The sequence below is a fragment of the Anabrus simplex genome, chromosome 3 (genome assembly GCF_040414725.1).
Source record: "Anabrus simplex isolate iqAnaSimp1 chromosome 3, ASM4041472v1, whole genome shotgun sequence".
Taxonomy (NCBI): Eukaryota; Metazoa; Arthropoda; class Insecta; order Orthoptera; family Tettigoniidae; genus Anabrus; species Anabrus simplex.
Window position 1 is genome coordinate 218,642,148 of NC_090267.1, and position 144,179 is coordinate 218,786,326.

Consider the following 144,179-nt stretch of genomic DNA (forward strand, 5'->3'; position numbering starts at 1 on the left):
GTTATCTTGGTAGATGTCAAAAGACACGTGGATTTTAGAATGTGCGCCACCACGTGCATATGGTGGCAGCAATGAGGTTTAGACCTGTCAAGATGGCAGCAGTGAGGTTTGTGATGATCTGTCACCTTGACAACTGTTAAAAAGCACATGACCAAGCACGTGACTATGTTTACAAACAAGAGCACGTGGTCATGATGTCATCGTTACGTGGCCGAGTCCATCGCGGGGTCAATGAACTCGGGTGCTAACGCAGCTGAAAAATGCTGACGGCATGTTTTTGACACCATAACGTCATGCAAACATTGTATAAGAAAGTTCAAGAACGCATACAACGCTCAACGTCACGAATCCGCGTGTAATGTAGCCTCATCGAGAAGAAAATACAAAGAGCTCAATCGTAGTCAAGCAAACACTAATTTATTTTTAAAATGTACACCTCTGCGAGAGGTTTTTAATTCTCCCTTGTTGTCTAGGCCTGTTACAAGTTCTACCAAGCACAAATTTCGAGATAGAGAGAGAGGATGATAATGATGATGATTGTGATAATGAACAGGATGCCGATAATAATAGTAATAATAAAGGAAAAGAGAAGAATAAGAAGAATAAGAAGAAAGATCTCAATGTTTCTTTGCCATCAGAGCTTTATAATTTTACCTCATTTTCTAAGCCTTCTACACGTTCCGTCGCCATGCAAACATCTCAAGAAAAGATGCAAAATGAAGCAGAAATTTTAACGCTTCATTGCTATCGAAAAAAGTTAAGTTTGTACCTGAAAACTCTACTGCAGAAGCACGTATTATATCAATACAAGACCCTACACATGAACTGTCTCCGTATAGGCTCGAAGTTCACAACAAGTCTCTGTTACCCCATGTAGACGTAAGATACTGTAAGGACCTAATCAACTCGTTAAACGTTTGCAGCTGCTAAGAACCAATCAAGATGTAGGTTACACAGAGCATAAAGCAGATATTTTTGAAATAGGGTAAGAATTTCGTCGTGTGGGTATTATTGAGTAATAGCTCTTTAAAGTAAAGACCTTACCTGTAAGCTCTCTCTCTCTCTCTCTCTCTCTCTCTCTCTCTCTCTCTCTCTCTCTCGACGGTACAACAGCCTAAACACCTTCCTACATTCCCATCCCTCACCTAAGTCATCCCCTGTAGCATATACTAGATCGAGTAGCTATATTAGTACAGACTCTTTTCCTTAGGGTGTAACTCCACCTCTAGATGTAGAGTCGGTCTCAAGCCCGAATAAAGAGAGGAGGGGCACTCTAAATACCACGAATTTGTAATTTCCTTTGCCCTTTAGCCCTTTCATCTATTGGCCCTTTAGCCTATTAGCCCTTTAGCACATTAGCCGTTTAGCCTATTAGCCCTTTAGCCCTAGGAGGAGGAGGGCGCGGTAAGGATGGCGATGTGAGGAAGAGGAGGAGGAGGAGGAAGAGTCCTTTTGCCCTTCTAATAAGACGTCCATCCGCTAACGAATATTCTTACAAGACTATAAATAAGGATACCCCTTTATCATCAACATTAGTGCGTGCTTCAACATTGTACGCTATGGATCAGAAAGAAGAAAAAGACTACACGGTTACAGACAATCGTCTCGATAACAAACAAAAACTGTCAATGTGCATGCTGTTCACATACCAATACGCAACGTCTTATTTATGTCACACAAGTAAGTAAGGTTATTAAGATGTTCTCAGCCGGTCTCAAACCCCGATAAAGAGAGGAGAGGCACTCTCAATACTACGAATTTGTAATTTTCTTTGACCTTTATCCCCTTCATCTATTAGCCGTTTAGCCCATCAGCCCTTTAGCACATAAGCCGTTTAGCCTATTAGCCTTTTAGCCCTAGGAGGAGGAGGAGGGTGCGGTAAGGTGGGCGATGTAAGGAGGAGGAGAAAGAGTCCTTTTTCCCTTCTGATAAGACGTCCATCCGCTAACGAATATTGTTTCAAGACTATAGGCCTAAATAAGGATATCCCTTTATCATCAACATTAGTGTGTGTTTCAACATCGTACGCTATGGATCAGAAAGAAGGAAAAGACTACACGGTTACAGACAATCGTCTCGATAACAAAAAAAACTGTCAATGTGCATGCTGTTCGCATGCTAATACGCAACGTCTTATTTATCTCACAAAAGTAAGTAAGACTATTAAGATGTTAGAACCTTATATCAGATCCCTTAACATCTGATTCAATGTTTAAAACCAGGATTTTTATCTACGTACGCTGCTCCTTTCGTAAATGATTTATGGGGCATCCTTCCTCTCCACAATAATAAGTCAATCGATGCAACGTTAGTGTGTGTTTCGACATCGTACGCTATAGATCAGAAAGAAGATAAAGACTACACGGTTACAGACAATCGTCATGATGACAAACAAAACTGTCAATGTGCATGTTGCTCGCATGCTAATACGCAACATCTTATTTATTTGACACATGAAAGTGAGACTATTAAGATGTTCTTTGTATAAACATAGAACCTTATATCAGATGCCAAAATATCTGTTTCAATATTTACCAACAGGACTTTTATCTATGTACGCTGCTCCTTCCGTAAATGATTTTTGGGATATCCTTCCTCTTCACAGTAAAATGTCAATCGATGTAGATTTATGCAGAACCTGTCAACGTCATTACAAGCACCGAGGTGAAAATGGGGATGATGATTGGGATGGACCAAATCCGAGGATTGGACATTGTACACAGTGCATTGATGAACTTTTTCTATTCATTTCAGTATATGATAACGATGATTCAGAAAAAGAATAAACGACATGAATAACAACAACGTAAGAACTGCATTATCTTCTTTGTAAAGCATAACATACATAGTATAATATATTTCATAAACTCTATATGTTTTTGTTAAATTTTAATGTTTTGGAAGCATTAAAATTTCGGAAGCATGGTACCTCTTCGCAGAAAGCTGTTAATGAGCATAGCAACCTTGTCGGCAGCAACACCAAGTCTGTTGCAGTAGATTGTTTAATTTTGTAAATAAATATTTCAATACATTTAAAATGTTGTACTTATTGCATTCCCTGTACTCCTTACACTCACTCATTCCATCTATAAAAGCTTGAGTGAGTAACCTTAATAACAGGCAAGACAAAACATGCACAACCGTGATAACGACATCGCTGCAGGTTAAAACCGAATAATAGCGCGTAATCACTCCTGTAATGCGTAAAGCCTTAAGCATAAGATCACGTCGTCATAATTATGCATGCTTAGACGTGTCGGATAGTAACATAAAGTTATAAGCTGACCCCTTATGCCCCGTCAGAGGATGAAGCCATAAGAGCCTATGTATAGCCGCCATCTGGCGCATTAACCTCTAGGCTAGCTTTCTCCATAAGAGCCTGTGTACAGCCGCCATTTTGCGCAAACGCCCCTAGGCCGTCTCCTTAATTCTTATGTCTCCTCTAGACCAGCTTTCTCTATAAGAGACTATGTATATCCGCCATTATGCGCAGTAGCCCCTTGGCCAGCTTTCTTCATAAGATTCTGTGCATAGCCGCCATCTTGCGCAAGCGCCCTTAGGCCGTCTCATAAGAGCCTATGTATATCCGCTATCTTGCGCAGTAGGCCCCTGCGCCATCTCATAAGAGCCTGTGTATAGCCGCCATCTTGCGCAAGCGCCCCTAGGCCGTCTCGTAAGAGTCTATGTATAGCCGCCATCTTGCGCAAGCACCCCTGGGAAAGCCGCCATCTTGCCCAAGCGCCTCTGTGCCGTCTCATAAGGGCAGCCGCCATCTTGCGCAAGGGCCTCTGGGCTGTCTCATAAGAGCCTATATGTAGCCGCCATCTTGCGCAAGTGCCCCTAGGCCGTCTCATAAGAGTCAATGAATATCTACCATCTTGCACAAGCGCCCCTGGGCCGTTTCATAAGATTCTATGTATAGCCGTCATCTTGCGCAGTATGAAAATCAAAATCTCTTTATTTGCAAATGAGGTGTCTACCTCGGTGGCAAATGGTACACTAAAATACATTATTGTCAAGCACTAAATATTAAATTAACAAGAGAATAAAATTTTTCTATAATACAATATTATATAATTTACGCTAACAATTTCTTATATTAAACACACAGCTCATCCTTAATAAATTTACATTGTTTACAAAATTCTACTTATAATATCTCCTGTACTACTTACAAATATAGTCAACTGATATACGGTATGTGGAATTACTTCAAATGATACTGTACAACTGGTATGATTAAAACTGACATTGCATTTATTTACTTTTTCTTTTCTTTACCCATTCTGGAACCTAAGTAGCATAACGACCTGCTGTGTCTTAACCAGAGCCCCTTATACCACCACTTTTCAGAGTTCCTGAAGGGCCTTCACAGCTACCATAGCGGTCCCAGGGCCCTCGAAGTCCCCACTGTACTTCACCCCTACTGGCGGTCCCCTACTTTGGCTGTCCAAACTCCTTAGACCAGGGGATGGAATTAATTTATTCACACATTTTATTTACATTAACCTGCACTGGTCGAATGCCCTCTAACATTTCATTTATTTTCTCTGTTGCTGTTTATTCCTTGGGCCGTCTCATAAGAGGCCATGTATGTCCGCCATGTTGCGCAAGCGCCCGTAGGCCGTCTTTGTATAGTCGCCATCTTGTTCAGTTGCCGCCTGGAAGGGTATCTGCCCGTAAAACTAACGTTAGGCTCCTCAATGTGGTTAGGCTCGCTCTCTTAGGCATCGGGAAGGGCATCTAGCCGTAAAACTCAGGTTAGGCCCTTCCATGATAGCTGCTGTAAGGTTAGGCTCGCTCTCTTATGCAAGTCCGCAAAATCGGCATTGTACATCTACTATATTAGGGGTCAATGACCTCGGGTCAGAACCAATATAGCTACTCTACTAGACCTCGGGTGCTGTCTCGGCAAAAAATGCTGACGCTAGGGTGTGGGAACCCCTTTGCTCCTCTACTGGCCATCTATAAGGCCATTCAAATATAACGGAGCCATGTCTGTAAACTCTTATCTCTTGACTCTTCATTCCAGGGTTCATACCATATCTAAGCCCAGGAGAAACTCGATATAAATAGATGATACTCAATATCACAAGGTTTAGGACATCTGCCCCTATCAGAACTGCATCTGAAATACATGTAATAAAAATAATATGCAAACCTACACTTATCCCGCACACTATACCAGTAAAGGTCTCCCATTCGATGTTACAGGACTGCCCCGGTCCCTTCCTTTTAAAGATCATACATTGTATTACAGCAAGACACTACACTGATTACCCAAGGAATAACATGATACAACAAACACTGAACAATGCCATATCCAACCTAACTCCCTCATAACCAACACAAAATCTCTAATATAAGGAAGTATACACTTCCTAAACATTCAAAGTCCTGAGTGAAAATTATACTCGCTTCAAGGGCTAATAATTTGAAAAAAAAAACATGGCGCAACAGCCCCGAAGGACCATGGCCTACCAGGCGACCGCTGCTCAGCCCGAAGGCCGGCAAATTACGAGGTGTCGTGTGGTCAGCACGACGGATCCTCTCGGCCGTTATTCTTGGCTTTCTAGACCGGGGCCGCCATCTCACCGTCAGATAGCTCCTCAATTGTAATCACGTAGGCTGAGTGAACCTCGAACCAGCCCTGAGTGCAGGTAAAAATCCCTGGCCTGGTCGGGAATCGAACGCGGGGCCTCCGGGTAAGAGGCAGGCACGCTACCCCTACACCGCGGGGCCGGCAAGGGCTAATAATTACTATGTACAAACATATGCGAAGCTAATCCTGTCCCCAATCCATGCAATAATAAAGTCTGCCCAAACCTGTCTTGTTACGTTGACCTCACCGATCCTCCATTGTGGACACACTGATGCGTCACACACACTCCATCGTCCTCACTGGCAAACAGTCCTTGGTTCTGCTTCTAGAGTCGTTCCATGGTTCTGCTTCTGCTTGACCGTGTTTAGTTCAAAGTTCTGCTGCTACTGGCTGCAGTTGTCTTCTCTACGCCTGTTAACTGCACTTGGACACGCAGTTAAACGTCTGCTTGCTTACGTCGATCACTCCTATACTGATATCGCACTAACTGTAAGGAGATACATAATTAAACGTCTATCCTCGTTTTTGACTTTCTCTCCTCACTTAAACACAGCGTTAGGGCTTCTAAATTTCCTAACCATAGAAAGTTATGTAGCAAAGTTGAATGCTCAACCGCACACGATCTCCTAGTGGCCGCCTATTTACTGCTCTAGCCTTAGATCAAATGAGCTATCCTCTTCGGCTATGCTTACAAAAGCTTGTATTATCTACGAAACATAGTCGCCGCTATCGACAAATTTCATAGCCCCAGATTCGGCATACTGATTCCTATCCCACACAAGATTGCTTTCCCTGTTAATGAGCACCGTTCTTAATAATCATAAAGTTCGCGATCTGGTTTCCACGTGATTGATTTTTCACAGCACAGGACTTCGACCAAATAGGAATGAGTTCCACATATCAAAGCACTGTTCTTTAGATACTGATCAGTTCGCGATCCAGCCTCACCGTGGCTGACGTGCTGCGCGGTGGCACCTACCGTCTCTCTTTAGCTACCGTGGTGGGTTCGAGCTCCTCTGTCGGTTTGCGCTGAAGATGGTTTTCCGTGGTTTTCCATTTTTATGCCAGACATTCGCTGAAGCTGTACCTCGTTTCCTTCCCAGCCATAGGAAGGGAATATGGTATTCTCGTATTGCCATAACAGAAAAAAGGAAGAAAATAATAAGGCATGCCGTAGTAAACACTTACATCCCCAAATATATTTTCTTTATATCTGAAATTATTCGCCGCGTAGCGGAACACATCGGGAATTTCCGTCTCTCTTCATACAGGACGGAAAGAAGCGAGCCTAGAATGAACACATAAGTGTCAAAAATAAGTATATATGTGTCCCGAGAGTTTCTATGTTCGGCCCTTATTTAACCAGAAAATCGCCCTTTGTGTACCTGTTAGCATTCCAGAACTCTACGCAAGCATCTCGCGTTTGAAGTCCACCACGGCCTAATGTTTGTTTATGTTTGTTTTGTTTTTTGTTTTCTTTTTGTTTTTTAATTTTATTGACTTTTTATGTAAATCCATCTCTTATCATAATTACATCAATTGTTACGAAAATAACAGAAACGTGAAGATTCGACAAACTACATCGTATCGACACACTTCACAGTCTACATGGACAGTGAAAGAAATAGATAAGAAATAAAAAAAGAAGTAAACAAGAACGGCGCTGACGCGCATCGTACTCCAAGCGCCCACGTGACAGCCGGGAACGTTAACCACTATCCCAACAGCGATGCGTACTTTCACTAGCAAACTGCCAACACATATAAGGATTGTTATACCGTATTTCTGACTTTGCCGGCGGGACCTAGTGTTTACAATGCACTATGTCTTCTGGTATAGGCTAGAGCAATTTTGTTACTTTCATTGGTCTGTCTCAGTCTTATCCTTGGCTTTGACAAAATGAAAGAGACTGAGGTATGAGTGATGCTAGCAATGCCATTCCTTATGCAGCCAGTCCCTGCTATGAATGGTGTCAAAATGTTGTTTATAGGGTCCACTGGTGCATGCATTTCAGTGGGCTTGGCTGACTGATATGTAATAACAACTTCTGGCTCGGTGAGGAAAGCAACGGGAAACTACTCACTCATCATTTCCCTAGTACGCCTCTTCAGTGATACCTAGGTCATCTATGACAGCTAATGGCGGAGCTGTTGAGGATCCAACCAGCCTTCGGCTGAGGACTAAACAAATAACAACAAACCGTATTTAAAGGGTCTTTCTTGTTAAATATGAGTCAATGGCAAATACCTTCCATCACATACTGCACCTGTTTATTTTTGACGAGGATCAACCTGCTAAAGTTGGAATGACATCGGTGATCCCACAACTATGGCCTCCCAATATTGGTGGCATACAATTCCCTCGTATACTCGCGCGATAGCGTTGGAGTCGACTCTTCAGCCGGTGAAGTCGACTCTTCGCGACTCCGTTCGCAGCCCATCTCTACTGGACAGCACTTACCCTTGCTGTGCAAGTTAAGACAAGTTGCAGGCAGGAGGAGAGTTTGGCGCGGTAGCTATCCAGTGTGAATTGTATGCTCTATCTGCGTTCCGGATGGTAGGTACTCAGTGAATATCATCATTGCTCTCTTGGTAGGTATTAGCTATTGATGTCTGGTAGTATTGTGCTACAGAGTGAAACAGTCTTATTTGTACAGGTGGTTATTTTACACTTTATAACACAATAACTCGTACTCATATATTATATTTGGGCCTTTTTGTCCTGTTCTGATTGTACAGCTATTTAAGGAGTAGGACAACATAGGTAGCAAAGCCATTACACCTTTAATATACAAAACAATGCAGATAGAAACGAAACGTACATTTCATATTACAACACCCTTATTCGTACACCAGTAATACGTACAAACAACTAAACAAACATTTTCTGTGATACAAGAAGAACCTAATATCTAGTGGCATAACCTATGGTCTTTATTATAGCCTTACAACGTCTCGGCATAGAATTTATTACCCTTTTACAGACAGTGGGGTCATTTTTTTCCATTCCTCCACCACAATTTCCTTTAATTGAGCTTTATATTGTATGTGCCTACAGCGAACCCGTTTTTTCAACTGAACGCACAAATGTTCAATGGGTTTCAGATCTGGGGACGGGGGCAGGTGTTTTGAGCTGCTTAAGAACACTCCATATGAGCCATTCTTTACATAGTCATCAGTATGTTTAGGATCATTGTCCTGCTGGAATATGTAGGAGGGTGGAAGTCCCATCTTTCGGGCTATCTGTTTCACATTTTTCTGCAATACTTCAAGATAGTCCCATTTGTCCATGATTCCATCGATAAAGTTGATGGTTCCAACACCTTTAGAGGCCATACACCTTCACACTAGAATGGAACCACCTCCATGTTTCATTGTAGGTGTGGTATTATTAGGCTCCAGTCGTCTGTGAGACAGTGAGCTGAGCGGATGTGCTGAGTGGAGCGCGGAGCAATGGGTATCACGTTGACACAATATAGGATAGCGATCGGCAGATGGAACTGTAAAAAGGGAAGCAGAATGGAAACAAGAATGGAGTTAAAGGGTGAAAAAAGGAAGATGGTAGCTACGTTACTGGTGGCGGCGGTGGTGATGGTGTTGCTGATAATAGGAGGAGTAGAGATTAATCCCGGCCCAGGTCCAGTAGGTTCCATTGGATGGGAAGAGTACGAGGCGATTAGAGAGATGATAAGAGAGGCTTGTCAGACGGAGCAAATAAAAGAAATGTTCCGAGAGTTATCCAGGGAATTTATGGACCTAAAATTGAGTGTTAAAGAAGATGTAAAGAAGATATTGGAAGAGGAAGGGTGTAATAAAGATGAATTAGAACTATTGAAGCAGAAGGTAAGAAGTCTGGAGTGGGACCTAAGAGAAACGAAGAGAGCAGTCGAGAAGAGTTTACAAGATAACGTAAGAAAAAATATCTTCATATACGGTGTCCAAGAAGAAGAAAGAGAGTCTAAAGTTGAACTAGTGTACAAAGTGGTAGAAGTGATCCAGAACAGGATGAAGATCAACTTCAGTGAAGTTGATATTGACGATGTACAGCGTGTGGGGAGAGTGAAAGGAAAGAGACCAATTAGAGTGAAATTACTATCGACACTGATGGCGGACATTGTAATAAGAAATTCGAGTAATCTAAAAGGAGAGAAAGTGTGGATAAAACGGGAGATGGACAGGGAAGCCAGAGAGAAGAACAGAATTCTGAATAGACATTTAAGAGAGGCAAGAAAACAAGGTCTTAATGCATATATTAGAGGGCAGCAGCTGGTGGTTGGAAACGGAAGGTGGAATCGAGTGTGGGGGCGGGAAGGCTGAAAAAACTTGATGAACACCAACAGCAGCAGAACGTGTCTTTGGCAACAGTGGAAGTAGCAAGGAAGGTCAGTGACGTAGAAAGGAGTGATATTACGGAAGTGAGCGAAGTCCACATCACATCAGGTGCGGGAAGTAGGGATGTGCTGAACAGCAGTGCCAGCAACCAGGTGGGCGGAAATGCAGAGTCCTTGAAGAGTCATCACAACACAGAGATGGAGGAAGCAAGTAATGTGCCACAACTGGTGAGGAGTACAGTGAAAATTGTGAATGAAGGTAACAGTAGGCAGGGTAAGAATGCATCCTCTCCGAGTAAAAGGAACACAGAAAATAAAATGGAAAAAAGACAGGCGCTAAATAAGGAAAGATCATTAAGTTTGAAAGATTTGTGGGGAAAGAAAAAAGGCGTAGGTATGGAGAAAGGGAAGAATGACGGGAGAAAAGAGGATGAGGAGAGATCTGAAGAGGACTCACAGGGAAGAGTGACAAGGAGTAGAGGTGGAAATGGAGAAGCACAGGTGCAAAGAGTGGGAGGGAATAAATAACTAGGGATGGCGATAGGGTTGTGGAATATTGAGGGGTTGATGGGGAAGATAGGGAATAAAGAATTGGAGAAAACAGTAAAGGAGTATGAGATTATTGCCCTAGTAGAGACGTGGTTAGGGAAAGGGATAGAAATTGAATGGGATGGGTATAGAGTAGTCAACGTGATAAAGGAAAAAAGGGGGAGAATGGGAAGAAACCCGGGTGGGATAACAGTTTTAATAAAAAATGAGATAGTAGAGAGAGTAGAGAGAATACAGAATGAGTTAGAAGGGGTGGTATGGCTGAGAATTAAAATGGGAAATGATGCGAAGGAGGCAATTTGCCTGGCTCTATTATACAACCATCCTAAAGACTCAACTTATGCGAATAAAACATTTTTTGAAGAACTGATTGAAGAAATAAACAAAATGAAAGGATTATATGTGGAAGATGGAATGATATTGTTAGGGGATTGGAATGCAAGAGTGAGTAATAGGGTACCCGATTATGGGAGAGAGGATAATGAAGTGAGAGAGTACAGAAGAAATAGTAAAGACAAAGATATAAATAGCTATGGGGTAAGATTATTAGAGTTATGTGCTATAGAAAAATTATATATTTTAAATGGATGGATGAAGGGAGATAGTAATGGTGAACTGACATTCATCACATCGAAGGGCGGGAGTGTAGTAGATATAGGAGTAAGCACGGAAATAGCTCTAAAGAAGATAATAAGTTTTGAGGTAACAGAATGTGTGATAACAGAACATATGCCCATCAAGATAAAATTAAGAGGGGAGTATGATGGAGTGAAGAGAAGGGTAGGAAAAAGAGACAGGTATAAGGAGGGATGGAAGTACATTTGGAATGATACTACGATCGAGAGATTGAGAACAGAGTTAAAAGAGAGTGAAGAAAGTATAAGTGTTGAAAGTGAAAGGATGTTGAAAGGAGGGGATGTGGATGAAGTTTTAAAACTAATAGAACGCCCAGTATGGAAGGTGGGTAAGAAAGTGAGAATAAGGGAAGAGATAGACAGAAACATAGGCACGGGGTGGTTTGATGAAGAGTGTAAGAGGAAACGAGTGGTTGTAATGACAGCTCTAGCGGACTTCAAGAAAGGAGGGGAACAAGGGAAAAGAGAGGAATATTGTAAATTAAGAAGAGATTACAAGAAGTTACTAAATGAGAAAGAAAGTGCTGGAAAGAGGCGGAAGCTGAGAGAGTGAACAGGTATTGTAAAGAGAAAAGATTTGATAGGGTTTGGGAAACTATAAACAAGATAAAGAGAACTAGATCGACAGGGGCAGGAACAATGATAACAGAAAATGAGTGGATAGGATATTTTGCAGAGCTTTTGGGTGGGAGGGGAGAAGGACAGGGGGGTATGGAAAAGACGTATATTGTAAAGGAAGTACAAATAGGAGTACAGTTACTAGATGAGGAGATAACAAGTCAGGAAATAGTTAGGGTGTTAAGTAAAGTAAAAACCTAACTAACAGGATATGGAAGGAAGTAGGAGCAAATGAAGTAATGTTGAAAGTGATGGTGAAATTTTTTAACAAGATATGGGAAACGAATAAATTCCCTAGCGAGTGGAGAAAAGGAGTACTTCGTCCTATATATAAGAACAAAGGAAGTCGAAGTGATCCAAACAACTATAGAGGAATAACACTCCTGGACTCGCTGTCGAAGGTATATACAGGAATTTTAGCTAATAGGATTATAAATTGGGCAGAGAAATATGGAAGGATTTCGGACTATCAAAATGGATTTCGAAAAGAGAAAAATACTGTGGATAATGTATGGATTTTGGATACTTTAATTACGAAGTATGTGAAAATAGCAGGGAAGAGATTATATGTAGCAGCAATAGATTTAGAGAAAGCCTTCGATGCAGTGAATAGAGAGGCGTTATTTACTAGATTAAGAGAGGTTGGGTTATCGAAAAAAAGAGGCTGGCAATAGAAGGAATATATGAGAAAGTATTGGTGATGATTAAACTAAAAGGGGGTGAGTTGAGTAAGTGTATGGAATCGAAAAGGGGTGTGAGGCAGGGTTGTAAGCTATCACCGATATTATTTCTACTGATTATAAATAATATATTGGATAGACATGGAGGCGAGAGATGGCAATGCCCTTGGATTGGGAAGAGGGAGATACCGGGGCTGCTATTTGCAGACGATTTATTGATCTTGGCATTAACAGCAAAGGGGTTGCAAGAAGGGCTAAATGAGGTAGTGGAATATACTCGAAGATGGGCACTCAAGATAAATGTACGGAAGACGCAGATAATGATATGTAGGAAGAGGAAAGCCAAAAAAGAAAAGAAATTCTGGACAGTCGAGCAGCAAGAAATCAGACCAGAAAAAAATGGAGTACTTAAGAGTTACAATTAGTAGTAACGGCACGTGGGAAAATCAGATCATAAGAGCCAGATATAAAGGGAGGGGAGCACTGGCAGTAGTAGGGATATTAGAAAATAAATTTCCGGATATAAAGTACAAAATACAGAGATTGATGTTCCAATCAATGGTCAAAGGAAAAATGTTATATGGGGTAGAAATATGGGGATTAGAGGAAAATAGAGAAGAACTAAACCAGGTGGTGGCGAAATTTAGTAAGATTATTATGGGAGTCCCAAACTGTACTGCAAATGTGGGGGCTACATTAGTATGTAAAGAATCGATAGACACTACTATAGCCAAGAGGGTGATGAAGTATTGGATGAGATTGGAAGAAGGGAAGGGAGGGGATTTAGTACAAGACACATATAGGTTCCAGAAAAATATGGAGAACGAGAGGTATTGGGTAAATAAGTGGAAAAATAAATACGAAAACTGGGGTTAGGAGATATAGGATATGAGAGGCGGAGAGAGAAGAAAGAATGGGTATGGAGCAGGGTTATAAGGAGAGTTGCCGATATAGAGAGACAGAGTTTAATAATGGAATGTAGAGAAAGAGCCTCACTATCAGTATTAAACAAATTGTTAGAAACCATGAACCCGAAAATCGAAGTTGAGGACCGGAAGGGCAAAAGAGGTCTATACTGGTGGATTTTTGGAATTTCTAGAAACAGAGGGTGGATAGGTACAGAAAATGCGGGTAGATGTATTCTGTGTGGAGAAAGATGGTCGGACCTACATATATTCATCGAATGTAGGGAGTTAGAAGAGTTGAAAAAGAAAGCGTTGAGTAAAAAAGAGATAGAAAAGTAGAAAAAATTGAAAAGATGACGGTATGGCTAGCCAGAGAATGGGGAAGAGGAACAAATATTTCCAAATATTTAAATATGGTTAGAATGAGATTTATAAAGAAATTAAGAGAATAAGGGGTAAAAGAGGGTTACAGAGGAAGGAGAGGAAGGAGGTAGACGAAACTGCTAGGTTATATAAAAATTTATGACAATAAGAGGAGTTCGGAGTATGATGAAAAGAAGATTTGTACATATTTGGAGAGGATTGCATATGTGAGAGAACGGAGGTGGCAGTTAATGTTAGGAAGAAAAAAAAGGATAATAAAGTAACGAGGGCTGTGAGTAAGAGGAACTGTTGGACTGTTTAGAAACGGAAATAAGCGGAAGAAAGAGAAGGAATAAGGGAAAGACAGGTTTGATTGTTGGCAATTCGATGGTTTAAGATGTAAGTTCAAAAAAAATTTAGAGAGTAGTTTTTAGTTTTAGTCTAAGAGTCGTAAGAAGAGGAAAGAAATGTAAGGAATAAGGAGCTAGAGAATTGTCAACAAATACATTTGTAAACAGTGTTTGAATATTAACTATAGGGTTAGTGGACAAGAAAAGGTGTTTGGATAACATAATAGTAGATAATTTTAAACACTGGTTTAAAATTTTAATAAGTAATGAGTGGCCGTGAGGAAGAGGAACTGTTGGACTGTTTAGAGATGGAAAGGATTGATAAGTGATGTAAGGAACAAGGAAAAGACAGATCTGATTTGTGGCAATTCGGTGGTTTAATATGTAAGTTCAACTATTAAAAAATGCAATTAGGAAGTAGCTTTAGTCTAAGAGACGCAAGAATAAGAAAGAAAAGTGATGAACAAGGAACTGGAAATTGTCAACAAGTACGTTTGTATATAGTGTATAAATATTAACTATACGGTATAGTGGATGATTATCTGTAAACGTTAGCGAATAAGTATTATAAGAGAGATGGACAGAGGCAAGGAAGAAGTAAGAGGGGAAGATTGGGGATGGAAGGGGGAGGGGTATAAGAGACAGACGGGTGGGATGGTACAGTCCCATCCCTAGGTGAAAGAGGAAACATGTCCGCTCACAGAATAACAAGTGAATCAAGATGGTGGCAGGAATGAAGTAAGACGACACGGTTATAGGCGGAGCAGTAGATAAACGCGTGACGGATCGTATGATGGACCGGCAACCGCCTCTACGATTCGCCACGTAAAATGAGGAGAGAAGTACGAGTTATAGGTGGGGGTAATATCTAACCCGGGAGGAGTGGCTGATAGCGGTGCTGGGTGGGATGGGTCTCTCCTCACAGGGAATGCCGCGTGCAGCCAAAGTTTCTTTTTCTTTATGTTTAGTTAGCTGTAGAGAGTAGATATGGGTTAGTACATTGCAATTAAGGTAGGGGATGCCCTAACATGCGGAGGTGTTCCTCGCATACCAGAGGCATCTCAATAGTTTTAGACAAGTTGGTGCAGTGCTAGGCTGGATTCCGCCGGCACGGACACCACTAAATAAGTAGAGTAGATAGTAAATTGTTTTGTTTGGTTTATATTATTTTGTGTGGTTTTTTGGGTTCATAGTTAATAGTTTTAGTGTAGATAGTTAGAGCTTTACATTATATATAATAGTATGTTAGTTTATATTGTTTTGTTTGTTTTTTTGGGTTCATGTGTATTTTATATTCTTTATTGCCTGTAACCGATGGTGCAAACTAGGGTGGCAATAAAGAGTTATCTTATCTTATCTATTATTAGACTCATTCTCAGTATTTGTTTCCCTCCATAATCTGCTGTTCCCATCTGGTCCGAAAATGTTAATTTTGGTTTCACCAGACCAAATAACTTGGTCCCAGAACTCTTGCATCCTATTTTCTTGCATCTTATCAAACTACATTCGAACGACTCGAATTTTTCGACTTACAAACGGCCTTTCTTGCTCGTTTTCCGTGATATCCATACTGGAGGTCTGCATTATCTCTGATTTTTACCGGTGAGTCTCGCTCGCCTCTCTAGCTCTCGGGAGTATGCGGTCGAGCGTCCTGTGCAGCCGGTTGCGGGCTACCGATCGCCGACTACGCCAAACGCTCGGCCGGTCTCCAGTAACCGGCGGACGCAGTGCCAGCCAGCCAGCGAGCTGCGCTACGCCAGACTCCTTGAGATCATAGGCCACTACTTTACATTAACCCTCACCTATTTCTTTTACATATTTCTTTCGTTTTTTACTATTAGTTCTATAACCTAAATATTACAATTGTATATGTTACATTTGAAGTGTGTTAATATGTTGCAGGCTATTGAATTTTCGTCTTTGATGTGATCATGTATTCCAGTAATTGTAACGTTATGAACTGTAATGTCTTCATATAATATTTTGTTCCGTTCGCTAGAAAAACGGCGACACACTAATAGTGGGTTTTGTGTAGCCTATCTCCAGACTCGGCCACATATACATTGTACTAATATCGAATGCAGGATCAAGAAGGAATGCAGGATTGTTTTTAAACCTAATACTCACCAAATTTCTTTTTACAAGTGTTAATTTATAAACAAATTATGGCCTGTAAATAAATTTACATGTGAATCATAACTATACAATTCGTTTTTCGTCAGTGGTGCTACCTGATGCACAGGAGTCATTTGTATTCCTGGAGCTACTACTACAGCTGGCTGTTTGTACTTCTTCCTGTGAAGTAAATGAAAGTGGAATCATACATTTATAGAGTTTGAGAAATGTTTCCTTTCTTGTGATTACGTGGAATGTTCGGAATACTTACGAAATTGTGATGGATCAATAAGAGATCATCCACCTTGTCTGATTCCAAACACGATCTTTTGCTAGACAGCAGGTGACCGGCCTGGCTAAAATTTCTCTCGCTGGCAGCACTAGTGGCAGGAATGTGGAGAACTTTTCTGGCTGCTACCGACAACCTTGGAAATAACTCCGCGTGCGTTTTTCACCGCTTCAAAATTTGTCATTCGGCACAGCTACAGCCGGATTTGGAGAGTGAAAGGTACCTTTCGAATTCATTAGTAGTAACTGTGTGTCCATCTTCGTCGTCCTCATCCGAACTCCAGTCCACCTTGGACTTTTTCATGAGAAGAACTTGGTCACTGTTCGCATGAATGGGCTCTAAAATGAATGAAAACATCCGTAATGCATTCCGGTCTATTCCTGTCACCTTTAAATATGTATAAACCTTAGTTAGGATTACTGGTTACCAAAAACTATATTTCCAGTGAATTCCCACTTAGACTATATCGCAAAAATTACATCAAAACGCATTGTGGAATCTTTAGGCTGCGAAACCCTTCCCAAATATTGTACATTTTAGACGACATAATTGTTGATCTAACGAAAGGTGGAAGATTAGACAAACAAACATTCGTTTGCTAATTTGTTTCAGTGAATCAGCCTTACCATTTACAGGCAGTTCGGAGCACAATCGTCGAACTTCAGCATACGCGACTTGCTTTTCTCCTGCTGTGAGTTTCTTCAAATGACGCCGTGATGGCCAAAAAACCGTCTCAACGTAATGGATAGCCTCCAATTTGCACTTCTCTCTGATGGAGTATGCTGCTCTTTTTTACTGTTGTCATGCACTGAAAAGGATAAATAATATATACATACCGTAATTGCATTCCGATAATTCAACCGTTTTATAAATGATCATACCTTATAAAAATTTGTTTACTTCGTTGTTACTGTCTTCTAGTTCACAACGATGTAAGAAACGCGTGTACCAAGGCAGCACGCGTACCAGCGCTGTTATTTTTTCACTTTCCAAATCCAAACTCGCTTCTTTAAAGAGGGTTAGAAAAACGACAACTTCTCGTACGCACTCTTCATGGAAAGTTTCTAAGAGTTTCGATTGCCTCCGGGAATCTAGTAGATCTCGAATACCGGTATCGTCGATTTGACTTATGATGGCATTGAGCATTAACAGTATACAGTTTAACCGCTTCTTGCTTCACGGAGTGCTGCAGATGCCCCGAGTGACCCGATCTCTTCAAATAGCATACTATAGCTCTTGCTGATAGCAGACACGACAGGATTTCAGGAGCTTCGTCTTCTAAACATGTCTCCTGAAATATTTGACGAAGCGCAATCATCAGGCAGTGATAAAAGTAAGGCAAACGGTCGTAAGATTCAAGTGCCTTCTTCATATTAACTCCTTGGTCGGTGACAAAGTAACATTTTGTAACATCATTCCTGTTAATTGCTAACTCAAGTAAAAACGTTCTTCGATTTCGTGCCGAATGTTCTCTCCTGTCTTAGATACGTCCGGAAACTCAGTTGTTAGCAAAACAAGCGTTTCTAGCTGCCACTCATCGTTAACATAATGCGATGTCACAGTCAAGAATTTTCTCTTCTTGTAGTTATCAGACCACAGATCAGCGTCTAAAGCGCACATTTTGTCCTTTAGGGCACATATTAGTTTGGATACCATTGTCGCCCGTATTCTGTCGGCCTTTCCTTTAACATGCTGTGATACAGTAGTAGGGTGCGGAAAAACATCTATATTGACTTTGCCGTAAGTGGCGCCAACATTGATGAGCTCCTGCGAATAGTTCTTGAAGCCAATATTACTACAAGTATTTAACGGTAGCAAATCTATTCCACTCATATCGACCAACTTATCAACAACTTTCTTTATGCAGCTTGGTACTTCACGTGTTCTGTGGAATTCTATTCCGCAGTTACTTTTGCAGCGCCGAATCATACCTGTTGTGCTTGACTGGTAAGAAAGTACAGTATCACAAGTGGCACACTCCACGAAACCAGAAGAAGCCTGCGTGACAGGATCCACTACAAGTGCAAACGATTTCCAAGCTTCACTTTTCGCCTCCTATTCCGACATATCTTTCTTCTTCAGGACAAACGAGCCGCTCCTAATGCTCTCCAGAATACTTCTTTTCGTTTCTTGAATGCAACGTTTACGACCTATACTTGGTTGATACATAACGCTGTCTGCACTGCTCAAAGCCCAGTCGCCAACTGATTTTACACACGATTTCTAATGCAAATCCGCACACTGTTGAGCGCACGGCGGCTTTACGGTCGCCGGTCGGTATTATGATTACGCTCGAGCGCCCGGCAGTGCTCGACAGTTCCACGGATCACCGAGAGGTGAAGGACGAACGGCCACATGGTCCTTTAGACCAGGGGCGTAATCTCGTTGAATGCAAGGCATTCATTGCATGCGTTATGATAACACAAAGAACTGTCTGATATACGATTTTAGGTTGTTTCAAGTCAAATATTAACGATTTCATCTCTCAGAAGTTCAAAAGGTCCACGCAACTGTACTAGTTCCGTTGCTTGACTACGTGTGATGCTGGTGTAGTCTCGCCGTCTACTCCTCTCTAGGAAGAAAGAGACAGCAAATGGAGGAGTTAAGGATGAAAGGCATTCAATCTTAAAATTGCATTCGGTGGTAGCCGTAGTTCTGAAACCCTCCGAACGATGTCGCTGCAATTGAAACTTGGTCAGAATTTGTCACCCCATACCCGTGCTACCCTCTGCCATCTGTTAGCAACTTGGAGAAAGTCGGCATGTTTACAGCGAACGGGACCCACAGGTTACCCCCCAGCGACAACCCAACGTGACGAAACTGACCAATGCCACTGAGGCGACTTACTTCCAGCGCTTCAGTTGTGGCTAACTAGTGAGTTAATTCATTGTGTGTTTTGCTGATTAGTGAGTTCATTCTGTGTGTGCTGTTCCTGTGCTATTCGTCGTTTTCGGTGTTTTATTATATTTTGCGCACATGTGGTATTAACGATGGATGAGTCTAAAACGGATATAATTGTAAATCAGCTTGAAAAGCCATTTACTGGCCGTTCGTTTGATGAAAAGATTCAAATAGTTAAAGCCGGGAGACCTCTACCTTCCCTCGTAATTTTCTTCATTACCAGGCGAGTTGGCCGTGCGTGTAGAGGCGCGCGGCTGTGAGCTTGCATCCGGGAGATAGTAGGTTCGAATCCCACTATCGGCAGCCCTGAAGATGGTTTTCCGTGGTTTCCCATTTTCACACCGGCCACGGCCGCTTCCTTCCAACTCCTACGCCTTTCCTATCCTATCCTCGCCTAAGACCTGTCTGTGTCGGTGTGAAGTAAAAGCCCGCAGCAAAAAAATCTTCTTCTTCTTAATCTGCTTACCCTCCAGGGTTGACTTTTCCCTCGGACTCAGCGAGGGATCCCACCTCTACCGCCTCAAGGGCAGTGTCCTGGAGCTTCAGACTCTGCGTCGGGGATACAACTTGGGAGGATGACCAGTACCTCGCCCAGGCGGCCTCACCTGCTATGCTGAACAGGGGCCTTGCGGGGGATGTGAATATTGGAAGGGATAGACAAGGAAGAGGGAAGGAAGCAGCCGTGGCCTGAAGTTAAGTACCATCCCGGCATTTGTCTGCAGAAGTGGGAAACCACGGAAAACCACTTCCAGGATGGCTGAGATGGGAATCGAACCCACCTCTACTCAGTTGACCTCCCGAGGCTGAGTGGACCCCGTTCCAGCCCTCGTACCACTTTTCAAATTTCGTGGCAGAGCAGGGAATCGAACCCGGATCTCCGGGGGTGGCAGCTAATCACACTAACCACTACACCACAGAGGCGGACCCTCGTAAATTTAAAAACAGAAAACAATTGTGTACGCACGTTCAATCCAGAAACTTACAGTAAAACTGTTTGGCTCGAGTTCACCTACATGTAATTAGGGTGAGTAGAATTGAAATTTACTTAATACATTGTGTTAACTGCATGGTTACTAGTTGCATGCCTCAGTGGAGATTCCAGGATACGCCACTGCTTTAGACGGCCACAGCCTTATCGCAGCGTGGGCTTTTCCCAGCCGTCGAGTAGCGGCACGAACTGGGCAATGCTCGAGCGGTTGTTTTCTTCCAAATGCAGAGCTCGAATCCATACTTCGGAAGTACCCTGCGAACAGTCTTGCTGGAAATGTTCTTTCTTAACAGTGTTTCTGTTAACTGTCGGATTTCTGGAGCACGTATTTTCGGATGTTGCCTCACTTGTTTAACAATGAAACGCTCTTGTCTATCATTTAGTTTCTTCTTTTTAGTTCTTCTCGGGAAAATTCTTTGTTGTGCCATTGTACCGAAATTTATTAAGCACATAATTCACTGTAGAGTGCGGTTTATTTGCTTCTCGTCCAATTTGTCTAATTTGCCTTTAAGAGCTAGGTTAACGATAACTTGTTTCAAATCAGTGCTTAACTCTTTGCCCTTACCCATCGTGTACGCAACTGACCAAACAAGGACACTTAATGTCTGTACATGCCCCATAGGCCGCGCAGTCTGGCGGTATGCCGCACAACGTATATTTACGTTCGGAATTTCATGGTTATTATCTCGCATGTACTAACAAGACTGTTGCAAGCAAATAGGCCACTACACAATATATTGCCATCCCATTCTTTTAAAATTATATACCGAGGCTTTTGGTCGGTAACATCCCGTTCTTAACACCTTGTACAATAACGTATCCACGTCTCGTGCATTATGTGTGTATATATATACATTATACAGGCATTGTATATCTGCAACGCGGGGTGTACAAATATGAATGTTACGAACTGCATATGGACTGTTCTTCGTCGTATATCTTGTTTTCTGAGATAATATGTGTTATTACACACATTTCTACAGCGTGGACAATAATTTTCTAAGGATATTTATTCAAAATATTAAATGCGGTGTTCCTTTAGTCAGTCTTTTTTTACTACAAAATACGTTGTTGTTGTTGTTGTTGTTGTTGAAATTGTGTTGTAGTGGACAACTTCAGTTTCGAAACAAAAAATGCAATTTGAAAATTTGCTGATGATACTGTACTAGTTTGTTTAACTTCACTGGTTATCTTGAGTGTGTTTTTCTCCCGAGTAGGTTTTTCCTCACTTACGCGCGCACGCGCGCGCGCGTGTGTGTGTGTGTGTGTGTGTGCGCGCGCGCGCGCGCGCGTGTTTTTCCACCAAACGGAATGACCCTTGTTGAAAATTTATAGCTTATGGTATTAGCACGCATTGCAGGCGATCTGTGAAAAAATGTAAATAACTGATTTCAAAATATTTTATTATACACTAGCAAATGTACCCGTGCTTCGCTACGGTATTCTGCATTGTATACGAATATTGAAGTAAATACTGTACATGCAGTAAATAAGATTGTTTTAAAATAGCATGTCTCTTAGCGTTATCCGAGAAACAATATGCAGAGGTCCCCATACGTTGTTTCCAGTGTAAAGTGCTTGTTACGGATTTGTGATGATAACGACAGGCTCACTTCCCTACTGCGATTCACAATCGAGTTGGGAAGTTTACATTATAATTGCAGGCCCCATTGCCTACTGCGCGGTCACAATCTATTTGGGGAGTTTCCGTTACAATTGCAGGCCCCCTTTCCTACCTCCAGACATATTACAAATTGAAGAGTTTTTATTATAATGGCAGGAAACTTCCCTACAACCAGTCAAAATTGAGTTGTGCAGTTATCATTATAATGATAGGCCCCTTTTCCAACTGCCAGCCAGCTTCCTGCCAGTCACACCAAGTTGATGAGTTTCCATCAAAATAGCAGGCCAGTATGCCTAATGCCAGTCACATTTTAGATGGGTACATCTGTTTATAACTGCGGGAACGCTTGCCTACAGCCAAAGACTGTATGCTGCATGCTCCCTTGCCTTCTGAAAGTCAAATCGAGAAGTGAATTATTCATTACAATGGTAGGCCTGCCTCATTAATGCCAGTTACACAGGAATTGGAGAAGGACTCCATTCCTACTGCCAGTCATAGTCGGTGTGCGGAGTACTGATTACAATAGCAGACACACCCTTTCTCGATCGCTACAAAATCGACATCAGTGAATATATATAGTTCGACATACGAAAGTATGTGCTTGTTTACAATATTGCAGACCTTCATTTACAGATTAACTGCTTCTAAACGGTACATCATATCGAGAAAAGATTGTACCATAAGACGCCGGATTTAGCGGCCTAAATTGCTGGTCATATGATATCTCATCTATTCATGGGTCAGATTGAGTTAGAAACTTGGGTAAAATTTGTGTAAGATTATCTCACATTGCATTGCTTTTCGGATAATTAAGTGACAGCTACATACATAGCATTTGGCTCACATATGGCTACTGGGTGGACCAATTTTCGTGTAGAGTATGATGATTCTATCTTTCCTCTAAGTGATGGAAGGTATGAATTATGTATGTGAAAAGTACTACTTTACTTAAGATCGAGAAATAGAGAAAAGTCAAACGTAAAATGGATATAAATACGACAAAAAGTCGTACGACCAAGGTTGTAGATCACTCCAAATTGAACGGGGATTGTGCCATCCGTTATGTGATGATACTTCCCGAAGGTCTGCACCATCATTAAAATTGCCTCCATATTTCGATATTCTTCGGGATAGAAAGGGAAAAATTTAAAGCTCTTGGAAGTTTTCCGCCCGTTACAGGCTAAGTCGTAAAATTTTGCCAAATTTCAGTTTTCTTTCTCGACTGGCAGATTATGCCGCAATACTGGGTTTTCAGTGAGAAGTGTAAAAAGTAGAACTTTCAAGATACTAAACCAAAAAATATGCAGATGATCATTATTACCCCTTAAGCGTGTAGCTGTTCGAAAATTTCGACAAAATAGTCTATGTACAGGCACACAGTAGTTACGATTTTATTTACATAGATAAATAAGGAACCTGCTCCACGTACAACACCTTTTGGGCTATATCCGCTGGACTTAACCGGAAAAACGGACCGTTTATGATATCTCCCTTATTAATCCTCCTGTCGAAAAAATGCACATGAAAAAAAGTTTTAGAGATGGAATTCCATCATGTTTGGTCGATTTCCAGTCAGGTTGGTCTTGTACTGTATATATTCTGGAAGAGTAAAATCACCATTTCGGTTCCCTATAAACCGCCAGTCCATTCCGGGAACATGAAATGTTATTGACGATTAACACCTACCGTTGGACAGGTGGATGTTAATATAAAGTTTGACTCAAATATCTTCAGTAGTTTTCAAGTTGTAAAACATACGCTTTACACGCACCCGCTCTTGAGTTAAGTCCGGTGGGACTTGTACCGGAAAACGGTCCGTTAATGATATCTCCCTTATTAATCCTCGTATTGAAATGATGCACATGAGGAAAAAGGCCTAGAAATGAATTTCCATTACGGCAGCTAAATTTACATTAAGTTTGGTTGCAAAATGACGGTTTCGGTTTCGTATAATCCCCCAGTCAATTCAGGGATTCAGAAACAATACTTGCCCTAAAACCTACCAAAGGACAGATGGATTCTAAATATCAAGTTTGGTGGAAATATATCCAGTAGTTTCCAAGTTTTAGACAAACAGACAAACAAACAAACAGACAGACACCAAAACAGAATATATGCAGATGGTCATTATTACACCTGAAACGGATAACTGTACGGAAATTTCGCCAAAATTGTCAATGTACAGACATACTCTAGAAGTGTAGACCTTTATTTCGATGGTTACTGCTTTGCAACTGTACGACGTATCTACAAACGGACTTCACCATCAGACGCCCCTTTCAGTGCTCTACATGGTTGGTCCTATGACATCTTCTCGTATCTCCTTTATTTATGGGTTAGATTGAGTTAGAGTCATTGAATGGGGTGAAATCTTGTACAGTTTTTGAATGCTACTTTATATTTTTGATTCTCATGTGACAGCTAGAATCATAAAATTTGGCTATAACATTGCCAATGGTCATGTCAATGTGCGTGCCGAATGTCATGATTCTACCTTTCCTATAAGTGTGCCAAATGATAACATATACGTGTAAAAGTACAAAATCAACTTGTGTTTAATGTATTAGGGATAGAAATACGACGAAAAGTCACAGGACAAAAGTTGTAGATCTCTCCAAAATGAAACGCAATTTGCTTTGTGACTTTTGATACGACTTACTGATTAGCCACCAATTACCCCGAAACGAAGGTCTGCACCACCGTTAAAATTGCATCCATATTTCGGAATTTTCCTGGGCCAGAAGTTATACATTTGCATAGCTTAGAATATTTCCTCAAAGGAAAGAGTGTACAGCATTCGGGATTAGCACTCGCATACATACGTGGTAATTAAGGAAGAAAGTAATACAGTTTAGTAAGTTGAAATTAATAGAAAATAGATTATAACAGAGGACATCCGGATGACGACAAATATACAAATACCAAGTGAATGTATTGGAAAATCAAATGCTCCTCAATAAATTATGCCGGAGTGAGTTATGGATATAAGAAAGCGGTAATCGGAGAGAAATTTAGGCGCAGGGATTCTTAGGTAATCAGATAAGAAGATGAATATTTGTGTTATTACTTATGCTATTCGAGGACGGTTATAACCTCCAATGATATTCCGCCAATATCCCGCAGAATGGCCGATTGACGACTCTCTTGCTTTCTACCCAAGGAACAACCACGAATTTAAAGGAATGATGAGGAAAATGACAATACGTTACTTCCCTGCTGGCAAGCAGTCAGAGACGTTGCCATGGTAACCCATATATTCGTTATCGCTCTGTCGGTCCCTCAATGCCGAGCATGGTATCGGCAGAAAATAGTAAATTTCTCCGTCATTTGAAGAGTAAGGTAAATTATGAACACAACGAAAGTTGTTTGTGATGAAGAGACCTTTCACATACGGTCCACAGAGTTTGCAGAAAATCAATAGTATAAGAGAAAATGGAGGAAGACCGTTGTGGTTTTCCTATAGACCCCCGTCTTTTCAAAGATTTTAAAATGATATGCATATCGAAACCTTCCCCGGGGTGAGTATACTCTAAATATGAAGTTTGGTTGAGATCTATCCAGCCCTTTCGACGTGATGGTGGAACAAACAAACATTTTTATTCTTTTTATTTTGCTAGTTGCTTTACGTCGCACCGACACAGATAGGTCTTATGGCGACGATGGGACAGGGAAGGGATAGGAGTTGGAAGGAATCGGCCGTGGCCTTAATTAAGGTACAGCCCCAGCATTTGCCTGGTGTGAAAATGGGAAACCACGGAAAACCATTTTCAGAGCTGCCGACAGTGGGGTTCGAACCTACTATCTCCCTAATACTGGATATTGGCCGCACTTAAGCCAAACAAACAAACAAACAAACAAACAAACAAACAAACAGACAAACAGAAACGAACAACTTTATTTATAAGATTATTTTTATACCACTCCCCTCGCCCCCTGCCAAAAGGGTGCTAGGGGTGTCTTACCCTCACGCGGTTTGTCTCCTGATACTAATTGATAAGTGTACCACGTTTGGTGAAATTGCTCCGGTGGTTTAGGAGGAGATGTGTCATATACACACCCACACCCACACACCCACGCACACACATACATCAATTTTTATATATAGTAAGAAGAAGAAGATAATATTTTTATATGTAGTTTTTCGATTAATTTTATATCTCACCCCCTTCGCTCCCCACTTGGATTTGCAAAAAATCCGGAGTAATACTATTCATCTCAGAGACCCTGAAATCTATGGATTCGAAACTGTTTTTAATTATTTCTATATCTCACCCCCCCCCCCCCCCCCCACCCTTTGCTCCCAACCTAAAAGGGGGCTGGATTTTAAAAAAATTCTAGAGTATCACTTTTCAACTCAGCGACCCCGAAAACTATGAATTCGACACTATTCTCGATTATTATTGTAACTACCACCCCCCTGACCCTCTCCCTTAAGGGCGCTAGGGATGGCTTACCCCCCACAGTGATCGTCTCCCGATAGTAAGTGATTCGTGTACCAAGTTTGGTTGAAATTGCTCCAGTGGTTTAGTTGGAGATGTGTCATTTACACACACACTTCCATTTCTATATATATAGTAAGATTTTTACACTCGTTCTTCACCCCCTTTCCATCCCCGCCCAAAGGAGTCCTATGAGTGCCTTACACAACAGTATATTTTTTTCCCAGATATTAAGTCTTATTTGTACCTATTTTGGTTGACAGCTATGCCCAAACGTACATGCATAATCTCACTGCTCTAGAATCCTGGAGCTGACGTTGCCATGGTTACGGCAGTTCATTTCTTTATCCGATTCCTAGAGCAGGGGTAGTGTGGTGCCAATATCTCCGTAACGGTTGGTTTTAGGGCCTTAAAACATGGTTTTCGGGCCCGTAGGGCTTACCGAGTTTTGTTCTTTGCGTCAAGAGCATTAAACTGAGCTTTGTCTCGTCCTTATACGACAAATTCGATATTTTGCCTATAATAGTATAAGAGAAAATGGAGGAAAACCGTTTTTCCTATAAAACCCCCGTCTTTTCAAAGATTTTAAAATGATATGCATATCGAAACCTTCCCCGGGGTCAGTATACTCTAAATATGAAGTTTGGTTGAGATCTATCCAGCCGTTTCGACGTGATGGTGGAACAGACAAACAGACAAACAGAAACAATTTTATTTATATAGATTATTTACAAACAGTATAAGATTATTTTTTACTTTTTAACAAACAATTTATCGGAGCCGAATAAGCTGTCTTCTTGGTTTCATCGCCATTTTTCTCAACATTTCATCACTTCTGGCGTGGATTAGAAAAGTATGTGTAGATGTGTCAATCCGTTCAGTCGATCTTGTCCTGTACTGTTTCTGAGATATGTTTTGAGACACCTTGGTGTAGAACTGTAGAGTATGATCTGTCACTTGAGCAGGCAGTTTAATTGCAAAGTTAAAAGTATCTTTGAGATTGTTTTGATTATAGGAAAAATATTCCTTTTGCATCTTATATAAAGTCCATCACAGGAAGCTGGTTGATGGTCATATTCCACATTTGAAGTTCACCATTGGCAGCCTGGTCATCGTATTCGATGCCTGCTCCATAAAAGATTACCACGTTTTAATTCCCTGTTCCTGTTCTTGGATTATTCAGCCAACATTTCCTGTTGTCATAATCAAACAATCAAAGCTGCCAAAAATCTTATGGAATAACTCACTAGATCTCACTTTTATATTCTCAGGAAACGCCTTATAGAGAGATATTATTTTATCTACGCCATGTTAATAAAATGCAACTGTAAATATGTACATTGTAATATTATAATAATAATAATAATAATAATAATAATAATAATAATAATAATAATAATAATAATAATAATAATAATCTCACCAAAAGGCCTATAATTTAATTTACAAGACCTCTCACAAAGACATACGACAGTTAGTCTTGAGCTTAAATTGTTTGTTGATGCTCTCTAAGCGATATTGAAAATCACAACTCTATGTACTGCACGTAGACCTAAAATCAATCAGTCAAGCAATCAATTACTACTGATAGCAGATTCCCTATGTGTTATTTTCGTAGACTTTTCTTAAATGATTGCAAATAAATTGGAAATTTATCGAACACCTCCCTTGGTACGTTATTCCAATCCCTAACTCCCCTTTCCCTAGACGAATATTTGTCCCAATTTGTCCTCTTAAATTCCAACTTTATCTTCATATTATGATCTTTCCTACTTTTAAAGGCACCACTCAAACTTATTTGTCTACTGATGTCATTCCACGTCATCTCTCCACTGACAGCTCGGAACATACCACTTAGTCCAGCAGCTCGTCTCCTTTTTCCCAAGTCTTCCCAGCCCAAACTTTGCAATATTTTTGTATAATGCTACTCTTTTGTCAGAAAACACCCAGAACAAATCGAGCTGCTTTACTTTGGATTTTTTCCAGTTCTTTAATCAAGTAATCCTGATGAGGGTCCCATACACTGGAACCTTCCTTTACATTCTTACTACAACCCCTAAATACCCTATAACCATGTGCAGAGATCTGTACTGCGGCCAGTATCCAGTATTCGAGAGGTAGTAGGTTCGAGCCCCACTGTCAGCAGCCCTGAAGATGGTTTTCTGTGGCTTCCCATTTTCACACCAGGCAAATGCTGGAGCTGTACCTTAATTAAGGCCACGGCCACTTCCTTCCCAGACCTAGCCCTTTCCCGTCCCATCGTCGCCGTAAGACCTATCTGTGGCGATGCGACGTTAAGCCAATAGCAAAAAAAAAAAGGAGAGAGACCTCTACTACCCTTTATTTACAATCATATTTATGTGATTACCCCAATGAAGATCTTTCCTTATATTAACACCTAGATACTTACAGTGATCCCCAAAAAGAACTTTCACCCCATCAACGCAGTAATTAAAACTGCGAGGACTTTTCCGATTTGTGAAACTCACAACCTGACTTTTAACTCGGTTTATCATCATACCATTTTTTGCAGTTGTTCCCAATGTTCTAACTTATTTATTACTCTGTAGGGAATAACATCATCTGCAAAAAGACTTTTCTCTGATTCCATTTTTTTACACATATCACTGATATATTGGTATATGAGAAAACTGCCTTGAGGAATTCCCCTTTTAATTTCTACATGGTCAGATAAAGCTTTGCCTACTCTAATTCTCTGAGTTCTATTTTCTAGACAAATAGCCACCCTTTCAGTCACTCTTTTTTCTAGTACAACTGCACTCATTTCTGCCAGTAGTCTCCCGTGATCTACCCTGTCAAATGCCCCTAGATAGGTCAATCACGATACAGTAGATCTGACCTCCTGAATACAGGATATCTGCTGGAATCCTACAAGTTGATCTTGAGTGGAATAACCTTTCCTAAACCCAAACTGCCTTCTATCAAACCAGTTATTAATTTTGCAAACATGTCTAATACAATCAGAAAGAATGCTTTCCCAAAGCTTACAATACATGCAATGCATGTCAAAGTGACTGGTCTGTAATTTTCAGCTTTATGTCTATCACCCTTTCCTTCTACACAGGGTTTACTATAGTAACTCGCCATTCATTTGGTATAGCTACTTCATGCAAACAATAAAATCAAATAAATTCATCAGATATGGTACTATATCCCAACCCATTGCCTTTAGTATGTCCCACAAACCTTATCAATCCCAGCTGCATTTCTAGTTTTCAAATTTTGTATATTACTGTAAATATCATTGTTGTCACAGGTAAATTTTAATACTTCTTTAGTATTAGTCACCTCCTCTATCTGGAAATTAATCTTGTAACCAACAATCTTTACATACTGCTGACTGAATACTTTTGCATTTTGAAGACCCTTGCATACACACTCCCCCTGTTCATTAACAATTCCTGGAATGTACTTCTTGGAACCTGTTTCTGCCTTATTATCAAATCAATCAATCAATCAATCAATCAATCAATCAATCAATCAATCAATCAATCAATCAATCAATCAATTAATCAATCAATCAAATCACTACTGATCTGCATTTAGGGCAGTCACCCAGGTGGCAGATTCCCTATCCTTTGTTTTCCTAGCCTTTTCTTAAATGATCCCAAAGAAATTGGAAATTTATTGAACATCCCTCTTGGTAAGTTATTCCAATCCCTAACTCCCCTACCTTTAAACAAATATTTGCCACAATTTATCCTGTTGAATTTCAACTTTATCTTCATATTGTGATCTTTCCTACTTTTAAAGACATCAATCAAACTTATTTGTCTACTGATGTCATTCCACGCCATCTATCCACTGAGAGCTCAGAACATACCACTTAGACAAGCAGCTCGTCTCCTTCCTCCCAAGTCCTTCCAGCCCTTACATTGCAACATTTTTGTAACGCTACTCTTTTGTCAGAAAAAACCCAGAACAAATCGAGCTGTTTTTCTTTGGATTTTTTCCAGTTCTTTAATCAAGTAATCCTGGTGAGGGTTCCATACACTACCATACTCTAGTTGGGGTTTTAACAGGGACTTATATGCCCTCTCCTTTACATCCTTTCTACAACCCCTAAATACCCTCATAACCATGTGCAGAGATCTGTACCCTTTATAAACAATCATATTTATGTGATCACTCAATGAAAATCTTTCCTTATATTAATACCTAGGTACTTAGGCCTACAATGATCCCCAAAAGGAATGTTCATACCATCAACACAGTAATTAAAACTGAGAGGTTTTTCCTATTTGTGGAACTCACAACCTGATTTTTAACCACGTTTATCATACCATTACCTACTTTCTATCTGACAACATTATTGAGGTCATTTTGCACTTGCTCACAATCTTGTAACATATTTATTACACTGTACAGAATAGCATCATCTGCTAACAGCCTTATCTCTGATTCCAATTTTTTACACATATCATTGATATATACAAGAAAACATAAAGGTCCAATAATACTGCCTTTAGGAATTCCCTCTTAATTATTACAGGGTCAGATAAAGCTTTGACTACTCTAATTCTCTCAGTTCTATTTTCTAGAAATATAGTAACCCATTCAGTCACTCTTTTTTCTAGTTCAAAAGCACTCATTTTTGCCAGTATTCCCCCATGATCTACCCTATCAAATGCCTTAGATAGGTCAAACACAATACAGTCCACTTGAATTCCTGAATCCAGGATATCTGCTATACCTTGCCAGAATCCTACAAGTTGAGCTTCAGTGGAATAACCTTTCCTAAACCCAAACTGCCTTCTGACAAACCAGTTATTAATTTTGCAAACATGTCTAATATAATCAGAAAGAATGCTTTCCCAAAGCTTACATGCAATGCATATCAAAATGTTCACCTTTATGTCTATCACCCTTTTCTTCTTCACAGAGGCTACTATAGCAACTCTCCATTCATTTGCTATAGCTCCTTCATGTAAACAATAATCAAATAAGTAGTTCAGATATGGTACTATATCCCAATGCATTGCCTTTAGTATATCCCCCAAACCTTATCAATTCCAGCTGCTTTCCTATTTTCAACTTTTGTATCTTACTGTAAATCTCATTGTTGTCACAGGTAAATTTTAATACTTCTTTAGTATTAGTCACCTCCTCTATCTGGACATTATCCTTGTAACCAACAATATTTACATACTGCTGACTGAATACTTCTGCCTTTTGAAGATCCTCGCACACACACTCCCCTTGTTCATTAATGATTCCTGGAATGTCCTTCGTGGAACCTGTTTTTGCCTTAAAGTACCTATACATACCATTCCAGTTTTCACTAAAAGTTGTATGACCACCAATTATGCTTGCTATCATGTTATCCTTAGGTGACTTCTTTGCTAGATTCAATTTCCTAGTAACTTATTTCAATTTCTCTGTACTTCCACAGCCTTTTCTAACTCTATTTCTTCCCAAAATTCTTAGTCTCTTTACTTCTCTCCTATAATATAGTGGACTTTTAGCATTCCTTACCACCTTTAAATGTACATACCTATTTTCACATTTCTGAAAAATTGCTTAAAATCCATCCCAGAGTCTGTTTACATTTTTATTTACCATTTTCCACTGATCATAGTTACTTTTCAAAATCTCCCTCATCCTGTTATATCAGCCATATGGTACTTAGTCCTAATTTTAATACCTTTCTTTCTTTCACATTTATTTTTAACTACAACAAAAACAGCTTTGTGATTACTAATACTATCTATTACTTCGGTTTCTCTATAGAGCTCCTCTGGTTTTACTAGCACGACGTCCAATATATTCTTCCCTCTAGTTGGTTCCATCACTTTCTGAATAAGATGCCCTTACAATAATAACTTATTTGCCATTTGTTATTCATGCTTCTTATTGTTTGCATTACCTTCCCAATTTACATTTGTTAAAGTGAGATCACCTGTTACTATCACATTCCCTTCCTTATCGTTTCCCACATAGCTGATTATCTTATCAAATAATTCTGAATCAGCATCAGCGCTACCCTTTCTCAGGCTGTACACTCCAAAGACATCAAGTAGCCTATAACATTTACAGATGAGACTTACACCTAGAATTTAATGTTTGTCACCTTTAACGTTTTCCATAGCTTACAAATTCTTCTTTCACCAGAATGAATACTCCCCCTCCTACCATTCCTACCCTATCTCTACGATACACACTCCAATTTCATGAGAATATTTCTGCAGCCATTATATAATTTCTCAGCCATGATTCAACTCCTGTTACAATTTCTGGTAAGTATATATCTATTAAATTACTGAAATGATTCCTTTCTTTACAATACTTCTATAGTTGAGCACTAACATTCTTATGTCATCTCTACTTGACTTCCATTTCCCTGTACCCTTATCACCGCTATGTAGGCCACGCCGTTTCCCTGAATATACCTATCTAAAACACTTCTAAACAAATTTCCTAACTTACATGTACCACTGCGGTTTAAGTGAAGACCATCTGAGCGTAGATCCCTGTCTCCTACCCACCCATTATGATCTAGAAATCTCACTCCCAATTTTCCACATACCCACTCCATAGTCTCATTTAAATCCCCAATCACCTTCCAGTCAGTATCCCTCCTACACAGTATTCTACTGATAACATCTCTGCTTTCTTAAACTTCACCCGTGCTGCAATTACCAGATCCCACACATCCCCAAGTATGTTGGTACTTATACCTGCTTGTCTTACGTTGTTAGTACCAATGTGAAACACTACCACCTTCTCCTTTCCCTCTTCCTTCTCTTCTACTTTCCTCAAAATCTGCCTCAAACTAATTCCTGGATAACACTCTACCCTGGTTCCCTTTCCTCCACACACTTTCCCCACGTGTCTAACCATGGAATCCCCTATGACCAGACCATCAACCCTGCCCACCTCATTTGATCCCCTCCCCTCCTGGTCAGTCCTATCATCTCTCACTGCTGCAGAAGCTACTTCCTTCTCCCTCCCATAACCCTGTTCCACCTGTCTCTTCCTTTCCACTACTCAACATTTCCCCTTCCTGCCTTTTCCCTTCCTCCTACTTCCACACATCTCAGCAAGAGTTCCCTGTTCCTCATCTTCCCCCAGTTATCCTACCTGCAGTGATTCGTACCAATTTCTCACAGACACCTGTTCTGAATTCTGATCCTGAATAGAGCCCTTAGCCTGCAATCTCCTTACCCTTAAAACATTAGACCATCTGCCTTCTACAATTCCCCCTTTCCTTCCCATCCCTCTTTTACACCTACTGTATCCTGTACATTTTTTGAAGGAAGCCTACTTTCCTTCCTGTCCTCTGAGAGAATCCTAATTGTCTCCCTCAAACTCTCCAACTCCTCTCTCATACTCCTTAATGCCTGGCCACACCCACAGTTCCTCCACTTGCACTAGTTAGCCATTCTTTATGGAATAATGAGAAGAAAAGGAAAAATAAAATAACTTATTCCCTGAAAGATAAAAATTAAAGGAAAGAAATGGTGTCTATAAAAATGAAAGAAAAGAAATATTGTCTAGGATAGTTTACAAAAATCACACAACAACAAGATAATTAATATAAGTTACTACTACACTACAGTACTACTTAGCTGTACGAATTCTTTTCTACAACAGAATAAAAATTGCTGTTAATTACTGAAAACCGATAGTAATACACAAGAATTAGGCCGACACAATTCTAAACTGCAGTTAAGTCTTCCCTAATTACTGCAACATTATTCTAGTAAGACAGTTAATACAGATACCACAGATACTATAGATACTATACTACACAAATATTTCACAGTAATAGAATAAACACACTAACTTTTAATAAGTTACCTACTACAATACACTACAATAATTTTAAATTACGTTCAGACGTATCCTAATTACAACAGGTTATTACTAAGCACAAACAGAAATGGAAATTACAATTAAGGTTTGAAATTCGCAAGACTACTCAGAATAATAGAATAAGCACTCTAATTTCTAATAAGTTACTACAGTATACTTGTAAATTTTGTTTAAAGAAAGGACTTCAACAGAATATCAGTAGGCCTACCGGTATTTCACTGGCGAAATAGTTAACAGTCGTTGTATTGTTGTTGATTAATGTCACTCTTCATATTCAAATATTGCATTGTTGGCTACTGTCGTGAACAAAGGTCTAGTGTAGTCTTAAATATAAATAAATATCAGCTGATCTTATATTCCGATCGTTTGTAGTTCTGAGTACAGTAGGTAGTTAAAATATTCGTAATTTATATTTCACTCCCTCGATCTTTCAGTATTTATGAGCGGTTAGCTAATAATAATAAAGTTCCTATACCCCAGTAATTGCAGTTTCATTTTTCACTAAAATTTGTACTGTATGACCGCCAATTATGCTTGCCATCATGTTACCCTTGGCTGACTTCTTTGCTAGATTCATTTTCCTAGTAAGCTCCTCCTCCAATTCCTCCTTACTTCCACAGCCATTTCTAACTCTATTTCTTTCCAATCTGCACCTCCTTCTTAGTCTCTTTACTTCTCTGATAAAATATAGTGGATGTTTACCATTCCATACCACCTTTAAAGGTATACAAACCTGTTTTCACATTCCTCAACTTTTTCTTTAAACCCATCCCAGAGTCTGTTTACATTTTTATTTGCCGTTTTCCACTGATCATACAGTAGTTACTTTTTTAATATTCCCTCATCCTGTCTTATCAGCAATATGGTACTGCCTAATAGTCCTAATTAATTTTAATATCTTCCTTTCTTTCACATTTATTTTTAACTACAACAAAAACAGCTTCGTGATCACTAATGCCAATTATTACTTCGGTTTCTCTATAGAGCTCATCTGGTTTTATCAGCACCACATACAGAATATTCTTCCCTCTGGTTGGTTCCATCACTTTCTGAATAAGATGCTCGTCCCATATTAAGTTATTTGCCATTTGTTGGTCATGCTTCCTGTCGTTCGCATTACCTTCCAAATTGACATTTGGTAAATTGAGATCACCCGCTACTATCACGTTCCTTTCCATATCGTTTCCCACATAGCTGATTATCTTATCAAATAATTCTGAATCAACGTCAGCGCTACCCTTTCTCGGTCTGTACACTCCAAAGACATCAAGTAGCCTATAACATTTAGAAATGAGCCTTACACCTAAAATTTCATGTTTGTCACCTTTAACTTTTTCCGTAGCTTACAAATTCTTCTTTCACCAGAATGAATATTCCCCCTCCTACCATTCCTATCCTATCTCTACGATACACACTCCAGTTCCGTGAGAATATTTCTGCGTCCATTATATCATTTTTCAGCCATGATTCACCTCCTAGGTATTGCAATATCTACATCTCAGAGAAAAAGTGTATAGGCTTTTGTACGCTGTATAGAACATATGTTGTTGGTCTCTATAATAGCGTTTAACTGTCATCAATTTTAGTTCAAGAATTATTTGTGGTAGATACCCTGGGACATGTAGTACGGTACTACCAGGTTCTTTATTAATGAGAGAAACTACTTAGGATAGCTCCTGTTTCCAATGGGATTCAACTTCGAGTTCTACGAAGGATACAGTTAACTAGTCAACTGTCATTATGGTTTGAGCTAAGATAAGATGTTATATGACGGCACAGAACACCAATGTATAACTGACGGTCTAATTTTTATAATATATAAGCAACAATCTGTCACCATATTATGTTGTCTCGGTTCTGGGGACCAGAGCAATTGTTGCTTCATGAATACGTAACGGACAGCATTATGAGTAGGGATTGTGATTGTTTTTAGTAATAGCGATATTACGTGAAATACTTATAAGGGTTGTACTTTAGTATTTTCCTTTTTCACAACCTGTAAACCACTTTTTAAGGTGTTTTGAAAGCACGATAGAAATTTACTCAAAATGCGAATTATTTACCGGTACTAAAATGTGATATAAATGCGAAATCAACGTTATTTCAAATAAAATTTAATTATGATTTTTGTTCTTCTGGAAAATTAAAAACTACTATTTTGTGTACCCTGTAAGATATTTCAGTAAGTTTTAATTGTATGTGACCGAGCTCGATAGCTGCAGTCGCTTAAGTGCGGCCAGTATCAAGTATTCGGGAGATAGTAGGTTCGAACCCCACTTTCAGCGGCCCTGAAGATGGTTTTCCGTGGTTTCCCATTTTCACACCAGGCAAATGCTGGGGCTGTACCTTAATTAAGGCCACGAACGCTTCCTTCCCACTACTAGCCCTTTCCTGTCCCATCGTCGCCGTAAGACGTATATGTGTCGGTGCAACGTAAAGCAAATAGAAAAAAAAAATGTAAGTGACAAAAGAGCATGAATGACACAACAAAATGTTCTCTATGTTCTGTGATGTCCTGATTTCCTTTAACAATACCGCTAATTCATGAGCATGGCTTGAGTTAATTTTGTATAATTTCTATTTATTTTTCTAATTATTCGTCAATATAAACTTGTTTGTTTTTCTTTTAATTTATTTTCCAATTGGTTCCATAAAAATGCAATTTTAATTTCATAAATATTATCAAAAGACATTACCTGTTTATCAGAATTAAGGCACCTACCTTAAATTCAATGTTTTTCTTCAAAGGGCTACAAAATGCTAAGTTTCTGATTTCAAAACGTTGAAGATCACCACCCCTATTTATAAGGTCTGTATGATAAACCATGCAATTGGCGTATCTATAATGCAGTTCACAACAATTTTCTATCTTCAAATGTGAATCCAACATCAAGATTCTGAAATCTTCAAGAAAATAGGTGATAGTAAGCACGTCATTGGTTTGCACACCATGAAGGAATGTAGAGACAAGGTAGTAGGCAGGCTACAAGATTTCTTCAGTGTTCCATATTACCGTACATTCGATGCAATTTGTCTGATCTTTCTTCCTAAAAGTCGTAGATTTTGAATCACTTACAAATAGCACTAGAAATATCGTTGAGTAAGAAATCAGTATGATAAACAATAGGCCTATAAACATTTTTAACCGGGCGAGTTGGTCGTGCGCGTAGAGGCGCGCGGCTGTGAGCTTGCATCCGGGAGATAGTAGGTTCGAATCCCACTATCGGCAGTCCTGAAGATGGTTTTCCGTGGTTTCCCATTTTCACACCAGGCAAATGCTGGGGCTGTACCTTAATTAAGGCCACGGCCGCTTCCTTCCAACTCTTAGGCCTTCCCCATCCCATCATCGCCATAAGACCTACCTGTGTCGGTGCGACGTAAAGCCCCTAGCAAAAAAAAAAAAAAAAACATTTTTAGTCAGCCTGCATCAATAAAACCGATTAAGGGCGTATGTTCATAAATCGGCACAGAATACAAATATAATAATAATAATAATAATAATAATAATAATAATAATAACACAAGGCCATAGCTACCGACTGATTAGACGTGTCGCCTGCGCAACTTCCTTGTCAATTTAGACGTTCTCTGTTCTCTCTGCCAGGTTGCAGCACTATAACAGTTTTCCCTGTGCACCGGTAGTAGCGTCCGGCTCCATGGCTAAAATAGTTAGCGTGCTGGCCTTTGGTCACAGGAGTTCGGGTTCGATTCTCGGCGGGGTCGGGAATGTTAACCATAATTGGTTTATTTCGCTGACACGGGGGCTGGGTGTATGTGTCGTCTTCATCACCATTTCATCCTCATCACAACGCGCAGGTCGCCTACTGGCGCCAAATCAAAAGACCTGTATCTGGCAAGCCGAACTTGTCCTCGGACACTCCCGGCACCAAAAGCCATACGCCATTTCATTTTACCGGTAGTAGCGAAATCGAGAACTCTGTGTGTATGAATGTGAAGAGTTACAATTGTGCTACCTGGATATCTGATCATATCAATGTTCTTGTACATGCATACACGAATGTCATGATGAGCTATGAATTTCCCCAGCTTCGAAATTCACCGACTTAGGCTGAGATCGGATTCATGATCTTGGACGAAAGAAACTAACTGGCCTCCACTTCTTTCGTCTGAAATCGTATCGAGTACTAAAACCACTCAAACGTTTGTCACTTACCGTAATTAGAAACCCAACAGCACTTCAAATTCGTACACTACCAGCAACAAAATTTGTGCAAATCATCGTATGGCATCGGGTAAGTATTAAGGTCAGGGTGCGAAATCGCGGGGGCGATGGGAGGGTTTTCCCCCCACCAATGATTTTATCTCAAATTGCCCGGGGGGATTCCTTCATTATAAAATGAGGAAAATTTAAAACAAATATTATTGAAATCAATGTATTTTACTCTGCATATTTTTATAAAAACATCAACAATAATACACATAAGTTAGAAATAACAGGATGACTGCCAGACCTTGAGCAATAAAACAAAGCAGCGGTGGCAACTCCACACATGCAGCCTATTTTTCATGTTTCATTCTGGCAAGTCCATCTGAAACCCGGGAATAATTTTCCATTGAACATCATTCTTGTTATAACAACGGAATTCAAACAAAAACATTTTAAATTTACATTTTTAAGGGGAGGGGGTATTTACTTGGAAGGGAATTATATACCCCTATATACTGTTTGAAGTAAACACAAGTAGTTAAGCCCTACGATCCTTCCCCCACACCACCAACGCCATTTTTCCCGATTTCGCACCCTGATTAAGGTGACAACTCATCATCACAAGCGAAACATTTCCGTCCACGGTTTTGGTCACAGAATGAAATTAATTTTCAGGGTAGGTATGTGAGCCAAATTGTACTTTTGCAAAAAAAAATATATAATAATAATAATAATAATAATAATAATAATAATAATAATAATAATAATAATAATAATAATAATAATAATAATAATAATAATATAAATATTGAGGCAAACGTCGAGTTTTGACTCCATGGTACATACCACAGTTCACAAAAATTGAAATGATTAAGTAATATTCATATCAAACAAAATAGTCGAGTTATTTTCTTAACTTCATCAAACGCACTTCATATCCTTAAAGCGTTTTGTAGTCAGAAAAATGTCAAGCTGCAGCTATAACGCAGGATCTGTTCTTTTAAGAATGCTCTGCAATACTAGAGAGGGTCTTACGCGATGGAAAAGTACAGCAAACCGTTAGTCAAAGGAGCGAAGCGAACATGCTTTCTCCGCTGAGCTGGCAACGCTGCAGAGAAATAGAGCCCTCTCGTTCTGTCTGCGAGAAGCAAGCTGAAAGCGAGAATTTTGCTTCCCTGAAGGAACTGTGAACATTCCTAAATATGTTCCATGCAATAATTAGCAAAGAAATCGTATGCTGGTAGACTATTTCTCGGCTGAGCTGTTGCATAAAGAAACGAATACCATAATAAATACAATGATATCGATTGTCTACAAGCGGAAGCAGATTTCGCATCGCCCAAGCGCAGTCTGTTCACCGCATGCACAGGGAGAGCCCCTCCCAGTAAATGCCACACATATCCTCTCTTTGCTACTTCCCTCCATCAGTTGTACAGTTCCTACGGAACATAAATGCCTCCTTCACTAGGCTTTGACTTGTTCGAATTAGTCCATGCTGATAAACGTCATCATCAGATGATACGATGAATGAAAGTTCTTGAAAAAATATGTAGGTACCGCCACTCCTCAAGGCAAGTAAAGATACATAATTGATTAATTACTAAACATTTTTCTCATACTATTGGTTTAGCGTTCAAATTGGTGCAATGATTTGTTAATATGGACGAATATGAACTAATAGATATTGTACTGGAATAATAATTAGTATTGTAGAATCAGGGAATTCAGAGGTTGATGAGTGGAAATGAGAATGTAAACGCTAAGGGACACAGTGTCAGTTGCAGCCAGGTATCCAGAAACATTTCCGCTCTTTTCCACATTATTTGCATACCGGCATTGTTTTTTTGTTTTTTTTCTGTTCCATCTTACAAGGTCTATAGGTGGTGATGTCCTTAATCGAATGCTCCGCGGATATTCGTGGTCATCTAGACCATACCCAAATGAATGAGGAAAGTGTCTAATTTATTATTGTGTAACTGGAATTATTCGGTTCTAGGCTTCGGAGAGGTATCATGATGCTCAAAATAAGGTGAGAATGTGAAAAATTGAAACGGAGAAAAGTGCACTCACGGTAACCAGTATCAGAGCCATGTCTCCATAGACGAGTGGGTTTAATCATTCGTTTACAAACTGCCGAAAACAGAAATCGGAAAAATGAAAGTAGGATATGAAAAGCGATCATGCAATTATTCAGTCACAGGGTGATATTGGCCTTTCTGTGGTTTAACTGAGCGCGAGACTTTTGTCAATACATTCATTCTCCGATGCATTGGTCAGACCAAGCTGTGCCTGGGTACGTTTTATCCACAGTTTCCGTCTTCTTTCGTCGCTTCTCTCTTTGTAATAATGTATGTCTTATTGTTCCGTAAGTGTTACGTGTCAGCGAGATTCTTTCATACTTCGGCTTCCTACTTGGAGTACATTTCATTGGCTATAGTCAATTAGTGTGTACTAATGACATTACCATATTCAGCCCAAATGATTCGAATGAGAGCAATTCAGTTAAAAAATGAATTTTAAGGAGCTATTTTTCCTTATGAAGAAGGGATACAAATACTTTCAAACATTCTCGCCAAATTATTTTCAGATTTCTCCCAAAACACTCGTTGCTCATTATCTTCAATGTGAATGATAGACCTCGTTATCCGGCATATTTCTTTCTTTTTTACTAGGTTTTCTACTATAAAACTACAGCACCATTCTCTTGGCTCAAATCGCGTTGAGTGAACTATTTACTGGAGATTTCACGGTATAGTATAACCCCAGTGTAGCCTAATATATAGAGAGTTCTTTTAAAAATAATTTGGCGAGAATGTTTGAAAGTATTTGTATCCCTTCTTCATAAGGAAAAATAGCTCCTTAAAATTCATTTTTTAACTGAATTGCTCTCATTCGAATCCTTGGTATTTATTTATTTATTTATTTATTTATTTATTTATTTATTTATTTATTTATTTATTTATTGGTGACATGTTTCAGCCAGAGAATATCGTTCCTTTATGTACTGTATCATTTTTTCGAACAGTGGAACATTTAATGTGCCACGTTTGCACCATTTTTAAGACCTGAACCCAAAGATTAGGTATGTATATTATTTCCAACCGTGTGGTCTTTATCAAAACAATTGTTTTAAAATGTTCAAGACTAGCGCAGAAGGATTTGAAGCAATAATAATAATAATAATAATAATAATAATAATAATAATAATAATAATAATACCGGGCGAATTGGCCGTGCGGTTAGGGGCGCACATCTGTGAGCTTGAATACAGGTTCGAACCCCACTGTCGGTAGCCCTGAAATGTCGTATGGCTTTTAGTGCCGAGATATCCCAGAACGGGTTCGGCTCGCCAGGTGCAGGTCTTTCTATTTGACTCCCGTAGGCGATCTGCGCGTCGTGATGAGGATGAAATGATGATGAAGACAACACATACACCCAGGCCCCGTGCCATTGGATTTAACCAATTAAGGTTAAAATCCCCGACCCGGCCGGGAATCGAACCCGGGACCATCTGAACCGAAGGCCAGTACGCTGACCGTTCAGCCAACGAGTCGGACGTCGGTAGCCCTGAAGTTGTTTTTCTGTTGTTTTCCATTTTCACGCCAGGCAAACTCTATTAATAAACACCTCGATGGACCTCTTTTTGCACTTAGATTCGTGGCATTTCCTGCTTCTACGTCCTCACAAACGTCTTTTGGTTTTCTCTCGGCTTCTCTTTCCCTCTACGATCGAGCCCATCAATCACTTGGCCAACTTGCCCTCCTTCATCTCCTTCACATGCCCCCACCACTAAAAGCCAGTTAATGTAAAATACAGCTTTATCCAATATGTTTGTAGGTACTCAACCTATTTCTCCAGCTCGAAAGCCCGCCTGGTGGCGATGATCGTTACGGCATCAAGCCTATAAGGTCTGACACGGTACTTGGCCGGTTCGAGTCCCGTTGATAAAAACAAACATCACTATCAGAATATTGGCTGGCAGGGTAGGAGAGGTGGTGGTATACAATATCTCATTTCTGCTCACTAGGTTGCGTGTTGAAAGCCTGGATTAAATTCCAAACCTGTCCACAGTGTTCATATGGAGTGAGGGCATACCACGCTGTTGATGATGATTCGTCTTTCGGATGGATACGTTAAGCCTTGAGCAGACCCCTAGGTGCTACTCAACAGGAGTAGGGTATATGCCGACACCGGGCCCTCTCCCTACCGCCTTCTCCTCCTCAGCACCATCATCCCTCACCCAGACGCGCAAATCGCCAACTTACCCTCATTCATTTCCTTGCAGCAGGCGAGCCGATCATGTCCTTGAATATGGGGTAGGCCTAGGCCTACTGTGTGCAGGCATTTTGATTTGTCGTTAGTTCAACGGCAGCCCTGAAGATGTTTTTCCATTTTCACACCAGCCACCAGCCAAACGTTAGGGTTGTACCTCAATTACGGCCATGGCTGCTATCTGCCCAATCCTAACTCTTTCCCATCCTTCCATCGAAACCTTCGAGTAAAACATTCATTTCCTTGTTACTGTGGACATGACCGATGCAAATATACCACTCTTTTCAAATTCTGAGCCATGTACAGAAAAAACTCTTATTTTATATAGATCGAGTGAAGTTTGTTATAACTAGTTGTAACCCACTAACTGTAAACTCCAGGGTGGATTGGCCGCCGGGATTTGTCATGCCCTGACTTAGAGCATACCCTATGAGAATTTTCGGACTACAGCGCTGGCCGGAGGATTATTATGTACTACACTGTGAAACACATCTCTAGGACTTTCGACAATCGTGTAACACAACACTAGTTTCAGCATTTTGTACTTCCTGTATGAGGATAGCATATTGGTTTGAATAGAATGTGTTTTAGAACAAAGGGATGAACAAATCCAGGTATTGCAAAGACACACATATCATTGTATCACCAAAATAAAATATTGGAGATATGGAAAGTGTCAAGATAGAAGACCAAGTAATAAAACATGGCTTGAAGTCGAAAAGAACTGAGCATATCTATATACACTATGTTCTTAAAGATGGCATGCGAGACAAAGATAGCCATACCATACTAGTGGTAATAATGACTCTCCAAGAACATACCCTTTTCCTTCACAAAAAATTCCCTCTTTGTAACCAAAATTTCCTTCAACTTAGTCACATCTTAGCAACGTTGTACAATACCGTGTTTCATTAGAATAAATCATTCAAATAACTATTTTAAGCGTACAGTACCGCAGTTCAAAAAGAAAACTGATTTTCGTTGATTTATAAATATTGATATTCCTTCGCACACATACATGAACTGTATGTATGCATGTATGTATGTATGTATGTATGTATGTATGTATGTATGTATGTATGTATGTATGTATGTATGTATGTAATGAAAAACAATTCTTTCCTTCCGACTTCTGAACATAGAGCACGGTACTTCCTACAATTAGACGGATTTTTACTATATTAATATAGAAAAACAAAAATGTCACGCTCTTTTTTAAAGAGTTATCACTACCAATCACTACTGATCTGCATTTAGGGCAGTCGCCCAGGTGGCAGATTCCCTGTCTGTTGTTTCCTTAGCCTTTTCTTAAATGATTGCCAAGATATTGGAAAATGTATGGAACATCTCCCTTGGTAAGTTATTCCAATCCCTAACTCCCCTTCCTATAAACGAATATTTGCCCCAATTTGTCCTCTTGAATTCCCACTTTATCTTCGTATTCTGATCCTTCCTACTTTTAAAGACACCACTCAAATTTAATCGTACCGAGCTCGATAGCTGCAGTCGCTTAAGTGCGGCCAGTATCCAGTATTCGTAGGTTCGAACCCCACTGTCGGCAGCCCTGAAAATGGTTTTCTGTGGTTTCCCATTTTCACACCAGGCAAATGCTGGGGCTGTACCTTAATTAAGGCCACGGCCGCTTCCTTCCCACTCCTAGCCCTTCCCTGTCCCATCGTCGCCATAAGGCCTATCTTCTGTGTCGGTGCGACGTAAAGCAACTAGAAAAAAAAAACTTAATCGTCTACTGATGTCATTCCACGCCATCTCTCCACTGAGAGCTCGGAAAATACCACTTAGTCGAGCAGCTCGTCTCCTTTCTCCCAAGTCTTCCCTGCGCAAACTTTTTGCAACATTTTTGTAACTCTCTTTTGTCGGAAATCACCCAGAACAAATCGAGCTGCTTTCCTTTGGATTTTTTCCAGTTCTTGAATCAGTAAATCCTGGTGAGGATCCCATACACTGGAACCATACTCTAGTTGGGGTCTTACCAGATACTTATATGCCTTCTCCTTTACATCCTTACTACAACCCCTAAATACCTTCGTAACCATGTAGCAGAGATCTGTACCCTTTATTTACAATCATATTTATGTGATTACCCCCAATGAAGATCTTTCCTTATATTAACACCTAGGTACTTACAATGATCCCCATACGGAACTTTCGCTCCATCAACGCAGTAATTAAAACTGAGAGGACTTTTCCTATTTATGAACTCACAACCTGACTTTTAACCTCGTTTATCATCATACTATTTACTACTGTCCATCTCACAACATTATCGAGGCAATTTTGTAGTTGCTCACAATCTTGTACCTTATTTATTACTCTGTAGGCCTACATAATAACATCATCTGCAGAATGCCTTATCTCTGATTCCACTTCTTTACTCATACTTGTATTATTATTATTGTTATTATTATTATTATTGATTTTGTAGTCAAGTTCCTAAAGGTCATTTTCTTGGACTAAAAGGAATAAACAACTCTGCAATTTACACTTGGAGGTGGCTGAAATGATCTTATTTTGATGATCTGAAGTTCCTTCTCCTCTCTTATAATATTTCTATAGTACCTACCTACATACTGATCATTGGACTTGCACTTCATCTAGTATGGTTGATTGCTGGACGGTATACATACGACGACCTAGTCGCTGTCAGCAGACTGTTTCAGGTTTCTTGGGTTTTCTAAAACAGCAAAATGTTGGTAACTGTCTCCAAAATACAAGCAAATTGCACAAGAAAACAATTTAACGATAACCAGATCGCTGAATAAGGTTAAGCGTATGATTTTGGTAACAACTGATATCGGGATTAGAGTCTTGAAACAGGAAAATTCAATTATCTCATTCATTTTCCTATTTAATAGCCAGGAATGGAAATTATTATGCTGCGTCTATTCTGGGCTGTGAACTTATCAATATTGGTAGCTTCCATGTTCATGTAGGCCTACATCATAGTTACCAATAGCGCAACTGGAACTCGGGAAAGAGATGAAAGCTCGATGCGCAGTTATAGGCCTAACTCGGGATGTCTTAGCTAATGTGTCTGACACAGGAACTTATTTCAAATATATCATTCAACCTATAACACAACTAAAACCAACGAGTTTTAGTGTTCTTACACCAGACAAGTCAGAACGATATATTACAAGCAATTTTTAAAATTACGTTTCATATAGTCTTTCCGTGAAGCGTTTAATGGCGCGCCCCAAGCACCGTAAACAATGAGCCACACTCCAGGCGTCTCAATTTTCCGACGCATGGGCCTATCGTTACATCGTAAACCAGACAGATAGGTAGGTAGAGAGGATCTAAACTAAATAATAATAATAATAATAATAATAATAATAATAATAATAATAATAATAATAATAATAATAATAATAATAATGGTTTTTACAAAAACCTATCTGAAGCACGTCAATAGCTTCATTAATTCTTGAAAATCTGTTTCACCTTATCTAAAGTCAGCAGCCCCAAGTACGTCTTTACCAGTAAATCAAAAAATGAAACATGAAACTTTTCGAGAATAATAATAATAATAATAATAATAATAATAATAATAATAATAATAATAACACTGAATTCCATTTATAAGCTGACACACTATTTGAGCGAACATATATGTTGTAAAATTATCGGTATTTTTAAAACCAGATACTTTTTTCTGAAAACTTATTTCTGTTTCACAATGCATACTATAAAGAGAGAATGAAAACAGGAGACTTAGGCTATCAGCTACACTGTATTCCTTAACTTTTAAATAAACGTGTTGGAAATGAACCATGAACCCTCCAATCCATAATTAAATGAGGTCACATGGATATAGTTACGAGCTCAATTTAAAGAGGTAATATTGTTACCTTAAACACTCAAAAAAAATGTTCGTAACGCTACGAATCTTCCAACGCCATGTTAGATTTCAACTTCCAAGGCCACCGCTGGGCGTAGACAGCGCAACGTTGCCAATTCGACTGCAGCCCGCAGATGGAGTACGTCGCTTGGAAGTGCACACGTCTTCCAGGAGAATGGTAACTTTCCTTAGAGCATCGGCAATTTGAGGTGAGTTGACATTGTAGACAAATGTTTTATCTGAATTCACATGAGAATGATGTACTTTACGGAAGTAGGTTCGACCCACTTAACTCGTACAGTAATGTAGAATTGCTTTTTCCCAGTCGGCAGTCTAACTGGGTAGTAGCAGGCCTAGTAGTATTACGGCGGCAAAGCATACTTATTTGCTAGAGAAAGGTACCCGTTTCGAGGATAGTTATGGGTACTTTCTAACCTACTACTGACACTGAGTTAATGGTAAGCGGTTAGATATGAGCGTGATAATGCATTGTTCCCGGGTGAAGTCGGTTCGATAATTTGAGTATATTTGTTTTGGAGATTACTTATGCACGATCGATTTGGCAAGCTGGCTACGACCGTTTCTGAATTGTCCCTTTTACTCGTAGACGCATGCCTTGTAAGAAGTACTAGAATTCATTATTTAAAATCCAATGTCAGGGACGGTTTGAGGAGGTTCAAATATACATGTCGATTTAACCTTGTGAACAATAGATGAGGATTTGATTTGATAGCAATTCATCTGTTACGCGAATTTAAATCAATGATAATAATAATTATTATAATACAACTGTTCATTGATTTTAACATAAGTCTATACAAAACTCGTCGATAGTTCCAATAATTTGTAAAATATATGCTGTTAATACCAGACTATGGTTCATTTGGTGTTGGAGTATGTTCTCTCATATGATCACACTTTTACAACAGCACATTACTCTCTTTTTAGTAACACATAATTATATTTTAAATTCATTTGTACTGTCTGAGAACACCCAGTCCCAAAACCGGTCATGCGAGTCGTCCTATTTCGGAAGTCTGCCTCTTAACTGAATAAATTGACATGTGGAGGGTAAAATACTGACACTGATCTTGTGAATGAGTACAAACCTTAGGTTACTTTTTTTAGTGTGAACTACTCATTGGTATGATCGTAATTTGATATGATTGTAAGTCGTATTGCTTTAACTTGAAATATGAACTACGGACACCTTGATAGAGAGAAACAATCACGAACACGGAGGGAAATATTTTGCTACATTAGGGTTCACAATGTGTGCCTAACGACGCAAAGTATACTTTTTTTTTTTTTTTTAGCTCTTCGTACACATCTTGCACACATTTCCATAGACCTACTATACCTTAAGCTGTATGTCGATTGGTATATCTAATGGGTAACATGTTTCTCTTCGCGATAGACTGTAGATGAGTATCTGTTGACACGGCCTTGAGCTCTCATTTCGTTGAAAAAATAAAATAAAAACATCGAGCTGGTCAATAAGTCACATTCAGTTTTATGCCCTAATTTGATTTTTCTATTATGTTCTGATCATCGTTTAATGTAGTCTAATCTTTCAGGCGAACGTTTTCAATCAATAGGTCTACAGCATGCTTGTCCTTCGGCTCTTGATACGGTTTTGAATCTGGCGCAGGCTATGTTAAAAGTGATCTTCATTGAACTGTAATACACTTCTGCAAGAGACATCGTTACAGTTCTCGCAAGTAGTCATAGCGCCCGAATTATTTGATCACAATTAACTACGTAATCTAAGAAAGACTGTATCAATTCTAAAATACACCGGTCGATTATGTAGGCTTGTGATTTTGACACAAATCAAATGCAGAGACGAATCTTTCAGAAATTAAAATTTTACATATCTAAGAATATAAAATGTAATGAATTGTGTTGTAAGAAGTAAATGTAGATAAGAGGGTAGTTTCTTATTGTTTATTTGATTGTGAATACAAATTAGTGTCGGATATATAGTTGTTCTTTAAGCGGGCCAGAATCAATTAAAACCAAATATGGCAATCCCTAGATGGTCCGGTTGTTTTATAGCCTTCTGTCATTACTGTGTCCGGCTCCATGGCTAAATGGTTAGCGTGCTGGTCTTTGGTCACAGGGGTCCCGGGTTCGATTCCCGGGAGTCGGGAATTTTAACCATAATTGGTTAATTTCGCTGGCACGGGGGCTGGATGTAGGCCTATGTGTTGTCTTCATAATCATTTCATTCTCATCACGGAGCGCAGGTTGCCTACGGGTGTCCAATCAAAAGGCCTGCATCAGGCGAGCCGAACTTGTCCTCGGACACTCCCGGCACTAAAAGCCATACGCCATTTCATTTAATTACTGTGGGGCGGATCTTGCCTTTCTTTTTCTTTATTTGCATGATCATTCGGATTTTTCACTCTCACTTCTTGTAATCATTGCTATCACCTGTAAACATATCATTTGAAGGATTTACTGCTGATTCAATTTTCTTCCACTCGTCTACCTAAGCCGATAAAGGAAACCTTGTCACTGCCTACAACTATTCATCTAAATTATTGTAGAAATACTTTTTAGATCTCTGTGTTATTTCCCGTTAATACCATCTGTCGATTTGAACAATCTTCACTGCATACTGCCATTGATTTATCTTTTAAAAATAATTTATAAAGTTAGTTGCTCTCTCATGAAACGCTGATAACATGCAGACATTTGGAGTTATCAAACGTATACTGCATGCTGAAATCCAAAAATCATCATATAAGTTAATGATTCTGATCGACATTTACATGAAGTCCAATATTATCGCTCCATATTATATGTGGCATATAAGTGCTGATCAGAACTAACAACTTCTAAGTAGTTACCCTTACATACCTATTTAACTCAATTTTGAACCCACTGGGAAATTCTAACGATAATTAATTTTAGTCTCATACTCGGATATACAGAAATAATTAATAAATCGTTGCGTGGAATAAAAAATGAGCCTTTTATCTTTCTTCATCCATGATATATAAACAACTGTTAGGTTCTTCAGTCTGCCGAAAATAATTTTGAATAAGTTAAATAAAATTTATAAACTACCTGAAAAAGAAAACATTTGATAATATAATTATACCTAAAAACTTGATTAAAGAAATAGGCTATCACAAATCATCCATGATGAGTTTTCCTTTCTTCGTTCGGTAGAAAGTTCATTTAGACTTATTCTCTTAAAAGGAATTCATGAGACGCAGAAACATTGAGTTATTATTATTATTATATTATTATTATTATTATTATTATTATTATTATTATTATTATTATTATTTCTGGTTGTAAAAAATATTAGAATCCTTCTAGAAGTAATCAGAAAGATGAACATTCAAGATGTATAGTCTTATTTTTATTAAGCCTGATGTGTTTCGGTTTTGAGGTAAAATGGGAACTTTGTTCTTGAAAAACCGATGAACTGATGACGTACGGTAATTTCTTAAAACCTGAAGGAAATTTGCGGCGACTAGGCATTGGTGATTTCCTATGGAAATTGACCCATTTAAACTTGGTTCTCTGGTATAAAATTTCTTGTAGCTGTTGCAGAGAATCGAACTACGCTCAGCTGATTGTGTACCAGTTGTTTTAACCTCTGAAATAATTCAGTTTTCTTAATGCAGAGTTTCCTTCGACGAGAAAATTTGAGCTGGTATTGATGGGTTGCCGGAACTTCTGCACTGAGCTAGACTGCATCGCACACAGCGTTGCCAAGTGTGTAAACAGTCATGAGCCTAAAATAACCGTGCTACATTTTAAGCGTCTTCTGATTCTAGAATTTTGCTCCGACCCACAGAAGAGCGAGGAATACTTGTCATATGAGTTTTTAAATACGCATTTTGAATATTGGAGAGGAAAATTCCAGCACTTTTCAAGTAGGCCTGCAGAGAGTGCCTGCAATTCTCTTTTGTATTATCCTTCAAGACATGCGTTTCACATCTGGGCTCATGGTGTATTTGATATAGTGTAACGTTAATCATGTCTTAGATACTGCCTATTATATTATGAACTTAGTAGAGAATTTCCTAATGCAAACGTGGCTCGTTGCCAGAACGAGAGGGACCGCGTGTCCTTGGGCGGCTGGAAAGACTCCCACTACCATGCGCAAATCTTCGATCATGTTTAAACCTTTCTCTAACTGAATATCGTAATCGAAGGTATCGTTCCAAACTTGTATTACTGGTATACTCATAGTCTCAATTCCTGTAATGTTACTTGTATATTATGTTCAGCAACGTATTCCATGAATGAAGATGTGTTCCACTCGATGAATTTCATTCTTCGCTGGAACGTCTGTTCCTCAGTTATAACGATCTGTGGTGAACTGTATGGAATTTGCTAGAATTTCTTTGCAGAAGTAGTTCTTTGGTCAGCAGCGCCAAGTCTAAATGGGACAGGAGTTGTGCACGACGTATTCTTTCATAACGAAGTGTAGGCTATTCTGTAACCAATAAGAAAAGCGCATTTTGTATATTTTTCTCCATCATCAATAGACTATAATGCAGATTTAACGTTTTGCTCCTGTCCAAAAGCGACCAGCCACGTCTGCCCGTGGTATATTGGGTAAAGTAAACGCGTGTCCTCATCCCTAGGTGGTGCAAGCTCTCTTCAGGCACACTCTGAATGAACAATTTTAACCATATACCCGCCCTCCTGCCATTCTTAAATGTCTGGCTGTACCGGGAATCGAACCCGATCCAACGAGGAGGACAGCTAATAGCACTAACCGTTCCGCTACGGAGTGAAACGTATGTCTGTAATAAATACAAGGCCGCCACCGAGTCTATCAGTATAGCGTCGTTGCCGGGACAAAACCTCCTATGTGATAATATTTTTCGAGATAATCTTACCGAGCTCGATAGCTGCAGTCGCTTAAGTGCGGCCAGTATTCGGGAGATAGTAGGTTCGAACCCCACTGTCGGCAGCCCTGTAAATGGTTTTCCGTGGTTTCCCATTTTCACACCAGGCAAATGCTGGGGCTATACCTTAATTAAGGCCACGGCCGCTTCCTTCCCACTCCTAGCCCTTTCCTGTCCCATTGTCGCCATAAGACCTATCTGTGTCGGTGCGACGTAAAGCAACTAGCGAGATATACTGACCCGCAGCACATACATTATGAAGAGCGAGAATGGCTTGACAATATGCACACAATACTGCACCTTAGATGACAGAACCCTTACCGGCCAATGTTCTTAGCTAAAATATTTCACATAGGAGGTTTTGTCCCGGCAGCGACGATAGTTAATACTAACTTATATTAGGCTCCTTTTTTGATATTATTATTATTATTATTATTATTATTATTATTATTATTATTATTATTATTATTATTATTATTATTATTTCCAGGTCTATGGCTAAATGGTTAGCATGCCTTTGGTCTAAGAGGTCCCAGATTCGATTCCCAGCCGGGTCGGGGATTTTAACTTTCATTGGTTAATTCCTCTGGCTCGGGGGCGGGTGTTTGTGCTGTTTTCAACATTCAAATTTATTTTAGGTGGGGCCCCATTTCGCAGAGATGCAAGTCGCCTACACGGCGTCAACTCGAATCCCACTTTTCATGGCGCGACTCTTTCTTTATTCGGTACCCTTTTTTTCCACGGGATGGACATATTTTTCTTCAGGCGTATGGTTGATATCTGTATTATGATGCCCATTAAAGGAAAGGAAATTAAAGGAAATAGTCAATGATGTTTTGGAATTTAGAGGGAAAATGTTCTACATGTTCCAGGCTCCTTGGATAATTAATTCTCTATGCAGTGAAATTGAATGCGGTTGTGCGAGTGTCCTCACATGTTTTCATAACTTAAGGTAGGTAGCTTTTACACTTGTCTTCTCTCTAAAATGAGATAAGTTCTTCTGTGTCAACTTAAATTTCTTAGTTCTTCGGCAAATTGTTACCTGTAAATGGGTCTCTCGTCTCAGCCGCATAAACAGCCTCTTCTCTTTCCAGTCCTTTTCCTTGGATTGTTCTTGTGTATTTCCCTGCTATTTTTCTGGCTTGCCTTGTTTTCCGGTGCGTTCCTACCATCTTTCTGAGTTGGCTTATTTCCCTAAGAATGGTTTTTCAATCTGAGCTCATGATTTTCCATACGTTTTAGATAAATGCTCTATCTTATCTCTTTCCAAAAGTGTCTTTGACTTTCATGTATACAGCATCTTACATTTTTACGATCTTCAACATATTTTCACTTCTATTTCAACCATTCCTCTTTAGCTGTCTTGTACTTCATGTCTACTGCATTCTTAAGACATCTAACAATTATTTTAACCCATCTATATATATAACATAATAGTTTTTGTTGATACATTGCTCAGAATTGGAAAAGAATGGTATTTCTGTATCGGTCATGTCCACAGTAAGAAGGAAATGCGCTCTTTACTTTTCCGTAATTCCTGTCTGTCTGTCTGTCTGTCTGTCTGTGTGTATGTACACACATCGCCAGAAAACGGCTGAAGAGAATTTAATGAAAATCGGTATATGAAGTCACAGGATGAGCCACTACAATCTAGGCTATACGTCATTTTATTCACCTTGAGGGAAATGGTAGTTTAGGGGAAGGCCTGAAATTTAATCCTCAAATATTTATATTAGTGGTCCTATCGATAAATACTACATAACTAAAGTTATATAGAATTACATTTCCGATCCTTTATGTCTTATACATATCTACCCTACTGGCTATGATAACACAGATATTCATGATTTTTTTTTTTTTTAAGTCCATTCAACGCCGAGCCATGAGAAAATGGGTAAACAGAATTTAATGAAAATCGGTATATAGAGTGGGGGAATAAGAAACTACAGTCAAAGCTATAAACAATTTTATTCACCTTGTATGAAATGGTAGTTTAGGGGAAGGCACCTAAAATTTCATTTTTAAATACATATGTTATTGGTCCTATCGAAGAGCACTACATAACAAAAGTTATAGAGATCATTTATATTATATTCAGTTTTACCGCACCGCCTACGATAGTGGTATTTCAGAGTCGGTACCAAACTAAGTGTGAAGGCCTACAATATCGAAAGCGCATAACATTGATCAACGATAACATTACATTGACCATTGTTTATTGTGATGTTCTTTGTTATGCTCTCACTCAGCTCCGATAGGTGGGATTACTGCTGCATACCGAGTATAACAGTCTGACTGAATATTGGCAGAAAATAGTTGGGAAGTTAGAAAACTTCCTTCTTTAGCATGCCATTCCTCTGGTTCGTACATTTCCTGATACTGCTGGTACGTAACACACTGGTTCATCATAGTATGCCAGCTATTAGATACTTATTCTGGACGCGCTGTTTTGAATGGGCAGTGTGCGCGCTTACGGCAGAGGCTCACTTAGTAGTACTTTAGTAGTAGTATGACCTGGTCTAGAATTACAATTTTTGCCTATACCAAATTATAGCATCACAATTCACTAATTAACTCAAAATTCAACCCTGAAAAGAGCCGTTTCTTAAGAAAAGCTTCTTTCTCTTTTATTCAATTCTACATTCATTTTATTCCAAATTAGCAGTGAAGAAGGGGCTTCTCTGGCTTGGAGGAAAAAATTTGCCTCCAATTCAGTTTTTCCCGCCGCCAGTGTAAGTGAATTGCGATTTTCCAATTTATCGGGTAGTCCTAGGAAGCAGATTAGTAAAAGGGCATAGTTTTGAAGCTTCATAGTTTTTGCCCTGGGACTCTCCACTATTCGACCAAACATCCCCCCCCCCCTCCTCTCCGCCCCGAAAAGAGACGAAGAGTGTTCACAGATCACGGCTGTCTGCGGCTTGGTCATTCCAGCTCTGGAACTTTGGACTGTTAGATCGGCAGCGTAGTAGATACTGTTCGTTAAAAGTGAGAAAATGTGTGGTCTTTCATTTGATCGAGTATTGCATATAGCAAGCTTTAACAGCTTCATTTTTAATAGTACTAATCCTGTATTGACTATAATCAAATAGTAAATATTTCAGATAAACTTAAATATTATAACCAAGTTAATAGGCGGATCACTTGGTTATAATATGTAAGTTTATCTTAAATATTTGCTATTTGATAGAGTATTTCGTATGAAAGCATTTCTTTTAATCGCGCCATTCCTACTGACGCCATTGTAATGATCTATGTTCATTTCAGTTGGAAAAACTACTGAGACAGTATTTCTGAGGATGTAAAAAGGCAGGTTGAAGAGTGAGTGTTTGCCATTATTATGAAAACTCCCCAACCTGATTGTGACTGATGGTAGGCAAGCGGGCCTACCATTACAATGAACATTCCCTAACTCAGTCTTCATATGAGAAGAGACGTTGGCGACTTTCCCGTCTCGTTTCTAGGGTAACGTTAAGAGCTATGGAATTTAATACAGTCTTGCACACAAGGTGTACACTACCTCCGTAGCGAAGCACGGGTACATCTGCTAGTTTTTAATAAATGAAAGGGTTTTTAGATGATATCATTGGTTATCTTACAATTGTCATAACATTTTTCCTGCACCAATCTATAGGATGTGGCTTTGTTGTTCAGGGCGTATGTTATCGTAATTAAATGTTCACTATAACTGTACTTTCTGTACTTGTATTATAATAGAACCATAGAACACCTCTTATGGCGTGTGTTTGTGTGAAACTGTAAGCTACATAAATTATCTATATAAATAAAATAATTAGGATATAAATCCTCATATTAGAGAGGCCTTCTTAGCTGGGACTTTCCGTAGCATCCATACTTACGAAGCATGAAAAAAGTAGGTATGTTTTTACTTGCTCTTTCTTTCGTGGATTGTCTCTTTTACATTGGGATGTTTTCTTAATAGTGCTATTGTATATACTGTAGGCAGACGTTTTGTAAAATGTTTCGTTGCCTATTCATCCACATTGTCGTTGTAAGAAGCCTTTATGTGCTGCATTTACAGTGGTAATGTTGAGATTGGTACCATGCTTCACACTCTTCCCCATTTTGTACAAGACTTATTTAGGATTTAAATAAATAATATTTAAGACTTTAATTTACACATAACTTTTCTCAAAATTGTCGTACCAAATATCAGTTTTGTACGAGTATTTCAATAACTGAAATCAAAATGGGAGAATTAGGAACGAAAATGCAGCCTGTACTATGGTAGCTACCGTTAAGTTGGTGGCTTAGACTAATTTCCAACCAGTTGTTGATTTGATAGACAAACTGTCTTTAAAACCGTTTTGGGGATGTGGATAGTAATTGTGTAACTTCGGGTTTAAGACAGGATAAAGTATTCCTGTTACTTTTAAGTAAGTGCCGTATGAAGGCTAGGCCGTCATTTTCCTGCAGTAATTATGGATGGGTGGATAGCAACTGCGAAACCATCAGTTTTGGCGTTCTTGATCTCTCATGGTGCGAATCATATTCTTTATCCAAATATATTTTTTTCAGTTTGTTTACGGCGACTTGGTGTTATTGCGTAAGTTAATCACTCGGCTGTGTTCGTGAACTCGGCCTCGTAGTGACGTACGTCCCGTCAACTGGCAACGCTGCTCGTGAAACGCGTCGATCAGCTTGAGAGCTTGAGGCGAGTTGAACGCGGCTGACATCTGGTGGTAAAATTAGTAATCGCCTTTAGTGAAGTCGATAATTGATAGCGATTATTAGGCGTATCAGTATTTCGATGATTTTTGTTCCGATTTATGGATATGTTTACACATGTCAGATTGCTGATCTGTAAGGCTGAAACCTTCCGTGGAAGGATACTGAAAAAGGTCAACTCAAATTGTTAAAGAATGTTGAATTATTCTACTGTTTAGAACGTTCGTAATGGTTCGAATTCCAGAACGAAGCCCTTATACAGTATACCCTAACCAACCAAGTAAGTGCCTTGCCTTATCCAAACCTGGACGTTAGCGATGTAATCAGTGTCTCATCTAAGCCAGTAGCCGATGGTCAGGCATGATGGGTGGGAGTTTACTTGCTGTAGGGTGGTCAGTTCTGTTCTTCCAACAGCACGCGGACAACCCATCGACGTGGTGACCTCGCCCAATGTTGCATAACTTCGGAGATATCACGGATTTCGGGGGTTTCAACGTGCCTTCGCCGTTGGCACTTGTATACCCTACCAGTGTAAATTATTGTACCGTACCTTTAGTGTATGCTTAGAAGCCTTGTATATTGATTCATTCACTGGTTGTTATAAAATTGCGTAACAATTCATTATGTTTTCCTGGAGGTTAATGCACTAAGCGTGAAGCGTACCGTACGTAGTAATTACGTGGCCTCTTCCAGTTTTACATTGCAGGTGTCAGTTTACTCTATGTTTTATGTCCTACCTCCCTTTGTTAAACCTTCATCTGCTCTGATGCCAGCGTATTGCTATGAGGTTCATTTTCTCACATTTTCGGTTTGGTGTATCTGTATATTACAGTTTGGTGGAGACATGGTGTTGAAGGTCGGCAGTTGAGCATTCCAGTGGTGATGGCGATGATCATAATTTTATAGGGTAAAGTAGTGGGATTATCAGCTCCTAATACTAATAATAGGAAAGAAAGGTAGAGGTTTTGACCCTTCGGATACTTAAAAGTATCTGCTTAAAATGCCCTGCCTTCGAAATTTGAGAAAAATGAAATTCTTGTTGTGAAGTTCATATTTTTATTTATTTATTTATTTATTTATTTATTTATTTATTTCACACTACAGGACTTAGTGTCCCTATTACAGTGGCAACTACGTTATATATACTACAATCAATTTACTCTATCTTTTATGTCCTACCTCCCTTTGTTAAAGCTTCATCTGCTCTGATGACAACGTTTTGCTATGAGGTTCATTTTCTCACATTTTCGGTTTGGTGTATCTGTGTATTACCGTACGTATACCCTAACCAACCGAGTAAGTGCCTTGCCTTATCCAAACCTGGACGTTGGCGACGTAATCAGTGTCTCATCTAAGCCAGTAGCCAATGATCAGGCATTCTGGGTCGGAGTTTACTTGCTGTAGGGTGGTCAGTTTGCAAAGAAAACAAATTCATTTTGTGTGTTTTTTTAAAGCAAAGAGACAGTAAGTGGCTATCATTACAATGTGAGACTGAGTATCATGGCTGTACCCGGCGGGCGGGGGTCAACAGCTCCCCCACCCCCCTGGAAGCAAAAATCTGACGGATACCTCCAACTCTACTGTGGGGCCATGTGAAAAGCCTAGTGTATGATACACCTGTCGAGAATGAACAATATCTCTTGGCAAGAATTCTCGCTGCCTGCGGAGATATTCGAACGGATATGACAGAACTTTGTGCGACGATGCCATGCCTGCATTGACGCAGGGGGATGCCATTTCGAATATTTGTTGTAAATCGAGCAGTATTTTTCTACAAACTAAAGAGCTCTATATTAATATGGCGAAAAAACACACGACATAGTAAAATGACAAAAGAAATGAAGCAATTCACGTACAAGCATAATATTATAGAACTTCACCTTACAATACATAGTTCTTAGATATGACTTTATACAATTGCGCGATGAAGTTCAGTTAGAAACACGCTCGTTGGCAGACTTACATCAAGCCCATTATTTTTGTGAATGGCACTGTTGAAGATACTGCAGAGCCTGTTTGCCAGCGAGGTAGCATGGGGCACCCGTCCTGGCTTGTTTTAGGGTGTACAGACCTGGAAAGAGTTGCGCTGACATTGATGCGGAATTATTTGATAAGATAATCAATATGTGGGGAACGACACCGAAAGGAACGCTATTGTAGCGGGTGATCATATTCATCCATAGATCGTCAACGAAGTTCTGGGTTCTCTGCCACCTAATAGAGTAAAATGGAGCGTCGAAATTGACACGCAGACAATCTAAATGGCGTCAAAAACGTCAGCTGAGGCTAGATATTATTATTATTATTATTATTATTATTATTATTATTATTATTATTATTATGTGCGAGAGTACAAAAACGTAATTTTACTCTATTACAATTACTAATTCCTATTTTAAGAAGTAATCATTAACATTACAATTTTGCAGTTACAATTATTTCACAAAACGGCTGTCTTAAGACATCACTGATCATCTGTTCACAAGGGGCTGGGAATTTTACCAAGGTTTGCAAAGAAAACGAATTCTTCATTTTGTGTGTGTTTTTTTAAAAGCAAAGAGACAGTAAGTGGCTGTCTTTACAATGTGAGACTGAGCATCATGGCTGTACCCGGCGGGCGGGGCCCTAGGGAGTCAACACCTCCCCCCTGGAAATAAAATGGAACTTGACAGATTTAAACAGTACATCTGGGTTTTTAAATCCAAGTCGTTAAATCAGTACTATTAGAAAATCGAACACTTGAGAAATAAAACAATTAAATTGAATCTAAAGGGTGTATCCGTGATGGGGTTACAAAAACTTGAAGTTGTGACACTTGCACGGAGATGGAATGTGTTGACACTTACACGGAAAGCCAAAAATTCCTGGAAATTACTAAGCATGGCTATTTCAAACAGTGACACTTGCACGGAGGCCCAAGGAGGGTTGGAATGCAGAAACAGCGGAGGGGAAGGTCCACCCGGTAGGTGGAGTTCATTGCTACAGTTGATACCTGTGTGACAGCTAGTGTTCCGTGTTAAACTGGTGATACTTGCTCTGCGGCTATGGAGTTCACTGAGACAACCAAGGGAAAGCCTTTATTGATTTACAACGGACATCAGTATATTGTGAACTATACCAATAAAGATCAAATGACTTATTGGCGGTGCGTACATTTCAAGAAAAGTAAATGTAAAGGAAGAATAACTACGAAAGATAATACAGTTTTAGGCGAGACAAGTCATGTTTGCATTCCGGACGACGCGGCGAATGAAGTGAAAGAAGTGTAATAGATGCAAAAAAAAAAAAAGTGCAAGGGAAACACACAGTATGATTTCAACAATTTACACCGAAGTAGTAAGCCAGCACTTCAATACCTGTGGAGGTTTTGACCTTGTGGCATCGCTGCCATCACATAGAAGTACCAAACAATCATTACATCGCATCCGACGGAAAAGAATGGGACCTACAAAAGACCCGATCGATTCTGGAGGTGTAATAATACAGGAAAGACACATAGCAATGAACGACGGTGGGAAATTCCTACTTGAAGACAACAGGGGGCCTAACGACAGGATATTAGTGTTTGCCAACGAGAAACGAAAATCTGCTTTATCAAGTTGCTCTTCATCCTTTGTCGACAGGACCTTCAAAAGTTCAAGCAAGCAGTTTGGGCATTTATTTATCATCCACGCTGATCTTGAAAGTTCTTGGGAAGAAACCAACACGATACCAGCTGTCTACGCGCTGTTACTAAACAAGAAACGGGAAACATATGCTCGTTTCTTCGAAGCTATTAACAACAACGTACCAGGATGGAACCCTGTGACACTCATTAAGGACTTCGAAATCGTCATCGTCCAATTAGCTAAAACGCTGTTTCTTCAAGGTGAGATTTTTGGCTGCAACTATCATTTTAATCAGTGTCTATGGAGGAACGTACAAGATTGTGGCCTTGTTACTGCGTACAGGGAAAATGAAATTAGACTTCATATTTGAATGTGTTCAGCACTAGCGCACATTCCCCTAGAAATGATTGATGATGGTTGATAATGTGTTCAGGAGAGCACGCCTGAAAATCAGAATCTACAGGTGTTTTACGACTATGTCGTCGATCAATGGCTAGATAACAAGCATATGTCAAGGAATATGTGGAACTGTTGTGGAAAGCGGTATCGGACCAATAACGTTTCTGAAGGCTGGAACCAAAGAATAAACAGTTTAATTTCGAGAGCGCACCCGAATGTATAGGCCTATTCGCTGATCGAGACTCTTCGAGATGATGCAGAGTACTACGGTCACCAATTTGACAGGGTAGTTTTGAATATCGAAGGGAAGAGAAGAAAGAAATCAGCAGTGAGGATCGATGAGAGGATTTCAAAGGCCTTAAAAAGACTTGAAGTTGATGGCAAACTAAGATCATTCCTAGTTTGTGTTGCTTACGATCAGAAACTGCAGAGAAACTAACCTGAAATATTACAGGATTTGTAAATCATGTAAATATATAAATATTCTGAATCATAATTAATAAAGAAAACTGTGACAATGGAATATCACTGGATAATCATGGAAATATGTTGAATCAGCACTTAAAAAATAAAAAAACCTTGATGAACTTGCATAAAGTGAAAAAAAAAACATCTATGGGAAACGCAAAGAGACTACCTCCGCGTGGTGTTCCCTGGAAACGGCGCTAAGTCGGCTAAATGTCTCTTACAGTATGATGTATAAAATTAACCAGAAAAACAAACCCCATGGCGCAACAGCCCGTTAAGGGCCGTGGTCTACCAAGTGACCGCTGCTCACCCCGAAGGCCTGCAGATTACGAGGTGACGTGTGATGAGTAGGCTACGACGAATCCTCACGGTAGTTATTCTTGGCTCTCTACACCCGTACCGCTATCTCGCCATCAGATAGCTCCTCAATTCTAATCTAATCACATCGAACCAGCCCTCAGATTCAGGTAAAAATCCCTGACTTGGCCGGGAATCGAACCCGGGGCTTCCGGGTAAGAGGCAGGCACGCTACTCCTACACCATGGGACCGGCATTTATAAAATTAACAGTTACTTATAAATTGCATCTAAATTCACTACCGTGATTACCAGACGTAGGATTTTTGATGACATGTCATCTTTTAATTGGTTCTAAATAGACATTGCTGACTTTTATAGAAATCCTTATCATAGTTCCCACATTGTAGGAATGCTAATTACCGAGCAAGTGGCCATGCGGTTAGGGTCGCCCAGCTGTGAGCTTGCATTTGGGAGATAGTGGGTTCGAACCCCACTGTCGGCAGCCCTGAAGACGGTTTTCCGTGGTTTCCCATTTTCACACCAGACAAATCCTGGGGCTGTACCTTAATGAAGGCCACGGCCGCTACCTTCCCAATCTCCTACCCTTCCGTCGCCGAAAACCTTCGATGTGTTAGTGCGACGTTAAACAAATAGCAAGAAAAAAGAAAAAAGAGGAAATGCAAATTTATTAGGTAATTTTTGTCATTTTGTAATATTAGGTCATATGCTGAACAGGGGCCTTGGTGGGGGATGGGAAGATTGGAAGGGAAGAAGGAAGGAAGCGGCCGTGGCCTTAAGTTAGAAGTGGGAAACCACGGAAAACCACTTCCAGGATGGCTGAGGTGGGAATCGAGCCCACCTCTACTCAGTTGATCTCCCGAGGCTGAGTGGACCCCGTTCCAGCCCTTGTACCACTTTTCAAATTTCGTGGCAGAGCCGGGAATCGAACCCGGGCCTCCGGGGTGGCAGCTAATCACACTAACCACTACACCACAGAGGAGGACAAGATTTAGGAACTACGTGTTGTTTTTGGTTGTTTTGTACTCGTACCTGTGACTGGCGGAGGGTCCAGCACGTGACCACGATTTATTGAATTTAATGTTTCGTCATGACCACGAAAAGCTATTTCTTGCTTACCTAAATAGAGCACTGCATCAATTACCAACTGAAGGAAAAGCTTATTTAAATGTACATTTTCACTGAACTGTACAATTACAATATACAGTCTGGCATTTTCCTTCAGGACTTCAGAGATCGTATTTTGGTTTGTTTCCAATGTCTTGAAATCTAGCTGCCGTATTTTATGTTCTGCAGAGTCTGAGTGCTTATGTAAAGAACGTGTTATGTTCAAAAGGGCTGAATATCCTTCTTTATTCCAAACGTTATTTTTATTGATAAAAGGCAAGCAGGCCCAACAAAACAACTTCTGTAGAGCTGGAGAGGAGCACAACCATGGAGATTCCTTAAACCACGATTGTTTGAAACTAAGATTGTAAGATTTGCCGGAATGTTTCACTTCTTTTGTAGCACAAATTTGCAGTGATTCAGTAGGGTGATCAAAACGTAGAACTTCATTCTGATCTTCGTTTCTCCAACGTGAAAATGGTGTTTATAATAAAATGTACACATGTCATAAATAGGATACATATTTAAATAAAACAGCACAACACTACGAATGAACCACGATGCGTAAGTACTCATACTTCACACAGGATGACGCAGGGAAGACGAAACATTCCGTTCTTCCGACAACTTCACTAGCACATTCCGCTATGTGGAAAGTACGCGGGTGACGTCACGGTTGTCATGGCAACCGCCAAGGCAAAACGCTAGGAGGGAGCACTTGGGAGGTAGAGGCAGCTGCGGAAACTCTCGTCTTCACTCAGTCTCACGCGCCGTACTGTGGCCGACAGCCGGCGCTTTCATGAGTTCCCCTGGTTCTCATTAGGTGATGAGGTGCTCCAAACGCCGTGCAATAAAACATTTTCTTTCCGTAAAACCAACAAATGTCATAAGAAAAATAAATTTAAGTAATTCATTATAGTAAAAATAAGTGGTGAAGTGGCACTTCACCTACTTCACCTGAAAAGCCGCCCCTGGCGTGCTGGTCTCTGGTCACAGGGGTCCCAGGTTTGATTCCCGGCAGGGTTCATTCCGCTGGCACGGGGGCTGTGTGTACGGCCCGCAAGTCGCCTACGGGAGTCAAAACAAAAAGACCTGGTCCTGGCGAGCCGAAGACTATTTTATACTTTATGAGTCATTTTCTTGAAGCATTTACGCGTGTGGTATTGGATTTCCAGGAGAGACCAGTATTTATGTGCATCTTCGTCAAAGTACCTATCAAATTAGATTAGGTATCCAAAATTTATGTTAGTAAGACCTTTTTTTTTTTTTTTGCTAGTGGCTTTACGTTGCACCGATACAGTTAGGTCTTATGACGACTCCTTGCAAGTGTTCCAACCCCACAAACTTTCAGGGATGATGGAGGACGACGAATGGATCAATTTGAGATGAGGAACCGTAGTCCGGAAACATTCGAGTCAAAAGTTATTAATACTCCACGTTGTTTATCGCCCGTTCGTTCTTAACAGACACCGGAGTGTCGGAATTTCGTCCTTTAGTAGTTGTTTAACGTGCCGGAAGCCAACGACATGGGGTTGTCATCTTTAAATACATTTAAAAGCCACCGACCTCAGTCGGGTTTGAACCCGCCAACTTGGGATTAGTAGACCAACGCCGTATCCACTACAGCACTGCGGCCGGCAGTCAAAAGTTGAAGCAAAATTCGGACTGATACCTCCGACTGTAGGCCTACTGTGGGGCCATGTGAAAAGCCTTGTGTATGATACACCTGTCGAGAAAGAACAGGATCTCTTGGCAGAAATTCTCGCTGCCTGCGACGCTGCTCATACGACACCGAAGATATTCGAACGGCTATGACAGAACTTTGTGCGACGATGCCATGCCTGCATTGACGCATGGGGACGCCATTTCGAATATTTGTTGTAAATGGAGCAGCTTGTGAAACTTGTGCAGGAAATGGACTTAAATGAGTAGAGTTTTGCTTAACTTTGACTCGATCGTTTCCAGAACACGGTTCCTTACAGTGGCGGCTCGTGCTGAATAATGTTGGTGGTTCTGCTCTGTGACGTCCAGTCCATTGCAGTAAGTGTAATAGACAAATCTAATTCGTATTGCATACGGGAAGTGTCAACTGAGCTCGTGTGAATCCGTCCTTCAACTCCGCGGAAACGCTTTACTCCATGTCCTTTCAGTGTGAAGTTCTCTGAAATGTACCGAAAAAATACAGGTAGACGTTCATCTCAATTTGTACGACCCCGATTTCGAGGGACATCGACAATATAAATAACTGACTTGTACAAAAACAACAATTAAAAAGTTACAAAAATTAAAGCCCCTCTTCCACTTATCGAAAAAATGTTGCTCTATCGACACATTCATATTTACAAAGGTTCCGAGTCCTGCATACATCTTTGGGAGCCGGCTTTATCAATGGAGGGGGAACATCATCTGATGGTACTAACGTTTCTGTTTTCATTTTCATGACTGCCTAACTCGGAAGAATTCACTACCATTACGGAGAAACATTGTCATGATTACTTGTAGGCCTAAGAACTCGCTCATCCGCTTCGTATGAGAGAGAATGTTTTCGGTCGTTGGATAGAATTATGCTGAAGTCCTGGTCATTTACACAAAAGATAAATATACATACCTCCAATCTTAAGGTACGTTATTTGAAGACTTAACATGGACAGTAAATTGATTTTGTGTTACTTAATCACAACCATCCTCTTTTATAGCGCATTTATCCTGTATTTAAGCTATTTGGGCTTTCTTTTTACTGGACAGAAGCATCACAACTATACTGTAGTATCTGAGAATGTCGACATATCAATATCCATACAGTTTTAAAAAATCTCTATTTACACTGATGAGTACAATGGAGGGAGCTTTTCCCAAACAGCTGAGATTTCAACATGCTCGTCGCTGCAGCGATTCTCTCACGGACGGTGGCGCTGTCTAGTATATCATTTACTAACTCTATGGTCACGGGAATAGGTCAGACGTACTGCAAGGCGTGCAGTTCATACAGAGCCTTATGGGCGACTCTTAGCCACCTATCGGAAGAAAGCTGTAGTTAAGTGTGCTCTTGCAGTCGGCCGTGGCTCTCCTAATGTTCTGTCGTTCACAGATCTAAACAGGGTTGCCAGATCAGCAGCTGTATGGGTATCGATCTTTGGCTCGATATAGACACTCAATATGAAGGATGGCATCGCTAATCGCTATGTATTACTGTATATTTTTCATTGTGGTGGTTCTGCAGCTCTGCAGATCGTATTATGGAGCCGCGCCTGGTTCCTTATCTCAAATTGATCCATTTGCCGTCCTCCATCATCCCTGAAAGTTTCTGACATCACGGATACGTACTATATATAACTGTACCATCTATACATATTTTTCTATGACAGTAGTTAACACTTTTACTCATAGGCGTAATTCGGGTGTGGAAAGAGTGGCAGTTGCTTTCTCCCCCACCCCCGCAATATTTTGAATGTGACAAAAGTTTCGTAATAATACAAACTTAAAAATGCATATTTTACAAGCACGTTTCCCATTACTCTGCTTAATTTAATTCAGCGAAACAAAATGATCGTTGCAAAATTGTATACTTATATAATGTCGATAGAAGTAGGTACAGGGTTATTCATAAATCGGTCTCACATTTCTGAAATTTGTGAAATACTGTAAGTACGGTACTTTACATATCAGTGTGAATGATATACCAAAAGAGGAACAATCTATCCAAGTTTGTTTGACATACCTTACAAGTGTTCTGTGTGTGTCCCTTTGGCTACACGGCAGACATCCAAGCGATAAATCAACTCCGCCCACATCAGCGCTAGCATGCTACGGTCGATCGTTGCTATCGCTGCTATAATGCGATCTCGGAGGTCATTCAAGTCAGCAGTAAGTGATGGAATGCAGACCCTCTTCATCACATATCTCCAGAAAAATAAATCACACGGAGTTAGGTCTGGGTAACATGGCGGCCACCACAACAATGCGATGTTGCTGTCAGCAGTTCGTCCAATACAACGTTGCGGTTAGTTCTCGTTCAGGGTCGCGCGCACGAGTCGATGGAAGTGGGGCGGGGCCCTGTCCTGTTGGAAAAATGTCGCCACACTCTATACACAGTTACGGCATAAGCTACTGTTCTAACATGTTCAGATAAATGATGACATTCACTGTGAATTCGGCGAAGAAACAGGGCCCGTAAAGCTTGTCCTTTGGCAGGGCGCAGAACACGTTGATCTTTGGGGAGTCGCGCACATGCTCGATTATCTCATGTGGGCGTTCTGTCCCCCAAATGCGCGCTTTTTGACAGTTCACTTTCCCCCACACGTGAAAAGTTGCTTCGTCCCTGAAGACGAATCTGTCATCAAAATCATCATTAGCTACCACTGCAGCCTGCATGTCGGTGGCAAATTGTATGTGAACCTCCTTGTCACAATCTGTGAGTGCCTGCAGCAGTTGCTGTCTGTACGGTTTCACCCTCAGTTGCTTGCGAAGAATCCGCCACACAGTCAGATGTGACATTCCCAGCTGTAGACTACCATAAGTTGTCGATTTCTGAGGGCTGCGCTGAAACAACTCATGAACACGTGAGACAGTGGTCTCTGACAGTCCCGGACTTCCGGGTCGTTTGGGTGGACACAGACAACCCATGCGCTCGAAAGTTTGATACCACTTTATTATCGTCCTACGATCTGGCGCGTCCTTGTGAAAACCAGTGCGAAATCGCCGCTGAACAGTCACAGTAACCTCTGTTTTCGCAAATTCTATCACACAAAACGCCTTCTCGTTGTCTGCGAACGCCAATTTCAACACTTCTACACATCTGCCGCCTAGCGGCCAACGGCATCACCACAACATGCGCGTGTTTTATTTGGCACAAACTTGGAGAGTTTCTCTTTCCATACGTACATAACTCGGACTCACATGTCTCATCAACATATTCTCCAAATGTGACACTGATTTATGACAAACCTGCATATTCTGCTATTGTTCAGTTGAACCTTCACCCCTCAATTCTAATTCATATGTCGCTAATAAGTTACGAAAAACTCTGGCAGGTTGGCGCCCAACGCCATGCACTGAGAGCTGAGGCCTTATATGACTGTCTCGATCAATCAATCAATCAATCAATCAATCAATCAATCAATCAATCAATCAATCAATACTGATCGGCATTTAGGACAGTCACCCAGGTGGCAGATTCCCTATCTGTTGTTTTCCTAGCCTTTTCTGAAATGATTTCAAAGAAATTTGACATTTATTGAACATCTCCCTTGGTAAGTTGTTCCAATCCCTAACTCCCCTTCCTATAAACAAACATTTGCCCCAATTTGTCCTCTTGAATTCCAACTTTATCTTCATATAGTGATCTTCCCTACTTTTAAAGACACCACTCAAACTTATTCATCTACTAATGTCATTCCACGCCATCTCTCCACTGACAGCTCGGAACATACCACTTAGTCGAGAAGCTCGTTTTCTTTCTCCCAAGTCTTCCCTGCCCAAACTTTTCAATATTCTTGTAACGCTACTCTTTTGTCGGAAATCACCCAGAACAAATCGAGCTGCTTTTCTTTGGATTTTTTCCAAATCTTAAATCAATAAATCCTGGTGAGGATCCCATACATTGGAGCTATACTCTAGTTGAGGAGGTCTTACCAGAGACTTATATGCCCTCTCCTTTACATTCTTACTACAACCCTGAAACACCCTCATTACCATGTGCAGATATCTGTACCCTTTATTTACAATCCCATTTATGTAATTACCCCAATGAGGATCTTTTCTTATATTAACAACTAGATACTTACAATGATCCCTATAAGGAACTTTCACCCCATCAACGCAGTAATTAAAAAGATGATGACTTTTCGTATTTGTGAAACTCACAACCTGACTTTTAACCCCGTTTATCATCATACTATTTCCTGCTGTCCATCTCACAACATTATCGAGGTCATTTTGCAGTTGCTCTCAATCTTGTAACTTATTTATTTCTCTATACAGAATAACATTATCTGCAAAATGCCTTATCTCTGATTGCACTTCTTTACTCATATAATTTATATATATATATATATATATATATATATATATATATATATATATATATATAAATAAGAAAACAAAGCACCAATAATACTGCCTTGAGGATTTCCCCTCATAATTGTTACAGGATCAGATAAAGCTTCGCCTACTCTAATTCTCTGAGATCTATTTTCTAGAAATATAGCAACCCATTCAGTCACTCTTTTGTCTACTGCAATGGCACTAATTTTTTGCTAGTAACCCATGATCCACCCTACCAAATGTTTTAGACAGGTCAGTCGTGAAACAGTCCATTTGACCTGAATCCAGGATATCTGCTATATCTTGCTGGAATCCTACGAGTTGAGCTTCAGTGGAATAACCTTTCCTAAGCCCGAACTGCCTTCTATCGAACCAGTTATTCATTTCGCAAACATGTCTAATATAATCAGAAAGAATGCCTCCCCAAAGCTTTCATGCAACACATGTCAAACTGACTGGCCTGTAATTTTCAGCTTTATGTCTATCACCGTTTCCTTTATATACAAGGGTTATTATAGCAACACTCCATTCATTTGGTATAGCTCCTTCATGCAAACAATAATCAAATAAGTACTTCAGATGTGGTACTGTATCTGAACCTATTGTCTTTAGTATATCCCAAGAAATCGTATCAATTTCAGCCGCTTTTCTAGCTTTCAACTTTTGTATTTTATTGTAAATGTCATTGCTATCACATGCAAATTTTAATAGGTACTTCTTTAGTACGCCCTTCTCGCGTCCCGGATGGGTGACTTAAAAGAAATTCCGACCAGTCTCTCAGGGTTCATTGTTCTCATCTTCATAAATATATTTATTTTTAGCGTGGGATCAAGACAATGCGGATACGTAGTATAGTTCTGTCATTTGGATTGATGGACGTCTCAATTTGACGTATCACTGGGCCGCAAGAATATCGATAATCCAACAGCTTAAATCTATGCTGACTTGCGTAACTACAGAACATTTTAAATAACACTTCACACAACCTGTGACAATAAAGTTCGGTGAATAGTCCTGTACTATCAACATAGATGAATAATGCAGACAGGGATTTTACTATCCTTCGAAATAGTTACCTCCCATAAATATGCACTGCCGAAATCGGCGATACAAGTCCTGGAAACTTTGGAAGAAGGCTTCCTTTCGGATGATGTTCAAAAGCCTCGTCACGTTTCGTTGGATGTCAGGAATATCGTCAAATCTCTTTCCTTTCAAAGCGAATTTGAGTCGTGGGAATAGGAAGAAGTCTGGAGGATTGAGATCCGGCGACTATGGGGAATGTTCAATTTGCGCCACCACCTTTTTGCCATGAACGGTTCGACGATATTGGTTGTGTGTGGGCGAGCGTTGTCATGGACAAAAAAATTATGAACCTTGTTGTGCGTACTGGGGTCGGACCCTGCGTAGACGTTTCATGAAACGGGTCAAAATTTCAATGTACCGTGCAGCATTCAGCGACGTTCCCTCACGTAGGAATTCCTTGTGGATAATGCCTTGACTATCGAAAAAGGTGATGAGCATCATTTTGATGCTTGCCTTTTCGGCTCTGACCTTTTTACGACGAGGGGATCCCGGAGTATGCCATTTGTATTTGTATTTGTATTTATTAGTGAACAAAACAGGCGTTCAGCCCCGAATACATGTTCACAATAATAATAATAAATAACAAATAAGATTAATAAGAATAGTCCAACCTGAGCCACCCCTCTCCACTATATACTAAATAACATAAAATGACATAAACAATACCGTCCCGGTTTTATACCAGAACCAACTCCATCTACATCAATTCACAACAGCCTGGTCAATGTTTACATTCTACTGCTGGTGTTACAACTCCATGCTTGTTATCACTCTCACGTACGCAACCTTCTTACTTCAGCATTTTCATCACCTCTATTGTTCCCTGACCTACTCCAGCATAAGCTGCAACAGCAGCATTACCAGGTTGCATTCCAAACCAGCCATTACATGATTGCATACCAAACCGGCCATCTTATTCCGTCATTACGTTCCAATCAACCATACCGCAACTTTTACCAATCTGCGTTAACATTGCTTCATTTCATTTCATTCCGTCATAACACTCCATAATAAAATTACCTCTCATCTCCAGAAATTTTAACATATCATAACTTGCATTTACCATACACTCATACTCATCCTACCCGTCATAATTACCTACTGAAGACTCCATCTTCTACCAAACCAAAATTTACAAATAGCCGAGTTACATTACTACATCTCCATACCTTTCCAACACCACATTTCAACATATACCACCTCTACTTCCAACACCACATTTCAGCCCTAACACTCACTCGTCTGCCATCACTCAGCATTTATACCAGTCACCAATACAATACAAAATGATAATAAACTCACCTGTTTCCGGCTCCAAAAATTAAATAGCCATCAACACCACATTTCAACCCTATAACATATCATAACTTGAATACTAAGCCTTCAATACTTCCAACACCACACTTCAGCATACCCGCTCTACTCCTTCCACAAATACACTTACCTTCTGCCATCCACCATCTTATACCACCAATACCACCACTTCTCCAACACCACATTTCAACCCTATAACATATCATAACTACATCTCCATACCTTTCCAACACCACATTTCAACATATACCACCTCTACTTCCAACACCACAATTCAGCCCTAACACACACTCATCTGCCATCACTCAGCATTTATACCAGACACCAATACAATCTCAGTACCACCACCTCTACTTCTTCTACAAATACACTCACCTTCTGCCATCCACCATCTTATACCACCACTTCTCCAACACCACATTTCAACCCTATAACATATCATAATTTGCTCAATTTGCCATACACTCATACTCATCCTAATACCCATCATAATTACCTACCGAAAACTCCAACTTCCCCCAAACCAAAATTTACAAATAGCCAAATTACAACACTTATCCAACACCACATTTACCATCACTCCTCCAGCTCCAAATATCAACAAACTGCCATCCACCATCTTATACCACCACTTCTCCAACACCACATTTCAACCCTATAACATATCATAACTTATATACCACTTCTCCTTCACAACATTTCAGCCTCCACGCCCTTAATTACTTACTTACTCGCTATATTATTGTTTTTTACTTCTTGTAACAAAACCCTCACTACTTTTCATTGCTCTCATCATGTCCGTATATCTTCTATCTCTCCCTGCGCTCAGACTCATATTCTGTGCGAGGTACTCACGGGTTAACACTGGCCTTACTTTTATACCCTGATCTTGTCTAACTACACCACTACACTCAGCTCTCTCAGCTTCTTGTTGCTCACTCTCCTTTCCCCCATCACCCCTTTGATCTTCAGCCTCTCTCCTGCATTCCCCGTCCACTGCTCTTTCCTTACCGTTGTTCATACTTCCACTTAGCACCTCGCTCTGTCTCTCTTGACACTTTTCAGTACTACTTCCTATAATTACACTTCTACCCTCGTTATCTTTCACTTGCCTATTATCTTCCACTCGTTTGTCATCCCCGTTATTCACTACACTTCTCTTAGCCTCCTCATCTTGTTTCATCCTCCGTTCTAGGTCCATCAGTCTATTCACCGACCATACTCTCCTCCATCTGTTGCCTGTCACCACTAATTCCTGTCCTCTGATGACTGCATTCAACCCTTGCTGCCTAGCTCGTATCATGTGTTTTTTAAGATTTTTCATTCCTCCACTCTTCAGCTCCTATGTCCCTCCTTATCCATATTTTTTCTCCTTGCACGTTACCTGCATTACGCACCACTGTATCAGCCATCAGTGTAGAAAATAATTGCACTTTGATAGGCCTATTACCTCTAAATCTTCCCACTCTTGTCACATCATCAATGTCCACTTCACTGAAATTTATTTTCATTTTACCCTGAATTATGTCCACTACTTTATAAACTATACTCGTCTTATCTTCCTTCTTACCCTCTTGCACTCCATATATAAATAAGCATTTATTTCTGCGACTTCGGGTGTTAACAGCTACGTCGTCTTTCAGTTTCGATATCTCCTCTTCCAATCTCCCTATCTCCTCTCTTAATGCTGAAACTTCTTCACCATTTCTTCGGAGTATGCAATTCTACGCTTTGAAGTTTCGTGTCAGGGTCATACCTGAGACACCAGGTTTCATCCTCAGTGACAATACAGTTCAAGAAATTTGGTGTCGCATCCGCCGTTTGGACAAAATCTTGCGAAGCCTCCAAACATGCCTGCTTCTGAACATCAGTCAAGTGATGTGGCACAAGACGAGAACACGCTTTCCTCTTCCTTACCTTCTGGGTAACTATTTGTCACACTGATTCAAGGTTAATCTGCAGTTCATCCGCTGCCATGCGCACAGTTCATCGTCGAACGTTCGTGATTAATGTCCTCACCTTCTCAATGTTTTCGTCCCTGACGGCGGTCGCCGGTCTTCCGCTGCGGGGGTTGTCAGAACCACTTTCCCGGCCTCCTCGAAAACGGGCGAAGCAATCGTACACACACACTTCAAGGACAGTGCTTGATCTTCATAAACACGTACCAGCATCGCATGCGCTTCTTTCGGAGTCTTGCCAAGCTTAAAACAAAACTGTTCATTGATCTTTTGGGCGTTCATGTTCCTGTTCGCAGTTCAGAACCAACGCACTAAACACGCACTGTGTCAAACAGGTCTTAACACGGCACACGCACGATGCTCAACTGAACAACATTGGGAGCAGGTGGTCAGAATCTGCTGCTACGCAGGTGCAGTGTTGTGTGTCGCCAGTGTTGATATCTATTCAAATATGTTTATTAATCAATGTGGTAATAATCATCCATGTTAACCTACGTATGTCATTATTCAAACCAAACCAAACCCCATGGCACTACAGCCCTTGCAGGGCCTTGGCCTACCAAGCGACCGCTGCTCAGCCCGAAGGCCTGCAGATTACGAGGTGTCGTGGGGTCAGCACGACGAATAATCTCGGCCGTTATTCTTGGCTTTCTAGACCGGGACCGCTATCTCACCGTCAGATAGCTCCTCAATTCTAATCACGTAGGCTGAGTGGACCTCGAACCAGCCCTCAGATCCAGGTGAAAATCCCTGACCTGGCCGGGAATCGAACCCAGGGCCTCCGGGTAAGAGGCAGGCACGCTACCCCTACACCACGGGGCCGGCTATGTCATTATTATTATTTTAGGAAAATGTGATTTTAAAGTAGATGTACCAAGTTGAAAATGTTCAAGTGAACAAATGAACAATATTATATGGATTCCTTTTGATCTTACTATACCATAATATTTTATAAGCGTGAAATCACGTCATCAGTATCATAGGATATGGATTTTCGAACATATATGATCCCAATTTGCGTCAATAATCTTTCCTTTCTCTTCAAATATTCCATTCTCATCTCATATTTCATCGTAGCATTATATATATTCATTCACTACATTAATAATTTTTTTCATATAACGTCATAATATCCTCATCATTACTCATTTCATATCCCTTCCTATTCTTCCAAATGTTTCGCGTATATAATTCACTTGACGAACAAATAACCTTATTCTCGAATATTCATATAATCGGATCAATATCTTCTTAAATATCGTTAACATGTCTTCTCTCTGCCGTCATATCCCTATCTAAAATGATCCTAATTCATTATGGTAATGTATAACCTCTCTATTAACATATCACTTGGCATATTATAGAAGATCCTAAAAATATTCTACTCATAAACACTTCATAAATTGTATGGCATTGTATATACATGATGGAATTCTTTGCTTTTTAGGTCATTCTGAAGACAATAACGATATAACATCCAGGCTTTAACTGCAGATGGGTTACCTTTGTTAGTATCTACCAACATGTATACATTTTATTTAAGAAACATCTTTTTCCTTCGCTTCCGGAATGATATCATCATTCATTCATCCTCCGCAGCTCTGGGTGCTGGTCATCCTGCTTGGCCGGTCATCGTAATGTCATCGGGAACCAATGTTCCTCTCTGCTGTGTCGGTCCAGCTCAGGATCATCCAGTTAGTCTACCTCAAGTCTTCTTGGAGAGCCATGGTGTTCTTGAATTGCTCAATTGACAAGACAAGACACATTGATGAAATCTGCTGTAACATATTGACGTTTTCAAAGCCTTCTGACATACTGTAACTTAATTATTACTGTAAATTCCGCTTAAATTGCTCTGTGTAATTTCAGTTGCTATTAGACGTCCAATATGTCTGCAAGAATTATTTCACTTTTACCTCGTACAGAATAGCTTTATCAAATATTAAACGATGATGCTGTGATATATTGAATATCTTCCTCTCTAGTCAAGGCTTTGTCCTTGCAGGTTTCAATGCCGTTGCTAATCAATTCTTCAGTTGTGTATTTTAATATATAACGGGTATTTAATTAATCTTCTTATATATTCTTGCGTTATATTGTTATTTAAGGGGCTGCCTGGCCGAGGCGGTAAAGGCGTGCTCGGTTTTCCCGGAAGGACGTGTTTTCGAATCCCCGTCAGGAAGTCGTAGACATTTAAGAAACGAGATTTCCACTTCCGGAGGGGCATATGGCCCTGAAGTTAATTCCTGGGGACAAAGGCGGCCGGGCATAGAGGTAACCACCAAAGAGGATAGAATAGAATAGAATAGAGATGAAACTCAATGATAAATTTCGGTACCAAGCCACTCGCCGCTAGTAGTTTCAGTCTCTCATCCGAGATAACGCCACAGTACGCATTTTGTGCATTATCTTACCGCTATTATCAACAGATAGCGCAGAGAAGCGACATCTGGCGCAGTGACGCACATCCGGGCATGCTTACAGCTCCTCCCCCTTCTTTCCCCTGCCCCTCGACACCCCCCCCCCTCCAACGACGATAATAATCCAGTTCTACTACTTCCATGCCCAATACATTGTAATTCATGTATTTTTATTTCCAAGTACTTACTATGTTGTAAATGATCTGATACCCCTAGTTCGTATGGCATACTATGTTACTGAGAACATAACCACACACCTCAAAGCAGCTGTAACTTCAAATGAATGATTGACACATTAACACAAAGCTGATATTATAACAAGTAAGAAATCCCTTCGAAAGCAAGACAGGAGAGCACACCATATGCAATAGAATGGGGTATCACATCAATATCCAAGTACCACATGAAAATAAAAATAACAGAATTAAATGCACTGAGACAGGAAATATATAGAACTTCATTAATAGAACCATTCAGCTTTCAGCCCCTGATGTGTATTCAGACAGGAAATACAGGATTTCAGGAGGACTGGCGAAGATATATTTCAAATAAACAAGCACAAGAACAAAGATTTACATCACAAGCACATGAGCACTTGGAATTCAAACAACACAAATACTGTAGCATCATGGGAACTATCGATTAAAATCAATATAAGTTCGAACAAGGTTAATCGATTGGGTAAAGTCGAATTCGATGCAATCCAGCAATATTATCTCCACAATGCTTGACGTTATATGACTAATTTGTTAGAAGGGCCCACTGATTGAGGTTAGACTTGAAATACTTTAAATACTTCACTTCGAGACAAACTGCCTTTAATTCTTAATATCGCTCGTTTCATGCTTACTTGCGTGCCATCTACAGAACGCGTATATAACTATTTACACGTTATGAATGACCTCCAGCGCTATCTAAAAAAGAGACTGAAACTACCTGAAGCTAGCTACAGATTGGAACCATAAGCCCTATTAAACTTTCACCCCCCTGGTAACCACTCTACCCCATCACGTACCGCGGTTAACAATGGTGGAAGCCTTTACCTTCCACTCCTCCAAGGGCCTTCATGGCCTGTACGGAGGTGTCTTTGTCTTTGTTATATTGTTATTTAAACGTTATAAATAACCTTTCTTTCTTAAATTCTCTTCTTTTTCAATAGTCTTATATTACTTTATTACCACCTAGATCGCAATACGTACGTTCCCTTGGATTTCTTGTTCATTTTGTGTCTTTTATCGGCGTTGGTCTTAACAATTCGAATTCTTATTTTGTCTTTACCACTGCCATTAGTATCTTACATATTTCACATTCGCGTTATTCTGAACTTCCTTGACATTTTATATAATTTATTCCTTATGTTTAACGTTGTCAGTAATCGCCTTTATCCCGACTCGATTGAGCTTTATTTATGGAATAGTGGAATGGCACATTTCTTCTCCTACCCTGATTCAATATATTGCTTGCAATATATTTACATAAATTGTTTCTGTTCGAATGGGAATTTACACTATTCCAGATTAATATGATCACTCTCCATTATTCCGTGTGGCTTTCAATCTATAACAATTTGTAACGTTATTTTATGCAAGAGTTTTATTATGATCGCATTGTAATATTCACGTTGACATGCGGCTTTGTTTATATTCGCTTAACCTGCTTCATTACTATTATCAGTCTCATATTCAAGATCAGAATTATTTGTTTCTTCACATAATTCTAGCTTATTATTCTGTATCTGGTCTTGATCTTCTTTATAATATAACTTTAGTAGCTTTGCTGCGTTTGGTTACTTCTCTATGTGCCGTTCAGGTTTCATATTTCATAGGCGTTATTTCCAAATAATCTTTCAATAATACAAGGCCAGTCATATAAATGTACTAATTTTGAAAATATCTTTGGGGATGTTAGAACTTTCGGACTTTCTTACCATCACCAGATCATTTTCCTTCAGTAGTGTATGAAATCTTTTGTACTCCATTTCTTTAATTCTCCTTTTGAATTGCTTTTTCATCTTTTGTGTACCCATTTGATTTATTTCCTCAATGTTTGGCCTTTCTTCATCTAATTCTCCTAGAGTTGTGTCCCATGGTCTACTTGGATATTCATTGTTATGCACGACAGTGGGTATTTGTCCTGTGAATTCGTGAATTGTGGAATTTTTGCTTTCTTCGATTATTTGGATAATATCTATCCATTTCCACTGGCAAATTCCACACTATACTCTACAGAATTGAGATATTTCTTTCATATATCTCTCCACTGGGTTAGAATATAGGTGTCTGACCGAGTATAGTATATGCTTAATACCCTGTCCTTTTATGGCTTCTTAGAATTGCATTGACCTGAATTGGGTACCTCGGTCTGTTGGAATTTTATTCGGCTTTCCCATCTTTGGCAATACGTTCTTCAGTATACATCATAAGACTGGCTTCGAATTATCTCTCTTGATTTGTTGCAATGATATATACTTGGAAAATACGTCCATGATGACTACAATATATTTTCGCCCTTTCTTCGCGGTTTCTTGACCGAATATATCTATGGCATATATTTCTATTGATTTGGTCGGCATTATGGCGATAGGTCAATGTTTGAAGAATGTATTATATTTAGCTCTTTGACATATATCACACGTACTGATGATATTATTGACCATTTTTCTTAATCGTTTCCAAGTGAATCTCTCTAGTATAGTATGTGTCGCCTTATCAATGCCACTATGTCCAGTTATTCTATGGGTATGAGTAGGGAAAAAGACCGGAGCTGACACAGCGGCTAATGTGCAAGATGGTGGCTATACATGGGCTTTACGGAGAAAGCTCACCCAGGGGAGATATAGGAATTATAGAGACGGCCTAGGGGCGATTGCGCAAGATGACGACCATGTGCAACTTCCTAGTGCTAGGATCCCCGAGGCAAGATGGTGGCTATACATAGGCTCTTATGGAGAAAGCTGGCACATGGGAGAAATAGGACTTAAGGAGATGGCGTAGGGAGATTGTGCAAGATTGCGGCTGCGTAAAACTTCCTAGTGCCAGGGTCTTCGAGGAAAGATGGTTGCTATAAGGGGCTCACGACTTGTAACTTATGACTAGAGCTGAAAATTTTATGTAGTAACAAGTGGCATAATATGTACATAAATATGTAACAAAAAGCACCAAAATATGTAGCAAAATATGCAGAATAGGCAAAATATGTAATATATAATTAATATAAACTTACCATTTTGTCAGTTACAACACACTAAACACGCTTTATATTACATTTTGTAGCACAGTGAACAATTAAGTATTTTTCAATATTCCGTGGAGTCATATTATATGAATATATCACACACATATTCAAGAGAAAATTATTATTTTCAACACTCAAAGTATATTTATTCCTTAAATTTTGTAGCACAGTGAACTATTGTTTTTCGATGTTCTCTGGGGTCATGGAAAGGCGTTTGCCACTTAGGATGTTCTTATATGCAGAGAAAGATCTTTCACCATCACATGATGTAACTGGGGCAAATTTTATGAGAGGAATTTTCGCTGGAGAAATGTCCTCGGAAGGATCACCGTCATCTCCATTTAGAATTCGGCACACACTGTGAAATGTTGAATAACCAGGATTTCTCTTCAACACTTTTTGCAATTTACTCAATACACTTGCACCAGTTTCCCCATGCACAGCACTTAGTTTTTCAATAGTATCCTCTATGATGGCAATAGAATCTTGCAGTGGCATTCTGATGTTTCTAGACGTTTGATACTTTCTGGAAGCCAGCAGAAGTTGCCCCTGATGTAGGTAATTGAGCAGACCAGTTTGGAGTCGCTAAATGAAGTTAGTGATTCAGTAATAGATACAGCATTTTCAGGATCAAAATAATCTACAACAGTCTGTATAGCATCTAGATGCTCACTGTAGAAGTTAACTGCTTTTATCCATGTCCCCTACCTCACTAACACTGTTCCGGCGGCAGTGGTATCTCTGGCAATTGCTGTTTGTAAGATAGCACTCGTTGTGGAGCTTTTAGGAAAACCTTTTTTGTTGCTGAAATTAATCTATTCACTTGTGGAAACTTAGCTCTAATATCTTCGGCAACACGTTGCAGTCCATGAGCCAAGCATGTAAAATGGAGCATATTGGGATAAAACATCTTCAAAGCAGTTGCAGCCTTAAGCATACTTGCTGCAGCATCAGAATGCATCACTAATACCTTTTCCTCTTTCATTTCAGTCAGCCACAGAGCCTTAACCAATCATTCACGAATCTCGCAATAGTTGAGTGATTTGTATAGTCTAGCTCTTTACAGTAGATCAAACACGGTTTTGAGGCGCTGTCAGGTTGTAGCTTCGCCACCGCAAGATTTGCAATTAATCTGCCCTTTGCATCTGTTGTTTAATCAACAGCAACCCACATGAAAGAATTTCCTATATGCTGTCTTATGTTGTGCATTATCTCGTTGTAGCAGGCTTGAAGATAATTCTTGCGTAGTGTTGATTGGTTAGGAACATGTTGCTTGCAATATTTTTCCACTAAAGATGTGAATTCAGGCACTTCAAGTTTATACCATGGGATATTGGCTGCAATCATTGCACTGCATAAGTCGTTATAAAAAGGGTTACTAGAAGGTGAAGGCTGCATCTGTGTTAAAACGATTTGTTTCTTTTGTAGACCTAACTGTTGGTTTTTTCTATGCAGAGCACTTCGTGCATGTTTTTCAAACTGGGATTTCATGGAACATGCAATATGTTTGTTGCATGCTTGGCAAATCACTACTTTGCCATCAGTTGCAAAGGATGTAATCAATATAAGAAAATATTTCCACCTAATCGATACCTTATTTTCTTATATTGATTAGATTACATTATCGATGAAGTGGATAGTTTTTAATAGTTGCAAAGGACTCGTCAACTGCAATCCATGATTTTAACTTTGAAGCCAGCGAGGATGCTACTGGTGCCATATTGACTCTAGAGGAAACTGATGTTCATACACTATGTTCTTCAGCTGTTCTAAGAAACTAAAACCAAATTGAGACATTTCAAAGAAGAAAGCTCTAAGAATAAATTTGGAAATTCCTATGTACATAACAAAGGGGTCACCCAAATGCGTTTAGAAAAATTATTCCTGGAAACTCCAACATTGAAGTGGCTAGTTGGAAAGCAATTAACTCTAAAAGGGGTGAAAGATTTAAGACTGGCACATGTATAGTAACAGTTTTCCTGCAGCTAATTGGAACCTTCAGAAAAACCTATTTTGCAAGGGTCTCTACCTGCACCTATCATCCTCTCAAATATCTGTCACTCATAATTACCTTTATCCCTCTGTTGAGTGGACAGACAACGGCCCCACATTAAGTGTGAAACTTGAATTCAGAAATGTACTTCATATGAAAACAGGAAAATGCTAAAATATGTCATTTTATGTAATATCACTAAAATATGTAGAATACTCACAGATATAAAAAAGTATGTAAAATGAAATTCGGTAATAATAACCCTAACATAGTGTTTTGTGAACATATGGCTTTTCCCAGCACCTAAATAGCAAGGAACAGAATATGTAATTACATAGAAATCCCAGCTCTACTTATGACGTATTAATTTGATCAACCTGACATCCGAGAACTGAGGCAGACGGTGCCATGCAAGATGATTGCTATACTGTATTCGCTTAGACCTCACTAGAGCTCCCTCAGGGTTTCACAACTTGTAACTTACAACCTATTTGTCTTATTGGCTTAACTTGGAGGGACTGAGGCAAGGGCTGCTATGCAAGATGGTTTCTATACTCTGTTCGTATAATCTTAACTTGAGAACTGCCTCAGAGGCTCACAACTTGTAACTTTCGTACGACGATTCTCTCCCCCTAATACACTTAGGACAAAACTTTACATTGCTAATTGTGCAGGCTCAACCGCATGCTGATCAGGTGTTAACCTAACCGCTTGCCCTTCCCCCACTACGAGTTTGGCAGCTACACTGTAGTACTAGAACTAAGGCTATGATGTAAGACTTAATACATGTGCTTTACTGATAGGATCGTATCGTTGGAAGGTGACCTTAGGTCTTGGAGCTGAACTTGGAACAAGATGAGACGCTGAACATGGGACTAGGGATATAGTATAAGGCTTAATATATATGCCTTATTCATAGGCGTATAATATTGGGAAGCATCTTTGAGACTCAAAGTTGAGAGACTTATAGTAGGTTACAATATTGTTGACATGAGTTGGAGATTAAAACATTGTGTTCAGAACCGAAGAAAATGTTCGCGCTATACATGATGGAGGATCGAACCCAGCACTCTCGCCTATGGACTGATGTGTATTATAAGTGATTGTGAGTTAAATTCAAAGACAACTAACGTTCGACTATAAGAAAATCACCGACCCGACTAGGAATCGAACCAGTGTAGATGGTGGCTACAGTTAGTACTAGGCAGATGGTGTAAGAGTTAATACATACGCTTCATTCATCAGACGTAACGCTGAAAGACGACCTTGGTCTTGGGACTGAGCAACCGCATAAAGGTAAAATGGTTTAAGGACAAAAGGGCAAAGGGGCTAAAGGGTAAAAATGTTCCTCCTCATCCGTATGGTAAAAGGGCGTAAGGGCTAAAACGCTAATGGGCCAATGGGCTGAAGGGCTCCTCATTGGTATAGATAAAGGGCTAAACCAGACGGATAAAGAAGAGGAGGAGGAGCCCTTTTGCTCTTGAGCCCTTTTGCCATGCGAATGAGGAGGAGTCCTTTTACCCTTTTAGCATTTAGCCCCTTTGCCCTTTTGCCACTTAGACTTTTTGTCCTTTAGCCATTTTGCCTTTATGCGGTTGCTCAGTTCCAAGACCTAAGGTCGCCTTTCAGCGTTACGCCTAATGAATAAAGCATGTGCATTAACTTTTACACCATATGCCTAGTACCATGTGTAGCCATCATTTACACTGGTGTGATTCCTAGTCAGGTCGGTGATTTTCTTACAGCTAGAACGTTAGTTGTTTTTGAATTTAACTCACAGTTATTTATAATCTACATCAGTCCATAGGAAAAGGTGCTGAGTTCGATCCTCCATCATGTATAGCGCGAACAATTTCTTCGGTTCTGAACACAATGTTTTAATCTCTAAGTCATGTGAACAATATTGTAAGCTACTATACGTCTCTTAGCCTCGAGTCTCAAAGATGCTTCCCAATATAACACGCCTATGAATAAGCCTTACACCATTTCCCTAGTCGCTTGTGCAGCCTCTCATCTTGTTCCAAGTTCAGCTCCAAGACATAAGGTCACCTTCCAGCGTTACGATCTTATGAATAAAGCACATGTATTAAGCCTTACATAATCTCCCTAGTTCTAATACCACAATGTGTAGCTGCTCAACTCGTAGTGGGGGAAGGACAAGCGGTTAGGTTAACACCTCATCAGCGTGCGTTAAAGCCTGCACAATTAGCAACGATGTAAAGTTTTGTCCTAGGTGGTGTAGGGAGGGACAATCGTCATACGAAAGTTAAAAGTTGTGAGCCTCTGAGGCAGCTCTCTAGTTTGTCTAAACGAATAGAGTATAGCAGTCATCTTGCATGGTAGCCCTTGTCTCAGTTCCCGAAATTTAGGCTGATAAAACTAATAGGCCATAAGTTACAAGTTGTGTGCCCCTGAGGTAGCTCTGTAGAGTTAGACCTCTAAGAACAATGTATCACCATTAGCTCTTGGTCCCTCTCCTTAAAGTTAGTCTCATATAACCAATGTATAGCGGCCATCTAACCTCGGAGGCCCTAGCACTATGAAGTTGCACGCGGCAGCCATCTTGCGCATTAGTCCCTAGGACATCATGTTCTGGACACACGGTCCGGCGGTATTAGGGGGCTAAATTTTTACCCGTTTTACTCTACGACGTACCGTTTGCGAGATATTTGACATTTTGCATTTAAGCTCCGAATTTGCTTTTTGACTCTTAACTGTTTAAACTTATCGTGTTGTAGACGGTAATCATTGTGTCTAAGACATCTCGAATGTCAGGCTGATCAAACTAATAGGTCATAAGTTACAAGTTGTGATCCCCTGAGTCGACCCTCTAGATAAGTCTAAACGTATAAAGTATAGCAGCCATCTTGTATAGTAGCCCTTGCCTCAGTTCTCGGATGTCAGGCTGATCAAACTAATAGGTCGTAAGTTACAAGTTGTGCGCCCCTGAGGCAGCTCTGTAGAGTTAGACCTCTAAGAAGAATGTATCGCCATTATGTCCTGGTCCATCTCCTTAAAGTTAATCTCACATAACTAATGTATATCAACCATCTTTCCTCGATGGTCCTAGCACTAGGAAGTTGTACGGGCCGCCATCTTCCGCAATCGCCCCTAGGCCGTATCCTAAAGTTCTATGTCTCCCCTGTGGCAGCTTTCTCCATAAGAGCCTATGTATAGCCGCCATGTTCCCTCGTGAACTCTAGCACTAGGAAGTTGCACATGATCGCCATCTTGCGCAATCGCCCCTCGGCTGTCTCATCAAGTCCTGTCTCTCCCCTGGGCCAGCTTTCTCCACAAGTGCCTATATATAGCCGCCATCTTGTCTGGGAGACCCTAGCACTAGGAAGTTACACATGGTCGCCATCTTGCGCAGTCGCCACTAGGGTGTCTCCTTAAGTCCTAAATCCTCCCTGGGCCAGCTTTCTCCATAAGAGCTATGTATAGCCGCCATCCTGCCTCGGGGACCCAAGCACTAGGAAGTTGCACATGGTCGCCATCTTGCGCAATCGCCCCTAGGCCGTCTCCTTAAGTCCTGTCTCCCTTGGGTCAGCTTTCTCCATGAGAGCCTATGTATAGCTGCCATCTTGCACAGTAGCCCCTAGCGCAGCTCCCCAGTGTTAGTCCCGTAAGGGCCCGTGTATAGCCGCCATCTTAGCCTATGTGTCAGCTCCGGTCTTTTTCCATACTGGTATGCCAAATCATTTCTTACTGCAACTCCTTTGATGCCACAATACGTTTCTTATCTTTGTGTTATTTATGTAACTTGTCAGCATTCCATTTCGTAATGCATATACCCGTGTTACGTCCGCATCTTTGTCAGGAATGTTTTCTTCTAATTTTCTTATGATGCGAGCTAGATTATCCGACCTCTGTAATATATTTATATCTCGTAATCTCTCTAGTAATTTCTCATCCCGTTTTATTAACTCTACATGTTGGATTATTTCTTCCTATTCTGCCGGATTTCTACTCAGTGCATCCGCCAACACATTATCCTTTCCGCTACTATGTTTCTACTAGTGAAAGGATCACGAGATGGATCTGGAACTGTTGTGTGAATAACATCCATCTCGTGATCCTTTCACTAGTCATAGTGGCTTTTCATCCGAACATTAATGCTTTGTGATCTGTCCTTATAATTTTTGGATATCCATATAAATTTTCCTCCACTGTTGCAAGGCGTAGGCTATTGCCAAAAGGTCTTTCTCTGTTGTTGTGTACCGGTAATGATATTCGGGACTCCTTAGTTTTCTACCAATAAATTCTAAATATATGCGCCTTTTAGGACCATCCTTCTCTTCCTCGTATCAACACGCACATATTTTATGCTGTTAAGCATTAACTTTTTATTTCCATAATTGCCCGTTCTGTTTCATCATTCCATTTCCATTTGTTATTTATCTTTAATAGTTCTTGTAACGTTGCTGCTGTTTTGGTACATCCATTGCGATGGTCCGCGGAGAATTGCGTCATTCCTAGAAATTGCCTTACTTGTTTGATCTTGGGTGGGCGAGGAAAATAGCATATTGCTTTTATCTTTATAGGGTTAGGTTGTATCCCTTCACCGTTAAAAGCATGCCCTACAAATAATATTTGCGCTTGGCAGATTTTGATTTCGCTAGGTTTATCTTGAATCCTGTGTTCTTTAAGCTTTCTAGCAACTTCACTAATTTTTCACAGTATTCTTCGAATGTTTTCGTTGCGAATTCTAGATCGTCCATATAACACGTTACGAACTCTTTTCCTTCGGATGTTAAATTTCTATCCAAGGCTCCTATCAGCACTGCGCAACTATTCTTAAGACCGAAAAGTAGCCTGTAGTACGCGTATGTTTGGTCTTCTTTTTACGCCTGGCGATGTCCCTCTGTGCGGTGTTGTTGGAACACACTTGTCTGCAGATCTGCAACTTTGCTATGGTTATTAGTAACAGTACATATATATACAGGTGCTCGCCGGCTTGCTTGCCTGCCCTCATGTCTAGTGTTCTACCTAAATAATGGTGAAATAACACAAACAAATAAATAACTATTAATACTGCTTACTTCGTTATAGGGCGCGGGCTGTTGTTCCGCTCCCGTGTCTCTTTCGTGGGGCAGAGGCGGATTGACTCGTCCTTGGCCGTCTGGTTGCGTTGCCGTCGTCTTCTCTTGTTGTGTTTATCAATCTTTCCTCTCCTGGTCCCTGGGATAAAGACGGCTGTAATCAAAGGAGCATATTTACATATTTACATAGGTACAGGTTGTCTGCAGTGTGTGGGTTTATCTGTTTCTACGTGTCAGCTCGGGGAGGGGCCGGCTATCAGCCCCCCGTTCCCCAACCCTGTGGCTGAACAGAATGCGTTTCGGTGTGAGGTACTTGGTGTAATATCGACGTTGTAGCGTCCGATCCGCTTATTAGCGGGTTGATCTAATTACCCCATGACTTTTTGTACATTCTTAGTGTGTGTTTACGTATGTGGTGCCTTATCGAGTTGACTTTCGCAATATCACGTAGTTGGCGTATTGGTGTGTCGAAATGGAGTCTGGCCGCTGCTCGGATACATTTATTTTGTATTCGTTCTAGCTTATCCAGGTTCGTCTTTGCAGTGAACCCTGCGTACCTGATTATTGGCCTAATTAAGGCCTTATACATGTTTATGGCTACGTTTGCGATTATACTGGACTATTTGTTCAGTATAGGTATAGTTGGCTAAGTCGTATGTGTGCTTTCCTTTGGATACCTTTGGTGTGGTGTAGCACGGTAAGCTTTCGGTCTAGGACTACTCTTAGGTATATGGCTTTGCCATGCCATTTTATATCTTGATTGAAAAGCTTGAGCGGTTTTGTGTTGACTGGTCTGCGTGTGCGTCTGTTCTTCCTAGTGAACAGCACGGTTTGGCACTTGTCAACATTGACCTTGATGCGCCATTTCGTTAGGTGTCGCGGATTGACATTGGTTACGTCAACATTGAAATATCTATGTATTCTTTGTATATGTATAGTTGCCTTTTTTACTCTGTGACGTGTGTGTATTGTTGATAATAATACGTGATATTGTGAACACGACGGTGAAGTCCTCTTATAATTCAGTAGTTACGATTTATAACACATAAAACTTGGTGCCGAAACCTCTGGCAATATTAAGAGTTCAACGCGACACGAGAGAACAGAAAAGGATTTTCACACCACGGACACGGATGTTGAACGACTTAAATCTCGACATATGTACGCATCTCTGAGGAGAAGAAAGGATCGCCAACGCAGAACTAGCTACAACTTCAAACCAACATATAAGACGAAACACAATTACAGTATACGTAGTGTTGACCGTAGATTGGTATTTTTTTCTGAACATTTAATGCATAGAAGTTCGAAGGAATTTCAATATTACTCGTAACAAGAAATATAACCCCGCCTACGTCAAAATGTCCGTAATGGCTTCCATTCCAAAGAGAAATATGCATGCAACACTCGAGTAGAACACTAGCGCCGTCTGTTGTAAAAAGGGAGTAACTAAGCTATGATCTTTAACTTTTAATAAGACATCTCTGGCAACCATTCATTGACAATAGTGTATGGCGTAACGTTGAGCCGCGCAATCATTTCACATGTTTATTTTTTGTCCGAATATCTCAAGGAGTAATAGTATCCAGATCAATGAAGAATTAATTTACTAGCAGGAGACATTATGGAACGCAGTATAGCGAATCAGCTCACGAAATTGAAACGTAGACGAGTAACTCAACGTTCGAACACTACGCGTTTTATTAATCAGATTCATTCGTTCAATCAATCCACGGACTTAGATGAAATAGAGCACATCCGCGAGCGTCTACAGGAAACTTTAGCGTCCTTAAATACATTAAATGACAGTATCCAAGATTTACTCGATGACGCGGAGTACGAGGAAGACGTGGCAGCTTGTGAAGAATATCTGGACAACTCCAAACGGGGGATTAGAAGGCCACGGGCCTCAGACAACAGAAAAGCGCGAGGAATGAGGCCGACTCTACCACTACGTATCCGAGTGTCCTTGTTCAACCCACGACTACAGCGGAGATAAAGCTTCCTACCATTAAACTGCAGTCATTCTCAGGGAACGTAGAAGAATAGCCGGGATTCTGGGAGAAGTTCGAGTCCTCCATTGACAAAGATTCGTCGGTGTCCGTCGTAAACAAACACGTGTTTCTCCGTGGGTACTTAGAGGGAGAACCAAGGCGTCTTGTAGACGGTATATCTATAACGGCAGACACATACGAACAAACTAAACAAATTCTGATAGCACGATATGGTGATAAGAACAGGACTATTCAGTCTCACCTCGATTACTTGGAAAATCTCGAAGTTGCAGTTTCGGACGCCCCCGAAGTATTAAACACGACGTACATTGAATCTATCGCCGGATACAAGCATTGAGAGCACTAGGGGAAGACGTCGACGCATATGGTCGAATTTTAGCACCTAAACTATTACGAGCCTTTCCAGAGGACATCTGTCGCCGTTGGCTCGTCCACGCTAAAAGACTAGGCATACAAGAAGGGGACACTACCCGACTAATGGCGTTCCTTAACGAAGAAGTGGAAGAAGCTCTTAAAGCTCTAAAGATACGGGGTGACGCCCCATTAACGACCTCTTCATTACCCACAGCAGCCACTCTTCACATAAACACAAAACCAAACAAACAAAAGGGGAAGCAGCCACCTCGACCAGACCCGTTCTGTGTGTACTGCGAAAACCGAGGTCACTGGGGTCAGGATTGTCAACAGATGAAGGATCCCCAGGTGGGAGTCGAGAGACTGAAAGCCACAACCCGGTGCTTTCTTTGCCTACGCCGTGGGCACAACAAGACACAGTGTTTTAAGAAGGGGAAGGCATCCTACAACAAATGTTGAGGGTCACACCATGTATCCATTTGCACCGAGGGCAGCAGTCAACACACTTCCGTGGGCAAGATAGGGGTCATCACGTCCGATTTCACACACCTACAAACGGCCCGTGTATGGATCAATGGGCCGACAGGGCGAAACAAGCTAACTCGTTGTATCCTGGATGCAGGGAGTCAATCGAGCTTCATCCATAATTCTGATTGATTCGCTGCAGCTTAATGTTACTAATCGCAAGACTCTTGAGATAAGCACGTTTGAATCACCCTCCACTATGTATGATATTAGACGGAAGGTTTGTTTCGACATTATGGGCTACTCACCCAGAGCTCAAGTATCGATTACCGCCTTTGAAAGTCACAGCTCCTACACTTTTCAACCAACTGCACCCCAAGACATAACCGCGCTAGCATCGCTAAGAAAGATGAAGCTGGCTGATCGGAGTGACGACCTTGACAAAGATCTTCCGATCGAGGTACTTATAGGTGCGGATTCATACTGGAAGATAGTAACAATGAAGGAACCTATCAGAGTAACAACATCACTGGCTCTTCTTCCTACTATCTTCGGTTACATTCTCAGCGGAAGTAGATCTGGCACTACGATAAACCAAATAATGGTCCATCATGTCTCACTCACAACGGATCAGATAACTGATGAAAGCGTGCGACGGTTCTGGGACTTAGAAACTATTGGAATTGTGGATAACCAAGAGCGAAAATTATCCATTAAAGAAAACACTATTTTTCAAGAGTTTCGCGACTTTTACCGCATCGAACATGGACGGAGAGTTGTATCATTACCTCGAAAGGTGGGCATTCCCTTAACTGACAATCGCACCACCGCTGAAAAACGATTCTCCCTGTTAGAGGCTAAACCGCAGAGAAACAAGGACTTGAAACACATCTACTACAATCACATGTGGGACTACATAAGGCAAGAGCACGTGGAAGTTGCACCCGAGGACGTCACTCCTTATAATGTTTACTATATGCCACTCCATATTGTAAAGAGACAAAGGGGAGACATCACAAAGTACAGAATTGTCTTCGACGCGTCGTCACATGAACCAGACTTGCCTTCACTGAACGACACACTGGAAATAGGTCCTAACTTGCTCCCTGAAATATTGGGAACCCTGCTACGTTTCAGGAGCCACCCAAGGCTATCGCGTGTGATGGTCACCAAGCATTTTTGCAGTTAGCGTTAGACGAAAACGACAGAGACCTCACGCGGTTCCTGTGGTATCGCACCGAGAATACAGGAGATGATGCATACAATTTCACTGACGAGGTCATAGCCTACCGTATCAAACGTTTGCCATTTGGACTTACTTCGAGCCCATTTCTTCTGTCCGCTAGTCTTAGGGAACTGGCTACACTGCGTCGAGATAATTATCCATTTGCATCGGGTCTTCTCGATAAATCAACATTTATGGATGACTTTATAACAAGTGTTGCAGACGACATCCTCGCGATGAGGTTATATCACGAACTCGCCGACCTTTTGATGGAGATCAAACTCCCACTCCGTAAGTGGGCTACCAATTCACTGACCTTGAAGGAAGCCTTGCGCAACGAGGGTGTGGAAATGAGATCCGTAACAAGTGTTCTGGGTATCGATTGGGATACCTCTGAAGAGATCATTTCGACCGACAAGGGGGAAATAGCAAGAGACCTGGTGGACAAACCAGGGACGAAGAGGAACATTCTACGCGCCACTGCCAGATTCTATGACCCTCTCGGACTTTTCGCACCTGTGGGGATCGTAGCAAAACTTATATTCCAAGACACGTGGCTCCGAGGCCTATCATGGGATGAAGTTCTTCCATCAGATCTTGCACGTAACTGGTATTTGTGGACTTCTAAACTTCAGCACATATCAACCATATCCGTTCCCAGGTGGGTGGGCATTACGGGACCAGGGCATGAACCAGAGCTGCACGTCTTCTGCGATGCTTCGGAGAGAGCATACGGAGCTGTCGTCTACACGAAGTCAACACTTAACGACACTCCGGTCACAAAACTCGTCTGCAGCAAAAACAGACTAGCACCCGTGAAGAAGTTAACTCTACCAAGACTAGAGCTGCTAGCCGCACTTGCTGGTACACGCCTTCTTCACTACTTTTGTCAAGAGACTGGCTGTGACATCAAGAATGTTCAGCTGTGGAGCGATTCTACTGTTGCACTTGGGTGGATTCGCAACGATCCGAATAAGTGGAAGACCTTTGTCTGCAACCGCGTGACAGAAATACATAATCACGTAAACCCCAGTCAATGGAGACACTGTCCTGGAGGTCAGAACCCTGCAGATCACCTCACTCGAGGAGCATACGCAGATCAGCTAGCCTCCTTAGAAACATGGTGGCATGGTCGTCGCTGGCTCATCAAAGACAGAGGCGCATGGCCACGTGACCCAACACCCACCTGCACGCAGTTGCCTGAAGCCAGGAAGACGCAACAAGTTCTCACGATCACTATAGCGGAACCCCTACTGGATATCTCGAGGTATAGCTCATACTGGAAATTTGCTACATGTCACAGCTTGGGTACTTCGTTTCGTCAGTATGTTGAGCAAGAACACGAAACACCCCAATGCACTAACGGCAGAAGAGCTACGTGCGTCACGCACATACTGGATCAAAAGGGTTCAAGAGGAACGGTTCACTGTTGAACTAGCTGCATTGCGAAATGGTGAACGATTACCAGGCACTTCACAGATTGCTAGATTTAATCCATTTCTACATGAAGGTATCATTCGACTTGGTGGCAGACTACAGTTTTCAAATTTGTCTCAAACTGAGAAACACCCAACAATTCTGGACGGCCGTCATCGGTTCACTGAGTTAATTATTCAAGAGACCCACATCAAATTTCACCATCTTGGAGTACGCATAGTACTGGCAGAACTACGTGAAGAATTCTGGATTCTGCGAGCTCGACAAATAACTAAGAAGATTCTGCATTCTTGTCTACCGTGCAAATTGGCGCACAACAGCAGACCAGTGGTGATTGAGGCGCCATTACCAGCAGACCGCCTACAGTTGACACAACCCTTCTCTGTGATTGGGATCGACTTCGCTGGACTCCTGTACGTTAGATGTGGCAGCAATGTTAACAAATCGTGCATCATTCTTTTCACTTGTGCCACCACCCGTGCTATCCATCTCGAGTTATCTACGGATATGTCTACGGATAGATTCTTGATGGCCATGCAGAGGTTTGTCAGCAGACGAGGTGTGCCGCACACCATATATTCTGACAACGCTCAGACCTTCCTCACTGCTCATAACGAGCTTATAGAACTTAATAATATTGTGACAGACACCTAGGTGCAACACCACTGTGCTCACAATGGTATTCGTTGGAAGTTTATCGCACCGAGGGCGGGTTGGTGGGGAGGCTTTTGGGAGAGAATGGTTGGCTCTGTAAAAAGATGTCTAAGGAAGGTACTCGGCTATTCCCAGCTGAACGAAGAAAGTCTCAATACAGTATTGACAAGTGTTGAAGCCACCCTCAATAGCAGGCCAATCACCCAGGCCACAGACACGGGAGATCTCCTGACACCATCCCATTCTTTAGTTGGAAGAAAACTAACGTCCATCCCAGAAGGGCCAGAACCGAGCACGAGGAAAAATCTCGTAAAGGAATACAGATTACAACAAAAGGCCTTGGGGGACTTTTCACGACGCTGGAAAAAGGAGTATCTGCTTCAACTGAGAAGTCACCATGAGGTCAAAAATCAAAAGACCAATACACATTTGCCCAAGATCGGAGACATCGTCCTCCTCCAAGAAGACGTCAGACCTTGCCACATGTGGAAGAAAGCGAGGATAGAGGAGATGCGCCCAGGAAGAGACGGACATGCAAGAACGGTCGTTCTGCGACAGCCTGACAACACGCTCATTACTCGGCCAGTGCAGCTGGTCATCCCTTTGGAGATAGACCAGGGTGGGGAGGATGTCGCGGATTGACATTGGTTACGTCAACATTGAAATATCTATGTATTCTTTGTATATGTATAGTTGCCTTTTTTACTCTGTGACGTATGTGTGTTGTTGATAATAAAACGTGATATTGTGAACACGAGGTGAAGTCCTCTTATAATTCAGTAGTTACGATTCATAACATTAGGCATGGCTCGAGATTTCATAGCGAGTGCACGCTAGTTGTGGGTGTTGGACTGTGATAGCAGTGTCATCAGCGTAGAGGTGTGTGGGGAAGTTCTGTAGTGGGCATGTCATTTGGGTATAGGACGAAGAGGATTGGGCCAATAAGGGACCCTTGGGCTACGCCCGCTCTAATCCTTCGCGTGCTCGACAGCGTGTTGTGTATGTCAACTTGGAACTCTCGGCCCTCCAGATAGGATTTTATTAGCCTTATAAGCCTGGGTGGAATTCGAGGTCTATTAGTTTCGCTAGTAGGCCTTCGTGCCAGACTTTGTCAAAAGCTTTCTGTATATCAAGGAAAACCGAACCAGTGTCCCTTCGTTTATTGAAACATATGGTAGCTTGTTCTATGAATCGCGTGAGTAGTTGTCGGGCAGAATGCCCGTTCCTGAAGCCAAATTCCTCGTTGCAAATTATTCCTTTTTCTTTGATATGCCCTATTAACCTTTTCAGTAGTATTTTGTCGAATACTTTACTGAGGGCGTCCAGGAGGCTGATTGACCTGTAATTGTTTGGGTCTGACTTGTCTTTGCCTGGTTTTCCAAATACGAGTATCCTAGCCCTTTCCCATTGTTCAGGGTAGTATTGGAGTCTGAAAATTGCATTGAAGATGCTTGTAAGTAGTATTAGGACTTTGTGTGTTAATTTCTTAATTATAATATTCTGGATCTCGTCTGGGCCAGGCGCCTTCTTGGGGTTAAGATGACCTATAATCCACTTAATTTCGTGTATATTTGTCCTCTTATCCTCTGGCTTAGGTGCGTTTTCGAGGAACTCGGCTACCTTTGCCTCGGTTTGCCTGGTGAAGGCGGGGTCAGATGGTATTTCGTTCGGAGTGAATGCCGCCTCGATCGAGTCCGCTATGACTTCCGCTTTATCACGGTTCTCATATACCGGGCCGTAGGTCACTTAACAGTAGGGATGCTGTGTGTTTCACGAGTGAAGTTTCTCGCTAAGTTCCACACAGGCCTGGTGTTTGTGTCGAATAGACGGAGTTTATTGTTCTATTCTAGCGACCTGCATTCCTGTAGTTTTGTTTGTATTTCTGTGTTAAGTTCATTGTTCATAATGCGGTCGTAGCCTCTATGGTGTCGTGCCCAGTTGCGCCTGTGGCTGCCTGAATTGCTTCTACTAGGGTTTTGACTGCTTCGTCAATTTGGGTTGTGCTGTCTAGTAGCATGCCCTCGCTTCTCTGTAGGAGTGTGTCTAGTTTGTGCTCAAATTTGCCCCATTTGGCTGCTTTATAGTTGAGCCCACGCTTGGGGTTGTTTCCGTATTCTTCTGGGTTCGCATTTAGTATAAATATCATTGGGTGATACCTCGACCCAAGGTCGTTCACTACCGTTATGCTATGCCCTTGAGGAATATGTCGCAGTAGGGCTATGTCTAGTATATCAGAGACCTGACCGTTTGGCGCTAGAAACGTGGGTGCCGGGCTGAGTGGCTCAGACGGTTAAGGCGCTGGCCTTCTAACCCCAACTTGGCAGGTTCGATCCTGGCTCAGTCCGGTGGTATTTGAAGCTGCTCAAATACGACAGCCCCGTGTCGGTAGATTTACTGGCACGTAAAAGAACTCCTGCGGGACTAAATTCCGGCACCTCAGCGTCTCCGAAGACCTTAAAAAGTAGTTAGTGGGACATAAAGCAAATAATATTATTATTAGAAACGTGGGTTCGCTGGGGGCTGTTACCACATAGTCCTGGGATAGCATGTGGTTGTACAGCCTTGTGCCTTCTGAGTTATGTCTCAGGCAGCCCTACTGGCGTGTTTCGAATTTAGGTCTCCTCTTAGGATCGTGTTTCGATTTAGCCTTAGTACTGCTTCTCTGTCTTGTGTGTTTAGGCTTTTCGGTCTCGAGTATGCCGCTGTGACATTTATGAATGTTCCTCGGACTGGCATTGCAATTCCGCATGCCTCCAGTTCGACCAGCTCTGGCATGTCCACCTCCATATGTTTTATGTTCTTACCAGAACTGCCACCCCTCCAACTCCGTTGGCTTTATCACTTCTGTGTATTTTGTAGCCTCTTATGTTGAACTTCTTCCCCGGTGGGAGGAACGTATCTGTTAGGAGTGCTACATGAATAGTGTTCGCGACTAGGAAGGGTTCGAGTTCATATTTTCTGGAGCTGATGCCCTGGAAGTTCCATACTCGTACTCGAAGCCTTTGTGTGTTGTTGGTGTTGTTGTTATCGTTATTACTATTACTATTATTATTATTATTATTATTATTATTATTATTATTATTATTATTATTATTATTATTATTATTATTATTATTATCCTCGTTGGGTTGTTCAGCCATCTTAGGTTAGGAGGTCGGAGATCACGTTCGCCAGGTCCCCTAGCCGTGGGATTGATAGGTTCATGGCCAGCAGTTTGGCTATCATAACTCCAGTGGTTATGATTTCGGTTAGGTTCAGGTTCGGGAAGACGTTTATCAGAATTTCGAATACCTTTCCCCTGAACACCCTTCCTGCCATGTTCCCTTCTGGCTGTTGCACCTGTGTTAGTGTTTCAGGTGTAGGTGGTGAGATGGTAGAGGCTGGTATGGTGCTGGAGGCGGGCGTTGGGGGCGGTGGTGCGGATGCCCTTTTACTAGTGGCAGGTTTTTTGCGGGGGGTGAAGCTAGCCTGCGGCGGGCCCTGTGGCAGCTCAGGGGGAGCTTGCGTGGAGTTAACTTGCCTTTAGTTCATTGCATGGGGCTGGGCCTTCTTTCTATTACGGTTGGAGGTCTTGGTTTGGACGGAGGTAGGGCCTGGTTGGGCTGAGGGCCCGGGGTTGTGTTCACCCTTCGTCCGTGTAGGTTTAAAATTCAAGAGACCTCCACCTGATGGACGCTGATTGCCTGAAGGGCCTAGTTTTTCGCCCTTTGTGCCTAAAGGGCCTGCAGGACCTGAAGGGTCCTTTTTGCCAGAGGGAGCCTTATTTCTTCGTGCGTGAAGCGCCTGTGCGTTAAGGGCCTGCTTGGGCTTTAGGGTTGCCACGCTTGTCACCCTGTGACCCTTTGCCTTGAAAGGCGGCTTCGAAGTCCCTGCGGCTGGGACAGTCCTTAAAGTTAGCCGCGTGTTCCCCCCCGCAGTTAGCGCACTTAAGGTAGGTGGGGTCGCTGCCGTGGCGGCAGTCGCGGGACAAGTTGGAGGCGGCGCATCTGCGGCACGCCGCCCCTAGATGGCCATGCTTCTGACACACTCCACATTGGGGGCCAGTGGCTGGGGGACGGTACGGCTCAACCGATACCAGCATGTTCGCGAGCATTCGCATTTTCCGCAGGTTGTCCGCTCCTGGGGTGTCCGCCACGGCAAATAGGAATAGGTTGCCTTTGGCTGGCCTATTCCCTGTTCGCATCCGCACTACGGAGAATGCGGGGATATCCTGCGCTTTCAGAGCTAGCTGGATTTCGTCCGCATTACTTCCGTTAATGGGGGGTCATCACTACGAACCGCTTCATAGAGCTGTTTGGCAATACTTTTACAAAATTAATATTCAGCCATTTTAGCACCTCGATAGCGATTTCATACCTCTCAAACCTTGACATGTGTAGCCGGATCGCTTCATGTGTGTCTACTCTAGGCCTAGAAAAGTAATATTTTCTCTGCTCATGCGGCAGCTTTTTGAGGAGCTCCATTTCAAGTGTCTTTGTGTCCTTGGTGTATACCGTAAGGGGTGGGAAGTTGACCCCTTACGGGTGATTGGTTTTGTTGTTTGTGGTGGTTGAGGTGGGCTCTGACGAGTCTGTCTCTTGTGTGTGGTGTGCATCTGTTTGGTTGTCGGTGGCTGGGTTGAGCCGATAGATGTTTCTGTGCTGCTATCGGCTCGGGTACTCGGGTTACGTACCCCTTCTTTCTGAGCTTTGCGGCTCAGGGGCTGGGGTTCTTTTCCCTTCCCCTTCCCCCTCTTCCTCCCTTTAGCCTCCCGGTAACCGTCACCGTGGTCTCCCGGCTGGGTGGCTGGGTCCAAGGTTTCGGTCACTCCGCGCTCACGCTGATCTTCTCCCTCCGAGCTTTCAGAGTCGGCCTCCTGGGATGACAAGTCCATCACCATCTTGGCCTCGTTGGAGTCTGAGTCCGATTTGCCGGCTTGCACGGTGGGGGATTGGACTTTAGGTGGCGCCATCCGGCGAGTCCGGTTCTTATTGCCCTCTTTCCTTCCCCGGGGGGCCGCCTCTTCGCTCCGGTTGATGGGACTTGGTCCCGTTTTCCCGGTGCCCAGCTGGTTAACCACCAGGTTGGGTAGGAGGGGGTGGGTTGCGTTGGGGGGACAGCAGGCCCCGATTTCAAGTAGTTAGCGCCCTGGGCATACAATATTTAGCCACCCCCACCCCCTGCTCGTTTTCCTGTTCCTCTAAAAAATAATTGTTTACAAATTAAATATTACAGTTTTCAAGATTATGAGTTTTAGAACAGCACATTATGCAAATACAGTTAATTCTCATAATTGAACTTATCAAGCCAAATAAAGGTAACAGCCAAATAAGAATCAGGCTGTTTTTATTTTTATTTAAAAAGCCGTTGGTTTGTGTGTAAGTAAATAATTATAGAAATAAGACATATTTCCTTCATAAAATTTAAATATGTAGATTAAATTCAGGTTTTGATGATGATGCTTGTTGTTTTAAGGGGCCTAACATCTAGGTCGTCGGCCCCTGATGGTACGAAATGAGACGAAATGCAATGACAAAATAAAAATTCAAAATCCTCCACTGACCAGAATTCAAAGCGTGAGGACGAAAAATGAACGGATGGATATGAAGTTCAAAACTATCAGTGGAACGGACCCGCAATGCCTCAGTCTCAGAAACTGATGGAAAACAATAGTAATACTCACCAAGGGACTGCTTTTATAGCTCAATACTGAATCGATAATCCTTGCAAGTTAAAGGGGTCCAAAATATAGACCATCGGCCTCTCATAATGGTACTTATCGCTTGGAAAGTAGAAACATGGTATTTAACATGCTGCGGTACTAATCAAAAGTATCAAAGACTCACGGTATTCTACACATTATGGTACTACTCACAGGTAATGAAATTGGCACATGCAATACAGACCTATGGTGTTCATCACATAAGTGTACTAACCACAGGGACTCGTACTATCCCGTGGTGTTCCTTATATAGTGGGTACTAATCATAGGCAAGCCACAACCCTGGCGTCGCTCATATAGTGCTACTAATCACAGGTACCGTTAAAGCCTGACCGCACGGTGCTCCTGATTGCTACAAATCACAAACCTATTTCGTACCTAACATAGTGGTACTACGCGCAAGTAATAGCGACCCACGGTGTTCTCCGCGTGGTGGTACTAATCACAAGTAGTTTCATGATTCCAATCCAGTCATCCCTTGGTCGCCCCTTTTAGTCGCCTCTTACGACAGGCAGGGGATGGCGTGGGTGTATTCTTCGTCGGCGTCCCCCACCCACAGGGGGTTGTGTGTTCGGTCCGCGAGAGGTATTTTATTTCCCTCAAGTCCGCCGGCAACCCGGTTAGGACCCCCTATCCGCCACCTGGGACGCGCCACGTGGGAGTATCACGTCTCCCCCTGCTACGCCAGCGTAGTAGGTTCGTGGAATTCAGGTTTTAAATTTAGAATAGTTTAAAGTGTTTTATTTAGGCTAATAAAATAATTGGAATAATTTGTGGAATGTCAAAGTAATTTGAGTTTAATGAATTTAAGACGTAATTCACGCAGGCCATAATTACTCGATCCGCCAGCCGCCGCCCCTCAAAAACTGGCGCCCTGGGCAAGTGCCCAGTCCGCCCATTTGTAAATCGGGGCCTGGGGGACAGGTGCTCTCCGTATTGGGTTTGGCCTCTTGCGCTACCGGGCCGGATGGCTCTTCGACCCCAGTCCTCGCCACGCCAGCAGCTGTTTCAGCTATGCAGCGTTCGGTGCGGGCCGCATGGGCTGGACCATAAGGTGCGAGCCTGGACTCCGGTTCGCTTTAGAGTTCGTGTGTGAGTTTGTGTTTGTGTCTAACATGTGTCGTATGTAGTGTTTCGTGAGTGAAACACCATCTGTCACGTTAATTCCCTTCTCTACGGCGTCAGTGTCCGGAGCTAAGGTCGTCTGTGACCTTGCCAGGCCACAACCCCCCTGCGCTTATATAAGCCCCGGCGAGGCGCGTGTACGATGGAAAGTAAGCACTGGCGAGAGCCGCGAGTAGCCGAGGAGGTTGGCGAGCAAGTCCCCCATAAGTGGTTGTAGTAAGGATGTAAAGGAGAGGCCATATAAGTCTCTGGTAAGACCCCAACTAAAGTATGGTTCCAGTGTATGGGACCCTCACCAGGATTACTTGATTCAAGAACTGGACAAAATCCAAAGAAAAGCAGCTCGATTTGTTCTTGGTGATTTCCGACAAAAGAGTAGCGTTACAAAAATGTTGCAAAGTTTGGGCTGTGAAGACTTGGGAGAAAGACGAGCTGTTCGACTAAGTGGTATGTTCCGAGCTGTCAGTGGAGAACTGGCGTGGAATGACATCAGTAGACAAATAAGTCTGAGTGGTGTCTTCAAAATGTAGAAAAGATCACAATATGAAGATAAAGTTGGAATTCAAGAGGATAAATTGGGGCAAATATTCTTTTATAGGAAGAGGAGTTCGGGAGATGTTCAATACATATCCAATTTCTTTACAATCATTTAAGAAAAGGCTAGGAAAACAACAGATAGGGAATCTGCCACCTGGGCGACTGCCCTAAATGCAGATCAGTAGTGATTGATTGGTAGCCTTGTTGCGCCCTCTAAGTCAACATTTACATTTTGATCTTTGATCGAGTATCCAGTAATCGGGAGATAGTGTGTTCGAACCCCACTGTCGGCAGCCCTGAAGATGGTTTTCCGTGGTTTCTGATTTTCACACCAGGCAAATGCTGGGGCTGTACCTTAATTAAGGCCACGGCCACTTCCTTCCCATTCCTAGGCCTTTCCTATTCCATCGTCGGTGCGACGTAAAACAAATAGCAAACAAAAAATTGATCCTTAGTCGCGCATTCCCATCTTTCTTTATTCTGGGTAGCATCTCGCAGATCTTGGACGTATTTCCTATTCATGCATTTTCTTTCCTTATAATTTCTTTACCGAGTTCGATAGCTGCCGTCGCTTAAGTGCGGCCAGTATCCAGTAATCGGGAGATAGTGGGTTCGAACCTCACTCTGGGCAGCCCTGAAGATGGTTCTCAGTGGTTTCCCATTTTCACACCAGGCAAATGCTGGGGCTGTACCTTAATTAAGGCCACGGCCGCTTCCTTCTCAGTCCTAGCCCTTTCCTGTCCCATCGTCGCCATAAGACCTGTCTGTGTCGGTGCGACGTAAAGCCAATAGCAAAAAAAGACCTGTGTCGGTGCGACGTAAAGCAAATAGAAAAAAATTCTTGTCCATCCCCACATATTGTCTTCTTTTGTAATTAAATCTATTTATATTTTCTATGAATCGATTACCAGATTTGTAATATGGTATGAATCTGTTATTTCCGTTATATCCTTCATAAGGTTGATTACTTCTACATTGGCATCTAATTTTATCTCTTCTTCTTTCTTCTCATTCGTTCCATTCCTTCCGTCCATAGTTTCTTGAATTGTTTCGTTTTTCACCGGGTGTGTTCCTACCAGTATTTTCTTGCGTTAATACGTTTATTGCTTCTTCATTATTTTGCTTACGTAGTACTCTACTTGTAGGATGTATCGTTGTCATATCTAGCTGCCTCAATATATTTTACTTATCAATCGCGGGTTCTACATTCGCAGCTGCTAATAATCTGGCGGAAACTCTTTCTGTATTGTTTTAATCGCCTCGAGCCCACTGGGTGCTGCATCTATATAATGGAATCGTTAGAACTGATACGCAAAATAATCGTTAAACCTTGTCTGACCTGTCGACGCATAGGCCTATTTCTTTGAGTATAATTCCAACCTTACGTTTTGTTGAACTTCAGAGTTCCAGAATCTTCTTAGAAAAGCAATTTCAAATTCGTCGTATTCATGGAAACTATATTTGAATGCCTGATCCCATAAATTAGGATTCGAGTCTAAATGTTTCTCTATTACTAGTGACTTTTTATCCTTGGGAATCCCATTTTCGCTAAAATACTCCTCCATTTCTCTTAGAAATCTTTTTGGTGACATGCTCGCTGTATATTTGAAATGTTTCCTCCTGTGGTCATATGTCTTGAAGATGTTTATTATCGCGGGACTTCCATTATTATTTCCCGTCATCATACAGTTGTTGATTTGACTCGGTTGTTAACGTGGGTGAGGTATTAACGAGATGAAATGAATGACGTGATATATGATACTAGGAAGGGAGAGGGTGAAACCCGGCCTCGGCACGTAGCCTACTCCTGTCGAATAGCACCAAGGGATCTGCTAAAGGCTTAACTTGTCCATCCGACGGACGAATCACTATTACAGCGTCATATGCCCTCACTCCATATGAGCACTGTGGAGAGGTTTGGAATTTAGTCCAGACTTTTGGCACCCAATCTAGTGATTAGAAATTGTATTTTTGATATTGGCACCGACACAGATAGGTCTTATAGCGACGATGGGACAGGAGAGGGCTAGGAGTGGGAAGGAAGCGGCCGTGGCCTTAAGGTACAGGCCCAGCATTTGCCTGGTGTGAAAATGGGAAACCACGGAAAACCATCTTCAGGGCAGCCGACAGTGGGGTTCGAACCCACTATCTCCCGAATACTGGATACTGGCCGCACTTAAGTGACTGCAGCTATCGAGCTTGGTTGGAAATTGTATACCACCGCCTCCCCTACTGTAGCAGCCAACATTCTGATGGTGAAATTTTTTTCGACCAACAGGACTCGAACCGGCTGACCTCGGTGTCAGACCGTTTAGACTTCAACGCCTTAACGATCATGGCCATCAGGCGGGCTAATAATAATAATAATAATAATAATAATAATAATAATAATAGTGTGGCCTCTCCTTGAGTTTGAATTCCGACTTCATCAACTGTCAAGAGAAAAATCTCACGAATACTGCTTGAACTCAACCATATCAGCTAAGTTTTATGTACCTTCACAAGATGTCACCACCATTGATTCTAAGTGCCTCTTAATGTATTTCACTGTAATTAACTTGGTCAGGAATTGCTCCTGTTTTGAGGTTGAGTAAACCTAAATTATCTTCAGCTGTTTTTGAATTGCCTCTATTGCCCAATACCTAATGATCAACCAATCTGCTCTCTGCCTTATGATGCCTTGTTCCACCAATCAAAAGTCTAATTATGTCACTCTAAATCTGCACCCAGCCAGTTCCTATATATGGCTGTGAGTTTGAGCCTTAAGTGCAATTTTGTTTCGGGACTTTGAGAGTGCTACATTTAGTGAAATCTCACTCTGGGGGCTGGTTGACGTGGCTGGGGCTTGCTATGGCGTAGCAATGGCAGTGTAAGGTAAAGCAGAACTATCACCTAATTATGTGAACTTTACCTATGTGTGGCAAAAGGAGAATTCCAACATGCCCTGTAGCATGTAACTGTTAGGTTGCGCTGCATTTCCCTTCAATTTTAATGTAGGCTTTTCTTCTTTCTGTTACGACTTCGAATGTAGGTTTTCAAGGCAGTCTATGGACATATGTAAAACCCTCATGGGGATTTGTAATGTAATAACGCACGGTTATGTACACACATTTCCCTTACTCACTTTGTTTTCTGGTGACTAAATATTGTAACTAAATTTCCTATCCGTGTTTCAATCTTTCTTTTCTATCTTAGTCACCAAGTAGTATGGCTTATCCTCTGTGTCATGGGCCTTCTGGCCGGTTGAGTTTTATTGACAACTCATGTCACGGGATTGCTTGAGGTGTTCAGCATTCTTTCATTTTGTCCTATTAATCTTGGTTTTCCCCTTATGTGGCCGTGTGGTATGAGCTTTGGCTCCCGTAATGTTGTGGAACTTTCGATCTGCATTTGTGTGTGGCTTCCCCATCTTGAATAAGGTTAGCGAGTGTAAAAGTTTGATGAGCTTTTAAGTACCGGTATACGAGGGCCATCCAGAAAGTAGTACCCGTTAGCGCCGCATGAAGCGCTGACGACTCGGGGAGCCGCTGGGCAAGGTCAGACCGCGTCAATGGTTTGTCTGCCTGCTCTGTGCGAGGTTGCGCGACGCTAGCATTGCCTGTGTTATGTCTGTGATCGTTTAAAATGTTTAAAACAAATTGAGAACCCCGCCAGTTGTGAAGTGAGGGCCGTGATTAAATTTCTTAAAGCACGAAACGTTCGACTTTGTGATATTCATCGCCAATTAACGGAGGTGTATGGAGACAATGTGATGGACGAGTCGTCTGTTCGGCGCTGGTGTCACAACTTCAACCTGGGGGAGGGGAAATACACACGACGAGGAGCGTTCAGGGAGACCATCTGTCATTACAGACCAACTGCTGAGCGCAGTAGACGAATGCGTGAGGAACGATAGGCGCGTCACACTTGATGAACTCGGTGAACATTTTCCTAATGTGTCTCGAACAATTGTTCATGAAATTGTCAAAGACCACCTGCATTATTCAAAAATCTGTGCAAGGTGGGTCCCTCGCATGCTTACAGAGGAGCACAAAACCAAGCGTATGGCTGCAGCACTGACGTTTTTGGGACGTTATTCCGATGAAGGAGACTCTTTCCTGACTCGCATCATTACTGGGGACGAAACATGGGTTTGTTATGCATCACCTGAGAGTAAACGACAGTCAATGGAGTGTGGCATCATGCTTATTCACAAACCAAACCAAACCAAAAAAAAAAAAAAAAAAAATCAAGATAGTTCTGTCCACCAGGCAACTCATGGCAACCGTTTTCTGGGATCGCCGAGGTGTACTGTTCATTGATTTTATGGCCCGTGGAGGTACAATTAATGCTAATGCGTATTGTGAAACATTAAAGAAATTACGGCGGGCAATACAAAATCCACGGTGAGGTCTATTGTCTACAGGCGTCATTCTCCTTCATGACAATGCCAGGACTCATGCAGCTGCGATAACACAACTTTTGCAGCAGTTCAAGTGGGAAACCTTCGACCATCCCCCGTATAGCCCGGACTTGGCCCCTTCGGATTTTCATCTTTTTACGAAGCTTAGATTTTCTGGCGGGAAAAAGATTTGACAGCGATGAAGAACTTAAACGAGCCGTGACTACGTATCTCAATACGCTGGCGGCGGAGGACTATGACGCTGGAATACAAAAACTCGTCCCACGATATGACAAATGCCTAAATTTGCTTGGAGATTATGTGGAGAAGTAGTGTAAAGTATGCTCTTTCCAATAAAAATGTGTATATTTGTTAATATTTACTCCTGTGTCTTTATTGCGCAAGTAGGTATCACTTTCCGGATGGCCTTCGTATAAGGCGCTGGCCTTCTGACCCCAACTTGGCAGGTTCGACCCTGGCTCATTCCGGTGGTATTTGAAGGTGCTTAAATACATCAGCCTCATGTCAGTAGATGTACTGGCATGTAAAAGAACGCCTGTGGGGCAAAATTGTGGCACCTCTGCATCTCCAAAAACCGTAAAAGTAGGTAGACGGACGTAAAATGAATAACATTATAAAAAATCAATTTCGTCCATAACTATTAGAAAGAAAAGACAACAACATACTCCCCTATCTTAGTTCAGTTTCATTTCTAAACTGTTCTGTCTTTCCACGTGGAGTCTGTACACTGCTGACAGTTTTTTTTTTTACATTGCTTGCAAAATTTCAACAGTTTGTGTACCCAGTCTCTGTTTTGAGCATGGTTTCCCATACCTTCTCCCTGGGAACACTATTGTATGCCTTTGTCAGATCTGTAAATTTCGTGAATATTCCCAACTCTTTTCCATTAATTGCCTCATGCTGAAGATTGTGTCCATTGTAGATCTTCCACTTCTAAAGCCATACTATTCCTCTTGCAACTCTCCTTCTACCCTTCTCATTCTTCTATCTAATATACTTTCCAGTATTTTTGCCACTTGTAAATAGAGTGTACCCCCTGTGGGTGAGGGATGTAGATGAAGAATACACCCACGGTATCCCCTGCCTGTTGTACGAGGTGACTGAAAGGGACCCCAGGGGCTCTTAACTTGGGAGCGTGAGTTGGCAACCATGGGGCCCTTCACTGAGTCCTGGCATTGTTTCCACTTGTGGCAAGCTCCTCACTTTCATCTATCCTGTCCAACCTCCCTTGGTCAACTAACCCCGCCGGTATTAGAGCATTCGAGGCCTAGGAAGTCTTTTATTTTCATGACCAACATGGCCCTTGCCATTCTTCGTCTGTTACTTCATTTTTCAAAGTGATGGGCTTTTCTTTTTTTCTCTCTTTCTCCCCCCTGTGGGTGGAGGACGCAGACAAAGAATACACCCACGGTATCCCCTGCCTGTCGTAAGAGGCGACTAAAAGGGGACGACCAAGGGATGAGAACCATGAAACTACTTATGATTAGTACCATCACATGGGGAACACCAAGTGTTGCTTTTGTGATTAGCAGCAGCAGGGAGTGGTTCACTGTGAGTTTACAGTACCTGTGATTAGTATCACTATATGCGGAACACCACGAGCTTACGTTGCTTGTGATTAGTACTATTACATGAGAAATACCATGGGTCTGGGTGTTGCCTGTGATTACTAGCACGATATGTGTGACACCGTGGGTCTGCGTTGCCTGTGATTAGTATCTACTATGTGAGGAATACCACAGGAATACAGGTGCCTGTGATTAGTACACCTAGGTGAGGAACACCATGGGTTTGCACTGCCTATGAGTGACGCCATTATGTGAGAACACCATAGGTCTGCATTACCTGTGCGATGTACAATACTTGTGAGTAGTACCATAATGTGTGGAATACCATGAGTCTACGCTACTTTTGATTAGTACCGCAACATGAGAAATACCATGGTTCTACTTTACTAGGGATAAGTACCATTACGAGAGGCCGTTGACCTGGATTTTGGACCCTCTTTAGACAACAAGCATCATCAATTCAGTATTGTGCTTTAGAAGTAGTCCCTTGGTCAGTAATACTATTGTTTTAAGATAGTTTCTGGGAAGGTGGGGCATTGCGGGTCGGATGCACTGATTGTTTTAAATTCATATTCATCCATTCATTCTTCATCACATTTTGAATTCTGGTCAGTGAATGATTTTGGATTTTTAAATTGTCATTACATTTTGTCTCATTTTGTACCATTAGGGGCTGATGACCTAGGTGTTAGGTCCCTTTAAACAGAAAAGCATCATCATCATAAGAGTGTGATTTCTCTATACTCTATCACACACTTTTTTGTCCCCCTTCTTAAAAACTGGTAGCCTATTATTATTCCCTTTCCCCTAATCTTCTGAAACACATTTGTCTTCATATGCACTTTCCAATCTGTACACCCATTGTAGTCCAAGAGGGTCCAGCAGCCTTTATCATTTCCACACTAATTTAATCCATTTCTGGTGTCTTCCCCATTGACATTATATGGACTGCTAATTCCACCCTTGATATGGTTATATCATCTATAAGGGCAGATCAGCAAAGACTGAGACTGATTTTTTTTCCTGTAGCTTCCATAATAGTTCCAATCTGTAACATAAATATTTGAAAAGAGCAGGTTTTTATGTATAATGTACGTAGACGACAGCACTTTTGTGTTGATAGGTTGGTAGTAATGCTTTATTTTGTAGACGCTACGTGCATTTCACATACCAGACAATGGAGGTGACGCGGGAGGAGCAGTACAGTGCATTCAAATTCTGTTTTGTATTTAAATCATACAGCCACTGAAACTTACGAAAAGCTGAAGCATTGTTATGATCCTGAAGGAAAACAAGCCAGCACAGTGTGGAAAATTACCAAAAAAGGCAAAAGTTGTTCCATCTGCAGGAAAAGTGATGGTGATTACACTTTTTGACTGTAATGGAATGATTTACCAGCATGCAGTTCCCCCTCACACTACTGTTACTACACATCAGTATTGGCTACACTGAGGAAGCACATCACAAAGAAATGACCTAGCTGCAGTCGCTTAAGTGCGGCCAGTATCCAGTATTCGGGAGATAGTAGGTTCGAACCCCGCTGTCGGCAGCCCTGAAAATGGTTTTCCGTGGTTTCCCATTTTCACACCAGGCAAATGCTGGGGCTATACCTTCCTTCCCACTCCTAGCCCTTTCCTATCCCATCGTCGCCATAAGACCTATCTGTGTTGGTGCGACTTAAAACACAACTAGCAAAAAAAAAAAAAAAAAAAAAAAAAAAGAAACGATCAGAGCTTTCTTGGACTGGAAAGTGACTTCATCATGACAATGCATGACCTCATGTTGCAAATCAAGTCATGCAGTTCTTTGTTCGATTCAACATTACCTGTGTACTGCATCCACCTTATAGCCCTGATCTTGCACCCTGTGATTTTTTTCCCCATCACTAAAGGCAAAGCTTAGGGGCATTCAGTTTGAGAATTCTGAAGCAGTGCTCAAGAAAAGTGATTCTCAAGGACCTGACAAAGAATGGTCTGCAGCATGTGTTCAAGGACTGGGAGAGACACCATAAAACGTGCATAGAAGTAGGAGGGGACTACTTTGATAAAGATCATATAAACATTGAAATGGAGTAATAAACGTCTGTGAAAAAAAAATCAGTCTCAGTATTTGTTGATCAGCGTTCTTACTGCACAATTTCTCACATTCAGCAGTTTATAAAAATTCTCCTGACATCTTCTCTATTTCTTCTGGATGTGTTAGCAACTCTCCACCTTTCCCTTTCATCAACTTTGTATAAACTCTTTCTTTCCTATTACATCGTATAATTCCATACAGCATTCTTTTATTGCTAGCTCGATCTGTTTCCATCTTTCATATAAATTCTTCCCAACTTTTCTTTTCTTCTTTTACCAATTTCTGACATTTCCTTTTATTATCAAGACACTTCCTTTTGCTTTCTTTTTTTCATCTCCATTCTATTTTTGCCATGTTTTCATTTTTTCTTTCACTGCTCCTCTCACCTTCTCATTCCACGGTGGTGTCTCCTTTTCGTTCACTTCTGATATTCTACCACAGGCCCTCTCTGCCCCACATACAAATGCCCGTTTGAAGTTGGACCATTCATCTTTCACGTTTCCTACTTCAGTAAATGGAATTTATTTGTTTCAGTGTCACCAGAAATTCTTTCTTTTAAATTATTAGCTTTTAATTCCCACACTTTTATTTTACTATCTCTTATCTCCTTCAATTTTTCCTATTTCTCCATTTTCAGTTTTGCTGTCACAACTCTATGATCTCCATCGAATACTTCTCCTCGTAAAACTGTTATATCCAACCGTCTGTGATTAGTCCTTTCCACCAGAAAGTAATCAATTTCCGTACTGATTTCATTCTTCTGTCACCACAGCCATATCTTGTAATTTTCCTGCAATGTTTCTTCCGAAACCATGTGTTGCCCACAATCATTCTGTTCCTCTCAAAATACTCAATTAGTTTCTGTCTTTCTCCATTCCCTTTCTGTATCTATATGGTCTGATTACGTTTTCCTTTCCTTGTCCATAATTTCCCACCTGTACATTTATGAGTAAGTCTCCCATGATAATCACTTCCACATCAGTTATATCCTTTTCTAGTTTCTCCAGGAATTCCTCAATATCCTCCTCTTTGTTTCCTGTCTGTAGCACATACACTAGTGTGAAGTCCTTCACTTTGTTCCTCATTCACAGTCTAATTTTTATTATCCTGTCATTAATGAACTCTACCATATCCATATACTCTTCCAGCTGTTTTGATATCAGGCCCACTCAATTTTTTGACTCTCTGCCACCACTTCAGTATAGTTTATATCCTTTCCTCATTCTCTTCTTTCCTTTCCCATTCCATTTAACTTTGCTCAACCCCATCATTTCAATACCCTATTTCTCCATAAAATCCACCACTACTTCTGCCACTCCTGTCAGGGTCATAAGTTTGATTAAGCCCACCTTCATGATGTTGGCTGTTGGTTGCCCATTTTTCTAAGTTTCTCCAGTGCCCAAGAACTGCACATCGCTTGCAGGAGGGTACACCCTAACCTTTCCTGAGACAAGTTCTGAAGGCCAGATCATATATAGGCTATTATTATGGTGGGGTCACTATTCCCAGAGGCATTTTATACCTACTACCAGGTGTAACCTTAGGCCACTCCTCAGGAGTACAGATGCCTTTTGCAACCACTTCTCTGAAGTACAGACATTGCTGACAGGAAAAAGTTCGTTTTTTATCTGCCATTGGGACTGGGTCCTCTTTTGCCATCTAAATCATTGACTATGTCCTCCTTTCTGGTGAATTAATGTGTCATTTCCTACACAGAGGTCTCACCTGGCCTCTAAAGGGAGGGCTCCTCCACCCTTAGTCGTTTGTCCTCCCTTTGGGTGTAAAGTTTAGAAATGGTCCTTGACCTTTGGCCAAACAGTTGCAGGTAGTACCATCTACTGTCACATATGATAGCAGAATGATCCTCACCTGAAGTCAATTACGTGGATAAAATTACATTTTATAGAAAGTTGCATTTGCAAGTAAAGGTTACTAAAATTGTATTTTGTTACAAGTAATTGGATTACTTTTACTTTCCAAATCTGATCCTAAGTACTGTACACAAGATGAGTCACTCTTTCACATATTATTTTTCCTACCTGGCGTTCGACCCTCATATGTTTTTTCCCTAACCAGCAACACATTAGTCTTGGAATTACCAATTTAAAAAAAAAATCTTACCTGCTAAAGCTATTCTGTCTGCAGAGTAAGAGATTGTAAGTAAACCTTGTCTGCCATTAAGGCAAAGTCTTAAACAGTTATAATTAATAGTTATTATATTTTCACTCAACTGAATCCAACTGTGACATTTGTATCTTTCAGTAAATGATCTATGTATACAAGGTGGCTTTGCCTAATATGTGGGACTGCTTTAAAACTAGAACTCAAACTATTAACAGCTCTCACAGCGGGCTGATTCTAAATAGCTCGATAGTTATTGCATTAATTCCTGTTCCCTTGGGCCCCAGGGGCTCTCAGCTTGGGAGCGTGGGTTGGCGACCACAGGGCCCTTAGCTGAGTCCTGGCATTGCTTCCACTTACTTGTGCCAGGCTCCTCACTTTCATCTATCTGACCTCCCTTGGTCAACTCTTCTTTTCTGACTCCGGCAGTATTAGACCATGATATAGATGTTGATTCCCATAGGGAATCTGAAATATTTGTCTCGAATGAGTAAATTTATAATACCAATATAAATGGTCCGTTATTGGACATTATAAATTTTCCAGCTAACTCATTCCTGGTTGCCAGCATTTCACCCTCGTGTGCTAGGTTAGGCTCATAAGTTGGTACCTAGCACACCTACCAAGACGCTGGCCAGTGCATACCGTGAGGCCACTGTGTAGGCTACTTGGAGCCACCAAGCAGGCATCAATTTTTGTTAAAGAGACGAAGTCTCTCATAGTGCATTTACACTGCCGGTGGCTCCAAGTAGCCTTCGCAGTGGCCTCCACGGTATGCACTGGCCAGCGTCTTGGTAGGTGTGCTAGGTACCAACTGATGAGCCTAACGTAGCACACAAGGGTGAAATGCTGGCAACCAGGAATGAGCTAACTGGAAAATTTATAATGTCCAATAATGGACCATTTATAGTGGTATTAGACCATTCGAGGCCTAGGGAGTCTTTCATTTTCTCACCCTTCGTGGCTCTTTCATTCATTCATTTATTTCAATTAATTCCAACGAGCCTGCAGGCTCATACATAGGAATTGTACAGGACATTACATACTGGCGGGCACTTACACATCATTTTTTAGAGTGTCAGATCCCTTCCATTTTTTCCCTCTCATTAGTGTTATATAGAGGATGGTTGTCTAGTTGTACTTTCTCTTAAAACAATAATCACCACCACCACTAGCTGTTCCCTTGCGTGTAGATTTATACAATTACTGGTTTCATCTAATCTGAAAATTGTTATTGTTATTATAATAATAATTTTTTTAAATGACAGAGTTGGCTGTTAGCTTGCATTCAGGAAATAGTGGGTTTGAACGCCACTGTTGGCAGTCCTGATTATGGTTTTCTGCGGTTCCCCATTTCACACCAATCAAGTGTTTAGGCTGTACCTTGGTGAAAGCCATGGTTGCTTCCTTTCCAGTCCATTTTCTACCACATTGTTGCCTTAAGACCCATCTGTGTCAGTGCAACATAAAACAAATGGAAAGAAATCATCATCATGATTTCCCCTTATCTAGAGGCAGTCATATTGTGGCAGATATGGTTCTTATTCATTTTACTCTCTAGTTTCACCACTCATAATCTGTTATTGTATTTCAGTCCAGGTTTGTTAGTTTTATGCTGTTTTTAATCAGGTTCATCGTATTCATCATAATGTTGGTTATTGTGGCCTCTCCTTTTCATTTATAATTTCATTGTATTGACAATGATTCATCATTCTCTCATTCAGTGTTCACTCTCAGTATATTTTCTCCATTTTAAGATTTGACTTTTCCTTTTTTCCTATCACAGAGATCAACTAGGCTAATCTAGAGTTATTAATTTGCCTTAGCTATGACATTCACTACCATTTGCAGTTAGCGCACTTAGAGGTTCTATCTCCATTTTTAGGAACCATACATGTGGACCTTAAAAATATTCAATTCTTAAATGAATAGGTTCATGCCTAACTAAAATGCATCGTGGGCTACTCTTTGTCTTTGTGACAGCCTGCAAATACTGTACAAAAATTAATGATCTTACCTAATGTCCATAACATACAGGTTGAGAAAAAACTTGTAGCTGTTTTTGACAATATCATTATCATAGTCATGAGACCTCCAGTTTTACATGCAATCTGAACTTTGGAAACATGACTTTTCAACATAAATCCCTCATGCATTTGTTGGGAATTGAACCATGACTGCCTTTGTGAGAAGCGAGTGACTAGGATGCCACTCAGCTGTCAGGGAGATTTAGGTTGATTATAATGAATATAATGCCAAATAAATAAAGTTAACACATGCTTAAAAACTATAAACAGGATGTGCAGAGAATCTTGTTAGTGCCTGGCATTATTACTACTGTACTCCAGTAAATTTTAATTTATAGTACAAACCTGTTTGAAAACTGTTACTGTCTGTCTAATGTGTTCATTGTCTGAATATTTTTGAGTTCTTGAACTAAAACCTTGCATTTCCCATTGTAAAAGTATGTTTTGAAAGGAATCTTCAAGAATAAAGTTGAATACCTTTGTGGATTTCTAAGAACTTCTCTTTCATAGACGAATAATTTTTTTTCCTTTCAGCCTCTCCTTTTAATTTATTTGTTCATTTTATCAAATATGGTACCCATTTCTAGTGTAGAAATCAGTGTTCATTTGTCTGACAGATATTTGTTGCTTCCATTAGATATGGACAAAAATGCATACTTTTAACATTGCTAAATGAACCAAAAATTTATAGATCTATCAGTGCAGAATGTTTCATTATAGGTGATGAACGTTGTATTTCTCTGAAATAAAATTCTCTCAGTAGGCTACCCTTAACATTGCTTTTTTACTATTACTGTATTTTAATGATGAATGCTTCGTTGAACATTGTGTAATTTAAAAACATTTTTTGTATTGTTTCTTTCCGGAATATTTTTGGATAGCTATCAAAATTGTCATTACTGCTTTTTTCTTTTTACAGATTTGAACACAATGCTGAAAAAGAAGGGTATTGATGATATGCCGATAGAGATTTTGTTAAAAATTCTCTCCTACTTGGATGTTAATTTTCTTCTTTATACTGATACTGTACAGAACGTTTGTACTCGATGGAGACAAGCATCACTCCACCTGCAGCTCTGGAAGCATCTTGTGTATCAACCGGAAGAAACAGTTAGTGATGTTAAAATTATATCTGTTCTTAAGAAGGTCCCAATGTTGCGAACATTGATTTTTGACAAAGTGAAGATTGGTCAAGATGTGCTTGACAGCTTGATTGAATATTGTACTGATATAAGAAAATTAGACTTATCCAAGAATGAGATAAGTTCAGTGTTCTTAAGTAATCTACTCTACAAATGTCCAAAAATTGAGTACCTAGTTATTCAGAACAGGTGTTTAGCTAATGTGAACAATGCTCGTATTATTGGACAGTTTAGTTGTTTAAAAACTCTCATTGTCAAAGATGAAAGTACCTCAATCATTCATCTAGGACCAATAGCAGAAGGCTGTCCAGCTCTCCAACATCTTGACATCCAGCATCTTAGTTTCTATACTTCTGATTTAGAGAAACTGTTGCTTGCAAAGTATGCACAATTGCAAACTCTTAGTTTGTCGTATGTCAGTGAAGAAAGGTGCATTGATTTATCAGAATGCAGAGCACTCCACAAGTTAAGTGTAGATTGTACATATCTCATTACAACTGAACCAGAACTACAGTTCCTCACCCCTGCTAGTCACCTGACAAGTTTATCTTTGATAGACTTAAGATGCATAGATGTGAACAGTGTTAAACGACTGTTTGAAAAAAAGAATATGGCTTCACTAACAGAACTTACTATAGATGAATATTATTCCTATGAAGATGAACTGGCAAATGTGGTAGCATTTAACTGCCCTTTACTTAAAAAGCTACATTTGACTAGTTGCAGCAATTTGACAGATAATAGTTTGAAAAATTTAGGTAATCTCTCCAAACTAGAATCTGTTGATTTCTTTGATTCAAGAGTAACAGATAGAGGTATAGAATATCTTACAAACTGTAAACACCTCAAGTACCTTGGACTTGGCTGTTGTAGGGAGCTAAGGGAAAGTGGTATGAAATTAATGACAAATTTCACCGAATTAGAAGAGTTGGTGTTGTATGGTTGTGACATATCAGGTTTACGCTTTGATCTTATTCCAGAAAAACTTAAGCATTTGAACTCTCTTCAAGTTAGTTCTGAAAGTGAATACCAGGATGCTGAAGAACAACTTAGTTTTGCAATGCCACATTTAGTCATAGAACATCCTTCAAGTCTGTTAGCTCATCTGTATCAGATATTCAGAAAGTACCAATGAAGATGCTAATAGGTAATGCATGTTGTATAAAATAATTTATTACAACTTTGAATTCAGGTTTTGCATACTGTTGTTTGTAATATGTTCATATTTAGGGCCTATATTGACAAATTTTTGTATACAACTGTATTAATTTATTTAAGGAATCTGGTTACTGATGGCATGAAACTGCCTTGTTATGTATAGATTTTCATGTCACATCCAGAGAATCTTTGGATAGATGTGCACAGGTAGTGGAACTAGCCAATAGAATATCCAGTATGACTGATTTTGTTTGTATATATTGTATATAATGTAGAGTTGACAGATACAGTAGCTGAGAAAAGAATTACTTATATTGACCCATTGGATTCAATTCGCCCTGTGTTTCTAGTCTTTTACCACATGTATTCATCTTTCTCTCTTTTGTCCCCTGTGTTAATCCAGCTTTCTTCATAGCCTAAACTTCCCTCATTAAGACAGAAGGCCTGTCAAGATGGCTCCTCATTGACTGTTAAAAATCTGAGAAGAAATTGCTGTAGAGGAATTGTAACTGACTGCAACTGATGAGTAGAGAGCCAAATCTGTTTGAAGATGGCAGTGTCTGAAGATGTGGAGATTATTCTTGTCCTTTTGTGTTTTCTCTTTTTCCCCCTCCTCTTCCCACAGTGTCCAATTATATGTTCCTTTCAATATTCCTATCTTTCTGTGTATGGTTTGATTAGTACTTGCCATTCAGATATTTGGGGAGTTTGTTGACATTGAATAGAAGCTGTACAGAAGATGTATGAAGCAGAATATCTATGGAAAAAGAGAAGCTTTCAGAAAGGTGAGAGGACTTTTGACGTCTAAGGCAACCACTATTAATTTAAGAAAGAGGTTCACAAAGTGTTTTGTGTGGAATGTGGTGTCATACAGACATTAAGAAAGAAAGATACAAAGTGCTGTATTTGGAAAGTTTTGAAATCTGGTTGTGGTGAATAATGGAAAAAGTAAAATGGACAGATAAAGTGAGAAATGACGAAGTGTTAAGAAGAGTAGGAGAGAATAGAGACCTGATCAAAATAACAAGGAAGAGGAAAATATCCTAGCTGGGTCACATACTATGTAGAAATTGTCTTCAACAGAGAAAAAAAGATGGAAGATGAGGAAGAAAAAGGTTTGGAATGTTAACAGATGTCAAGCAAGGTAGAAGTTATAAACAATTGAAACAAGATGCTCAGGACAGAAAATCATGGAGGATATCCAGTTGATACCTGTCTCAAGACAGATTCACAGAAGTAGTTGCAGCCCTTGTTTATTCCTTTCTATTACATTCAGTACTGAGAAAAGGATATGACAGAAATGTTCACAGAATTGAAGGATATATTGTAAAACATACATTTTCATCCTGTTTCCTTTTTGTGAATAATAATATAGTCATTAGACTGTTCTAGTCTTATAATAACCATATCCTCCTAACAGTTGCCATTTATTTGGATGTAACAAAGTTTTTCAGATTAATGTCCTTAACCAGTTATGCCCACTGGAGTAGAACATTACTTACCCATGACCCTTAAGGTACCAGGATGTACTGAACAATTATATGTGAAAGGATGATAATCTGTTTAACCAGAGAACAGTAGAGCTACTCACAATGTTGTTATCGGTAGCGCTTCGTCAGGGCAATGACTCGTACACTTTTGCTAGTTTTTATGAATTGTTATTTTTCATTGTCGATTTAAGAGGGTTTAAATAGTTGTTAAAGTCCAGATTGTAATGGTAATATATATAAGTTATGGTATGTTTTATATTTTCATTTGATATGACTAAATTATAATTACAAGTACATCTGAGATTTAGTGAGGTACAAGTGGGAGTGGAGTAGCAATGTAACAGTCACACAAAACAATTTATAATAGACAATGAATAATAGTACATGACACACTATTCAATTCTAATGTTGGTCATAATGATGAAATCTTCATCTTCCTCTGTGTCCTGCTCCGTAGCTAAATGGTTAGCGTTTGGCCACAGCGGTCCCCGGTTTGATTCCGGGCGGGGTTGGGAATTTTAACTATAATTGATTAATTCTGCTGGCACGTGGTCTGGCTGTATGTGTTGTCTTCTTCATCATTTCATCCTCATCAAGACTTGCAGGTCGCCTACGAGCGTCAAATCAAAATAAGTGCATTGGCTAACAGACCATTTATGTTGGTTTTATAAATTTACTCATTTGGGACAAATATTTAAGGTTCCGTATGGCAATCAACATCTATATCATCGGAAGGTTCAACGAGAATATTCTGTATTTCTTCTTCCATGAGGTCTCCATCCATTTCAGACTGTTGACCATATACAAAAAACCTAAAAAATATAGATACAGAGTCCCGGTGTATATTTCCACACAACTATTAAGTTAAATATTTTACCTTATGTAATTAAATGTAAACTATATGGTGATCATTAGTAGCAGTTCATCTTGGAGACAAAAGAAGTAGTAGCGCTTTGTATCGGCGACTGCGATTTTAGAAACTTATCCTAAACAACACTTACCTCAACTTTCTGTGCACTCTCTCGGCTAGCAGGAAGGAGCCTAAACATTGTGCTAGGCACTGCCAGACATGAGGACAGAATTAAATGCAGAATTGGGGGAAGCTTAAGTGTATCACGTGTTCGTCGTGGAGGTGAGCACTACCGATGTAGGGTTAATTTGATGAGAGGTAAAGCTTGTTCCAGATTAGGGGCTGTATAATACAATTGTTTCATATACTGCTGCTGAACTCTAGTATGCTCATAAAATATCCCCAGAAGTGAATTGGGAAGAATACAGTATTTTGCAAACAAAAAATAACCATGTCATCAACTAAAAAACAGTACCATAATGTTCCATAACACTATGGTACTGTTGTTTACTTATCAACTAAATATGCAACACTACGGTACTGTTTTTTACTGGATGCCAAAGAAGTGCATAGAAGACTAAATCACATGTCTGAACTGTTTTTAGGTACCTCAGTCCAATATTGGTTGTGAAAAATGATGATATTGACTGTTTAATTGTTGTATCAATGGACAGGGGCTGTTAAAAAATAGAGGAAAACTAGTTCCAAAATTTTAAATGCTCTAGTTTGCTACAGAGATAGGATAAGATGTTAGTAAATGTTAGTTTTCATTACTCTTTGTTTTCTATAGGTATGGTCTAACAGCACCTGGATGACATTATTGTTTCTCATATTCCTGAATGCTGAATGGAATGGTACCTACAGGGCTGAAGGAGCCAAAATGTGTGAAATTTAAACATAATAGATTTTGACTGGATGGCATGTTTCAGTAGGCTATACATATCTTTTGGAGACAAAGTTGCTGATTCATGCGACTGACTTTTGGACAACTTCCATATTCATTTAGTGTCTGAAGAGGTAGATAGTCCCAACACACCATTTATATCTTCTTTTTACTCTTTTGGCAAATTCACCTTTCATATGAGACAAGTGATCTCTGATGAGGTAACCATGTAGATGAAAACAAATAAGATCAAATTTGTAAATGTCACTGTTGGAAACTGGAAAAAATGAGCAGAAGAAATGATCTCTGTGTCATAGTCTTACTGCAGAATGTAGCTGTGATACATTTAATAAAATATTTCTGTGGGTACAAGAAGAAACTATAGATGGCTACGAAGTACCATACATGTGAAGCATGCTGGATTCAGCACTTTTTTTTAATACCATGAGCTTGTATTGTCTTGAGGTAACCAGAAGAACAACAATTTTTTCTTCTCAGGTAAATCCAGCTACAATGTCTGTTGTAGGAAAACCTTAAAATCAATCTTGGTATACTAGCTGATTTGCTTACAAAAATGTCTCAATGATTGCTAAGTGTGGTAACCTGACAAATGAAATTATTTGTCCTTTAAAATTTTTCTGTCCCTCATGTTGAAAACATTATTATTATTATTATTATTATTATTATTATTATTATTATTATTATTATTATTATTATTGATCATGCAATTGTTTTACAATTAGGCTTACTGCCATTTCCTTACATGAAGACTACACCTCAAGTAGCAAATGTTAATACACTTTCACATTTCCAACATGTGTGAATTACAACAAATGGAGAACAGTCAGCACCGGGAGAAAGGAAGGAACAAACAAACAATGGAGATGACTCATGTGCATCCATGTCCTTCTTTCATTCATGCAGAACCTGTATATTATAATAGCTAACACATTTTTAGTAATTGTTTAAGATAGTTCATACAACTGCAATAGTCATATTCTGTACGTTAATAATAATATTATTATTCTTTTCATGTGACGACTACTCCTGTACCAATTTTCTGCAGCAGTTCAACATATTACCATGACTGTTCTACATTTCTTCAAAATTTGAACCATTTACTTTTTGTATGTATGTTCAGTCCGTCAGCGCTTCCGCTGGTGGGATCCTCAACAGCTCTCCCATCAGCTGTCGTAGATGGCCTAGGCATCACTGAAGAGGTGTACTAGGGAAATGAGAAGTGAGGTAGTTTCCCGTTGCTTTCCTCACCGAGCCAGAGTTGCTATTACATATCAGTCTACCAAGACCACTGAAATGCATGAACCGACCCTATGAGCAACATTTTCACACCATTCATAGCAGGGACTGGCTGCATAAGGAATTGGCATTACTAGCATCGCTCATACCTCAGTCACTTTTATATTGTCAAAGCCAAGGATAAGACAGAGACAGATCTATGAAAGTAACAAAATTGCTCTAGCCTATACCAGAAGACATAGTGCACTGTAAACACTAGGCCCTGCCAGCAAAGGCGTATTTACTTTTTACTGGACTAAAATTCTTTCTCTATGGGATATGGTAGTGATTAACAACATAGCAAAAGGGTTGTCACTACATCATTAAACCATAAAAATCTCAATTTTGCCTTTGTGACTAATGTCCATCAAGACAGTTGAGATCTAAGTTTTGTTGTAGTAAGAGGAATCTGCATTTTCAGTGATTATTAGAAGTTTGGATTTCTCATTCTTATTCTTATCTTTACTTTTCTTAGGTACCGGTAGTTATAAAAACATTAACGGCTTCACAATGGAATTTTACTGTATTTACTACGTGAATCAACTTCATATCAGTGTTTCTACAAATTTATGGACCTTTAAGACATTTAGAGGCATCCTTGTCCTCCTCCCCACATTCATACAGAACCAGTAGGCCTACACTATAACAGCTAAAAAACATCATTTGTTGTTTATGATCCTTGACCCCTCTGTAATAATCATATTCTGTACCGTACATTAATAGTTTTATTCTGTTAATGTGATATGTACTACCTTCCACAGTTGCTTTCTGTTTATTACTTAAATCCCCTTCATTTCTGAATTTCTGCAAATTTATAAACCTTGTTGAGAGACTTCACCAATTTGTTAACCATTTTACCCTGTTTCTCCTTAACTTTCTCCCATGTTATAGTGATCATGATCCATCTTCATTTTCTTTTATGATGATGATTTGATACCCTTGTTACAACAACAGATACGGAATCTGCCACCTGGGTGACTTCCCTAAATGCAGATCAGTAGTGATTGATTTTGTATGTTACAGGCTTATAAAAAATGTGAGAGACTAGTAATTTATGAAACACTTGTTTGTATTCTTGTACCGTACACTTAAACTCTTGTAAAAGAGTACCTATGGTATACTTGTACAGTATGATATAGTATGGTACCGGGTACTGGTATAGTTTGTTTGACAAGAAGAGATTCTTTCTGCTTTCCTCTTGAAACCATACAGTAAATTATAATACTGACTAACCTGGTATTAATAATCACTAATTTGTTAACATTGAAGCTTTAATGGCCCATAGGCCCATATCAAATCACTAATTTGCTTTCCTTGAAGCCAGTGAAAGGTTGGAAGGAATTGTATTCTCATCCTACCATCCTTTTTGTGTCTCCACTCATACAAATCACATCATTTTATGTCTCATTAAATGTCCTTGTAATTAGACTAGATCAGAGGTTCTCAAACTATTATGAGATTGTAAGGCCTACCCCTCACTCATGGTTAAAAGTTCAATGTGCTCCCACAAAAAAATCCCTAAATGATAGGTTTAAAAAAATATGAATAGGCCCCTACATGGCTAATTTTGACAGCATTATAAATTGATTATAAACCATTCTTTTAAATACACATCATAAATAAGACGAGAATGTGAAATGAAATACATTTCTTATAACACATCACAAGAAATTTAAGAGTATGTGAAAGTTTCACAAAATTCTAGATTTTAGCCCAGGGAGTAGCGCCCCTGCCTGTGCAAGTTCCAGAGCACACTGATCCATTGTGTATCATCTGGTAAGGGTCCCAGCTCAGGGTTATGAGTGAAGACCTCAATGAAATCTACAGCGGAGAAGATGGACTTCAGACCAGTGGAGATTGTGGAAGAGGCAGCTCAGTACTGAGGGAATAGCATGAGTACACTATTCATCAGCAGCATTTGTTTCCCATGTTAGGGGTAGCTGCAAGGGCGTCTGTTTCCCATGTAAGGGGTGGCCTGTATAATTGCTGGCAGTAACACAAAAATGCTTTTGGGAGTAATGACTGCACCGTAACAATAGCCTAAAAGTCAGTGGTAATATACCATCAACACCCCGACCTGGCAGGAGGTGGGCAAGGGGAAATGAAAATGATGATCAAATTAATAAATAACGATGAAAAATTTTTGATCTTCACCATCAAAATTTCAATGGGATTGGTGTGCCTGCATGACATGACAGTTTTCTGATGTGTCATAGTCCAAGTGAAACTTTCAACGAAATCTCATGGCTCCATACATACATATTTAATTTTCTTATTATTAATTTCCATATTTTAATTTTTCTTCTCTTTTTCTTGAAGGCTGCCTGCATACCCCACTTAAAGTCTCAGGTGTAACCCTAGGGGTACATGTACCACAGTTTGAGAACCACTGGACTGGACAATACAATACATCTTAATTTTAATCTATGGTGCCATAATACACATGAAACAGTATCTTTAAGCAATTATGAAATTTTCCACAGATGTTCTTAATGCTGTATCTTGAACCAGACTCTTTCCTGTATGTAATCTTTTATTTAGTTCTTCAGTTCACCTAATTATCTCTTTAGTGGTAACTAGCTGATGTACCCGTGCTTCACTACGGGATTGGATTCTCGGAGAGACTGCCCTTGTGGTTTTCCTAACTGAAGTCAACATAGGTCATTACAAAAACGTCGGTAGGAAAATAGCGATTAAAAGCAATGATATTTTATAAAATACGGTACTCAATCAAATGAAAAACCGCACATTTTCTCACTTTTAACGAACAGGACTACGCTGCCGATCTAACAGTACAAAGTTCAAGAGCTGGAATGATCAAAGCCGCAGATAGCCGTAATACGTGAACACCCTTCGTCTTTTATCAGCAGGGAGAGGGTCGAATAGTGGAGACTCCCACGGCATAAACTATGCCCTTCTACTAATCTGTTTCCTAGGAGTGCCCGATGAGTCGGAAAATCTTAATTCACTACAGTGGCGGCGAAAAAATCTATCTGACTTGGAGACATATTTTTCCTCCAAGCAAGAGGAGAAACTCACTCTTCAGTGATAATTTGGAATAAAATGAATGCAGTATTTAATAAAAGTAAAGAGGAAGAAGCTTTAATTAAGAAACTGCTCTTTTCAGGGTCGAATTTTGAGTTATTTAGTGAATTGTGGTGCTATAATTTGGAATAGGCCTAAATTGTTATTCTGTACCAGGCCATACTACTACTACTACTACTACTACTACTACTACTACTACTACTAAGTGAGCCTCTGCCTTAAGTATGCCACTGCTCATTCAAAACAGCGCGTCAGATTAGGGATCGCATAGCTGGAATACTATGATGAACCTGTGTGTTACGTACCAGCTGTAAGTTATCAAAAAATGTATGAACCAGAGGAATGACATGCTAAAGAAGAAAGTCTTGTAACTCCCCAGCTATTTCCCGCTAATATTTTGTCAGGCTGTTATACTCGGTACGCAACAGTAATCCCTTCTATCGGAGTTGAGAGGCAGCATAAGAGACGAAGAACATCACATCAAACAATGGTCAATGTATTGTTACTGTTAATCAATGCTATGCGCTTTCGATATTGTAGGTCTTCACATTTAGTTTTCTTCCGACTCTGAAATACCACGGTACGGTAAAACTGATTGAAACATAAATGATCGGAAATTGTATTCCCTATAACTTTTGTTACGTAATACTTTTCGATAGCACCAATAACGTAGGTATTTAAAAATTGCATTTTAGGCGCCTTCCCCTAAACTACAATTCCATCCAGGGTGAATAAATTTGCTTATAGCTTAGACTGTTGTTTCTCATTCCCCGACTCTATATAACGATTTCCATTAAATTATGTTAACCCATTTTCTCGTGGTTCGACGTTAATATGGACTTAGCAACAACATTACAATTTCATGAATATCTGTATTATCACAGTCGGTACAGTAAAAATGTATAAGACATAAATGGTCGCAAATTTAATTCTATATAACTTTTCGTTATGTAGGTAGTATTTATCGATACAACCACTAATAATTTAAATATTTGAGAATTACATGTTAGGCCTTCCCCTAAACTACCATTTCACTCAGTGTGAATATAATGATTCATAGCCTAGATTATAGTGGCTCATTCACCGACTACGCATGCAAATTTTCATTGAGATAGGACCACTCATAACGTAAATATTTAAGAATTACATATTTGACCTTCCCCTAAACTACCATTTCACTCAGGGTGAATAAAATTATTTATAGCCTAGATTGTAGCGACTCATTCCTCGGCTTTAAATACCAATTTTCATTACGATAGGACCACTAATAACATAAATATTTGAAAATTAAATTTTAGGCTTTCCCTACACTGCCATTTCTAGCAGCGTAAATAAAATTATTTACGGCCTAGATTGTAGCGACTTATTCCCCGACTTTGCATACCGATTTTCATTAAATTCTCTTTAGCCGTTTTCTAGTGATGCATGTACATACATACATACATACATAGACAGACGGAAGGACGGACGGACGGACGGACATTACGGAAAAGTAAAATGTGCATGTCCTTGTTACTGTGGACGTGACCGATACAGAAATACCATTCTTTTCAAATTCTGAGCAATGTACAAACAAAACTCTTATTTTATATAGATAGATGGTGATATTCCTTTCACTTGCTCAGTAATGGTAACTGTCCTTGGTAGAAGATTCATTTATAAGTTTGCCACTTTTTCAAGTCAGACTTCTTGGAGAAGCATTTACTAGCATACCATATGTTATAATTTGATTCGTTATCTAGGCTACACCTTTGGACTTCAAAACTGATCGGTAAAGAATGATAGTTCTATGCACAGTGCAAGTTAAACATTTCTGTAAGAATGACTCTTCTGAAGCACAACAGCCTTGATAAAATTTAAATTCATTAATGTCTCCAACATTTGGCAATAATTGTATTGCAGCAGCAGACATGGTTTAGTTTTTGTGTCCAAAGGAGTACCTAAATAATTAAACAAGCAAATATGTTAGCCTGTTGACTCTGAGCAAAAAAAAAAAAAAAAAAAAAACAGGTCCTCGCACTGCTGTATCCTAGTGCTAAAAGTATCGACCAGTATACTTCTGGAGTGAAACTGTTGTGGTTGACACTATCATTCAATCAGAAGCTATGGAATGATTGCAAATATATATATATAGACTATACTGTATGTACCCACCACTATTGGGTACAGCATTTCTAGAATTAAGATGGACTTTTTAGTTTAAATGTAATTGTGTAAATGGGATTTGCAGTTTTGTAAGTTCCTGGATTAAATAATAATATAAAATGATGCTTGCTGCCTGTTACTATTTCTTGATGGGTGCAGTATTTTTGCATCTGTCCCTTGGCACAGGCCAGATCAAAATGTAACTTTTACTTTTACTGAAGCCCCAGTCTCGTTTATGGCTGTGGAGGCTACTGACGTACAGGTGGCCTTAAGTAATGACATTCAGAGCATGATTAGTGCATCTGGATTCTATGAAAGGTGCTAATTAAATGGCATGGCGTGAAAGTTTCCTGGGTGTTGCCAGTTCAAAACCAAATACAATGTTCAGTGTCTAGAATTATAAGAATAGTAGTACCCGGTAATAAATGTGTGTATTTGTCACTTTGGAAGATGTGACCAAAATAACAGCCATGGTGATCCTGTATACCGTGATATATTAAAATGTCTTTTGAAACCTCCATGTGATCTAGTCATCAAGTCTTTTAATTCAGGAGTTGGTCTGCCATTCAAAATAATATTTTTCTCATTAAATGTACACGATTTTACGGAACTATTTAAAAGGCTCACAGTCACAATCATAGGAGAATACTTCACCATTCAATTTAGAAGCCATGCTTGAAGAGTGTAATAGAAGGAAGAAAAATACTGTTTGCCTTTGTGTCTAACTGTTAAATAATGCATGACACCAAGCATGACAAACTCTCACCATAGCACCAAAGGTCACTGACACCTAGTCTGGGTGAGTTTGTGGTGTTGAAGCGCTGCAGCCAACCTGTGGTGTAAATCGGAAACATTGAAGACGTTTTGTGTATGTAACAATGAGCTAGAATAACATAGAGATGCGGAAACGCTGCCTGGGTGAAGCTAATAGAACGAACGTCCGCCATGTTTCCTGTGGTCACACAAGCAACGGAGCATGGCTCTTGAATGGAGAAAAGTGAAAATACGCATTTTAGAATTTCTTGGCCTGAATTAAATACCGTTAGCCGAAAGATTTAAAGCATTAAAAACCATAGGCTGCGAATACCGCCACTTCATCATGTTGTGGCACGAGGCCAACATCACGATCAGCTGATTGTAGGGTAGTTCGAAATCGTTGCACATTGACTTACGAATAGGCCTCGAAATCATCAAGAGCGTTACCCTGCTTGGTTGTTGTGGTTAAGCGTAAATTACAATAAAAACTGTGTACGTAAATATTTATGACAGAAATCCTTAAGATGAAAGGGACCCATAATAGGTTACAACCTCATTCTGATCATATTTTTAAAAGTACTGCTTCCCCGCGAGTACTGTCTTTATTTATTTATTTCTTAATCTGTTTAACCTCCAGGGTTGGTTTTTCCCTCGGCCTCAGTGACCTGGAGCGTGGAACTTTTGGACGGGGGATGCAACCTCTAACTCGTCCAGGCGGCCGCACCTGCTATGCTGAACAGGGGCCTTGTGGGGGGATGGGAAGTTTGGAAGGGATAGACAAGGAAGAGGTAAGGAAGCGGCCGTGGCCTTAAGTTAGGTACAATCCCGGCATTTGCCTGGATGAGAAGTGGTAAACCACGGAAAACCATTTCGAGGACGGCTGAGGTGGAGTCCGTTCCAGCCTTCGTACCATTTTTCAAACTTTGTGCCTCCGGGGGTGGCAGCTACTCACGCTAACACCACAGAGGCAGCCCATGAGTACTGTACCACTATAATTGTTTAATGTAATTATTTATTACAGTATAGGGGGCATATCATTTCTTCCGATTACCATATACTGGGATTACTAGCTGAAAGCTAACCTTGAAAGTTGTGCATTATGAAGTGTAGCCTAGATAACGAATACCAGTGCAACTGACATCTACAATAAAGGCTGCATAAATTTCACAAATAGCAGTAAAATGCTGTATTTACCATGCTTGGTGTACATTTGACCGAAATAGGTAACTCTTTCGTGGTTACGTTTACTTGGCGGTAGGCGCTCAATTTTCCATTCCGATAAATAAGTACCGTGGCTATCAGTACTTCCGCTGTGTAAGCATTAAAATGGATTTAATTGCAAACAGAAATTACAAAAAGTGATCTCGGCTATCATTCAGTAATACTTAAAGTACGATATATCCTTGGTTTTATTACTCCGATTAGTACACTGAGCACCGAGCTCGATAGCTGCAGCCGCTTAAGTGCGGCCAGTATTGGGGAGATAGTAGGTTCGACTCCCACTGTCGGCAGCCCTGAAAATGGTTTTCCGTGGTTTCCCATTTTCACACCAGGCAAATGCTGGGGCTGTACCTTAATTAAGGCCACGGCCACTTCCTTCCCACTCCTAGCCCTTTCCTGTCCCATCGTCGCCGTAAGACCTATCTGTGTCGGTGCGACGTAAAACAACTAGCAAAAAAAAAGTACACTGAGCATACGGCTGACATTCTTGAAAGCGAGAATTTCTCTTTTCACTTCTTCAAAACTTACGAAACTTAATTTGCCATGCACAATTTCCCTGTCATCTGAACATGTTCTCGCGACAACTCGCTTTGTTTTGACAACCGTTAACATGGCTGCCGTTTATCAACTTGCTTCCGCAGGGAGCGCTGATGTCGGGCATACAGCCCCTCTACGTTATTCTAGCTCGTTGGTATGTAGGCTACTATGTATAAGTTCAATTCTTTGGTGTTAGATGGCAATCTTATCTTTTTGTGTTATGGTAATCTGGTAGATTTAGATTGTTGATAGAAAAAACAAATCATATAAGGAATGTGCCTAATTTCTGTTTTTCTGTATGTTGCCGGCGGCTCTGTGATGCTTACAGGGCTGAACGTGCTGCAATAACCCTTCTGGCCCAGTGAAAAAAACAGTGGCAAACAACCTCGCTTCTCTCATGCCATATAAATTTGATTATTGTGTTGCCATCTGTTTTTGCGGTTTTGTTGTAATTGCATAACCTTTGGAGGTGCTAATTGAGAATCCACTCAGCCTCTGGACTGAAGAATTAAGATGAGAATGTTAAAATTAAATTAAATTAAGTGCTAACCACCTCTATCTTGTTCATAATATAGTAAGTAAGCCACTTCTCACTTTTGGGCAGGTGCAGACTAATGAGGATTCTAGCCCATCGAACTTTTTTTTAAGGCCTTGAGTGCTATTTTCATAATTATGTTTTGAACTAGACTGCATTACTGTGGGTAGTTTGTGGAATTTACGGAATGTGCGAGGTTCGCGAGATTCAGCCAGAAGGGAGGAGGAGAAGGAGGTCTCTAAACCTCCTGGTGCTGAGTTGCCATTTCTATTATCGTGAATAGCCTCGCGATTCCATGGCAACCGCCAATTATATGGTATTCATCAGACTCCACCGCGCAGTGATCACGGCGGGAGGTCCTACTAGTCACTCTACGGTTATCCTTCTGTTAATCTTCAGGCCCCAGCCAGCAGTCAGCGCTGCAGTGGGGGGGAATTGTCCCTTTATACCAAACTCCTACAACATTCGCGAGTAGCCTCGCGATTCTCGGGCAAATCTCCAGGCTCCAGCCAGCAATTTGCACTGCAGGGGGGAGCAATTATCCCTTTATACCAAACCCCTACCATATTCGCGAGTAGCTTCATGAATCTCTGGCAATCGCCGAACAGCGGGTAAATACCACGATCCACCGCGCAGTGATCACTTATGTTTTAGTTAATTTAATTTGTTGTTTTGGTTATTCGAGTACTCTTATCTATTATTATGCTAATTATTATCACATTATTATGTTATCTAGAAGAGTATAGTTGAAGCTGTTTGCCTAGGTTGGGCAATATTATTTCCCTCCATTAAGGATGTGACAGAGCGGCAAAAAAAGGGCATGGCCGTGCCCATGGTCATACGGTGCGTGAAGTTGCTAGATTTGTTCATGTTTCGAAGTGGAACATTCAACGTGTCTACAAGCAGTGGTGTACTACACGTGGCCACGAAACACGACGTCAGAATTGTAGTCGGAAAGAGATTCTGACTGAGAGGGACCGGAGACGCGTTTCACGACAGGAATTGCTGCAGTCAGTGAATGAAGGCCAATCCTAACCTGTTAGCGAGAGAACATTGTGACGGGAATGGCATGCAATGAGAATTTTCGAGTCGGTCACCTCGCCAGAGGCCATTGCTCACACAGGTACATAAGATGCGCGTCTTCAATGGGCTAGGAATCATCGAACTTGGATAGTACCTGACTGGCGGAATGTAGTGCAGTCTGACGAACCAGGTTTTTGACTGCATTACAATGACGCACGTCGTCGAGTGCACCGACGGCCAAATGAAGCATTTCATCCTGGATATGTGGAAGGTCAGGTTCAAGCCAGAGGTGGGCCTGTGATGTGTTAGGGGTGTTTTTCGTATCATATATTGGGCCTGCTCCCTGACGTAGGTGCCACTAACATGGACCAGCATGTTTATTTTAACATTGTGGATGATCAGGTGTTGCCTTTCAGTCAACATCTGCACGATGACTATGCTATTGATACTCCGGTTTTTCCAAGATGACAGCAGCAAAGTTCATCGTGCTGGACGCAAATGTGACTGGTTGTATGAACACTCCCCCATCCTATTACATCTCCGTTGGCCATAAAAACCATCTGCATTGAAACGAATTGAAAATCTGTGGGACATGTTGGAACAGGGGATAAACGCCAACACCAGGATCCCTGCAATTTGGTGGAATTGTGCGATCAAATCCTCAGCGAGTGATTTAACCTGGATGCGACGTACCTGCTCAACCTTGTGGATTCACTTCGTAACCGAATCCAGGCGGTTATCAAATCCAGAGGCGGAGTTACACGATATTGAATTATGCTTGTAATGGTTTCTCCAGGGGTGACTAATTTTATTTTAACCACCATTGCAACATTGAGTGCATTGTCCTGTCAAAAATACACTATCATATCCCATCCTCTTATATCTATCGTCAAGCGTCGAACATTCCTGGAGTATTGACTCTTGTCGATCGCATACTCTACACTCCTCAAACAACAGAACTTTTGCTAGGAGCTCAATTTGTAATGCAGCTGTTAATAATGGAACAAAAACTCTTGAAAGCTACCCAGTTTTCCGAAACACAAAATTGGAATGGATCCTCAGTGGTAGCTATCTACAAAGGAAGGTGAAAAAACACCGCCTCATTAATGTCTATTCCTAAACACTGGCTGCAATATATAAAACCGAATTAAAACGATTTTGGAACATAGAAGAGGTGGACAGCATTGTGCATTTGCAACAGGAGGAGTGTGAAGCACAATTCCAGCAGTACACAACAAGAGTCATGTCAGACAGGTACACTTTAGAAGTCCCTATTAATAAAGACTTAAACCATTGGATCTAAACAAATGGCATTTCATCGATTCCATTCCTTGGAAAGAAGAATGAAACGCAATAAAAGGCTTCGCCAGGAATATATTAAATTCATGCGAGAAAATGAGTCCCTTGGCCACATGATGGTAATTGCTGTGAAACTATCTAAGGAAGAAAATCACTTTTACATTCCACATCACGCTGTCGTAATCCACTTCAGCTCATCAACAAAAACTCGTGTAGTTTTTGACGCTTCGGTCAAGACTGACAACGGCGAGTCTCAAAGACATCCTCCTTATAGGGACAAATTCAAGAAGGACTCTTCTCTGTAAACAACCGATTCCGAATTCGACAAATAGCACTCACAGTAGACATAGAAAACAAATGTATCTTCAGGTGAACATCAGCACTAAAATTTACAACTTACAATACAGTATGTACTCTGGGAGAACTTCTTGCTACGCTGCACCACGAAATCTGGGAACTCTCTCATTCTTTTTTTCGGCCGGGTGACGCCTCACCTTTACTTCGCACCCCGCCGACCCTAATAAAGCAAATAGGCTGGCATCAAGTTGAAGGTCAGCTTTCCCACTATGTTCACTTGTATAGTTTGTGATGTCAACCTAGTCATCCCGGACGAGGACATTCTGTATGACCTTCGCCCATCTGGTGTCCATTATGCCTCCAGGCTCCTCGACGGCTCAGAACCTGCAGAAGACATCCTGCTATATTTGCTCTCTTCAGCTGACCGCGACCACCTCGTCCATCATGGAGCTCTGATCCGCCATTGTCTTCATCGAGTGATAACTATGCCCCAACACAACATGGCACAGCTCCCCGCCAACGTCCAAGAAACGCCTGCGCCAATTACTTTGCCTGCAGCAACAACGCCTCCTCCATACCGCCAACCACCCCTACCTTCGATTTCGCTCTCCTCCTCCTCACTCATCACCACTACTGCCACCGCCACTACCACTTCTGCACACATCTCCTCTAACATTCCTATCACAACTACCGTAATGTCCCATCCTTTCCCTTAATGATGTTTCCTCCCCTCCTTCTCCTTCTCCTTCCCCTGTTCAACAACCCGCACAGCCTCAGCTGCCTGCCGAGGGAACTAACGCCACTCCAGCACATCGCCTATCGTCGCCGCGACCACAGTCAGAACAACGGACAACTTATAGCTGCGTCGTACGAGGGGTCGATCCCGATCTCCCTTCTGACTTCGTCGTCCACAACATTCGCCAATCAGGACTTCCGGTACAACGCGCCACCCGGATCTTTAACGCCGATGGGCCTACATATCTGCTGCGCCTACATCTCCTGACGCCTGAGTCCACACAACGCCTCATCAACCTAGGATTGAATCTCTACGGCCGCCATCGTCGCGTTCAACCTTCCCTCTCTCCTCCCCAACCCTTGAACCGACCTCCCTCTCCTCGTCGGCGTCCCCGGACAGCCCCTCCTCCCCAACCTCATACTTCTAATTTCCATTTCAACCCACCCCCACCTAGTTCTTTTTCACCACATCCGCTTTCCTTCGACAATCTCCACCTTTCACTTACCTCACTTGTTTACTTCTCCTCCTTTTATCACGTCTTTGCTCTTCGCCTTTTCCCCTTCACATCTTTCTAACCCTTTATTCTGTATGTATTATCTGTTATGTAACTATGTCCTATTGACTCAATAAAGCATATAATATCTTAGCTCCTCTCCTTTTCACACCGCAATTCCCATCTCCTTCTTCCAAACACTTCCCCACAACTCTGTCATCTCTCCTGGCGAGAGAGAGGACGACACCCTCTAGGGGTGGGGTGTGAAAACTTGCACATAAACTTGTAAAAAATGTACTCTGGAGAGAAAGGCCAAAAGAGCCAATTCCAACCGTAACGTACGGAATAGCATTTTCGGCATTTCTCGCCATAAGCTGCATGATGAAACTCACCGAAGAAGAAGAAGGTAGGTACCGACTTCTCTCATGTAGCAAAGGTAATAAATGAAGACTTCTATGTAGGCGACTGTATTTCCGGTGAGGATTAATTGTAGGAAGTAATGGAAATTTGTGGAAAACTACAAATCCTTCCCAATCGTGGAGGAAATGGAGCTCTAATTGCCCAGACTTGTTGAATTCAATTCTAACTCACGAAAGAGAGACGCAACCAAATAAACTCATAGATGATGTATTAACAATATTAGGACTCATCTGGACACCAGCGCATGATCAAATTTAGTCATATGTAAGTTAAGAAAGGAACATGAACAACATACAGCCACGCTGACAAAACGAATGGTTCAGTCAATAATTTCATTCGTCTTCGATCCATTAGGACTGCTAGCCGCAATTGTTATTCCGTGCAAGATATTCACGCAACGTCTACGTCAGTCAAGTCATTCATGGGACGTGCCTTTGAACACAAACCTCGCCGTGAATTTCAGGCTCTGTATTTTAAATTTCTTTCCATAAATAATATTAGTATGCCACGGCTTGTTTGCAGTGAAATTATACCGTCGAGCTTCCAGAGCTATGGCTTTTTTAATGTTTCTGAGAAGGCCTATGATGCGTATGTATACGTTAGATCGTTTACGAATGAAGGTCGAGTGATGACAACGTTGCTCTGTGCCAAATCTAAGGTAGCATCGCTAAAACATCTCTCTTCCACGTCTGGAGATATGTGGAGCCATATGGAGCCCTCTCTCGATAAGAGTACTCAAGAAGACATTAAAAGCTTTTAGTTTGAACTTGACAAGGATCCAACTGTGGACAGAGCCCCCCTTAGTATTGTCGTGGCTATCTTCCTGTACTACCAAATGGAAAAATATTCATCGCCAACCGGATTTATGAAATCCAGGAAACGGTAACGATTAGCATGTGGCACCATGTGCCGTCCAAGGACAATCCAGTTGACTTATCTTCTGGAGGACTACAAATGAACATTATCATCAACAGTACACTTTGGTGGTATGGTTCTAAATGGTTGAGAAAATATCTCTCGAGGTGGCCACAATCAAAACATGATGCTAAAACTAGTGATGGGGCAAGATCGACTCCAATCCTCAGACCTTAATGCTACCCTCGATCATTCAAAGATGGCGAATCGAGTAGCCGGGTGGGTTTGTATTGGTACGTTGTTATCGTATGTAATCGGTGTAATTTTGATGAAGGTTGATGATAAATGTTAGTTTTTTGTAGAATACAAGTGTGCGAGTGTATTTATATGAGTCACTGGACACTTAGGATCTGCAATTATACGCAGTAGTGTGAGAAGTTGTTTGTTTTGATCGTGTTAAGAACCAGGTTCAAGTCTAACTACGGGAATGCCTCCCATACAACTATTCTTAAGTTTTCTGCGGAATCAAATATTGAGAGAAATTGATTAGGGATATTTGATTATTTTGAAGTCGGTGACAAAATTGCAGTTTGAATTCATCATTTTGGGAATAAGCTTTGAGTTAGGGAAGTCTTTTCTCGAATTCCAAACGGTGAACCTGTTCGTGTTCCTCAAAAAATATTTATTTAGATAGAATATAATTGATACTGTGATATTCCGTCAGTGACTATGTGCTTCAAAATGTCGAGTGATTTAGATGCAAATGTATTTTACAATAATCTGTGTTTGCCTGCGGAAATATTTGACTGGATCTTGGAGTTTAACAAAACTTGTGTGACAGATGGAGCAATCTGTATTCTGTTAGACAGAAGAAATAGTGATTTGGAGGGATTAGCTGGATTTTTAATGCAGGGTTTTGTACTATCAACACCACGAACCAACTACGCTGGCTTAGCAGTGGGAGAGGTGATACTCCCCCTTGGCTCGTCCCAGGTGGCGGGTAGGAGGGTCCTAACCAGCTTGCCGGCGGACTTGAGAGAAATAAAATACCTCTCGCGGACCAAACACACAATCCCCTGTGGTTGGGGGACGCAGACGAAGAATACACCCACGGTATCCCCTGCCTGTCGTAAGAGGCGAAGAAAAGGGGGCGAAAAAGGATGATAAAATTAGAACTATGATACTACTTGTATTTAGTACCATCACGCAGGGAACACCATGGGTCGCTTATACTTGCGCGTAGTCCCACTATGTTAGGTACACAATAGGTTTGTGATTAGTAGCAATAGAGTGCGTTGGCGGCTTGTACAGTGCCTGCGATTCGTACTCCTATATGAGCAACGCCATGGGATTAGCGATACCATGGTTCTGCCTTGCCTATGCTTAGTACCCACTCCGTGAGCAACACCACGGGATAATGCGGGTCCCTGTGTTTAGTCCACTTATGTGAGGAATGCCATAGGTTTGCGTTGCCTGTAAGTACCGCCGCAGTGTGCGAAATACCATAGGTCCGTGTTACATGTGCGAATTTCATTACCTGTGCATAGTACCATACTGTGTGGAATACCGCGAGTCTACGCTACTTTTGATTAGTACCGCAACATAACACAGAGCATGGTTCTATTTTCTTAGCAATAAGTACCATTATGAGGGCACGATGACCTAGATTTTTGACCCGTTTCGACTACAAGCATAATCGAGTCAGTATTGTGCTTTAGAAGCTGTCCCTTGGTCAGCAATACTATAGATTAACGCTAGGTTTCTGGGAATGTGGGCCATTGCGGATCGGATCCACTGATTGTTTTAACTTCACATCCATCCATCCATCCATCCATCCATCCATCCATCCATCCATCCATCCATCCATCCATCCATCCATCCATCCATCCATACATCCATCCATCCATCCATCGTCCTCAAGTTTTCGAATTCTGGTCAGTGGAGGATTATGGATTTTTAAATTGTCATACCATTTAGTCTCGTTCCGTACCATTAGGGGCCGATGACAGATGTTAGGCCCCTTTAAACAACAACAATCATCATCATCATCATCATCATCATCATCAACGCCATCAACACACTCTGACATGCTGTGGTTATCTGTTATCAAGCAGACTACACCAAACTGAAGCTCGTTCATGTGGTTAAATATCAATTTTTAGAGTCAATAGTGTTTTTTCACTCATGTTCTTTAATGGGTAAACAACTATTATATCTTTAGTATCTGAACGTTTCATTACTAAGGTTACCATCATTGAGTGAAGTGCTGCTATGCCATTATGTTAGCATTAACATGTTCGTTGATTAGATTAGCATAATCGTTTCGGGTGTACATGGGGGTGATTGGCTCAGACGGTTAAGGCGCTGGCCTTCTGCCCCCAAGTTGGCAAGTTCGATCCTGCCTCAGTCAGTGGTATTTGGAGGCGATGAAATACGTCAGCCTCGTATCGGTAGATTTACTGGTACGTAAACGAACTCCTGCGGGACTAAATTCCGGCACTTCAGCGTCTCCGAAAACGGTAAAAAGTAGTTAGTGGGACGTAAAGCCAATAACATTATTATTTCGGGCGCACTTCTCTTTCATTTGGTGCTAAACATAAAAAATTGTCCACCACTTCAAAACGAAGGCAACAAATCATGTTTCATAGATCTCATGAGAGCGAATTAATTGAGGAATTTCGCACGTTAATTTATTTTGAAACATTCAAAATGATGTTATAAATATAATTTTAACAGTAGATATATTTTCATCTATACAGCAAAGTAAAATCTAAGAGAAAACGTTATTTGACTAATTGAAATATCTAAATCAGCTTATTGTTCTCTTTTCTAATAGAATATATATGATTCTAGTTCATTATATGTGGTGCTTACTTGTTTTCATACGTGAAAACGTGATTTCCCCTATGGTATTCCATTTAACATTTTAAATGATCACAGTTTATATAATATGTACGTGATATTTTCGTGTTAGCCAAAACCAGCAGTCCGGCTACGTCGGCCGCCATGTTTTTCTTATATTTACGGTCTGAGGATTGGAGTTGGTCTTGGAAGGGGATTGCTCTCGCTTGTGACTCTCGAGACTGACGTCACAGATCACAGATCACATAACACGAACTGATTTATTTTAGCACTGGAGGCTCGTGGCTGTGAAATATGGTGAAGAGCTATAACCCGTTCGGTTTCGAGCGCCAGATTTAGGAACTACTTGTTGTTTTTTGTTGTTTTGTACTAGTACCTCGTACCTGTGACTGGCGGAGGGTCCAGCACGTGACCAAAAATGTATACAGGTCGGAACGCTGTGTAACATCACAGCGCGGCAACCATGTGGCTGCCTTTGCTCTACAATGCAAAGTAGAGATAAGATCAATCAATCAATCAATCAATCAATCAATCAATCAATCAATCAATCAATCAATACTGATCTGCATTTAGGGCAGTCGCCCAGGTGCCAGATTCCCTATTTGTTGCTTTCCTAGTCTTTTCCTAAATGATTTTAAAGAGATTGGAAATTTATTGAACATCTCCCTTGGTAAGTTATTCCAATCCCTAACTCCCCTTCCTATAAATGAATATTTGCCCCAGTTTGTCCTCTTGAATTCCAACTTTATCTTCATATTGTGATCTTTCCTACTTTTATAAACGCCATTCCACGCCATCTCTCCGCTGACAGCTCGGAACATACCACTTAGTATGACCGGGAGACTAACAACTATAGAAGCGCGGCACCTTCGGGAAGAGTCAGACATTTTTTCGTGTTTGCATTTACGCCACATAGCTGTTTACTGACGCTGGAAACCGAAAAATTTATAGTAGTAAAGAAAATATATATTTACATTAATTGTTTTCTTAATAATTAAATTCACCGATTTTTTACATCAAGTCGATCCTCCGGTCCTTTAAAGCTGCAGACTTGTCGGTAATGTCTTCACAGAATGGTTGTTTGTTCATTAACTGCAGAAGTAGTTCTTTCTGAATAGCAATATTCCCCAAATAAGAAAGTCTCTCTTCTGAAATTGCATTTCTAAGGTATGTTTTTATACGTTTCAGGCGAGAAAAGCTTCTTTCCACTGACGCAGTAGTAGATGAGATGGACAATTAAGAGAGAACAATTTATAAGCGTCCGTAAAATTGTCTTTATATCCGTGAAGCATTTGGAACATTTTTTCAGTAGAAACATCAGCGGCATACAAAATAAGAGAGTTCGTTTCTAAAGCGACACATCTCGGGAAACACAGAACCAAAGAAATTGTGCACGTTTTCAAGAGCGCTAGGAGGAAAGCACGTGTTGTATTCTTCAAATTTTATGTTATCGGCTGAGCAAACAAATTTAATTTTTTCACAATCGCGAAATCTCTCATTAATTTCCATCAAAATGTTATCCAAAATTTCAAAATTTTAAACTCGATATATCTGAACACATTTGTCCTGAGTAACGGTGCTATACTCTCGGCTTTGCCGCATATCCGTCATTTTTCTGGCCTTTTCAAATATAATTAGAAAATGTTTATCAGTCCTCTTGTTTCTTAGAAGATCACATGTTGTTCTTATTTTTGATATACAATAGTTCACATCCAATGACTCCTTTTGTAAAATATCATAAAGAACATCAGTTAAACAAAAAATGTCATGAAACCCTACTGCCAGAAAAGTGAATTCAAAACTGTTCACGCCGCGAAGAACGCTCTGGCAAGTAGAATACATTTGTCACCGGACTCTTCACTGGTAACTGGTAACTATATTTTCCCAGTCATCCACAATTACACTCAATAATTTTGAGTTCGAGCTCCAGCGGACAGGAGTCACGGTTGGAACGCGTGGCCTCGATACAGCAGAAATAGCGTTAGATCTCTTCGCCGAGTGATGGAAAAAGGATGCTATTCGAGAAATTGAAGAAGAAAACATTCGACACTTTGGTATTGTTTTACAACTCTGTTGTAAGGCCAAATTTAATCGGTGCGCCAAACAGTGTACAAATACTGCAAGAGGAGCTTTCTCTTTCATCTTTCTCTGGAGTCCATTTAAATGGCCAGACATCACGCTAGCACCATCATAACACTGTCCTACTAATTTGTGCTCGTAATCGAATGGTTCCGAAATTTCGTCCAATACAGCAAACAAAGCATCTGAGGATCTGTCAGCACTTACATCATGGAAACTTAAGAAACGTTCCACTAGAGCCCCGTCAGCATTAACAAACTCACAATTACAGAACACTGAGACACCCGTGTGATATCTGTCGTATCGTCCACCTGAACAGAAAAAAATCAGCACTCGTCAGTTCTGTTTTTACGAAATCATCGATGTATTCTGAAATGCACTCGATTAACTCATTTTGAATATTCTTTGGTTCGCCACTACACGCTTTTTATCTTAGAATACTTGTTTTGTATTTCTGCAGAGCTCCTTGATACCACTAATGTTAACAATTCCTTAAAATTCCTTAAAATTACCACGATGAATTTAATTTAATGTTTCGTCATGACCACGAAAAGCTAGTTCTTGCTTACTTAAATAGAGCACTGCATCAATTACCACCTGAAGGAAAAGCCGATTTAAACGTACATTTTCATTGAACTGTACAATATACAGTCTAGGATTTTCCTTCAAGGCATCAGAGATCGTATTTCGGTTTCTTTCCAAAGTCTTCAATTCTGGCTGGCATTTTATATGTTCTTTAGAGTCTGAGTGCTTATGTAGAGAGCGTATATGTATTGTGACCGTTCATCACCATGCCATGGGCATGTTAGGAGGTTTAGTCAATCATATATGCCGTTCTCCGCAACATTCTGCGACATATAATGTCGTAATTAGCAGTCTACATGCCGAACCGGGATGTGATTTGCGATACGCCAGCCCGAAGGGAGCAGTTTTCTGCGCTGTAACGAGAAAAGGATAGCGCAGTACTGCTGAATCTTCAAATCACGCTCTCTTTTCGTACGAGCGATAAGGAGAGATGACGTTACGCGTGGAAATGTAGGTTGTCGGAGAGTGAGCTGAATTAAGGTGTGTTAACCTCCAAGAAATAAATGTCCTTTACTAATTCAACACCGCATTCATTGGTGCCACTTCACCATAATTAACTAAAAGGAGGAAGAAGAAGAATACCTTCATCTGAGATAATTTCTGGAAATTTATGAGTCAGGTCCCATTCGAACCGATGTATTTAATGCTAATTTTTGATGCATATAAATGCAATACTTTAATAGTGGATCGGTAATGACGCCTGTCATACAGTAGTACGCAGATTAAAGATGACTGCTGAAATATGACGACGTGGGGAAAAAGTGGGAGGTCTTGCGTGATGAACCATGACGCGTGAATTTTTAAAAGGACGCTTTTGAGATTGTGAATGACCCACTGATCGTTTTACTTTTTAATGAGATCAGTAGAAAGTTGGGGTCACGAGCTATAATTTGATTGCTTTCACGTTGCTGAAATATTCCGTTTACCGGAGCTCCATCTCGACCAGGGGCGTGGTTTACCTTCCCCCCGACCTCTCAATCCGGATACTATAAGTAGAACCTGTACTTAGATGTAGTATCCCATTTTAATTTGCGTAGCCGCAGTACTCACACGTTAGGAGTGAACTTGGATATCAGTGTATAAAGTGTTGTGTCGAGGAAGAAAAACACATCAGTGCGATGTAAAATATCACGGAATAAGCCGTGTGGTACAAGATAATGTACAGTGGTGATGAATAGAAGTCTTATATCAACATTTAATCTTTTAAATATCAACGACAGTCAGTTACGGCTCATGATGCAATCATTAGTGAAAGGGCTAACGCATCAGGTTGTTTAGAGGTAGTGAGACAGCCAATTACGTTCAGTAATTAATAGTGACCGATATAAAGCACTTTAAGAGTGAGTGACGTTCAGTAAAATTAAAGAGCTATTCCTGATAAAATTAGCGTTTGCATACTCCATGGACACTCGTGGTGATGGACTGTGTGGTTAATGGGGAAATGAATAGTGATTTATACAAACTTGCCACTATTTGCATTAATCTATTTAAAGTTATTAGTGGATCTTATCACCAGTAGATTTTTTGAAAGCACATAAATAGTATTTAGTAACTGATTTCCCATTTTTGCCTGTTTGTTCGTGAGTGATCGTCGAACCCCGAGGACTGGAGCCTACGAGAAACGCGCCTGCAGTCATTTCTACAGGGGACGTCTAGAGACTCCACTAAGAAGACCAGAGTTCGAGACATGGATCGTGTTAGGATGAAGAGGAACCAAGGACTATTAAAGAAAAGAGCACTCATCATGGTGGTGTAAAATCACAAGTGTACCTCGAGATGACAGCAAACCATACTAGCATTCGATAAGTATATTTAATTTGAATATATTAAACCACGAGATTTGCATGCCAGTAGCAATTTTTATTTTGTAAATATTAAAATGTTATAATTAATAATATTAAATGTAGGGAACACTATACGCGTGTGACTGGGAAAAGATTATTTATTATTTAATTAGGTTTTCTTGATGATTCAAGAATAATCATTGATCTTTAGCAGGCTTATTTGCATGAGTAATATATAGATCCCATAAATTCTTAGTGAATATGAAGCACATGATTTGAGAAGAATAGCGCTTTAGCTAAATTTATAATCTCTTCGTTACTATCTGGTAACGATTTTCATAGTAATTTGAATAGAAACTATATGTTTGCTTCAAGGTGATTCAGGTATTTGTAAATCCCATATAATAATACATGATCATTGAAGATATTCAAACCGAGGTAATATGTGAATTACATAGATACGCGAGGGAAATTGCATTAGTGAAACTACCTGTGAGAATGGAGTCTTCTCTCTAAATTAATATAACGGATTTGAGATTAAGTGGTATAATATGGGAAGGTGAAGCTTGTGAGATGTTTGAGATGTTGGAATGATTAAATATAATAATTATGGCTGTTGTGATATATTGAATTAGGCTGAAAATATAGCCAGATAATAAATAATAAGAAGTGGTGGCTCTCAAATGAATGCGTACTTGATAACGAACCAAGATGATATAAAGGAAAAAGAAAGAAAGAAAGAAAGAAAGAAAGAAAGAAAGAAAGAAAGAAAGAAAGAAAGAAAGATTACAATGTGTTTGTAGCCGCAGAGCTAGACACACAGCTATTGTCATGATTGACGGATTTACGACGTAAGGACTTGTAGGGTCTGAGGGGAGATTGTGTTATTCCCAACAAGCTTAACGTTTCCTTGCAAGACTTCTTTCATTTGCCAGTGCAGTATCGGTTCCATGCTAACGATACGTTATGAGTAACGTGGATAATTTTATGATTTTTTGAAGGATGGATTCCTCCCCATTTTTAAGCATTAAATTAGCTCGTGATAGGAGTTTCAGGTTTTTTACCTCGGAAGCTGAAGTATCTGGGTTCGCCTCATGTTGGAGCGAAGGATTTAACCTGGTACTATGGCCTGATTAAGCCATATCTTCAAGATGTGTTGTGTGCTATAGGTTTGATATTTTCCTATGTAATGTGTTTACGTGTTTTATTATTCCCAAGGTGTTTTATGGTGATGGGTTCGATACCAGCGTTTGTTGATTTTACTTTGAATATATTTGTTAGGAAAACCCAGGATACGCGTATGTGTTCAGTGTAGTATGTAATTATTGTGGTCAAATAGACCATGTGTTTGATATACGGCGATGCAATCTCGTGCGTAAAAGTAAATATACTCGTGGAATGCATTCCACAACCATGATAGTTAATTAAAGATATGATTCAAGAAGAAGGTGCCATTTTATTAGCTTATTAAAATAATAGATGCCATTTAATATCACTGTTATATATAAATAAATCCACTTATCAGTGCGTATTAATCAAATGATTTAAGGTATGCCAAGCGACAACTACAACTGTGAATAAACTAAAAGGACGGTAAGGCATAGTAATATATAATTATTGCTTCAGTCTTTATTATTTCTTTGTTTATATGTTGTAATATGGCATCATCTTGTGTACTTACCGAATGATTTTATCAGTATAATAAAATATTTAGCAAATATTTTCAACGAAGATTATTCTCATTTAAAAATATTAGTGTATTCCTCTCACATTATAGAGAACCCTGCTTTCGTTATATTTTATGTAGTGCATATTTTCTTACGAACATTCCACTGCCCGTATGCTTTGTGAGCTCCAGCCGTTGACGCAATGAAAGTAGGGAGGACGAGACTTCAAGCCCAGGAAATGACTTCCGAAGGTTCTCATCCAACAATTCCATTTATACATCTGTTTGTGAAACCGAATTTCGTAAAAGTTGCCCTAATATGCCCAGGATGAGTACAGTATGTATGTTGGGTATTCAGCCCGAAGTCTAGTTTGATCCTCTACAGCTCCACCAACAGCTGTCATATTATGTTCAAAAGGGCTGAAAATCCTTCTTTATTCCAAACGTTATTTTTATTGCTAAAAGAAAGCTGGGTAAAAAAAACTTCCGTAGAGATGGAGAAGTGCACAACCATGGAAATTCCTTAAACCACGATTGTTTGAAACTATGTTTATAATATTTGCCGGAATGTTTCACTTCTTTTGTAGCACAAATTTGCAGTGATTCAGTAGGGCGACCAAAACGTAGAACCAAATTCTGATCTTCGTTTCTCCAACATGAAAATGGTGTTTCTAATAAAATACACACTATGTCATAAACAGGATACATGTTCAAATAAAACAGCACAACGCTACGAATGAACTACGATGCGTAAGTATTCGTACTTCACACAGGATGACGCAGGGAAGACAAAACATTCTGATCTTCCCGCAACTTCACTTGCACATTTCGCTATGAGTAAAGTACTTGGGTGACGTCATGGCAACCACCTAGGCCAAGCGGTATAAGGAAGCACATGGGAGGTTGAGCCAGCTGCGGAATCTCTCGTCTTCACTCAATCTCACGCTCCGTACTGTGGACGACAGCCGGCGCTCATCAATGATGGACTCTTCAAACCACCTCTGTTCACTAGATTAAAATACATCATCATATTTTCCTTGTCACTATTCACAAACAATTCGTTTTCAGCCTGCAACATTTTGAGGCAGACATCACACTTTTATATAATATTTCAACCACTTGCAAACTGGTGTAGCTGGCAATACAGATCAAAATTCGCAGCGTTTCAAGGGGAACTGTGAAGTGAACAACTTCTTCAAATGCAGGCTCTAACGCATATAAATTAACAATAGTTCCATCATGGCTATTGATATAGACATTACGAACATAGTCTTTCAAAGAAAATTCACTAAGTTTTGCAGACAACACAGTTCTATCACTGTGGTAAGCGTGTGTGAAAGCAGTGTATACTCTACTTGTCAATCTTCCCTCTGTTTATGATATGTATATGTATAAGTCTATGTATATTTCTAAACATATAAGGAATGAAAGTTTCATGTCATCAGGACCATTAATTGGACTAGCATCTTCATTTAAGGTATATGTATCTTTCATGGGATGCTGTACATTACAGACTGACCACCACTTTTGAATTAATCAATAATAAAACTGGATTGTGCCAACAGAAACATCCACACCTTGACTTTTAAGCAATTCCAAACGAGCAACATTCTTATGATCAAATAATTTACTGCTAATGATACATTCTCTCTCTATTTTTTTTGATACAGAGCCTTCCTAGATACATTTGGAGCCTTTGTTGTAACATTCACTTCCCTGAATGAAACAACTCTTTAAATTCTGCCCAAAATTCATACTTGAGTTCCAGGCTGTGTTACTGATTGAGTAGGCCTACCAATACCAATTTCTAACCTCCAGGTTCACACAAGATTCATTAGGTAATATTTTCAGTCTTTTAAGAGCCAAGCAACCTGTCCCTACAATATTACAGTTCAAACAGGAATTGAAGTTGATCATGCTCTCTCAATATATGAAGGATGTGAGAAAAGAAAGCAGTAAGGAGGATGATAGGGAGGCTCTAACAATTTTTTCTGATTGTGCTAAGCAGTTAGAGTGACAGCAGAAAGTGCAACTGCAAGAACATGATATATCACAACATTTCAGCAAAACGAGCCTAAGCTTGAACCCCCACCAGTGGCAAGGATTTTCTGTATTGTTTGTTTGGTTATCTAATCAAGAGCATTAAGAAGAATTCCAGGTATTATGAGAAATGTTTAGAGAAGTTAGATAGTTTAGAGCCGTATGGCTTACCTTATGAGAGGTTTACACCAAATCTTTCAAAGAGAGGCCATTGTAGTTTTTAAATGAGCTTCAGTTTATATTCGAAGTGGAAGAAAGGTTTTCTCACTCTATTAATATATTTAATTAGAAAAATAAGTTTATTGATTTCAAAATATTTTGGTACAGTGTCTAAAGTGGCGAACGAAATTTCTGCAATTCCGGTGCCTGACTGTCATGATTTGTTGAACAAATTCATAACGCGATACATTTCATTTATGCTAAACATTGGTTCGAGAAAAAAGAAAAGTAAAACTGTCTTTAGCAGAAAAATATGTCAGCACATGCATCTGTAATTTATATTGTGTTTGAGAGACTAAGGTGACCAGAATTGTTTTGACAAAGTACATAACGTGGGAGACACAAAATATTGTAGTAAATCAATGGGAATATTGGGGAATTCTGTCAGATGTTTGACTGCGGAACTTAAAATGTTATACACATGCAAGTACCGTAGTTAATAACATTATCGCGTTACTTCAGGACATACACAAGCGATATATGTTAAACGACATGGGACATATAGATAAAACCAAATTCACAAATAAACAAGAGAATGGAAGAACAATTACCTTAAGCCAGTAGCAATACACAGTCGTGATAATAAACAAACAACCAGGCCCAAAGAGGTTAGGCGGGTTAAATTTAAATATTAAGTTGAATAGTAACTGAAATAAACACACCAGTTTTAGAAAAATATTGAAACTTTAATTAGGAAAACTGATTGGTTTTAAATAATACCTCAGCCTCCCTTAAGAGAAAATCAAATTAATATGATGATTGAAAATGTTTACACAAATTCGTATATAACCAATTAATAAAATTAAGAGGAATGCTTTCAATGCATTTTGTTACAATTCAAAATTAATTAATTGAATTATATTTAAAATAATGAATCCTGTCGAAAATAGTCTCCATGTGACTCCCTCAAATGTAATTGGTAAGTTAAGAAGGATAATTACATGCCCTCAAACAAAAGTCGCACGACAAACATGCATGTAAAATGCAACAACAGAATACAATTTGAAATTTAAAGGGAGAAAAAGTTAGGAAATACTCCCCAAATAAATATTATACAAAGGAGGAATTCAGTTGACACTCAATATCATATAATGGATTCGTTCAACCACCAAATCAAAATAAAATTCATAACGAAGAACTGTTGAATCTCGACTCAATGGTCAAACGTCAAACGTAAACCTCATAACAAAGGACACACTCCCTTAGACTGTTTGCAATACTCCGCCATAGCAAGAAGATCACATGATCAGAGGAAAAGAGCATGGATCCCCATAGTCAGTCACAAGAAGCGATATTCCACTCATTCATTTACATTAGTTTTTGATGGTATTAAAGGAGTTAAATATAATTTTAAAAGAGAATTAAGCAAGCTAAACCGCCAAGAATCATAGTAAAAGAAATTGACATACCAAGGTAATGCAATTAATAAGTAACATCCACAAATACAACCTCATACAATATATCGTGCTTCAGAATATAATGCATGTTGCCGAAATCAATGATTACTTGTTTAGTAATAAAAAAGAAAGCCTCCAAGTTTCATTTCTAAGTTTACATTCGAAAAGATTTAAGCGATTTTGAACATTTACTGTTTTCTGCCCACCACAGTTTCTTGATCACCAAGGTAATATAGATTAACGTAATTACAATTATGACGTACACAATCCAAACGTCATAGCGATAGTCCTAAATATTACCATATAGACCTTACTTGAATATCATTCAGGGACTAAGGGAAGACAGACGACGTTACTTACAGTTTATAAACAAGACGCTTAAAAATGATCCTCAGACCATCACAAAAATATTACGGCCTGTAGCCGAATGGTGATTTAATCACCCACGATCAAATTCCTGTGCCATTTTCCTTTTTTTCTATTTTGAATTGAAATTAAACTTCGCAGCCGCAGGAGATGCGTGTGGCTTCTTACACCGAAGGTTCAAAACAGTCGAAGGTCAGTTCATTGTCGCGAACAGTTGAA

General features: G+C 40.4%; 1 protein-coding gene across 2 annotated transcripts; it reads left to right on the top strand.

Moving 5' to 3' along the window:
- Positions 1-46,623: 46,623 nt before the first annotated feature.
- Positions 46,624-113,399, top strand: LOC136867168 (F-box/LRR-repeat protein 20). Of its 2 annotated transcripts, none has more exons than XM_067144284.2 (2): positions 46,624-46,732; positions 111,701-113,399. In XM_067144284.2, the coding sequence occupies exon 2, from the start codon at positions 111,712-111,714 to the stop codon at positions 113,056-113,058; it is 1,347 nt and encodes a 448-aa protein (XP_067000385.1). In that variant the 5' UTR covers positions 46,624-46,732; positions 111,701-111,711; the 3' UTR covers positions 113,059-113,399. The 2 variants fall into 2 exon arrangements, with proteins under 2 accessions (XP_067000385.1, XP_068083145.1); XM_068227044.1 differs by lacking the exon at positions 46,624-46,732 and adding an exon at positions 52,338-52,355.
- Positions 113,400-144,179: the final 30,780 nt, after the last annotated feature.

What these genes read in the sequence shown, in the direction of transcription:
- LOC136867168 (XM_067144284.2), top strand. Translation starts at nt 111,712, where the DNA reads ATGCTGAAAAAGAAGGGTATTGATGATATGCCGATAGAGATTTTGTTA.